Here is a 144179-nt window from a genome sequence, read left to right on the forward strand (position 1 = left end):
ATAACACATATTGACAGATATATACTGAAACATATTATAAAGCATCTGCTGAACCCCTTTAGTATCTATTTTTGGGCTTCTATTGATAATGTCTCCATAATTGCTTAGATATACATCATATGCTGGCTGTGACAATGGCAGTGATTGTAAGGAACATACCAGTGACAATAATACTATCAGTGTCAGTGAACTTGTGATCTGGTATCAAAGGGATTCTACAGATGACATCAGAGGTCAGCATTTATTAAAAAAGAAAAAAGAAAAAAGAGGGGTCTTTATGACAACGTTGGAGCCAAGAATTCATTGTTATCCTCAAAGTCAATCCCTGCTGCACGTTTATATATCAGATATGTGACCCTATGACTGTATGATGACATACTCAGAAGAGCACAATCAGCATTATAATGCACTGATGGAGCAGTCACTGAGAGGTGCATCACAGCCCTGTTGTTTGTATACACAGCGCTGACTCCCAGTCACTGACTGTCAGTGACTCTTCTTTGTTCCCAGGAGCCCGCCCACTGGCCGTACCTCCCTCCCATTGGCTGTGGGCGGTGTCAGTCACTGTGGGACATGCTTAGCTCTGTCCTAGCGCTGCGGTGTTGGGGCTGCAGCTGCTGCTGTGCTGCTCTCCGCTCCGGCATTCCTGCTGCCATTGTTACCCTCTCCTCCTCCTCCTGCTGCAGAGACCGGGATCCTGAGCAGCAGCCATGCAGAAATACTGCAAAGGTAAGAGCAGGCTACCCAGCCCAAACCTCCCTGATCCCCAGGCTGTGTACCCACCCAAACCTCCCTGATCCCAGGCTGTGTGTACCCAGCCAGACCTCCCTGATCCCAGGCTGTGTACCTAGCCAGACCCCCGGCTCCCCTGTAGTGTCATTACCTACTCTGTGTGCTGCATAGGCTTCCTGGTCATCAGACTGCTGTGTGCCAGGTCATTGGGATTCTGCACATCCCTTACTCTTACATGTATGGTGTGCATACAGATAGAGGTATTGGCCAGCTGACTTAGTGTGAGTGCATGTGACAGGCACCAGCTGCTGCAGAACAGCTTGCTGCATCTGGTCTTGAAAGGGGGTCATTTAATAAATACAATGATTGACAATTATAGGGTTTGATGAGTTGTGCAGTATATCTATATATCCTATTGTGCAATATATATGTATAGAGAAACATACTTATATCTCTATTTTAGGAGATATATATAGGGAGACAGGCCTATACAGTAATATATATATATATATATATATATATATATATATATATATATAGTGACAGATGTGTCGTGGTGGATCTTGGCTGATGCTAATTATCCCCCTCCTTCTTCCTTTAACGCCCACCAACCACCCTGGCCATGACTCTCTTTGGCACTTACATAGAGAAGAGAAATGCTTTCCAGGGGCTGTGAGTGTGGGTCTGTTGCTCCTCACATACTGTCTGTAACCCTCTTATTTCCTGCAAGCACTGAGCCTGCTGCTAGCACCTCCTCTGATTGGTGGACTAAGGGCTTAGCTCAGCAAGACGTATTTCAATTTCTCCCTTTGGGAATTTTGTCCTCCTTTCAAACCCAAAAAAAAAAAAAAAAGCAACTGAATGAATTCACTGAGACCTGCCAAGCCGTGGCCTGCAGATGTTTTTTGGCAGCCAACTAGTTAAAGTGATATGTGGTTATAATGTTCTCATTGTAATATCATTACCAGCCTTTACATTTACCTCTCATTTAATTTGTTCCATTATATGTGAGCTTCTTGCCAGTGTATTGCTGTGTGTAGGGAATCTCATTGCAGTTTAATGAAGTGCTCTATGTTGCTGGAGCTGTGTCCTTGTGATTGAATAATTGCCCTGGTTTTCTGATCGTGAATGTTACATTCTCAGCTAAGCACTTTGCCGCAAGACAGTTAAGTGTTCCTGGCAGCCATGATGTGATGGCATAAAATATAGCAACTTTTATGAGCTGTTAGATGACAAGAGGTAGTTTGGCATAAGTGTAGAATCAGCATATTGCCTTGTAAACTCGTTTTGGATGTATCACAATCTAGTATTTGTAGCTTTGATATCTTAGGACACAAAATATTAGACTAATCATTAGCATCAGCTATGTATATAGCGCTACTAATTGCACAGCGCTGTACAGAGAACTCACTCACATCAGTCCCTGCCCCATTGGAGCTTACAGTCTAAATTCCCTAAAACACACACACACACACACACACACACACACACACACACACACACACACACACACACACACACACACACACACACACTAGGGTCAATTTGACAGCAGCCAATTAACCTACTAGTATGTTTTTGGGGTGTGGGAGGAAACCGGAGCACCTGGAGGAAACCCACGCAAACACGGGGAGAACATGCAAACTCCACACAGATAAGGCCATGGTCGGCAATCAAACTCATGACCCCAATGCTGTGAGGCAGAAGTGCTAACCACTAAGCCACTGTACTGCTCTTTTAGCGAGAATAATTAATTCATAGGCTACACCATAAGGTAATTTAGGATATGTCAGTATTCACACACAAACATATGTTACCCCTTGGTGGGGGGAAGGGGGTCTGTGAGGAGCTGTAATTGTGGTGTAGGACAATAATGATCAGTGCTGTCAAAAAGGGAGATAGATAAATAAAACCTATTTGGTGAGTCAGGGAATGTTGTATGCATTGGTTCATTTATGCTATTTTGTTGCTTATTGTTAAACTGCATTTATATGATGCAACACTATCTGCATATTTATATAAACATCATGACAATTTAATTTGCATGCAAACAGACAGAATTAAATACCAGGTAGGGACTGATGACTGAGATATATATTTACCATAACAGTCTCTTTTAAATCCTGTTACAATTAGCACAACTTAAATGACTGATTGGCTTGCAAGGCTTGATTAAAATGCTACCTAGCTTTGGTTTAGGCAACTTCGGACGACTGTTGAGAGACTACAAGTCCCAGCATATCCTGCTACTAACAACTGGACTCATTATAGCACCCAATATTAGCAGCAAGTTTCTGTCTCAATATAATGTATTTTGAAAATTAATACTTGCACTAAAATATGTGATGGGAGCAGATATGAATACACATGAAAAGAAATGTATCAAAGTCCTCTTAATGAACTCCTGAGCATTAGAGTATCTAGTTTCTGTAATTCGATGATACAGGGCTAGTTTGTGCACACTGATCCCAGGAAAGGGGTTTAACCTTCACCCCAGAGGAGAAATCACCTGCCTGCAGGCAAGGCTGGGACTGAGGAACAATAGGGAGAGTTATTGCTGCTGTCTGCAGGGCACGATAAACATCTTAATCCAAAAATGTGTGCCACTGGAACACAGGATCCTGCCTGCCGCGGTTTGCTTTTAGAATGATAAATATTTCAGGGAATGTGTGATAGTGTTTGATCTCTGCAAAGCCTGACATTACATGATAAGGGAGTTATAAGTACGTTACACATTTCAACTTTTTTTTCTGACTTTGATTGTGACTGACTTTCTGCGGAACCTTGTTATTTCCAATATCCCAGATTCAACTTTCAACATGTTTTTAGTCCACTTCTACGTTTCCCATTGTGCAGCTCCTTGGCTCAATTAACTGATTAATTAAGGTTAGGTACCATACCTCCTTGGGCTCTTGGCCCCAGTGGGGGCCAGATTCTGGATCCCCCTTGTCTGTGTTATCTTCTCCCTTCTTTACCTGCAGAACAGTGGGACATGAGCGCTGCATGCTTCAACATGCAGAGCAACATATTAGAACACTTTAAAGATCACATTTAATGGTACTGACTTCAATCCATGGGGGGACCCCTGGATCTAGTTTGTGCATTTTGGGTCCAATCGGTGTTTTGAAGTTGGTACCATAATAAGTATGTGCCTGAATTAGAGTGGGAAGCAACAGTGCCCAATTTGCATATGAGCAAAGACGCGTCTGCTCACTCACAACTGTATTTTTGACTTGCACATGTCTTAAGATATGTGCAACCTTAAACCTAGTCAGTGGCGGAACTACCATTGGTGCGGCCGGTGCAGTGCATCGGGGCCCATGGAGATAATGAGGCCCGTTACATAGCAGATGCAGAGGGTCAGGGCCCCGGTTCCCTCCTCCCTGTACCGGGGCCCACAGCTCGCTAGTTCTGTTTCTGCGCCTAGTATATAGTTGCATCCAGAGCAGAGATGCACGATCGTCATCAACTATTCCAAATTCTGCACCTAATTTACTTAACTTACGTCTGTACGCTCTGATGTAACTCCCCTGATCTCCGAATGCAGCAAGAGGTACGAGCAACTCTAAATATAAATGCAAGTTGCATGCGTAGTGTGTGAACGCATCGTTACGTTGTGCAGATACATTAATGCGCAACTCTACATAGGACCGTATGCGTTTTTCTGCAAGGGATTCACTGCTCACTATACCTTTGCTCATTGAATCTAGGATCACCTTCTGGTGAACTCAGTTCAGTGCGACAGACCACGGACTGCTCTACAATCTTCCCTGAATCTTACCCTAAAATTAGTGGGGAAAGCAGAAACAGCCTATTATTATTTTCCTGGGAAAAGGAGTCACGTTGGCAGCTTTGTCTATGTATCAAAGGAACCAAGAATGTGATCGAAATCCTCTGAGACAGAGCTACCTACTGTGTTTGGGGATGGTCTGTGCAGAGGGCTGTGGACATGGCGCGTCCTATATAAACCTAAAGACAAGTGGAATTATTATTTGACAAGCAGCTATGATGAATCATAATCCGCAGAGAGGGAAAGAAAATGATCAGTATGTGTTTGTGAAACTAGTACATGGTTGGTGTTGGGGGGATTGGCCACCTAAAGGCCGTGTTGGCGGGATGGAGGAGGGTGCGTCAGACATGGCGAAACTGTCCTCACTCCTGCCAGACGGTTACTTCATCGGGCACTTTAATGCCCGCCATCAGCAGATGTGCATTCCCAGCCCCACTGTGCTGGTTACTGCATACCAGGCATTGAGGTGCCCAACAAAGCTCTTGAACGCTACACTACAGGTGGGGATGGGTTTTAACGTCTTAATTTCCTCCCAAAATTTAGATTTCAGTTCGGATGGAATTTTATTTAAGGCCTCATATACACACAAGCAATTAGAGGCATCTATGCTACATTTTGACATAGGACACCCCAAAAGCACACTAGTGTTATGAGGCCACTGGTTATAGGTGGGAGAGCACCCACATTCCTCAGTTTCACAAATATCATTATATGTGGAGTGCAGTTACCTAATTTGTATGTATTTTATTTCTTTATTTTACAAAACATAGTAGCTTTGGCTGGGCTGGGCCTTCTTTAGTACCTTGGCCAACAATTGTTGTTTTTGCCTAGTGCTATATATTTGTTACTGTAGGTTCTGTAAGTAGAATGCTGTGCTTGTTTTGTTTTTGTTTCTTCTATTGAAGCCCGCTGCAAATCACACAGTGCAGTCTGTGAGTGTGCTGGGGGCTTGGGACGTTGGACCCTTCCCTCAGGAGCCAGAAGGCCCTAGATAGGGGAATAAAAGAGATCTTCTGGCACTCCGCTGAAGCTAGAGGGGGCCCCTTTACATGCTCAACCTCAAGAGTCAAAAGACCTCCTAGGATGCAAGGGATTTCAGGACCACCTCCGCCGCAAGGCTCGGACGGTCCCCTTTACCCCAAGGTTGGCTGAAGCTTCCTGTGGTGGACTGGTTCTTCATGCCCCCCCCAGAAGTAGGGAGCCTCAGATAACTTGGGGAGAGGGTCTCACGGGGGATTTATAATGTAGGAGTTTGTCATGGAGCACTGTTTTTTTTATTTAGTTTTTTTGTGTTTGTTATTAGAGAGTTTGCTGCTGTGCTTGTGACTCCCTCAATTTGAGTAAACGCTCCATGCTCCATGATCTCTCTTGTCACGTTCTGACACGACACAAATCTCATTAATAGGAAGGCAGAACGACACTAATATTGTTACATCCTACAAAGACGGTCATTAGTCGTCTTTCAGAGACGACACAAAAGGCGGACGGATCTGGTATCCTAAGTCCCTATCACCAAAGGGAACGTTCCTTCTCTTGTCATTCATCCTGACACTTAAGTCCCAAATCCTCTTTGACACACACACTCTGTGACACGTGGATCGTCTCTGCAAATTATACTTTCCTGTTCCAAAAGAAGCCCATATTAAGCTAGACTAGATTGTGTAGCCTACAACTTGAAGTAATTATAAAATACATTTATTGTGAAAACATCTGCTGACATTTGAGAATCTCTGGTTTTATTTCCATCTCTCTCCAATTCTACATGTCCAAAAGAGGCAAAACAAGCCACAAAATTTCCCTTCAAGATACAATGCACACTTTGGGCCTGATTCATTAAGGATCTTAACTTGAGAATCTTCTTATTTCAGTCTCCTGGACAAAACCATGTTGCAATGCAAGGGGTGCAAATTAGTATTCTGTTTTGCACATAAGTTAAATACTGTCTGTTTTTTCATGTAGCACACAAATATCAACTTTAAATTTCAGTGTACAAATAAGTTATCAAGTATTTGTGTGTACTACATGAAAAAACAGTCAGTATTTAACTTATGTGCAAAACAGAATACTAATTTGCACCCCTTGCATTGTAACATGGTTTTGTCCAGGAGACTTAAATAAGAAGATCCATAATTTAAGATCCTTAACGAATCAGGCCCTTTGTCCTTATGTATATATAGACTATAGGGGGGATGTGTTTTTTTTATTTGTATTTATATATTACTATTTGTATCCTCATGTATACCTTCTCTAAGCAGTGTCCTTAATTGTGTAGCATATGATAGTACTTATTATTGTCAGCAATACTATTAATAATACATGGCATGACGTATCTAGCTGGCCCCTGACAAGCTTCTTAAATGTAAGTGGTAGTTACTGACTTTATGAAGATGTTATTTTTAATTTTACAACACATAGCTGTTGTGACTGGGCTGTGATATGGTGCACTTTCCACAGTAGGTGTATACTGATCGGTAGGGCCTGATTATCCAGTATGCTGACTAAGTTGCAGCCTAGTTCGCAAGGGATTTTGACGGGGGGGGGGGGGGTGCAAAATTGTGATAGGGAGAGATATAAACTGAAATTCATTTTAAGATATAAGGTAATAGTTGTTCTCCAAAGTAAAACTAAAACATGAAAAAAATATATAGTCATCATCATCATCATCAACATTTATTTATATAGTGTCAGCAAATGCCGTAGCGCTTTACAATTTGGGAACAAACATTAATAAAACAATACTGGGTAATACAGACAGACAGAGAGGTAAGAGAACCCTGCTCACAAGCTTACAATCTATGGATAATGTTTTAATCTTGAAATATTGTCATTGTAAAGGCTGAAGACAATGGGGCATATTCAGTTAGGATTCCGGTACGCGGGAACGCGCTGGAACGGCCGCGAAGTCAATTCACGGTACTGCAATAACGTGAAGTTATTGTGGTAACGTATTACCGGCAATACTGCGCAGGACCGGAAACCTAATTGAATACCCCCCAATGAGTCCTCCTTGGGCGGGCGCTTGAGGATATGTGATTAAAAGAAACAAGGATGGTGACAGGCACAGACATGACAGCCCCCGCCATGTTCACCCTCAGTAGCGCTCGTTCAGACCTCCGGTTTGCTCTGCAGTTCTGATTTTACTGAAATCTACATAAGTGACAAAGATTGCGATGACCCTTTTAAAAAGCCAAGAGTTTCGAAAACACAAGAACATAAACAATGGGGTCGGGGAGAGAGAGGGAACCCGGATCTTGAATTAAAAACGAGTTCATTTTTACCTACCGCTTATTAGCCCGCCGAAGGGGTGCTACGAATGTATTAACCTAGGGCGGCCTGAACCCTTAATCAAGCCTCGCTGTTCATGTAAATCATTGTCATTCATCATCATATCTTCATATGTAATCTAAACTTTAAAGGAGATATCAATCCAGCATTTTATGTTGCAGATTAACAACACCCCCCGTCCCAGCTAGTGCTCACTCCGTGCAAGAGATTGAATGCATGCACTACTTAATGGAATGTGTGGATAAAGTGTTGGACAAGTTGTTTCAGCTGCCCAGTTCTCAGTATTCAGTTTGACAACACTCTGCAGGCGTGATTACTGTTTTAAATATTTTGTTTTACCTAGTATTGGCACAGCCCCTATATAGACTCGTCCCTCAGTGAATCATCATCATCATCATCATCAATTTATATAGCGCAACTAATTCCGCAGCGCTGTACAGAGAACTCACTCACATCAGTACCTGCCCTATTGGAGCTTACAGTCTAAATTCCCTGACATATACACACAGACACACAGAGAGAGACTAGGGTCAAATTGATAGCAACCAATTAACCTATCAGAATGTTTTTGGAGTGTGGGAGGAAACCGGAGCACCTGGAGGAAACCCACGCAAACACGGGGAGAACATACAAACTCCACATAGATAAGGCCATGGTCGGGAATCAAACTCATGACCCCAGTGCTGTGAGGCAGAAGTGCTAACCACTAAGCCACCGCTGCCCCCACTAGTTTCCTGTCTAGTCCACAAAACGACCACCCCAGTGGATCCCAAGCTTTCTCAGTTCAAAGCACCCTTAGGGTCTCCATAATTTTTTTAAAGCGCCCCTAAGCCAAAATAATTACCAAGTATTCCCCCATCTTGCTCACCACCAGCCCGGGCTACAACACCCTTGTGAGATCGCCGCGCGCAGTTTGGAAACTGCTGGACTACCCCAACTATGTGTAGCAGGGGGATATTCTAATAAAAGTGTATTTTGTGTTTATGAGACCAATGGCCATTGTATTAGTATGGGTACATTATGCTTATTTATACAAATTACTTAAGACATAAATATTCTATAATAAACAAGAATAGCAAACAACAAATCAGTGTAAACGATGCATGTGATGAACGGCTTTGTAATTGTTGCTCAGCAGAAACGTCCCAAAGATCGTTGACTCTCTAGGCTTGACTATGTGTGGTTTGTACATATGGGTAATGGCCCCTTATCATAAAGTTAGATTCAGTTTGTTCTAAAAATACAGAAAGGTCATAAGTACAACACGAGGAACCCATCAATAGTACAAGCACAGGGAATTTATAATGTAGGAGTTTGTCATGGAGCACTGTTTTTTATTTTTTTTTGTTTTATGTGTTTACTATTAGAGAGTTTATTCCAGAGCAATGACACAATGAGAAATTTGCCTATTAGTGGTAAAATGTATAGGCTATACAGCTGCAGTCCCACATAGACTTTTTTTTTTCTTTAAAGCGCATTGTTTTGTCCTCCTACAAATCATTATCTCCTTTTGAAAATCTCTCTGGAGGGTAGAGAAGTATGACTGCCAGTAACATTCACAGAATCTCAGCATTTCATGTGATTGCAGAGGAGGAAAAAAGGAGGAGAAGATTTTACAGTGCACAGAACAGATTGAGCTCTGAGGGGCGAAATAACGTGTCTCTGCTCACTATATTATGTGCTATGCGACTGTGGTTGCCATGGTAGTCACATAACACTGTGCAGACCCTTCAGAATTATATATCATTAATAGCAGCCTGAAGAAACAAATTAAGGAAAAATACATCAATGCCCCAACTGCATGTGTGTGAGGGGGAGGGGGGATGTTGAACGGAGGGCTTCTGACTTTAATCATGCACCTTTTCCCCTCTTGCAGTGGAGGCAGTCTACTTTGCTAGGAACTAGTGACATTATTGAGGCATGTGACAGACATAATCTGCCCATGTTTTATTAAATATCACCAGTACTATATGTACTGTATAGGTTTATTTTATATTGTGACAAAAAATGTACCGTGCAGCATTTATGACAAAGACTTCATTCAACTTCAAATTTAGACATTTTAATGTCATGGGAAATAATTCCCTGGTCCAAAGAGCTCACAGTCTAGTTGTTATTGTATAAAAAAGCATTGTCTAAGCTTTTATGATTAACAGAATTCAAACGTTCTTAAAATACTCCGGCCAAACCACACATTTAGTTTTGGGTGGAGTTATCTGCAAAGGCGTATTTAAACTTAAGGGCGTTGTCCGTTGGATCTTCCAGGCCCTCCCAATCAGTGGCTGTGATCAACAATTGACTGAATGGTGCAGAATCCCATTTGGAGGCATCGCGCACCTCAGACCGCGCTGTGCTTAGATTTCTGCCAAACTTCTTGTGTTTGTGGAGAATTTTCAGAGGATCAGAAATTTGCATTGGCCGACAGTAAGACTTGGGTGGAGCAAGGACGTTCTTTACTAAGTACATGCGTATATGTGTGCCTAGATTTTACATTTAATTTTTGAGGAGTAAAATTATTCAAATGAAAAGGAGTTGAGAGGGCACATTTTTCGAGGTGTACCTTAGTTTGTACAGCAATTTTGACACAAATGTTTGTACCAACTTTAAGCTGATGGACATTAGGTCCGTCATTGTACTTATAATCATACTTGCCGTCAGAATGTCCAGGAGACATAGAAACATAGAATTTAACGGCAGATAAGAACCACTTGGTTCATTTAGTCTGTTCATTTTTTAACCTATGGTAACCTCAAACCCTATTTGGTCCTTTTATTCTTTGTAAAGATATTCTTATGTCTATCCCAAGCATGTTAAAATTGTTCTACTGTATTACCCTTTACCGCCTCTGATGGAAGTAATTCCACTTATCCACTACCCTCTCTGTTCAGTAATGTTTCTTCATATTTCCTCTGAACCTACTTCCCTACAGTGTTAGTGCATGTCCTTGTGTTCTAGTACTTCTCTTCCTTTGTAGAATGTTTCCCTCCTGTACTTAGTTAAACCCTTGATATATGTGAAAGTTTCTATCATGTCCCCACGTTTCCTTCTCTGCTCCAAACTATACATATTAAGATCTTTTAGTCTTTCCAGGTAAGTTTTGTGCTGTAGGCCATGCACCATTATAGTATTTGCGTACTACATGTTAGTATTTAACTTATGTGCAAAACAGAAATCTAGTTTGCACCCCTTTCATTGTAACATGGTTTTGTCCAGGAGACTGAAATAAGATACTTCTTCATTTAAGATCCTTAATGAATCAGGCCCCTAGTTATTTATTTTGTACATTCTACAAAATGACATCTAGAATCTGATTGGTTGCTATAGGCAACATCCCCACTTTTTTCAAACCTGCAGTTTAGTAAATATACATCTAGGTCTCTAAACCTTTTACTAATCCACTACGTTGTTATGAAATCAAATGCCGATCAAAAGGATTGAGAGGAATATTCCAAACTAACGATGTTAACAATGGGATCCACTTTGCAATTCCATCTTAAACGGGAACTAAAGTAAGTAAAGCTGAACTCAGCTGCTCCGTGACTTTGGGAGAGGTATGTATATAGAGCTGGGCACAGCTGTGACGGCGGTAGTGCTCTCTGTCGGCTACAGGCCCCTCCGTTCACTCTTGATAATTTGCACACAGTCTCCGAAGTACAACAATATATTGTATTGCATCACAGTAGATTTCTGTTCCCAAGTGGAAAAAAAGATAAAGTACCGGATCCACTCCTTCAGATGTTGGTGTTTCTCCTCATGAAATCCACGATCTAAAATGCACATTGGTCCTAATGTCAGACAACCTTACGCGTTTCTTCATAAACAGGCCATTCTCTCCCTCATTCCTGCACACTACCTAGTGAAGTCAGCAGGATGTGGGGGCCACCTATGACGCGAATTACCGCAAATTGTGTCATTCGCCCCTGCAGCTAAATAACGCGGTCACTCCATTGCGTTGTGTGTGTGTGGTGCAGTCTCACCTCGTACTGAATGCTGGCACATTTCACGGGTCAGTACCACAGCATCTCTCCTCTCTTGCATGCAGGCAGCAGGAAGTTAAGCATATATTTCTTTTATTTACACAGTGCCCCACTGCTTGCAAGGAAAAAAAATAAATTTAGGACGCAGATCCCCTTTCAATCTGTATTCCCCAGTTTAGACTGTTTCCAGTTCTTAAGAAACCGCGGAGTACCTGTACGAAGTTGAGAAAAGACAGGTTTTGTTTTTTGTCTGATCGTCGTTCTCCTCACAGAAACTGCGCGTCAGCGGACCAAGATTGTTCTTACATTTTAATGAGAGGGAGGGTGGACCACCCAGCGCCTCACCATGTCCTGTTTTTAGATTGTATTCCTTGACGTGACATCTGTAGGACAATTTTAAAGTGCAGAGCTGGCATTCCCAGAAACTGGCATTGATATACAGAGGCCGCAACGCTGGAGAATGTCAAAAGATTCTGTCCAGTCTGCATTTCTGATAGGTGGACGCGGCTCTCACAGACCAGAAACCTGTATGGTTTACCAGGCAGCTGAGAGTCACTTCCTGTGGGACTCTTAGGTCTACAATGCTATTTGCATCCACTTTCTTTTTAAAGGATTACCTGTCCACATAAAAGTAAGGCATACCGCTGAGGTAAGCAGAGAGGTGCGGGTCCGGCTTACTTCTTTCTTCCCTGACCTGTGATTTTGGCCTTGGTAATTGAAGGTGCTTTAAAACCAGATACAGCTGCTCATTACTGGGTCGGCTGCTAAATAAGTAGCGAGGGGTTGAGATGTTCACTTTCTTGTGCCTGAAATGTATGTTTGTATATACACACAGGAATTCTTTCTTGTTCAAATACTCTTTTGGTGTGAAAATCCCCTCCTTGTTCTGTGTTCACACTTTTACTCAACCTTGTATTTTAAAATGTTTGTTCTGTGGTTGATGAAAACCTCGGTCATGCACTTTTAATCAAGTTACTTAACTAATAAAAAAATCACTTATATTCCAGCTTTAAGTAATGGAGATATGTACTTCATCATCACAAGGGCGCACGCAGGGGGGGTTTCTGGGTCTCCAGAAACCCCTCCCCTCCGCTAAAGAAGTGCCCCTACATAGCGGCACTGTACTATATAGCAGGCGTGGCCCTGTCAAAGAAATGTCCACGGACGCTTCTTTGACAGCTGTATAGTTCAGTGCTGCCGAAATGGAGCTATTGCGCATGCGCGGGTGCATGGTCAGCAGCTCTCTCGCTTTTTTTGGGGGGGGGGGGGTGTGCCCCCTGCATCATCACCATTTATTTATATAGCGCCACTAATTCCACAGCGCTGTACAGAGAACTCGCTCACATCAGTCCCTGCCCCATTGGGCTTACTTACAGTCTAATTTCCCTAACACGCACACACGCAGACAGACACACAGACTAGAGTCAATTTTTGATAGCAGCCAGTTAACCTACTAGTATGTTTTTGGAGTGTGGGAGGAAACCGGAGCACCTGAAGGAAACCCACGCAAACACAGGGAGAACATACAAACTCCTCACAGATAAGGCCATGGTCGGGAATTAAACTCATAACCCCAGTGCTGTAAGGCAGAAGTGCTAACCACTTAGGGGATCATTCAATTCTAAAAAAAATCTGCGCTAGGTGTCTCCGGAACGGCCGCGAGGCACCTCAAGCGCATTTTTTTTGACAGAAATATCCCTCATTTTTGCTCGGAACTCAGAGAGTTGACAGCAGAGATTAGCGGATATTTTTACTGTAAAGGCCAATTGAATCCCCCCCCCCCCCTTAGTGTTACTGTGGGGTGAGAAAGATCCCTTCCTGAGCTCAAGAATCAGATCAATCACCCCATAATGTCTTCTAGTAATTACAACATTTATTTATTTTGTAAGGGCATTCAATCCAATTTTAAATTCTGTTAGTGAATTTGCCATCACTCATTGATGTGGTAAGGATTACCACGGCTTGTCCACCCTTACCGTAAAGAACCCTTCTTATGCTGGTGGTGAAACCGTTCTTCTTGCATACAAAGCTGAGGACCTCTTGTCCATCTATGGACCTCGAGCAAAAAGTGCGGTGAAAAAATCTCTGTGTTGACCTCAGATATATTTCTCTGTAAGAAGCCTTTTATCCCCGTTTGAAAAGTGACTTCCTTATAAATATTAATCATATGTGTCAAGCATGACTGGTACTTGTGCAGACGGCATCATTTCCCAATTCATTGATGTTGAAGGAAAGAAAAAACCATAATGAAGAAATAGCCAAGGTTGACTTGTTTGGAAAAAAAAAAAAAAAAGAAGAAAATTTCTGACTGCAGAACGATGATTCAGTTCTTCAAAGAGTATCCAGCTAGTGACAACGTTTGATGCATCGTGTGTATTATGTATTGGTAGAAGGAGTGTCATCCCTTCTCTGCTTCCGCAGCATTCTATTTTGCTTTAATTTTACACTATTTACATATACATCATAAAACATTATAGTGGTATATGTTTAGGGGTACAGTCACATTTTTCCGCGCTGCAATCGTTGTGTTGTGCATTGAGGATTGCTTTGTTTAGATTGTTATTCTGTTAGTGTGTGCAGCACGGTAGCTATGTGGTTAGCACTTCTGCCTTACAGCACTGGGGTCATGAGTTCAATTCCAAACCATGGTCTTATCAGTGAGGAGTTTGTGTGTTATCCCTGTGTTTGTGTGGGTTTCCTCCGGGTGCTCCGGTTTCTTCCCACACTCCAAAAAAACATTTATTGCTTCTCTTGTTTCTTATAGGAATTTAAAGTTTGATTTAAAGTAACTGGATTGCCATACAGAGCATGGTAATGTAACATTCTGTGAGAGGGGCATGAATTCCTATTTTGTCATTCAGGAAGCGTCGTAGGAGGTTGTGTATGGTGGCCTGTAGAACTGTATAGCGTAATAGCGGCAAATCCAGGATGATTATCGCACAGGGGCATTTGCCCTGATGGGTGCATGAGGCAGGAGAGCCCACTGTCGGACTTAATTGGACCTATTATGCAGTTTTCAAAAAGGTCACATTAATAGGACCTCCTGAGTAAAAGCATTAATGCATTGTGCCTTATTTAAACTAGCTGCTGACTCGGTTGTTCATACCCATTCATAGCTGCGGAGAAAGTGACTGATTTCATGCAGAGGATGCACAGACCATTACGTTGCCAGAAGGACAAAAAAAAAAAAGGTTCATTGACCAAGATGATTCTCAGATTTTCTGGATGAAAGGTTAAGGGTCAACCATAACTTAGCTTTTGTCCTAACTGTTAAGCTGACCCCAAACGAACCACGATGCCCAATATAGTTCCTATGGATTGGACAGGTCCCAGTGATGCCAGAAGTGATCCGACAGTAGTCGTGGCACAACGCTCAGACACAAGCGACTGGATTAAAGCATGTTTGACTTGTTCCAAACATTAGTAATATTAACCTTAATACAAGCCTATAACTTAACTGAGTTCATCTCAAGCTCTAAAACGCCTCTATGACCAATAGCGTAAGAAAAGCCACTAATAATAGTTTGTATCTCTGGACATGTAGATTGAGCTGTCTCATTTCTTCTCCCCTCCCTGTGCGCTCAGGAGCTTCATCACGCTGCTTTGCGCTCCCCATATAAAGGTGTGCTGGCGTGGGCAGCAGCAGTAAAGTTTTAGGGCTAATCTGCCGCTCACCCAGGATCTCTCCAGCTCTGACGAGGAATTTAAATTCTGGCTTTTTCGGTTTTAACCGAAAGTACCTGGAACGCCCCTCAGTGGGGTTTTTCTGTTAAAAAACAATTCCTAGTTATAGGTTTTGTCAAAGGGACAACTAATATATCTTTGACTTACTTAGTGGGATAAATATGTCTGTATGTATTTGCTTTATTATCAAGACCATTCTGGAGACACAATAACTAAAGACCTGGTTCATGACAGATGAGGGTTATTGTTTTCCCTGTGATTACTTTATTTTCATTTTAAAAAATTTGTTTTTGTAAAATTCAAATTGATATTTAGCTTTGTCTTTTCTGTAACATCTGGTTGAATCCTAAAATTTTACATGTTGGTGCAATAGTATTCTCCATCAATCGCTGTAAATGATTGAATGCTAACATGATGGAGAGAAAAAAACCAGTGTGAAATAAATCAAATGAAATACGAATAGGTCTGGTGTCCAAGCAGATGGGTGAGGTCATTACCTTCCTGCTTTAGCGCGCATGTGATTCCCCAAAATCCCAGTCCCAGGGTCTGTGCTGGAGCTGGGGGATCAGTGGTACGAGCTCTGTGCACTTTACTAACAAACTCTCTCCGGCATCCTTCAAAAACCAAGCCACTAAAATGAACCAGAGATCAGCATTGGTGTGCCTCCATTCAAACATGACTAAACCTTTCAGAAAGTCCTGGGCAAATAAAGTGAATTTGTATGCATCACATGCCTATAGTTGTGCAAATGCACATATATTATTATTAGAGATGCTCACTGACCCCCGTGAGCTGGTTTTGGTTTTGGATCTGGATTAGCTTTGTGTTTTGGTTTTGGCAAAACAGCTCTCGTGTTTTGGTTTGGTTTTGTTAGAAAAAATATGCTAAAATCCCATAATTTTGCTCTTTTTTTGATCCTACATTATTATTAACCCCAATAACACAAATTTAAAGTCATTTGCAGTCAATTTTGACCACCTCACAGGTCACAATATTATTTTCATACACCTTCGGACAAATACTGCAGCGACCTGGCTGGATGGTAAGCGACAGAGCAATGACTCAAACACACGGCAGTTCCTAGCACATCTAGGACACATTGGCACACAGCAGTGGCGGAAAAGAAAAATGAGGGTCCTCCCTCCATTCCCACCCACCGTCATGTTGGATCTTAAAAAGGAATCCAAAAATCACGAGATCCGAAGACGTAACAATGACGTTTTGCCTCGTTTTCAAATCCGAAAAAGCGCGAAAGTACCGAGCTGGCTCGGCACTCGGATCTGCTAAGTTCGGGTGTGTTCGGTTCTCGGGGAACTGAGCCTGAGCATCTCTAATTGTTATAAGGAAAGGCATTGGTTTTCGGGCCAAGCTACCAGTGTCTACGAAGGGGCAACATTTATTTCTCAAAATTAGAAAGCTGGCTGACATTTGTGAAGTTTGTAAATGAGTCTTACTGGGAATTATTCTGCCCCTCTACATTAGTATGTAAAACTTATTTCATAAAGTTTTTTTATTTTGATTTATGTCTGATATTAAATGCACGTAACATTCTCGCACAGGGGTGCAGGATATTCGTTGATACATTGTTTTGCATTAATATCTTTACAATTAGTAGTTTATATGTATACAGCAATCTGTAGATAATCTGCAGTTCTGTTTTGGCACAAGACAACCAGTCAGCCAGGGACTTGAGGTCAGTGGGATTGCCTGTGATTTGTGTGTTTCAGGACATGTCAGGATACAAAAAGATCTTTATCTTGGCCCATGTCTGGATGAATAGTCTTTGATTTTAGGAACATTTTTCAGCCTTGGACCAGGGCAGTGCAGGTCTTTCATGCTGTTTGAGACCACTGGATATCAAGCGCTCTCGCTTATCCCTTATGTTCTTTGTTTATATGATCATAGTTTAGTTGTATTTCTCTGTATGACATTATCTATGCAAATTATATATGTAAATTCCTTATGTTGAAGTGACCCACAGAGTTTGTGCTGCTGATCTCCATATTGTACACGGAGCAGTGTACGGTCACTGTACACATTGAGTACTGTCTCCAGCTTACTTGACAAATCTTTCCCCCCTATCTATCAACCTTTTTTGCAGACCAGAATCAGAGATTTCACTGTCCATGATGCTGATAATCAGGCATTGTTGGAGAGATGGGTTTTCTCAGCACCTGTAAATACATTGCATTGAACATAATCACCTATTTTGAACACATTGTGGGCCCCATGTACAACGTGCTCTGGATGCCCCTTGTTTTGCACCATGGCATCCTAAAGATCCCCACAGCGCCCATCAATGTGCACGCCTGCTGTCTGCTGCCAGGAGGAGGATCTGCAATGTAGATCTACACCTAGGTGGGCAGAGAGGATGAAAGGTCTGCAGAGGAACGCTGCGCAAAAGTATTACCATCTGCTCAAAGTCCAGCCTCCGACCAGTTTATCCCTCCCATTAAATTAAACTTTTCTAAGTTTCTCCTAAATTATCGCTTGGTTTAGCTTTGTTAGTGGCTTATATGAATCATGAGATTATATTATTATACATGGCAACGTTGAGTGTTTGCAGCATTTTATTACATTGTTCAGAGTGCGCCAAAGTGCATCATGGAGGCTCAAAATGAGTCCCATTAAGAATGGAACGAGACCGCAGACCGTCACTCTCGGCTCATACCTCTACTTTGGTATATTCTTGTGATATACAGAATGAAGTCACTAAGGCCGTCCTTGCACCGAGGGTCGGGACATGACTGCACAGCCATGCACTAGGAAGTGATTTGCTTTTTATATGAGCACTTAGAAAATAATTTTAATACGGCTATATTATATACACACCCAAATGTAAAAATGTTCCTCTGAAATAGGTCATGTGACAAGGTGAGAGAAGCTGAGGTTCCGGATATGGACCTGAGATATGTAACAGCCTGGAAGATACCGTTGTAGGGTATGGTCTGATCATACATGTAGGATTAGCTTCAGTAAATCACGTTTATATCATCCGCTTATGTGTCCTTGTGGGGAATTAAATTCCCCCCGAAGTACCGCAGCATTAAACGTATTACCGTTTGTACGGTAATATTAACCCGGCTTTCTGCTCGCAGCTCAGGGAGCTGCGGAGGAGCCACCGAACTGCCCATACAATGATGCATCTTTTACTGTCTCGTCCAAAACCTTTGGGGTATCTTTGATAAATGTACATTAATATGTCCTTTCCTTGAAGGTCAAGCTGGCTCCTTGAACCATATATAACATTTCTAATTGACAAAATTGGGACAAATTAGGCCACTGCCCTTCCAACAAAAACACGTGCCAATCTGCCCCCCTTTGAAGCTACACTACTTTCCAGCACGACAGGCCTCTCTTGTCTTCTGATAATTATTACTGCTGGGATTAAGTCGCTTTGTCTCAGTGGTTCCTAACTTGTGTATTGTTTTATCCACCCTCTAGCTCCCCTCATCCACTCTTTATAACGGTCTATGCCATAATATGAAATATGAAAGAAAATTATACCTAAGTAAAGAATTTAGCTGGCAAAACAAATCTGCAAAAGGATCAAAACGGCAGGAAGTATTTTATCTGAAGGAGAGACAAGCGGAACCCGTTATTATAACATATAAATAGACTATGAAATGTGAGCCAATAAAAGGTAGCATTTATAGTAGGACACAAATACCTGTAATCTTGTTGCATAGCTCGCATTTAAATAAAAACCTAGTTAATTCTGTAGGGAAATAGATAATGCAATTTTTTGTTTTTCTGTACAAGCATACTCTGATAAAACAAATGTTGCAGTAGTTCCTGCGGGCAATGTTTGTATGGGCTTACCAATGATGGCTCTTGTGGTTTTGCTAGAAAATACTATTCAGTTCGACGTACTATATTCTAAAAATCAATATTCTCTCTGCAAATATAGTACTTTAAAAATCACCTTGATCTTTGCAGCATACTTGATCTCCCGAGAATAAAAGTGCTATGATCAGACGAGAAAGGTAATTTATATATATATTCTGTGTACTGACCGTAGGATACAGTCAGCACACAGGCTGAATTATGCAGTCTTCCCGTTTCCTTATCTTCAAAGTGGGATAACGAGGTGTTTCAAAGCATTTCCAACATATTTTCTTCAAAGCTTCCAGTCAACATTTCCTGTATTTGTGTAATAGTTTTTGGTAAGAAGATATATACTTGTCTATTTATTTCTCAAAATAACATTTTTTTTTTTTCAGTTTAGTGTCCTTTGAGACGGCTGTATAATAAATTATAGCTTTGGTGGTATGGCTTTTGTCTTTTAACTGGCTGTCTTTAGTAAAAAAAAAACTAAGTTGCCGTTTTGGTTTTTGTGAGCTGTTCAAATGACTGTTTGGTACCTGGGTATTACAATTAGACCATTCCATAGTCTCGTTAGGAAAACAAAGCTGTGTTTTTTCCCCCCCCTCACATAATTGTAATATTAAAAAGGTCATTTAAGGTCGTTCTTATCAGTAAAGCGGTCTACGCAGCTGTAATTTTGGACAGTTTACCCGTTTTGTGAACAAATTTCCAGACATAGATGTTTGTTTGGGCCCAAAACAGCTTGGAATTCCGAACAAATTCTAATAGAGTACGTCATCGTAACTCCAGTTGGCAGGGGAGGGCTGGGAAATTTTAGCCCAGGGGGTGAGACTCGGATCAGCAGCTTCTTAGAAACATTTAAAGGAAAAAAAAAATGCAGGTAGTCCAGTGACCCAGCCTATGGTAGCCCACTATGGCACCGGGGAGGGGGGGGGGAGATGACCCCCTGCCACCAGTCCAGCTAGCCCCTGCCTGTCAATCAATGGTCATGATCTCTATGTGTGTTTGTTAAAACTAATTGTGTCCCATGAAATTTGGTCATGGGACCTGGATCTGTGTCATTCGACACAGATCTGGTGTCTTGATGCTCAGCCGGTATCTGCTGTTATATAAGTAACTGTAAGCTCAGGACACATCAGTAACTTCACCTTCCTCTCTGCTGTTAGGTTATTAACGTCAGGAGGACATTTAAATTAAGTTTATATTGTACTGCTGTAAATGTGATTTGAGTCATCATGTGCAGACTGAAGTTTTGCATGTGATTGTCAGATCCGTATCAAATCACTGTGCTGTGCACACAATCCTGGTTGACGACATGAGCTGAAGAGAGGACAGCTGCCCCCGGGCAGTATTTGGAGGAGAGTCATGGGGTTAGGGAAGAGACAGCTGCAAACACAACACAGTCTAGGAGGAGTCGGGGAAGATTTATCTTGGAATGCCAGTGTTTTCTCTGTGATGTGACAGATCTGCCATGTCTATGGGCCAAATCAGATGATCTCATATTCCAGCTATGAAGATTGTTATCACGATTCCACATTGTTTCACACTTATAGACTTTCCAGTTGAGACATACAATGATAGTAATGGTGCCATTTAGGAGTCTGCTTATACTGATCATTGTGATCCCCCCTCTCCCTCCCACACCTAGAAACGTCTGCTCAGATTGGATGAATTAATTGTCTTACCCCTCTCATCTGTTCCAGGTAATATAGCCTTGTTTCATCATCATCATCATCATCATCATCACCATTTATTTATATAGCGCCACTAATTCTGCAGCGCTGTACAGAGAACTCACTCACATCAGTCCCTGCCCCATTGGTCTAAATTCCCTAACATACACACACAGACAGAGAGAGACACACACACACACACACACACACACACACACACACACACACACACACACACACACACACACACACACACACACTAGTGTCAATTTGTTAGCAGCCAATTAACCTACCAGTATGTTTTTGGAGTGTGGGAGGAAACTGGAGCACCCGGAGGAAACCCACGCAAGCACGGGGGAGAACACACAAACTCCTCACAGATAAGGCCATGGTCGGAAATTGAACTCATGACCCCAGTGCTGTGAGGCAGAAGTGCTAACCACTACTCCACCATGAATTGAAAGCTGAACTAGCCCACAAGCCAAGTGGCAGAATCACTTTACAACTGGGCCACGTGCGTTTCGTATCCAAATTGGATAACTCCAAACCATTCGGAGTGTGGGCTGTATACTTCAAGAATCTGCTGCTCATTGTAACCCCACACAATGTATTTAACCATCTGATACTTTCAATGCTTTTGATAGTTTGTTTAAAATAATTTTTACTCCATAAATTAGAATCCAGTAGTTATTATTATTATTATTATCGTTTATTTATAAGGCACTACAAGGTTTCCGCAGCGCCGTACACAATACAAACAATGGACAGTACAGGGAATAACAGTACAATACAATAAACGAGTAGTACCAACACTTCAGAGGCTCCAGGCAAGGCAAGTGAGTGGAGGTTGGAGCAGAAGAGAAGGTAGCGAGACAGGAGGGAGGAGGTCCCTGCTCATACGAGCTTACATCCTATAGGGAGGGTAGACAGACGACCGGCACAGAGGATGTCGGAGGAGGGGAGCAAGCGCTCCCCTCTACTGAGGAGAGTGAGCATGGAGAGAGGGTTAGGTGAAAGGCTGGTAGGCAATGCGGAAGAGATGAGTTTTGAGTGCCCGTTTGAAGGAGCACAAGTTAGGTGACAAACGGATGGACCGTGGGAGGTCATTCCAGTGCAGGGGGGCAGCTCGGGAGAAGTCTTGAATTCTGGAGTGGGATGAGGTGATCAGAGTGGAGGAGAGGCGACGGTCATTGGCTGAACGCAGGGGCCGGGCGGGAGTGTGGATGGAGAGGAGATTGGAGATGTAAGGGGCAGTGGAGTGGGAGAGAGCCTTGTATGTGATGGTAAGAAGTTCAAAAAGGATTCTGTAAGGGAAGGGGAGCCAGTGTAGGGCAAGGCAGAGAGGGGAGGCAGAAGAGGAGCGGCGAGAAAGGAAGATAAGCCTCGCAGCCGCATTGAGTATAGAACGAAGGGGGGCGAGGCGAGAGCGGGGGAGGCTGGTGAGGAGAAGGTTACAGTAATCCAGCCGGGAAATGATAAGCGTGTGGATAATAGTAGTTATAGTAGATAGTAGATAGTAGTTGCTTTAATATATTTTTTATTTGCCTCTTAACTCTTGTGCTGCTTTTAGCTCTTTGCTGTTTGTATTACTATATTCTATAGTTATTACCATTCAGTTGATTGCTCCGCTTTGTCTGTTTTTAAACACACTCTTGCCTCATTGCTCACATATGGTATCCTGAACCTTTTTCCTGTCCTCGGGTGAGAATTGGTCAAGATGTGCTTTTTATTTTCTTTCTTCCCAGTGGATTATGTGATGTATTGATACAGCTTCCATCATTTCACAGATTTATGTGCTTGTATCCCGTGGTACACCTGGCAAATCTGACTTCAATTAGCAATTTAACTCTGTGAACAGGACACGGAACCTACAGTAGAAGAGGTTTTCTTGCATGAAACCCTTGCATCTGTCTATTAAAAGTTCCAGCAATAACATTGTGAAATAAGGAACTGTACACTTTATCATGTGATTTGTTTTTTTTGTATCTGTATTAAGCAAAAGGTGATAAACAAGTGATTGCAAATTATTACTATCAACATTTGTCTTCTTGTCAACATATGTTAAAGTTTTTATTCTTATAACTTATCAGCATGGGAGCTGCAGATTTCAGCCAACGTCCATCAAATGAGTTTGAAAACATAATTGTCTGAGCTTTCCACCCTTTTACTATTCAGCACAATAGAACATGTTGCAACTATTACTATCACCATTATCATCATCAGCAAATTCCATAGCGCTTTACAGTTGGGAATAAACACAGTAGTAGAACACTAGTGGGTAATACAGACAGAGTGGTAAGAGGGCCCTGCCCGCGAGCTTGCAATCTATACTGGTTTTTATACTTTGTGGGAAGAATGTTGCAGCTCGATGAAAAACCTGTAGGGCTCATTGACACTATGCTTTTTTAATCCCATTTATCATCATCATCATGAGTTATTTATATAGCGCCACTAATTCCGAAGCGCTGTACAGAGAACTCACTCACATCAGTCCCTGCCCCATTGGAGCTTACAGTCTAAATTCCCTAACACACACTCGGACAGACTAGGGTCAATTTGACAGCAGCCAATTAACCTACCAGTATGTTTTTGGATTGTGGGAGGAAACCGGAGCACCCGGAGAAAACCCACGCAAACACGGGGAGAACATACAAACTCCACACAGATAAGGCCATGGTCGGGAATTGAACTCATGACCCCAGTGCTGTGAGGTAGAAGTGCTAACCACTGAGCCACCGTGCTGCCCATTTACAAGCAGTGCTGTCATTACTCGATGTCCACATGGTTTCCACCTGTGTGTGTGGTGTTACCTGTGAGGGGAGCACAGTGGCTGTGAGAACATATGTAATGCAGTCACACCTGGGCTTATTCTGCCAATCAAAGTCAAACAACACCATCAAGATCCAATTTTGGACAAGATCATCTGGGTCTCTCCTGACGTCGGTTGAGCCTGTTGCCGTGAAGGGAAGAAAACTGCACATACAACGGTCATCTTCCTGTCTGATTTACAAACACGTCTGATAAAGATCCAAATGATTTTGGACAAAATATTATCATTGCCATATTAATCTTATTGCCCAATATTGGCTGCAGTATCTGTGGCCAGCTTAGGAAACAGAGATCAGTATGGAGTGAGATATTGTTGTTTCTTCTTTGGGAGTGTTAATAGTATAACGTTATATTTTTTCACTGTATTTATCAAGTGGGGCATAGCTGTGATTCATTTAATTTACATTGTACTAAATGAGACCCTACATATTAGCGTTGTTCCCTGCGTCTAACTTGTTTTGAGCTGCAATGTGTTATTGTGTGTGTAGGCAGCACGGTGGCTTAGTGGTTAGCACTTCTTACTCACAGCCCTGGGGTCATGAGTTTGATTCTTGAGCATGGCCTTATCTGTGTGGAGTTTGCCAGTATTTATCTTATGTGAAAAATAATAAACTACATTTTTTGCCTTACTTTTCTTAATGACTCAGGCCCAATGTATCCACAAGATGTGTCATAGACACGTGTTTAAAAATAAATTTTTAATGCATTTGCGAGGAGGCATAGGGGGATTTGGATCACCAATGGACATTTTTGACATGTTCTTTGGGGGACGAGGAGGAATGCTGAGCAAACAAAGTAGTAAAAATAGTCATCAGCTGTCTGCATCACTGGAAGCTCCTTATAATGGGGCAACAAGAAAATTGGCTTTACAGAAGAATGCAATCTGACAAATGTGTGTGGTGGGTACAGGGTTCTGGAATGTTGCGCAAAAAACTGACGAGGTTCCGGAATGCAGATGAGAATCCATCTAATGGGACCACGGATAGTCCAGCCGACTCAGTGCTCTCAGTGCCAAAGGAGGGGGGGGGGGGATTAATGCAAAAGACCAGTGCAAGAGGAACAATGGTCAACACCATTGTTTATACATCATCATCATCATCATCACCATTTATTTATATAGCGCCACTGATTCCGCAGCACTGTACAGAGAACTCGCTCACATCAGTCCCTGCCCCATTGGAGCGTACAGTCTAAATTCCCTAACACACACACACAGACAGACACACAGACTACATAGCCTTGGCCTGTGTCAACTTCATGACACGTGGCTCGGTTTTGAATACATAAAGTATTTCTGTTCAGTTTCTGTACTATTGGTCTCTACATTAAAATGTATTTATTATGTTTTTTTTAATAGGCAATGCTCAATGGTTTTGTAAAAGGATGACCACTATGTATCGTGTGGGGAGCCATATTTTTTTTTCAGTTGTAGCCCAAAGGTAACGAACTTGTGGTATAGGAGACAGGAACTTTGTAAAAACAGCAGTTTTGTTTCCTAAAGGGAAATTCATCTAATAATACATTTTTAGACCTCTACTCAGTTCTTCGTATTAGTTTTTAGACCTCTACTCAGTTCTAAGAGCTGAGTAGGGGTCTAAAATCCTTGACACACAAAAATGTAGCAATAGGAATTATCTTTGGCGCGGAGTCATAGTTAGAAACTTGTTGGGGCATTTTCAGACATGTTTTGATAGATAAGAAGGAGAATCGCGTGTTTTGAAGATCTGTTTTCTTTTTCCATCAGCAAGATCTAACGTGACAGGACATGTACATAGCTGTGGTAAAGTAATTAGATTGTAAGATCACTGAGGCAGTGACTGTTGTACAAGTAATGGCGACATCTCTATGAACTGCCGGTCAGCGCGAGCAACAGCATAAGAGTCCAATCTTGATCCTGCCAGTTCTCACTTGGGTATCTGGATCTTTTCTGGAATTGTTTTGCAGTCAGAAGATGACTGGTTCCACCAGCCAATAGAGGTCATCTGTTGTCCACTTAGAACCGCATTTGCCAAATGTGCAATAGTACAGCACGGTGGCTCAGTGGTTAGCACTTATGCCTCACAGCACTGGGGTCATGAGTTCAATTCCCAACCATGGCCTTATCTGTGTGGAGTTAGTATGTTCTCCCCGTGTTTGCGTGGGTTTCCTCTGGGTGCTCCGGTTTCCTCCCACACTCCAAAAAACATACTGGTAGGTTAATTGGCTGCTAGTCTTAGTCTTACCCTTAGTCTCTCTCGGTTGTGTCTGTATATGTTAGAGAAATTAGACTGTAAGCTCCAATGAGGCATAGACTGATGTGAGCTCTCTGTACAGCGCTGCGGAATTAGTGGCGCTATATAAATAAATGGTGATGATGAATATGACCAAAATATAACTGATCATTATTGGGCATTTGGGGTCCTTTTAGGACTACACACGCTGTAATTTCAGGCCGATTGACAGATACTGCAGCGTTTATGGCCAGCATCAAGTTCTCTGAATAGATCGGTAGAATATGTTGGCTCTACATATAGATCTCTATCTCTCATTGGTCCCAACAAATTGGAAACATGATTCAAATCCCCTCTCCATCATTTTTCCAGATTTGTGATTCTTTGGAAGGTTCTACTTATCAGAAACCCGGTGGGCCTTATGATTTTTTTAAAAGGATATTTAAAGAGCAAATAACTATCATTTGGGGAAACGCTAAAGCTTATTTATTTTTCAGTCTTTCCGTTTGTGCCTCACATCTTCTTTTAACCAGAGCACATTCTTTTGTAGACCACCTCACAGATGAACAGCTGCCAAGGTTATATTTTCCTTAATCAGCATTCTGTATGTCTGCGTCGTCTTTAATATTGTGTAATGTAGAATTGTCTGCATACCGTCATTGTGTAGAACAAAAACCACAGGTAGCGCTTCACCCCAGGAGTGGAACAGTTCTTCTTGTAGACAAAAGATTTAAGTTTTATTAAAGCTCACGCAAGCGTAATCACGTTTTATTTCTTCATTGTTGCAGTGATTAGCAGGGATTTATTTCACATATGAAAAGCTAAATTGTAATATTCCGACACTGTGCTTTATACGTGTGTGGTTCGTTTTACATAGTATGGAAACTGACAATCACATTAAAGCTTGGAACATAGGCTTTAGTTGTTTATTTCTTTTGGTGTTTGTTGGGAGACCACCCCGTTTCATTCCTGCTGTGCTGTTGCCTTAGAACTGTACATGCCAAAATAATAGTTAATTTGAACTGTAGAGTTTTTTTAGACTTGTGGTCTGATTCATTAAGAAATGCAATGTGAGCACAAATTGTGTTTAAAAATAAACGCACACATTTCAACGACCTTAAGCCCGTTTTCAACTACAAGCGGACCTGAAGAAACGCCTGCTGTTGAATATGGGTATCAGTATGCACTGCCTATACGGCAGGTGCTGTATATAGGCACACACAACAAATATGCAGCACGGTTGCTAAGTGGTTAGCACTTCTGCCTCACAGCGCTGGGGTCATGAGTTCAATTCCCGACCATGGCCTTATCTGTGTGGAGTTTGTATGTTCTTCCCGTGTTTGCGTGGGTTTCCTCCGGGTGCTCCGGTTTCCTCCCACACTCCAAAAACATACTAGTAGGTTAATTGGCTGCTATCAAAATTGACCCTAGTCTATCTCTCTCTCTGTCTGTGTGTGTGTTAGGGAATTTAGACTGTAAGCTCCAATGGGGCAGGGACCGATGTGAATGAGTTCTCTGTACAGTGCTGCGGAATAAGTGGCGCTATATAAATAAATGATGATGATGATGAAACTGTCTCCGCGCCCGTTCCAGAGACACTTAGCACAAATTTTTTGCTCATTAAATCTCCCCCACCCTTTCTGCTTCTGACCTTTTGACCTCTGGCCTGGCTCCGGTTGCTTCTCGCGCTCACCCCTTGAGTAGTGGTCCGGCCTCCTACTCCTCGCTACCCTTTCCCCAATATAAACTTTTACTACTCTGAGTGTAAGTCCTGGGGGCATCCGAGTACCTGCGAGAATATTCATCTCCACGGGAAAGGCGGCTGCTATAGACTTCTGCTACAGTACCTGTTCTAAGAGCTTATATGGGATTCAGGGAAGCCCTAACAAATCCCTTCCTTCCCCAGCTCATATCGTAGCCAGTCGGACGTGTCATTTACGTACGGACATGAATTGAGTTCTTTGTTGTAAGTCTCGTTTTCTCGACCGAAAATACGCAAAACAAGCCACATAAATTGATGTACGTTCCTTAATGAATCCGGCCCTTAATATGGATTGTCTGACTATGGTAAAAATGTTATATTATATTTTATAACTATATATTTTTTTTTTACATACTATTTTATATGATGTTTATAAATGTGCTGCATAATCAAATAAGATTAGACCTGTTTACTCAAAATGCTATTTTATAAATCATAATTCTCTTTTCCCAGCTAGTAATTGCCATTACAGTTCTAACTTTCAAATTGTGTAGTGCACAGCTGAGCTAATACCCCGCTCTCCTGTTGTCTGTTCAGCAGCTTTAGTCTGTTGGAATATTTAGCTATTTGTTCTGGCCAGGTAAAAATGTTATGGTAACGGAATTGCTTTCACCTTACTGCTTTGCATTGTGGTCAATGTCAGCTGCAGAGCAACTCGCAAATAATGACTGGAATGCTCCCGTGATATCTAGAATGTTCAGGGTTTGTGCGAGATTCAGAAGATTCTAAGGAATTATATGGGAAGATAGAACCATGCAGGCCTAGGTATTCAGTATTGTACCGTATTCCTGCTATCATAGTAATGCACATACAAAACTCACTGACCTCCTTATTCTGAGTCTTCAAAGTCCTGCGGCTCTGTATTTGATTTCCTGCGAACAAATCCTTCTTTAAGTATAGTATTTTCTTTCACCTAATTCATAAAATGTGTTTTCAATGAGTTTGTCTACTTCAGCTCTACCTTGATAACATGTTATGGAGCTCAACACAAACCACATGAAGCACACATCATAAGTGAGGACAACGTCTTTGTCCTCTCAGACAATGACTACCGTGAGACATCTGGGTTGAATCTTGGTTGATCTCATTTCATTGACCTCAATATTACTTCAGTAACGTGTTCTATATTCCCAGACCTTATAGCACACATTTACACATTGATCGATAATGAATAGCATTATGGGTAAGCAATAGAGGAAGTTCTTCAGTATTCGAGTTATAGGCCAACTTGATGGAGGGTTTGGGTATATGTAAGAACATTGTCACAACCTCCAACATGGCTCCTTCCACCCGGTACAATACTCTCTGCTACCGAACTTTCACTTTAAATTTATTGCAGTTCTGTGTGCCATATTAATTTATGGTTAAAACAACATTATCATTAATTAATCCATTTCTGCTTAGGTACCTGCAATAGTAAGTTAGTGTGAAGTTCAGGAGCAGAGCATGTATATGATTACCCGTAGAAGGGGGTCTGGGATTTTTTGTAATGCTTATTCTGAAATCTGAAAGCACTGATGACTGTAATACACTGGTGTACAAAGCAACCAGCAATTAAAGAGTTTTCACTGCATCTAGCAAATAGGCCCCTCCCCCACTTCCGTTACCTGAAGCTGAGAGCCAATCACTGCAGCTCACGGCTCAGTCCATTTCTCTTCAATTAAGCTCTATGGTGGTGTATCTTATGAAGGGGATCTAGTCATCTGGCAAGGTGAGCCCACAAATTACCAGCCTAGGGGAGCCAATGTGTGAAGGGAATGTATGCCCTTATATACTTCACGGGGGTACAGACTATATAAAATGGGGTGTGAACAAGACAAAAACCCTTTTTAAGAACCAATAAGACACAATGGGGAGCCTGCTAACCTGTTACCTAAACACGTTGGAGGCATCCATTTTGTGGGCTGAAGCTGTAGTCATGAGAATGCAGCCTATTAATTAACTGGGAGCTAGTGATGCGTTAATGATGTCACTGGGAGCTAGTGACACCTTAATGATGTCACTGAAGGCTAGTGATGCCTTAATGATGTCACTGAAGGCTAATGATGCCTTAATGATGTCACTGGGAGCTAGTGATGCCCTAATGATGTCACTGGGATCTAGTGATGCCTTAATGATGTCACTGGGATCTAGTGATGCCTTAAAGAAGTCACTGGGGGCTAGTGATGCCTTAATGATGTCACTGGGATCTAGTGATGCCTTAAAGATGTCACTGGAGCTAGTGATGCCTTAATGATGTCACTGGGGGGCTAGTGATGCCTTAATGATGTCACTGGAGCTAGTGATGCGTTAATGATGTCACTGGGAGCTAGTGACACCTTAATGATGTCACTGAAGGCTAGTGATGCCTTAAAGAAGTCACTGGAGCTAGTGATGCCTTAATGATGTTACTGGGAGCTAGTGATGCCTTAATGATGTCACTGGAGCTAGTGATGCCTGAATGATGTCACTGGAGGCTAGTGATGCCTGAATGATGTCACTGGGATCTAGTGATGCCTTAATGATGTCACTGGGAGCTAGTGATGCCTTAATGATGTCACTGGGAGCTAGTGATGCCTTAATGATGTCACTGGAGCTAGTGATGCCCTAATGATGTCACTGGGATCTAGTGATGCCTTAAAGATGTCACTGGAGCTAGTGATGCCTTAATGATGTCACTGGAGCTAGTGATGCCTTAATGATGTCACTGGGATCTAGTGATGCCTTAAAGATGTCACTGGAGCTAGTGACGCCTTAATGATGTCACTGGGATCTAGTGATGCCTTAATGATGTCACTGGAGCTAGTGATGCCTTAATGATGTCACTGGGAGCTAGTGATGCCTTAATGATGTCACTGGAGCTAGTGATGCCTGAATGATGTCACTGGAGCTAGTGATGCCTTAATGATGTCACTGGGATCTAGTGATGCCTTAAAGATGTCACTGGAGCTAGTGACGCCTTAATGATGTCACTGGGAGCTAGTGATGCCTTAATGATGTCACTGGAGCTAGTGATGCCTGAATGATGTCACTGGAGGCTAGTGATGCCTGAATGATGTCACTGGGAGCTAGTGATGCCTTAATGATGTCACTGGGATCTAGTGATGCCTTATAGATGTCACTGCGGGCTAGTGATGCCTTAATGATGTCACTGGGATCTAGTGATGCCTTAAAGATGTCACTGGAGCTAGTGACGCCTTAAATGATGTCACTGGAGGCTAGTGATGCCTGAATGATGTCAATGGAGGCTAGTGATGCCTGAATGATGTCAATGGAGGCTAGTGATGCCTGAATGATGTCACTGGAGCTAGCGATGCCTTAATGATGTCACTGGGAACTAGTGACAAATTAATGATGTCACTGGGAGCTAGTGATGCCTGAATGATGTCACTGGAGCTAGTGATGCCTGAATGATGTCACTGGAGGCTAGTGATGAATTAATGATGTCACTGGGAGCTAGTGATGCCTTAATGATGTCACTGGGATCTAGTGATGCCTTAATGATGTCACTGGGAGCTAGTGATGCCTTAATGATGTCACTGGGATCTAGTGATGCCTTAATGATGTCACTGGGAGCTAGTGACAACTTAATGATGTCACTGGAGCTAGTGACGCCTTAATGATGTCACTTGGAGCTAGTGACACCTGAATGATGTCACTGAAGCTAGTGATGCCTTAATGATGTCACTGGGATCTAGTGATGCCTTAATGATGTCACTGGGAGCTAGTGATGCCTTAATGATGTCACTGGGAGCTAGTTAAAAGGTCAAATATTCAATCCTCAAAATGGCTGCCTACACTGTGTGTTGGTGACTGGTCTCCTTTAAGGAGACAACCAAACGCAGTAAGATCATTAGAAAGTACCCTGGAAATATGTCAGCAGTAAAACTTAAAGCACCTTTTCTACCTTGCTTCAGTCATTTAGATGACATGCAGTTTATTAAAAAAACAACCCATTGCTACGTTTTGGAAAATCCTGCAAATACTTAACTCCCACATTTATGAGGATACTGCAGGATTCTGAATTTAGTGGGGAAGGAGGGAGCTTTCTTATTTAAAGTATTAATGGAGCTTAGATCAGGGTGTTCATTCACACACTTATTTATATATTTCTAATCCATTAATTGATGGTGACCCGCATAACCATACATTAAGTAAGTGGTCGGTGGAACACGTTTCGAGCATGTCTTAAAGCAGTGGGTAGAAACAGTACTTGCAGCTAGCACAGATTCAGTAGGGACATTAACACCGTATTAAAGTATCTATGGCCATGTGCGAGCATCCTAGACTGACCTATTGCTCATCTGCAGTTTCATTACAGATAAAGGAATAGAGTCTTTGTTTTTATTCTGTCTTATCATTTTAAACATGGACATTTCTTTGACATAAACTCCATTTTCCTGACATAAAACACAGAATTAATGTTTATTAATAAGGCATAAATAAAAGATGTGTGAATTGTTTGATGTTCAGCCGGCTACTTTAACCTTCTATGACTTTCAAGAATATTATTCAGTGTTAATTTCATTCTTATTTTCTGTTTTGTTTCCTCTCTCTCTACAAAGAGGTATCGCCTTGGTCGGGCTCTTCATTTGCAATGAAATTCTATCTGAAGTATTTGTGGGGACATCTTAGAGGTTTTGAAGTTACACACAGTATCGCTGCCCCGTTTTCTCTTACTAATTCTGCTCCTAGGCTTGCATTGTTGCCATCCTAATTCTACGTGATTATGAGCTTTTATGCCAAAAGTCTACTCTTCAACCTATAAAAAGAACAGCAAGATGATGCCAAATTGCAGCAATATTTAAGCTAAAATAACACGACTTGGCTCTTGAGTAGACATTTCTCTGTTAGTGAGGCTGGCAGTGGGAACTGTGATCTTCAGACCTTGAAAGAGCCTCTTCTGAGGGCTGGTGGAAGACCACTTCATGGATAAGACTTTGGAACATTTAATATGTAATTAAAAGGAGAATAAAAGTAAAGATTGTTCCGCTGCAGTGACCTTGTGGCTTATTAGGTTGGCCTATTTTTATCTTTTGTGTGTCTGTGGTTTCTTGCTGAGATCAGTAGTAATCTTATAAAGCCTTAAACGGCAAAGCTGCCCGTTGAACACGTACAGTCACGCGGCCTAAACGACCTTGGGGTAAATGTATCAAGCTGAAAGTTTTCCAGCGAGTTTGAAAAACCAATCAGATTCTAGCTATCATTTCTTTAGTACATTCTACAAAATGACAGCTAGAATCTGATTGGTTGCTATAGGCATACCCGACGGAAAACTCTCAGCTTGATACATTTCCCCCAGGTAAGGCTGGGTACACACTACAGAATTTTCCGCCAAATGTGTTATCTACAACGATTCAACCAACAACTTAAAAGAAAAAAAGTCCCGATCGGCATGCCGATTCATGTGTACATACGATACACGTTTTAAATGATTTACCCTCAGATCTGTGCTCTTCTTCTGCCATAACCGTTGGCTGAAAATATCGTGACTCTGTAAACTCTGGAGATCCTGGTCGTGAGTGCATACACACTGCAGGATTGGAACGAGATTGATACTTCTGCTGAACAATTAAATTAAACGACGATCAGTACTTTGGAACGACTATCGTTCATCGTTTAAGTATACACACTAATGCGGTATTGACCTGAACGGTTGGTTATCGCTCGATTGACCCAATAGTCGGCTGAGAAACCTGTAGTGTTTAACCAGCCTAATTATACATATATTGGGCTGACCGACCCTACCCTGTGACATAGTTGTAAACTGGGGCTGTCTCACTTTTTAAGTCTACAATTTTTGTGTACGGAAAAGGGTGGGGCTTGCACACCTTGAGGTACAGTAAGAGAACGTTGAGTGGCTTGGACACATTGGGGCTCTGCCAGTTATCTCCCAATATTATTATATTTATTCTCTGTTAGTTCATATCTTCTATGGAGCCCAATAAATGGTAAAGTGTGCACATCTATATGTTCAAAGGGATTCCCAGTAATTCTGGATCCACACATCCTGTGATTTGTAGCCAGTTTGACGATCAGTGTGGACAAACAGATTGCTGCATACATGGAGCTTAAGGTGCAATGTCTGCTTGGCTCCAGGGATTTGCCCAGGCCTAACTAGTTACAGTCATCATATGTGCTTCATCCACGTGGTATTGGTCACGATTGGATTGTACAATACAGCTTTGAATTGGTAACATGTAATAGCTTGCACTACATTTGCAGTTCCACGAGCTGTATCTTTTAAATGAAGGAGGGTTTCCTTGTTTTACCCTTGGGGGGTAAACATCTCTTCATCTCCAGTCTCCTAACACCATTTTTCACTCTCCTGTTCTGTACTACGTCTGACAGCCTTATGATTGATGAGCGAGGGGGCGAAAAAGCCACACACACAAAAATCTGTTTCTGCAAATACTTAACTCCGACAAATTGACTGGCGAGTACGTACAGTAATAACCATTAAATCCTTTGTCATATTACTCATCTTTGGAGAAAATTTATGGGTCATTCGTTATTTTCAAATGAAGAACTCTGTCGCTGCGTTTTGTTCAAAAGTTAAAGCCTAACAAAAATTCAAATTTTTTTTTTTTTGTTTTGTTCTGTTTCCATAGTTTAGGTTCTTTTTCCATAATTTAACCCACATCCCATATTTTGACTACTGTTCCCTTCGAGTTAATACTGTATCTGTCACGCGCCGGACTCTCAGGCTCACCGCCCGAGCTCTGACGCGCTTACTTGGTTCCCGTTCCCTGCTCCGTTTGGCTGGCCCCGGCAGCCATCTTCAGAACCATTCTCCTGTTTAAGCCCTCTCCAGTCCTCTCATTGGTGGTTACTCATTGCCCGCACTATTTAAACACATCCTTTTCCTCTTTCAGTACCGGTTCTTCATGTCAGTTTGCTTTATGCTTTTCTAGCATTGGAGCTGGCTCTCCTAATCTCCCCGCATCTAGTCTACTTGTGTCAGCCTGCAGAACATCGTACCAAGTCCATACCTTGTATCCGCCTGCAGAACATCGCACCAAGTCTATATCTTGTGTCAGCCTGCAGAACACTGCAGTATTTCCACTTCCTGTATCAGCCTGCAGAACACTGCAGTATTTCCACTTCCTGTATCAGCCTGCAGAACATCGCATCAAGTCTACTCATTGTGTCCATCTGCAGAACATCACGCCAAGCATGCTCTGTGCCCGCTTAACCTTGCTCCTCAAGCAGCGTTCTTGCTCCACTATCCTAAGTGGTAACACGCAGCAGTTTATAGGTCCATTCCTTTCCGGTCCTTCTCTCCAGGATCTCGCGGGGTACTCCTTCCCGAGGGCAGCGACCTGCAGTACAGTTGCAGCAAAATCCATATCTCCTTGCGGGGGGGATCCCTGGGGAAGACCCTATGTGCTGTTAGACTCCACGCCTCTAGAGGGAGTAGAGCCAAGACCCCAACAGACCCAAAACATCTCACTAGAGTCTCAGTGAACCGTTATAGTATCTTTAATGATAACGTAACATTAAATATACAGTGGAGCAAACAAGCACACAATTGGGGTTATAGAATTTTTCTCACTTTTTTTTTTTTTTGTTTTTGTTCACTTTTAAACTGGTATAGTGACTTAGGCTGCCTGCCTACTGGTGTGTTTGCCATGTGCTGGTAACCAGCACATGTGGATGGGGGAGGGGGAAGGGGGCCAATTGAGGCCAAGCGAGTAAATGTAGATTATTATTTTTTGTGCATCTGGTAAAGACTAATTTTATTTATTATGCTGAGAAAAGAATAGTTGTCATAGTTCAGACAGTGCTGAATGAAAGTAAAGTATGACAGAAGTGGAGGTTGCTCAATCAATTTATAGGTTAACAGCAGGTGCTTGAAAAGACAGAGTTATCCAGAAAGGAGCAAATACAGAGAAGAATCCAGGCAGCCAGTACAGGAGCTGCTATTTCTACTTAAAAGTGCAGAATTCTCAGTTGCACACATTTTCAAATGTATGGTAACCACCCGCCACTTCACGGCGCTTCTGCTAATAGGGTGGTCTTAACGCTAAACAATGAGGGGCCCTATTTTTGGGCCATACATACATATGTTTTTAAATTGAGAGCTAACTTACTATGAGGTACCCCAAAAAGGCTCCAAATGGCAATACAGCACCAGCACTCCCCATTGAACTACTGAATCCATCATGCCTCTCAAACAAACAATACAGAAATGGAAGTCTCTCAGTTCACTTATAGGTTCATAGCAGGTAAGGGCAAGGTTATCCTGAAAGGAGCAAATACAGATATTAGCTTTAATTCCATTTTACAGAACAAACCAGTACAATTTTACAAGGTTGCCAATAGTAATTCTCAAGCAATAATAAATAAATAAATAATAAATATTTGCCTTATCAGACTTCTTTACAAACGCGTCAGACCTGTCTTTATAATAATAATAATGACATATCTGTAATTTATTTTAAGCTAATGGCTCGTCTCGCCGTGCACGTAATTGACAGTGTTTGTGCAGATCCACTGTCAGCCATGAGTTTAAAATTTTTACCATGGTAGCGAGAAATGACTTTATTAGATAATTTAGGTTAAACACTTCCTGAGTGTAAGTCCTTGTCCTGGAAATCAATTATTCTTTAATGTCAATCAGTGCTTGTCGTGTTGAGAATGTATCTGCTGAATGTCTGGTCACATATGTTATCTCTGGCTATAAAGCTGATTCTCTATCCCCGCGGGAAAATCACCTATTAAAATATAAATTATTATTAAAATCTCACCGAGCCAGCAGGCTGATACTGGCCTGGACTGGTAAGGGTTAACTTACCACTTCAAGGGCCTGTCTGAGGGGATATGTGCAAGCAACAAGGTGGCTCAGTGGTTAGCATTTCTGCCTCACAGCACTGGTGTCATGAGTTCGAATTCCAGCCATTGCCTTATCTGTGTGGAGTTTGTATGTTCTCCCCATGTTTGAGTTGGTCCTCCTCTGGGTGCTCCGGTTTCCTCCCACAGTCCTAGAAATTGAACCTAGTGTGTGTTAGGGAATTTAGACTGTAAGCTCCTATGGGAATGGACTGACTCTGTACAGCACTGCAGAATTGGTGATGCTATATAAATGAATAATAAAGCGTGTTAAATAGACTTCCCCATTCTTTGCTGAGATATCACTACTTTTAATACAGTAAAATAAAAACAGTAATATAATAAAAAACATTTTCTGCAATAAATAAAAAATACACAAATTCGACTTAGTTAATAAACAGTGTTATGTGACATAAATCATAGCAGCCAATCAGATGTGTACTTTCACTGTGCTAGAAAAAAAGAGACCATCTGATTGGTGGAAACACATTGCACCATGATACTACATCAGCCAGCGTGGATCTATGTGGTGATGACATTTCTCCTTGAAGAAAGGACATATCGCCGATGTAAACGGTGGAATAAAACGTTGACCGACCACCTGAAGTTTTTACAGCCTTATAAAAATGAAATTGCCAACTGTGCAGTGTTAATTCACTCTGCCAGATGCTGAAGGTTGCAGTAATCTGGGATCAGGTCAGTGTTTGGGGAAACAATGACTTCATCCCTTAATGTGCTGAACGCTGATGTAATGAGCCGAAATGCTAGATTCCCACTTGTGCTGTCAGCGATCACCCCTCCAAAGTAATAGAGTCCGCAGGAGTATGACATCATCTAGGCGTGCTGCGTTATCATATTAAATGTTTTACTGCTGGGTAGGCAAGGAACAAAGAATACAACCATGGAATATTTATCTGGTTAAAGGAAGATTATCATTTTATTTATTAAGATCAATATTTGTCTTTTATGTAAATTGAGATTATTCCAATTAATAGAATGTAGAGGCTAAAAGTCACCCAGAAATACAGTCCTCAATTTGCTATTTTCTACTGATATTTTCCAGACATTTTCTTCTGTTTGTCTTCAGCCAGTGTAAAATCTTTGTGGTAAATTTATCAAAACTTCTAAAAAGGGAAAGTGAACGTGTTGCCCGTAGCAACCAATCAGATTCTACCTATCATTTATTTAGCACATTCTAGAAAATGATAGCTAGAGTCTGATTGGTTGATACGGGCAACACCTCCACTTTTCCTGTGTTTTTTAGAAATTTTGATAAATCTGCCCCTTTGGATTTAATATATTCTAGGTGACTTACTCGTTAGTGAGATCATTATCGTTAGTGAGATAATTAGACCATCTGTATGTACCATGTGCAGTTTCTATGGGCCTGATTTATTAAGGAAAGTTAAGCAAAAAGTAAGTATGACAAAACCATGTTGCATTGGAGGGGAGGTAAATTTAAAAAGTGGCGACTGATTAATAGTTGAGATAAGACATGTTATAGATCAACTTTAAATTTCAGTGTACATATAAGCTATCAAGTATTTGTGTGCTACATGAAAAAAACAGTCAGTATTTAACTTATGTGCAAAATAATAAACTAATTTGCACCCCTTGCATGGTAACATGGTTTTGTCCAGAAAACTTGAGTAAGAAAACTTACTCAGTTTTTTGCTTAACTTTTCTTAATGAATCAGGCCCTATGGGTCTGTTTGCATGTTGTGATCTGCTTTGTACAATGGCATAATGAACACGAGGACAGTTGTGCATTCACTACAGATAATATATATCATTGGGGAATTGTAGTACTGCCATTTACTGTGCTGATATTGACCATGATAGAAATGAACCGGAGGAGTGTAACATGTAAAGAGTGGTTTTGTTCACTTAGAGGCCTTTCAAACATGCATGTAACATGCAGGTTTCTAAATACACGTGTAGCATGTGTCAGAACGTTAATGTACATATTTAAAGCAGCATGTGTATTATTCTGGATTGGCAAGTGCGAAACTCCTCCTTGTACAAGGACACAAGTTGAATAAGTAGTTGCAGTGCTTTATAAGGTGTACGTTAGATGCATTGTCACAATATTTCCTGTTATAACGAATGCAGAGCTACGTGTTATGTGCATTGAAACACAATTTTAGGCACATGTGCAAAGCCCCTCTGTAATGGGGGAAACTTTTGAGAGGTAGTCAGTACATGTACATGACAGTCATATATGAAGAAAGTGATGTATCTTTAGTAAAGATCACTAGGAAATAATTACACCGCTGTGTCTTAAGGCTGTAATCTTGTGAGTACTGTTCATTCCGCTACTATCATTGTGGGGATCTTTGATGCTTCTACATCAGTAGTCAGGGAACAGGGGTAAATTACCCAAAATGGGGTAAAAATGAATTTCCTGGGGGTAATGCTGCCGATTCACATGCTGTCAGTTGGATTGTAGACCCCTTTAAATGTGAAATTGCTGTTGTACCAGAAGAGCCTCAAGGGTTGGCAGAGGCACTTCTTGAGCTTCGATTAAATAATGAAGCACGTATTGTGAAAACAAAGCAGATCTGTCATATTTTTGGAAGTCAACAGCTGCAAAGGCATCAAAATTGCACATGAGGCAGTCAAAAAGTTGCTGCCTTTTGCAACAATCTACATTTGCGAACAAGGATTTTGCACTCTAACAAACCTAAAAAACAAAGCAGAGAAATCGATTGGACGCTGAAGACTGTATCCGAATTGCTCTGACATCAAAATGTCCCAATATTGATGCTCTCGTATCAAAAATGAAGCAACATCATTTCTCCAAAACCTGAAGTTTTGAAGTTGAAGCTTTCAAAGAAATTTTGAATAAATTCAATAAAATTTTGAACTCCAATAATTAATAATATATGATTTCCTTCCTTTCAAATCAAGGGTGTAACGTTGGCGTATGTAAATATATTTGGGGGGTAAAAGGTAAAAAAGTTCCCTGACCCCTGTTCTACATTGTACAGATGGTACAGAGCACATTTCTATAGTATAAACCTGTGTCATATACACCAGCCCTTTGTATAGTATATTTGGAGCGGGTCTACGTATTTAACCCAACAATGACTAAACATGCTTTTAATAGGTACTAGACAGCCTTCGCACTCGTCAGATGTTAAAAAATGGCATGGAAATAACAATTAGTGGGGGAGGCCTGGGAATGGCCTGTAGTAAATATCTGTAAATCTGATAGAGTGGAGGACAAGCATGTAGGCAGCACTTGTAATGCATCACTTGTGTCACAATTACAGTTGTTGTTCTCTAAAACCAGCATTTTTGCAGAGCATTCCCAGTATTGAAGCATAAAGCCTGTTCAAAGAGAGGTCGGATCCCCAGCTGGTTGCAGACCGGCCAGAAATCAGTCTCCCACTGACTCAGTCATTGGAGATCCAAATTTATTTTGCAAAGGTTATAGGATATCAATCGCCTGGCATTGAAATGCATCCCCCTCCTCACCATCTGCTCGACCCTCGAGCATTAATAGGGTGGCTCTTGGATTTAAAAGCTAATGTTGCATCTGTTTTCTGGAAGATACAGATCGTGACAATACACACTTTATTTACCAGCCGTTTAGTCCGAATAAGAGAATAACTATGACTTTTTATGCAGCTATGTCCCACACTGTATTTGTTACATTATTTTTGCATGAACTGTAAATTAGTAAGAAAGGTGTTGGTAAATAATGCACTGTGGAATTAATTTTGCATATTATTTTTTTCATATTCTATCACTTTATTTTGGTTCTTCATGGCACATATATACACTAGTAGAGTATCCTTAACCAATTGAAAATTAATATCTGTCAATGTTTTGCTCAGTCCTCAATGATCTGGTGAGACACAGAAGTATTCACAGTTCTACTTATATAAATATTCCTAACCTGCAGAATGCCTAGGCATATAATCCTAATGTGATTCAACAAGGAGCCGATCTAAAGTTACAAGCGCTGATGAATTCGGGTGTAGGTCTGCTCAGCTCCACTCTACAAGACACTGCATTCAATACGTCCAAGTGTGACCAAAGCATAGTAAAAAGCTGAACTGGAAAATCTGTGGCGTTTTCACTGTTGTGGAGCCACAAGTCCCATCATAACCTGCATGCTAGATGCTGGCCAATATAATATTTAGTGCAACTATGTCACATAATTTTTCCCTGATCGTATAGTTTTGGTAAAGACCACTAGGTTAAACTAAACTACAGAACAATAGATACTGCATACTTGGCAACTCTCCCAGAAAGCCCGGGAGACTCCCGATTCCAGGCAGGTCTCCCGGACTCCTGGGAGAGCTGACAATTCTCCCGCATCTGCCCACTTCCTAGTGAAGTGGGCAGATGCGATTCTTGTTTTGGCCCGCCCCAGTGTTAAAATGACGCGTTTGCTTCATTACGTCACAGGGGGCAGGCCCGAAATGACTCGATTCGCGGAGCCCCACCCCCTCACGCCCACATCTACACCGAGACTCCCGGGAGCCAATCGTTAAGGGTTGACAACTATGAGATACTGGCTTTTGATGGTTAGTTCGTGTTGGGTAGTTTGGGAGTTAAGTATATTAAACTAAAATTCAGATTATTACTTACTGACAGTGTGGTGTTCTCTAACTCTGCCAGATTCACCAATGCCTATATTGGTCTGACACTCTCTCCTCTGTCTCCTCCCTATTCATACGATTGGGAGGGACATCAACAACACCATTGTATGAAACAAGCCATTAACCGCATAATGGAGAGCAACTCTGGTCTGTTCATAGGCGTCAAGGGACCTGACCGATCAGGGAAAGGACATGCTGATGTTAAGCAATAATTTGCATTTCAGCCTAAATTTAAAGTTTTAGATGGAGTTATTTTTTAACCACCGAGTTTCTGCTAAGGAGCCGCTGAGATTCCCGTTACTTTGTCCCCACTCCCCATGGTGCATTGCCACAATAGTGTCATCACTGTGAGAGGAGGGGTCAAAGTGATACAAATCTCATTACCGAAGTGGGAAGAGAGCAGGATACGGAGGATGGTCTCCTCTCCTGGGAGTCTGGGAGGCCTACCTTCTGGGAGAGTGGTCAAGCGTGGTGTAATGAAATGTTATCTTGGTGCAATACTTGCCCTAATGTTATAGCTCTTGCACCTGACTGCATGTGTCTACACATCAGCTTCTGGGTTCGACTTGACCTTATTAAACCATTAGCCCGGGCAGGATACAGAGGGGGGCCATACCTGGTGCCAAGTGTAAGCTGTAGAGCCATACTCTGTGTAAGACTAATATGTAGAGCCATATCTGGTGTCATATATAATTGCTATACTTAATATACATTGGCTGTTTGTGGTGTTCCTGCCTTGCACTGAATTCTGACAGGCGATTGGAGGTCAGTGTAGGAGAGGAACGCCCACAGCAATAAGTTGTACCAATAGGTCTGAGGTCTAGAAGAGAGAGGAGTAGAGAGTGGAGGGTTACTCAGCAACCTATAACAATTTTCTCATTCACTCTAACCATAACACTGCTTGGTTGCGTTTGAGAAGTTAGAGGGTCGGCCACTTTCTGATCCTGCGGTGTCCTTTGCATTGGAACCCCCTTAGCTCTTCCCCGGCATCCTAACTTTCTGTGGCCTCCAGAGGCTTCAGAGTGGCTCTGTCACTTCTGTATAAGAAGTGATTGTGATTATTTAGCTCCATCTGGTTTGCGATCTTTGCTGCCATCGGTGATGAGCGAAGTTTGGGGGGTATCCCACAGACTTCACCAAGCTGCTCAGGATTCACCCCCAAGACTTGATTATCACTACAATACGCCAACCAGAAGGTGGTTGTGTGCCAAGTGGTCACACATAACAGATTCCAATACTGAAGCTAGGGGGCGCTATGGAGGCGGTGGGGACCGCAAAATGTAAGTGGGGATGAGAGGGCACCACCAAAACTAAGATGCCCTAGACGCTGGCCCTGATTTAGATTATTAGCCTCATGGCACCTAAGCTACAATATGCGCAGTAGGAATGAGGTTTTGGGTTTTTAATTAAGGATAAAAATGCCATTCTTTAGACAAACTCTGATTTTTTTCCATTTATTATGTTCAGTTTTAGTCTCAAATAAATATACACACATGCAATATAGCTCATTAAGGCGTATTATATATTACCATGATGCGACCAGTTGGATATCAGCTGTCATCATCATAGGGCAGTGGATCATCATCATCATCATCATCATCATCACCATTTACTTATATAACGCCACTAATTCCGCAGCGCTGTACAGAGAACTCACTCACAACAGTCCCTGCCCCATTGGGGCTTACAGTCTAAATTCCCTAATACACACACACAGACTAGGGTCAATTTTTTGCTAGTAGCCAGTTAACCTACCAGTATGTTTTTGGAGTGTGGGAGGAAACCGGAGCACCTGGAGGAAACCCACGCAAACACGGGAAGCACATACAAACTCCACACAGATAAGGCCATGGTCGGGAATTGAACTCATGACCCCATTGCTGTGAGGCAGAAGTGCTAACCACTGAGCCACCGTGGTGATCCCAACATTTCTCAGTTTGAGCCACCCTTAATGTCTCCATATTTTTTTCAAGGCACCCCTAAGCCAAAATAATTACCAAGTAGTCCCCCGCCTTGCTTGTCACTGGCCCTGGCCACGGCACCCAGTTTGGAAACCACTGTCTTAGGGTGAACCAGACTAATGAAAACCAATTCCTTTTTTGGTTACATTAACTGTGCTATATGCACCGTGTTATTTAGTAATCAATCTGTTACTTTTTTTACTTTACAATTTTTATATTTGAGTCCTAACTGTATTGGCTTAAGCTGGTTGCTGAGTAATACATAAGTTCTGTAGGGCTCACTACGCCATTGCAACATTTTTGCGGTAGCATTTGGCTTGGTGTCTGACACAGTACTTAGGTCTATGTACGGTATGTATACGTTGTACAGTATACATAACTTGAGTCATTAGTTTATATTGCGGAATACTGTCTGGTTTTAACTGAGTCAAGTTTACATTAAGACACCAGTGTTTCCACTACAGTTATGAAGGTGTCTACCCACCAGAACTATTTTATTATTATTTATTGTTACTATGATTTATTATACATATACCATTGTAAGGATTAATAACATTGTGTTCTCTAACAGTATGCACATACAGTCTGGTACTGAACATTTTATAACACATTAACCGTTCGTCCACAGTCTTGGAGATCATTTTAACCACTTGCTGACTGACCGGTATAGATGTTCCATTTAGAACTTATACCCAGAGGCCTTTGATTTGAATTATTTGTTAACTACCCTTCTGATACCGCATTCATACTGCCGCCCCGGCAATATCCGGGTTTTTCAAGCCGGGTTTTTGCCGGGGCTCGGAGCGTGCCAGCTCAGAAACACCATTCATACTGCACCTCGGACCCGGGAATTTCCCAGGTTGACCCCATTCATACTGCACAAGTCTGTGCCCTGGCAATTTGTGTGAGTCATCACCAGAGCAGTTTCATTGGCTGAAAAATGGTGATGTCATTGAAAGGTGACTAGTTTTTTAACGCATAAAGATGATGCAAAAGTGGGTGGTGATTGTTTACCACATTACTTTTCATCATGGCCGACGGCTCACTTTTGTGTAGCCCAGAGTTCATGTTTACTAGTGTGTTTTTGCTCCCACCGATGACATCATCCACCAGAGACAGGCAGACAGCCAATCCGCTTGTTTTCTGTGCAACCCGGGTTGAAAAACCCGGGTTGCACCATTCATAGTGCAGGCAACCTGGGTCCGACCCAGGAATTACCCCTCGATAAATCCCGGGTTGAAGACCCGGGATTTTTGACTTGTACCATTCATACTGCACCAAGACCCGGGTCGTTTGAGCTCACCCCGGCAAAAACCCGGGATTTTGGTGCAGTATGAATGGGGTATTACTTGCATTCAAGAAGTCATTGGAGATCACTCTGTTAAACGCATGGAGCATCATGTGTTTGGAAAATCATAACGAGAACGCATCTGAATGCAAGTAAAACGTGAGTGGGTACGGTGACATTGGAAACAATAGGTTCCATTGTCGGATCTGTTTAAATGCATTGTACTGGTGTTGGTAATGGCAATGGGTGTATGACGCCTGAAGCTGAGCAATATGGAAATGAAAGCGATAAAAGATGTCAGCTTCTTTTTCCAGCTAGATGGTCGTAAGCAGTTTTCGGGTTCCTGGCACATGTTTAGTAATATACAGAGTTTATTGCAAAGTGATGTTGCCTCCTTGCTTTATATGTCATTAGTATCTCTCTCTGGGAGCACAACCAGCAGTCCTTACAGATCCATTGTTCTCTACAATGTCCTATTCAACTGCTGGGGTTCTCACTGGGAATGTACCTTGTATGTTTGTTATTTAGAATGAACTTGGCTGAATCTGTCTGGTATCATGGTGCACTGATGTGGTGTCCCTGACATTTAAATGTAAAAGAAATCCCATTGTATGTAAATAATGTACAATATCTTTTCACCATTGAAGTTGCCTCTGCTTTGCTCATGCTAATGACCTTGCTGAACACTTTCCAGGAATCCCACAGACCAGTCTGGCAGGTCCGGCTTCTCATGGCAGGACTTCATTTACCAGTGAAAGGCCGTATTGTTTCCAAAAAAATGGCCAAGGCTTGATCTGATTGGTACTGATTACTTGGCTGAATAGGACAGCCAGGGCACCCAGGTGAACATAGGAGTAGACCGAGCCAAATTAGTAATTATAGTGAAATACAGAGAAGATATTAGATGGCGCTGAATTATAAATGAAAGCACAACGTAGCAATAGATAAAGTTGTATGGAGGTGGACATGTAAGGAATCATAATTATCTGTTGTTTTTTTTATCAGTCCAAGGTTTCCAAATAAATACATTGGATGAGATTTATGAAAACTGGTGCGCAGTGATGTGAGTGTTAAAACCCATAGCACCCAGGAAATTCTGTCATTGTTTTAGTTGCTTATTTTTTGTAATCGTTTAGAAAATGTAAGAAAACCGCTTGGCTGTCATGGGTTACAGTACGTTTTTTTGCACAGTAGATTTGTGCACCAGTTTTCATACATGTCCTAAATTGAGATTTGGATAGAATTCTAATGCTACATTTTATTTACCTGTGTTCCCACGATTCACCTGATCCGACTGGTGTCCCGGTATCTGGAGACCCTGATAGATGCCTCCTTGCACAGGAGCTAGGACAGTATCCCCCGACTGGTGGCAGGTACCCCTACTCTCCTCCATCCTGCAGAGGCAGCCCTTCTCATACGGCCAGCATGTCTCCTCACTTTATCGTGGCAGACATTGTGTGATGCCATGTATCGGGTGGATCATTGGAAACAATATTTTGCATTTAAATTTTTCATTTATGTTTAAATGATGGAATTGAGTTGGAATCATCCTTTAATGCGTTAATACACTGAATGCACAAGATCAACACAATGCAGGAAGCAGGTTATACTTGAGTATACTGTGAGTGCCAAACCTAAGGCCAGTTCAGCTATGTAAGGCCAAAGACCAGGATAAAATACCCACGCTGCCCTGGAATCCGTTCAAAAACAAAGGAGCCCTGCCATTGTTATTAGGTAGGGTGCATGAATGTGAACCAATTACCATGCGTAAATGTGTATTTCATCTGTATCCAGATTGTAATGGCTGACCTGAAATCCTCATTGACATCCCCTTTTAAAAATCTCTTGTGCCTCATAACCGAGTAATACCACTAGTTCTTGGTGAATTCATAGATTAAATAATGGTTCAGGCCACAAAATGGCTGCCTCCTGGTATCTATTTATAGCTGATGGATACACTTTAACCATAGACTTGAGCGATGGGAGTGCAGGCTGTCCTTTAGTGACGATTGTGATTGGGAAGAGTATTTAAAGCATCACATCAGAGGTGTGATATAATGATCTAAAATCATACCAGTAGGTTAATTGGCTGCTAACAGACAGGGACCCTAATGTGTGTATGTGTTTGAGCGGTAGAGAATTTAGAGTGTAAGCTCCAATGGGGCAGGGACTGACGTGAATCATGTGAATGTTCTCCGCACAGCACTCTGTGATATAGTGGCACAATCATCATCATCACCATCATTTATTTATATAGCGCCACTAATTCCGCAGCACTGTACAGAGAACCCTGCCCCATTGGGGCTTACAGTCTGAATGGCCATGACCATGGTCGGGAATTAAACTCATGACTCCAGTGCTGTGAGGCAGAAGTGCTAACCACTAAGCCACCGTGCTGCCCTATATAAATAAATAATAATAAATAATAATTAGCTTCAGGAAAATAATTTTTCCAGCTGCTCAGAATCTTTCTTTTAGGGGTAGATGTGGAACAGTCCGGGGAGACGCATCTCGTCTGAGTTTTTACAGAAATCTCCGCTCCTGTTTCCTCGCGTCCTGTACAGGTGCGCAGAAAAACGAGCGTAGATGTCTTACCGCAAGTAACCAGCCATATGCACGCCTGAGCATCGCGCCAAATTGAGTTAGGAGCAAATCCATCAAAAAGGGTACAAATTTGCACCAGGAGATCAGTGGTGATGATGATGCTGATTCTGTTGCAATGCACAGGGGGGGCGCTAATTTATTTTGTTTTTGTCTTTGGGGCACATACTGGCTTCTTTTGCATGTGGCACACAAACACTGGGCAGCATTATTTATACACTGTGCTGTAGCCCCCTCCCCAATCTAAATGTGTCTGCACATTTTTAAATGTGCAACATAGTTTTCCTGAGGTAAATTCTTGTTGAATTTCACCTAAGTTATAAATGAGGTCCTGAATGTGCATTTTTAACCTTTAAACACGATAAACAACACCTATATTGTCCGGTCACACAACCAGTGCATTGTGCTCAGGAAAATGGAACAATTGAACAGCAAAAAGGCCCTTCCTAGTAGAGGGTGTGTGTGCTAGTTTATAATGCTAAATATATGCCTTAATTGACTGAAATTAACATTGACTACACATCCCTTGGGAGCAGTCATATAGCTGGCTGCCATCTGCTACAAGAGAGCTGCAGCCTGGGGCTGTGGGGCAGACTGTTTACCTCTAATATAGTAGATGCTGTGTCTGCCTCCGGCATATGTGACCGGTTCCTGCAGCAGAGAGCAAGCTCCTATGTATTTTCAGGGAGTAAATAGCACGTTCCCCCCCCCTAGTCTGTGCGCAAGGCTCCCCATAAGGAACCAAAGGGGAGAAACAACCGATTAATCCCTGATAAGAAACCATTGTGAAACTTGTTGAGGTACCAGAGGTTCCGCAAGAGTGGAATTAAGCAAGTGAAAGGCGGATTTATAAGATCTGTGGTTTGGATTCACTTTTTGGGATCAAGTTACGGCAGAAAAGAAGATACATTTGTCTTGTCTTTCACGGGTAAGTTGCAAAAAGAGTCTTTCATTCATATATAGGCATATGTTGATACAGTATACATAAAGTCCTTTGTATTGTGCTTTTTAGAACTAGTTCTGTATGTTTTATACTGTTAGCTATTATATAGGTATAACATCACAGGTTAATATTAAAATATTATATATTTTTTTGTCCTCTACTATTAATCCATTTATGTTTACGTGGTTTGTATTATATGCTTCATAAAAAAAAATCAGCAATACAATTTGATGTAACAATATATTGTCAGTTTACTTTGAACACTGCGGTGATATTCTTGGCAGGATCTAGTCTCTCTGTGTCTCAGCTGTGTATTAATGTATTGCATGAACTTACATCATCTGCTCATTTGTCCCTGCAGCAATGGTAGGCTGTGGGTAGCAAAAGCAAGTCTACTTTATAATTACTGGTTGTGTCCATGTGTAGCATATTTATAGCCTGTAGTACTGGCTGCATTTTCTAATGAAGATCTACACCCCATAATAATTTATGCTCTGTCCCAGTTAACCCTTTCGGTAGTAATGTCGTGTGAGGATTAGCTGCAGACCTTCCAAAATAAAATTACATGAATGTCTGTCCGAAGGGGAGAAATATTATTCACCTATATGAGATTTTAGAACAATGTTTTCCCAGACTCAAGACCCCAATGTTTTTTTTTTCTATTTAGGTGGGAAGGAGTGCTCCTATCTACTCTATAATTTAGTGTCAGCGTGGAGCCCTATTAACATTCTTAATCAATAGTATGTTTGCTTTAATAATATTTTGCTGAATATGGGCTTGATTCATTAAGGATCTTAAATTAAGAAGTATCTTATTTAAGTCTCCTGGACAAAACCATGTTACAATGCAAGGGGTGCAAATTAGTTTTCTGTTTTGCACATAAGTTAAATACTGACTGTTTTTTCATGTAACACACAAATACTCGATAGCTTATTTGTACACTGAAATTTAAAGTTGATATTTGTGTGCTACATGAAAAAACCGGCAGTATTTAACTTATGTGCAAAACAGAATACTAATTTTCACCCCTTGCATTGTAACATGGTTTTGTCCAGCACTTAAATAAGATACTTCTTAATTTAAGATCCTTAATGAATCAGGCCCTATGTGTTTAACTCCAGTAAAAAGCACATAACCAGGTCTAACTAGAAACCATTATTTCTGGGGTCACCATACTGATGCCATTCCTACGTTGCGGTTCATTTTTTCAAAACGCAACTATTTTTCCTAGTAAGAACACTAATGCGTTTTTTTTACTAAGGTTACGAATTGTCAGTGGATATGTTGACTAAGCTGCCATTTTTTGATAGTTTAAAAAAAACAAGGTCCTTACCACTGTAGATTCAAACATAGTCCTAGAGGTGTAATAACTAAAGTCCTTTTGTTTTGTCAGCACAAGACATTATTTTTATATTTAAAAATTCTCTGATGAGCTTTTATGAGGGTGACAGAGTATACACTTTGCCTAAACACGGTAGAGGCAGATATTTTGTGGTCTCAGTTAATATAGATGAAAAAGCAGCCAATCAATTCACTAGGAAATGGTGACATCACAAAGGCATGAGGCACAAGACCCATCTTTATAGGCCTCACCAACATATTTGTGTTCTTGTACGCCTTATCTATTTTGTCATTTTAAAGGGCAGATACAGCAGAGAAAATTGCTCTGGTTCAATGGTAGCCCTGCTGTGAACTGTGTTATATTATTTAATGCACGGTAATTTAGTGGTTAGCACTTCTGCCTCACAGCACTGGGATCATGAGTTCGATTCCTGACCATGGCCTGTATGGAGTTTGTATGTTCTCCCCGTGTTTGAGTGGGTTTCCTCCGGGTGCTCCGGTTTCCTCCCACACGCTAAAAACATACTAATTGGCTGCTATTAAATTGATCTTAGTCTCTCTCGGTCTGTGTGTATCTATGTTAGGGAATTTAGACTGTAAGCGCCAATGGGGCAGGGACGGATGTGAGTGAGAACGCTGTACAGCGCTGCGGAATTAGTGGTGCTATATAAATAGCTGTTGCTGTCATATCCTCCTTTTAAGCTATAGACAAGGAAGGTTCAACTCGGAGCCTCAGCTTTGTTCTGCTAAGTCATGGTGACATAAATCTGTATGTGCCAACCTCCTCTGACATTTATTTGTTCACGGACCATGACAGACCCAGAGGAACATGTAAAATCTACCGACTCCTAGTTGGGGTGGATTTTTATTAGGGCTGACATGTTGCATTAAACTTAGCAGGTCAGCTTCAATGATGTGTTACTGTACACTAAAGAGATTTGGCTACAGAAGATAAGGAGGAAATCGGTCATACCACATCATTAATCTCCATAAGAGAAAAGTAGACCGCAGCAAAATGTTCAGATCTTGATTAAGATGACATCAAAGCAGCCGGAAAAAGCCGTCCGGGATATTCAAGATTCATTGCTTTAAACACAATGAAAAGTTCAGCTTAACACTGTGCAAAAAGTAAAGAGTTGCCACTGTGAAGGATATATCTGAGAATTAAAATAAACCTGTCCCCTACTCACAGCGGAGGCAGCCATTGAATTTTGGGTGAGCCAACAGTTATAGTTATAGTTTATAGTTTTTAAATAGTTATTGCTGGAATGGGGGATTCAATTATGTATAGGCCCCCGCAGACTTGGCCCCAGTTGCAATATTGAAAACCATTGCTTCTTTATAGATGTCGCGCGCCACTCCCTTCTTTGGCTCAGAGCCATATGTGAGGTCCTTGAAAACTATCAAGATGCCTGCTGTCCAAATATGTCTTCACAGGCCGTATTTTGCTAATATTCAGTGGTCACAGGAGAGCTGGAGGCGACAAACAAAAAGATAATATCTGACCTAAGGGTCACTAGGGGACAATGAGTGAGTCCCCATCAAACATTAAGGGGGTATATTTACTTTTGAAAAAGTGGAGATGTTGCCTATAGCAACCAATCACATTCTAGCTGTCATTTTGTAGAATGCACTAAATAAATGATAATTAGAATCTGATTGGTTGCTATAGGCAACATCTCAACTTTCCAAGTTTTGATTCCACAGTTTTGTAAATAAACCCCATAGTCTCTGTTTTCTACTTACAGTACAGTGGCTAAGTAGACTATTGGAGACTGACCTTTGACTAGGTTTTCTTTTTGTCCTGTTCTCCATCTAGAGAAACACCATGGGCTAGATTTACTAAGCTGCTGGTTTGAAAAAGTGGGGATGTTGCCTATAGCAACCAATCAGATTCTACCTTTCATTTATTTAGTACCTTCTACAAAATGACAGCTAGAATCTGATTGGTTGCTGTAGGCAACATCCCCACTTTTTCAAACCCGCAGCTTAGTAAATCTAGCCCCATGTGTGATTCATTGGATTGAAGCAAGTGTCGCTGAAAAGAGTTTTTGTATTAGACTAGCTAAGCACATCCCTTATTAAAAAGTAATGATGATCATAAACCTTAGGGGAAGAGGCACACATGACTATGGCAGCAACTAAATTACAATGAAATTCCTTAGTAACTTGATCATTTACCATGTTTAATGGTAGGGAATGATATCTCCACACATTCAAAGTTCTTTTACAGGTTTTCTGGGCATTTGATTCAACAGTCAGACAGACACAGGTCTTGGCAGTATTACAGCTGCTTTATTATTAGAAAGACACTTGAAGGAGGCAAGAAATAAATTAAATGGAGTTAGTAAACATTGCTGTTTAACGTGACCACTCCTTTCAGCTTCTGTTCCCACGGCTGAGACCTGAAGACTGAGCTGCAGAGGTCTAGGGGTTAACACAGTGGCCTAGTGGTCATGCCTTACAGAACTGGGGTCATGAATTCGATTCCCAACCATGGCCTTATCTGTGAGGAGTTTGTATGTTCTCCCGGTGTTTGCGTGGGATTCCTCCGGGTGCTCTGGTTTCCTCCCACACTCCAAAAACATACTGGTAGGTTAATTGGCTGCTATCAAATTGACCCTAGTCTGTAAGTGTGTGTGTTAGGGAATTCAGACTGTAAGCTTCTATGGGGCAGGGACTGATGTGAGTGAGTTCTCTGTACAGCGCTGTGGAATTATTGGCGTTATATAAATAACTGATGAAGATGATGATTGTCCCAAAACATAAATCCAATCTGCTCATGTAGGGTTCTAGAGGGCATTGGCTGCAATATCTTTATGCCCTTTTCCACTAACATAAATCCAATTATTTGCATATAGCCAGTAAATGCAAGTGGTATATGCTACATATTCTATTGGTAGCAGTGCTTGAACATAACTGTATTAGACAATATAAATACCATTAATTGGAAACAGAAAAATAAACCTTCAGTCCCTGCTATCCTCATGAGGGCTCGTTCATACATATATGGTGTTAATGTGCTTTTTATCTGCTATTAATGGCCTGAAAGGCACATTAAATTGGGATCAACAGTGTCTTACGGGTTTGTTCCCATCATTGCATTCTAATTTACCTGCAGTGTCCTGTTTCTTACCTGCTAACGCGCGCTACCAGCTCACTAGTTTGTATTGGGGAAACAGCAGCACATGAAAAATACTTATCCCCAAAGCCTTGGTCCGTTTTCATGTGGTTTTTATCCATTTTTGTGAACAAGCCCTGAGACTCCTACAGAAACTCTTCTACACAATTATATATTTTTAGTCTTTGTAAGAGTTACTTCAATCTTTTCATATTGTTACTTATATCCCTTATTTGTGGCTACACCATGGTACTTTTTCATAAGGGGTATACCAAGCAATTTTATTGCGTCGTCAATTCAGCCCACTTTAGTAGTGAACTAGGTGGGCACCATTAGAAAGGCCTTCTCTTTCGGGAGTTCGAGGGAGACTCGCCGACATTCTGGACTTTCCAGGAGAACAGGCAATTATGTGTAACAGGGACATACAGATTGGACCGACAGACAGGAGACAAAGGGTAGAGAAGTCCCTGCCCGGTAGAGCTTACATTCTGGAGGGAGGGGGGAGACACAAGGATATTAGTATATTGCCATGATAAAATGCACAAATTCTCATAGTGGCTGCCCCATTGCTTGTAGGAGTCCGGTCACTTTAAATTAGAAACACTGTGACTGCAAGGGTTAGTTTTCAAAGGGGCCATGTTTATCTTAACAACACGAGCAGAGTGTCTCATTTTTTTTTACTGCTTTTGTATTTATTGAATTATGCTTAGTTACTAATAAATGAATGCTCTGGACGGTCTTCTTTATGTAAAACATATGGTTTATGTGATGTGCATGCATGGTTTTCCTGACACCTGGATAACATTATTACATCTGCATTATATGGAAAATTGGATGCCGTTTCCTAACAAACCTTACCAGCAGCCCTAATTTGTAATGGTTGTATTGCTGGAAGGTCCTGGAGATGAGATAGAGGAGTATGTGTTAGAAATTCAGCTGGAAAGGTGCCAAGCTCTATTACAGAGTGTTTATTTAATTTCTAGCCACAGCACTGATTTCAAACAAGATGGCTGATTAAATAGGAGATATTATTGTCTTTAGTTTGAAGAAAATTAGATGCAGGGGCACAGCTATCATGAAGTGAGGTGAGCAGGTTGCCTCAGGTTACTCCATGAGGGGAGATGACAGGGAGATGCCAATGTGGCAGGTAGGAGTCTCTACATCTGCTGTCTGTCACGTTTTCTCCATGGTGGCGCTTGCTGTAGATCTTGCGCCACGTTCTTCTGAACAGCTAACAAGCAGGTCTGTGATTGGCTGCTGCTGTTCTGGCTCTTGTTTTGCGCTGAAGTCTGATTGGATGCAGGAAACTGCAATATCAGCCAATAGGCAGGAAGCTGAGGAAACTTAAGGTACCAACACTAACAATGATTTTTATCTTCTGAGTTCTTCACTGTCGAATTGTTTTGGAAACAATCTTTTTCATGAACGATAGTAACAAACATGTAGAGATCGAATGTGAGGGGAAACCATTTACTAATATTGTGATCCTGAATGGTCATGAAAATCACCAATTTTTTATGGTAAGATATTTAAAATAAATAGGAAATTACTTAAAATTGTCTTCTGTGCTGTTGTTTAATGTCATCGCACTTTTAATGGTAATTATGTCTGTAGCGGGAAAAAAAAAAGTGGGACATAGAATTCTGGAAAGGTGAATTTTACTCCCCTATATCGCGCCTAAGGTTACTACAGGAATTTAATACTGATGATTTAAGGGTGTTTAATCACTCCAAATGGAAATCATTCATTTCTGTGAGTAAAATAAGAGGACGTCACAAGTGCTCTAATTGCTCAAAGGGGTTTTTACAAACACGGGTAGCAATATTTTGGACAAATGTCGAAAGTGCTCAATAAAAAAAGCGCTCTCCAATTCAATGACATCATATTCGAGCAGCTCCAGTAAAACAGATTTTGAAGCGCCTATTATAAACTGTGAGATTAGCACAACACTAAGAACACTTTAAAAATCAGGCATCAGCGTTTCTGAATCTAGAAGGCGTCTATGTGCCACTACCCCATACTTACCTACTTTTGCGAAGTTTTTTCCGGGAGAGGGGCGTCACTGGAGGGCGGGAGGGGCGGTGCGCGGCCAATCGCTTCATTTTGGGAAGACAGTAGCAGGATGCAGGAGACTTGCCAGCTCTCCTGGGAGTCCGTGAGACCGACCCGAATTTCGGGAGACCCACGCATTCAGGAGAGTTGGCAAGTATGCACTAACCTTTAATCTTAGGATGTTATAAAGGCATATAACTACTGCTAGTGGCATGTTAGCAGGCATTTCTGTTACAGTGACTACTGTTATATACTACTATTACTGGAAAATTCCTGGAGATTCCCACTGACATATTACTGGGCAATTACTACCGAGATACAACTACTGCTGACATATTACTGGGCAATTACTACCGACATACAACTACTGCTGGTATATTACTGGGCAATTACTACCGAGATACAACTACTGCTGGTATATTACTGGGCAACTACTACCGACATACAACTACTGCTGACATATTACTGGGCAATTACTACCGACATACAACTACTGCTGGTATATTACTGGGCAATTACTACCGACATACAACTACTGCTGGTATATTACTGGGCAATTACTACCGACATACAACTACTGCTGGTATATTACTGGGCAATTACTACCGACATACAACTACTGCTGGTATATTACTGGGCAATTACTACCGGCATACAACTACTGCTGGTATATTACTGGGCAACTACTACCGACATACAACTACTGCTGGTATATTACTGGGCAATTACTACCGACATACAACTACTGCTGGTATATTACTAGGCAATTACTACCGACATACAACTACTGCTGGCATATTACTGGGCAATTACTACCGACATACAACTACTGCTGGTATATTACTGGGCAACTACTACCGACATACAACTACTGCTGGTATATTACTGGGCAATTATTACCGACATACAACTACTGCTGGTATATTACTGGGCAATTACTACTGACATACAACTACTGCTGGTATATTACTGGGCAATTACTACTGACATACAACTACTGCTGGTATATTACTGGGCAACTACTACCGACATACAACTACTGCTGGTATATTACTGGGCAATTACTATCGACATACAACTACTGCTGGTATATTACTGGGCAATTACTACCGACATACAACTACTGCTGGTATATTACTGGGCAACTACTACCGACATACAACTACTGCTGGTATATTACTGGGCAATTACTACCGACATACAACTACTGCTGGTATATTACTGGGCAATTACTACCGACATACAACTACTGCTGGCATATTACTGGGCAATTACTACCGACATACAACTACTGCTGGTATATTACTGGGCAACTACTACCGAGATACAACTACTGCTGGTATATTACTGGGCAATTACTACCGACATACAACTACTGCTGGTATATTACTGGGCAATTACTACCGACATACAACTACTGCTGGTATATTACTGGGCAATTACTACCGACATACAACTACTGCTGACATATTACTGGGCAATTACTACCGACATACAACTACTGCTGGTATATTACTGGGCAATTACTACCGACATACAACTACTGCTGGTATATTACTGGGCAACTACTACCGAGATACAACTACTGCTGGTATATTACTGGGCAATTACTACCGACATACAACTACTGCTGGTATATTACTGGGCAACTACTACCGAGATACAACTACTGCTGGCATATTACTGGGCAACTACTACCGACATACAACTACTGCTGGTATATTACTGGGCAACTACTACCGAGATACAACTACTGCTGGCATATTACTGGGCAATTACTACCGAGATACAACTACTGCTGGTATATTACTGGGCAATTACTACCGACATACAACTACTGCTGGTATATTACTGGGCAATTACTACCGACATACAACTACTGCTGGTATATTACTGGGCAATTACTATCGACATACAACTACTGTTGACATATTACTGGGCAATTACTACCGAGATACAACTACTGCTGGTATATTACTGGGCAATTACTACCGACATACAACTACTGCTGGTATATTACTGGGCAACTACTACCGACATACAACTACTGCTGGTATATTACTGGGCAACTACTACCGACATACAACTACTGCTGGTATATTACTGGGCAATTACTACCGACATACAACTACTGCTGGTATATTACTGGGCAACTACTACCGAGATACAACTACTGCTGGCATATTACTGGGCAACTACTACCGACATACAACTACTGTTGGTATATTACTGGGCAATTACTACCGACATACAACTACTGCTGGTATATTACTGGGCAATTACTACCGACATACAACTACTGCTGGTATATTACTGGGCAATTACTACCGACATACAACTACTGCTGGTATATTACTGGGCAACTACTACCGAGATACAACTACTGCTGGTATATTACTGGGCAATTACTACCGACATACAACTACTGCTGGTATATTACTGGGCAATTACTACCGACATACAACTACTGCTGGCATATTACTGGGCAACTACTACCGAGATACAACTACTGCTGGTATATTACTGGGCAACTACTACCGAGATACAACTACTGCTGGCATATTACTGGGCAATTACTACCGAGATACAACTATTATTATTATTATTATTAATATTTATTTATAAGGCGCTACAAGGCATCCGCAGCGCCGTACAGAGACAAACAAAATCACAATACAATGGGAGACAGCACAGTACAGTAAACACAGCAACTCAGTACGCTCAATGCACAGCTAGAGAGGGCGGGGAAGGGGGAGGGAGGATCCGAAAACGACGGGGCCCAAGAAGGGGGGCGCGGAAGACAGGGAGACCCCCAGGGGGGAGGAGGGAGCGAAAGTGGATGTGGGGTGGAGGACCTTTGAGGAGGAGGGCTAAGTAGCTGGAGAGCAGAGTTAGAAGTGGTGGAAACAGGAGGAGAGATGGCCCTGCTCAGAGGAGCGTACAATCTAAGGGGAGAGGTGGACAGACAGAGAGACGCAGGGGAGAGAGGGAGAGTAGGGGGACAGAGGCAGAAGATAAGGTAGGAAGTTAAGTGGGAGACAGAAAGGCTTTAAGAAAAAGGTGGGTTTTTAGGGCCCGTTTGAAGCTGGACAGATTAGGGGAAGTTCTGATGGAGGGAGGGAGCTTGTTCCAGTGGAGGGGGGCAGCGCGAGCGAAGTCTTGGATACGCGCGTGGGAGGAGGTTATAAGGGGGGAAGAGAGGCGACGGTCAGAGGCAGAACGGAGAGGGCGGGATGGAGCATGAATAGAGAGGAGGGTGGAGATGTAGGGTGCAGTGGAGTTGGCGAGGGCCTTGTAGGTGAGTGTGAGGAGCTTAAAGAGGATTCTGAAGGGGAATGGGAGCCAGTGAAGGGCTAGGTAGAGGGGGGAGACAAAAGAGGAGCGGCGAGAGGGGAAAATAAGCCTAGCTGCAGCGTTAAGGACGGATCGAAGGGGATCGAGATGAGAGTGGGGGAGGCCAGTGAGGAGGAGGTTACAGTAGTCCAGGCGGGAGATGATCAGAGAGTGGATAAGGCATTTGGTGGCATCTTGGGAGAGGAAGGGCCGGATGCGAGCGATGTTGCGCAGCTGGAAGCGGCAGGATTTAGCAAGAGAGAGGATGTGGGGGCCAAAGGAGAGAGAGGAGTCGAGGATGACACCAAGGCAGCGAAGTTGGGGGACAGGGGAGATAGAGGTGTTGTCGACAGTGATGGAGAGGTCAGAAGGGGATTGGGTATGAGAGGGAGGAAAAACTATGAGCTCAGTTTTGGCAAGGTTAAGTTTGAGGAATCGAGAGGACATCCAGGAGGAGATGGCAGAGAGGCAGGCGGACACCCTAGAGAGGAGGGAGGGAGAGAGATCAGGAGAGGAGAGGTATAGTTGAGTGTCGTCAGCGTAAAGGTGGTAGCTGAAGCCGAAGGAGCTGATGAGTTCACCCAGGGAGGAGGTGTATAGAGAGAAGAGTAAGGGTCCCAGAACAGAGCCCTGAGGGACCCCGACTGGAAGGGTGGATGGGGGGGAGAGAGACCCAGAGGTGGTGACAGAGAAGGAACGGTGAGTAAGGTAAGAGGTGAACCAGGACAGGACTGGGCTGGAGAGGCCGAAAGACTGGAGGGTGTGAAGGAGGAGGGGGTGGTCAACGGTGTCAAAGGCTGCAGAGAGGTCAAGGAGGATGAGAAGGGAGAAGTGGCCCCTGGCTTTTGCAGAGAGGAGGTCATTGGTGACTTTAGCCAGGGCAGTTTCAGTGGAGTGGAGGGGGCGGAAACCAGACTGGAGAGGATCAAGGAGGGAGTATTCAGAAAGGTAGGAGGTGAGACGGCTGCAGACGAGCCTCTCAAGAATTTTGGAGGCAAAAGGGAGAAGAGATATGGGGCGATAGTTCGAGAGAGAAGTGGGGTCGAGATTAGGTTTCTTAAGAATGGGGGATACGAGAGCATGTTTGAAGGGGGAGGGGAAGATGCCAGTGGAGAGGGAGAGATTAAAGAGGTGAGCGAGGTGGGAGCAGGTGGTGGGGGAAAGGGAGCGAAGAAGGTGGGAGGGGATGGGATCCAGGGGGCAGGTAGTGGGGGGGGAGGATAAAATGAGAGAGTGGACTTCCTCGCCGGTGGTGGGACGGAAGGAGTGGAGGGGAAGGTGGTTGGGGGGGGAGGACAGAAGAGTGGGAGGGGTGGAAGAGAGAGTGGAGGAGGAGATTTCAAGTCGGATGGCCTCGATTTTAGAGGAGAAGAAGGAGGCGAAATCAGAGGCAGTCAGGGAGGAGGGGGTGGGGGGAGGGGAGGGGGCCAGGAGAGTGCTGAAGGTGGCAAAGAGGCGGCGGGGGTTAGAGGACTGGGAAGAGATGAGGGATTTAAAGAAAGATTGTTTAGCGAATGAGAGGGCAGAGCTGTAGGATGAAAGGATGAATTTAAAGTGGAGGAAGTCAGCCAGGGAGCGGGATTTTCTCCAGTGACGTTCGGCGGAACGGGAGCATTTTTGGAGGAAGCGGGTAAATTTGGAGTGCCAGGGTTGGGGTTTGGAGCAGCGGGGGTGGACGGAGTGGGCAGGGGCGACCGCGTCCAGAGCGGAGGTGAGGGTGTGATTGTAGAGGGAGACCGCCTGGTTGGGGCAGGCCTGGGAGGAAAGGGGAGAAAGGAGGGTATCGAGAGAGGAGGACAGAGAGGCAGGGTCAAGAGCATCGAGGTTGCGTATGGACAGAGTAGGTTTGGGCAGGGGGAGGGGAGCAGGAGAAGAGGAGAGAGAGAAGGAGAGGAGATGGTGGTCGGATAGAGGAAAGGGAGAGATGGAGAAGTCGGAGAGATTACATAGGTAGGAGAAGACAAGATCAAGGGAGTGACCAAGGCAGTGGGTAGAGGAGGAGGTCCATTGGGTGAGACCAAGGGAGGAAGAGAGGGTGAGCAGTTTGCTGGAAGCAGGGTAGGTGGGGTTGTCGATGGGGATATTAAAGTCGCTGAGAATGATCGAGGGGAGATCGGAGGAGAGGTAGTGAGGAAGCCAGCTAGCAAAGTTGTCAAGGAAGAGGGAGGTGGGGCCAGGGGGGCGGTAGATGACAGTGACGCGGAGATGGATGGGGTAGAAGAGGCGGATGGAGTGAGCTTCAAAAGAGGAGAAGGAGAGGGAGGGTTCAGGGGGAATGACACGAAAAGTACAGGTGGAGGAGAGGAGGAGGCCAACTCCACCGCCAGGGCGGGCACCAGGCCTGGTGGAGTGGGTGAAGGAGAGGCCACCATAGGAGAGGGCAGCGGGGGAAGTAGTATCAGAATCGGAGAGCCAGGTTTCAGTAATGGCAAGAAGGTTAAAGGAGTTGGATAGAAAGAGGTCGTGGATAGCAGTCAGCTTGTTGCGGACGGATCTGGCATTCCAGAGGGCACAGAAGAAAGGGGGAGAGGAGAGGGGGGAAATGGGGATGAGGTTAGCAAGATGAGCAGCGCGCGGGGGATGGCGGGGAGGAACGGGAGAGGTAGGGCGGGGGGAGAGTATGGGTATGGAGTGAGAGCGGGGAGGCATAGTAGGGAGAGAGAGTAACAGAACAGTGAGATAGTGGGGACAGTGAAAAACAGGTAAGAACAAAGGCAGGAAGACAATGAAAAGGGGGAAGATAATAACGAATTAGGGCGTGGAGGGCATGGAACAACAGTACAGTGAGATAATAAGGACAATGAACACAGGTAAGAATGATAGCAGAACAGTAAGATAATAAGGACAGCGGATAACAGGTAAGAATAAGCAGGGAGACAATAGCAAGATGGAGGACAATAACCAATTAGGGCGTGGAAGGCAAAGAATAATAGAAGGAGAGGTAATAAGGACAATGGAAATAGGCAAGAATAATAACAGGTAAAACTAGTTGCTGGTAAATATAAAATCAGGAAAAACAAGATAAAGGCATATAAATAGTAGAATAATAACAGGTAAAAAGTAGAAACTTGTAAATGTACAATCAGGAAAAACAAAATAATGGCATATAAAATAATGTTTTATATGCAGTTGATGCAGTTAAGCCAGGGATTCAGCAGGAGAATACAACTACTACAACTAATACAACTACAACTACTGCTGGTATATTACTGGGCAACTACTACCGAGATACAACTACTGCTGGCATATTACTGGGCAATTACTACCGAGATACAACTACTGCTGGTATATTACTGGGCAATTACTACCGACATACAACTACTGCTGGTATATTACTGGGCAATTACTACCGACATACAACTACTGCTGACATATTACTGGGCAATTACTACCGGCATACAACTACTGCTGGTATATTACTGGGCAATTACTACCGGCATACAACTACTGTTGGCATATTACTGGGCAACTACTACCGAGATACAACTACTGCTGACATATTACTGGGCAATTACTACCGACATACAACTACTGCTGGCATATTACTGGGCAATTACTACCGACATACAACTACTGCTGGTATATTACTGGGCAACTACTACCGACATACAACTACTGCTGACATATTACTGGGAAATTACTACCGACATACAACTACTGCTGGTATATTACTGGGCAATTACTACCGACATACAACTACTGCTGGTATATTACTGGGCAATTACTACCGACATACAACTACTGCTGACATATTACTGGGAAATTACTACCGACATACAACTACTGCTGGTATATTACTGGGCAATTACTACCGACATACAACTACTGCTGGTATATTACTGGGCAATTACTACCGACATACAACTACTGCTGGCATATTACTGGGCAATTACTACCGACATACAACTACTGCTGGTATATTACTGGGCAACTACTACCGGCATACAACTACTGCTGGCATATTACTGGGCAATTACTACCGGCATACAACTACTGTTGGCATATTACTGGGCAATTACTACCGACATACAACTACTGCTGGTATATTACTGGGCAATTACTACCGACATACAACTACTGCTGGTATATTACTGGGCAATTACTACCGACATACAACTACTGCTGACATATTACTGGGCAATTACTACCGACATACAACTACTGCTGGTATATTACTGAGCAATTACTACCGACATACAACTACTGCTGGTATATTACTGGGCAACTACTACCGAGATACAACTACTGCTGGCATATTACTGGGCAACTACTACCGACATACAACTACTGCTGGTATATTACTGGGCAACTACTACCGAGATACAACTACTGCTGGCATATTACTGGGCAATTACTACCGAGATACAACTACTGCTGGTATATTACTGGGCAATTACTACCGACATACAACTACTGCTGGTATATTACTGGGCAATTACTACCGACATACAACTACTGCTGGTATATTACTGGGCAACTACTACCGACATACAACTACTGCTGGTATATTACTGGGCAACTACTACCGAGATACAACTACTGCTGGTATATTACTGGGCAATTACTACCGACATACAACTACTGCTGGTATATTACTGGGCAACTACTACCGAGATACAACTACTGCTGGCATATTACTGGGCAACTACTACCTACATACAACTACTGCTGGCATATTACTGGGCAACTACTACCTACATACAACTACTGCTGGTATATTACTGGGCAACTACTACCGAGATACAACTACTGCTGGCATATTACTGGGCAACTACTACCGACATACAACTACTGCTGGCATATTACTGGGCAATTACTACCGAGATACAACTACTGCTGGCATATTACTGGGCAACTACTACCGACATACAACTACTGCTGGTATATTACTGGGCAACTACTACCGAGATACAACTACTGCTGCTATATTACTGGGCAATTACTACCGACATACAACTACTGCTGCTATATTACTGGGCAATTACTACCGACATACAACTACTGCTGGTATATTACTGGGCAATTACTACCGACATACAACTACTGCTGACATATTACTGGGCAATTACTACCGACATACAACTACTGCTGGTATATTACTGGGCAATTACTACCGACATACAACTACTGCTGGTATATTACTGAGCAATTACTACCGACATACAACTACTGCTGGTATATTACTGAGCAATTACTACCGACATACAACTACTGCTGGTATATTACTGGGCAACTACTACCGACATACAACTACTGCTGGCATATTACTGGGCAACTACTACCGACATACAACTACTGCTGGTATATTACTGGGCAATTACTACCGACATACAACTACTGCTGACATATTACTGGGCAATTACTACCGACATACAACTACTGCTGGTATATTACTGGGCAATTACTACCGACATACAACTACTGCTGGTATATTACTGGGCAATTACTACCGACATACAACTACTGCTGACATATTACTGGGCAATTACTACCGACATACAACTACCGCTGGCATATTACTGGGGCAGCCCTGTGTGTAATATAAAAGTGTTGATGGTGTTTGTACGTGTTTGGTGTTTAACGCTACCCCTAAACTTAATCCTATCCCTAACACTAACCCTAACCTTTAAATTAGGTAATAAAGTCGTCCTGGGATTGCCGCTTTATATTTAGAAATATCACCAAAGTGCAAAATGTGTCTCATTAAATGTATAGGATTCACAGAATGGAGATGGCTGTGCGCCTCTCCTAAATCCATGAATGCTGGTAAAATGTATCTTTTCCCCCATTTATCTGATGTTGGCAGTCTCGCTTTGAAAAGTGAAATGTGTTTTTGGAGTATTCCACAGAATTAGGTGCAGCACTGCACCTAGGTCTGTACTTAAAATTGCTCTATTAAATGAACTGAAACTACATATTTATTTTTTCTTTTGTATTCATCTAATGTAAATATTAAAGGATGACTGTATAAAAACATTCTTTTTATAGAACCTTACCTAGTTTTTACGTGTCCTCATTCAGTAAAGATGCCATTGTTTCATCCTCATGATCCCTTTATATCCTCCCAGTCTCCTGTCAGTGTGACGGAGGTGTGATAATCCTCTCGCAGTACAATAGTGTGAAGTCGTGGCTTAGTGGCAAGGGATGTCATTCGTGGTCCACGTGGCCACATATATCAGATCTAGACATACATGTAAGTGGCCAAATCTGTAAGATCCATGTGTATAGCATTCAGCCGGCTGGATCTTATAGTGCAGTATAAGCACAGACGACCAGCGCACGCCTGGTCAGATGGACATTGTCTGACAGGATTTACCAGCCGTCTCTGATAGCTGAATGATTCCAATCAGAATTTGATCTGCGATCTTTTTGGGCACATATAAACTGCAGTTTTTGTTTAATTAAGCCTAAAACCGTGGCTTGTATGGGCAAATTTAGGAACTTTGTTGTTCTGATAAATGTGAGTTTTATATTTATGAATAAATTATATCTTGATCTATATTGTGAAGGAAAATTCTTTTTTTTATCTAACACTTAGAATAATTCAGCAGTATTCTCTTTCCTCTTCTACATTTTTGTTGTATATCTGCATTTACTTTGAGTCCTACCTATACCTATTTCCCACCATCACTTTGCCTTACATTATACACATCCGGACATTCATCAACACAGGTGTCAGCAAATCGATGTGTATTCCATAATACTGTAAATGTATATATTTATATGAGAAATGTGTTTATTATTCCTAGTTCATTGCTGGGCCAAAGAGGGCTATTTACTGACGTTGCAAATTTGCAGTAATCATAGCAACTAATCAGCCATTAGCTTTCATCTGTATAGAGCTACTTAGACAATGAGCAAATATCTGATTGGTCTCTGTGATTTTGTGCAAAGTTGCACCTAAGTGCAGTGTGAATAAATGGCCTCTACAGAAGGGATTTTGTAAGTGCTTTTAAGGAGAATACTGGAAATATTACTGTGACAGGATGGACCGCCTATGCCACCCTGTCTGTTGTTGCTGGGAACCAGCTGGGCTAACTGTTCCACCGTTTCCTTTCTTTATCCCAAATGCGCCCTCTAACCGTAGTAGTAAGGGTTTAAGCTGCTGCCACCACTGGACTCCTTACCGGGATCTAGAACAGGGTTCCTTCTGGGTAACTGTCGCTGCTAGTGTACACCATTTCTGGTGTACCTGGGCTGGTACCTCTGACCTCGTACTATGGATCAGAGTTGCTGTGGATGGATCACCCCTGGCCTATCACACAGGCTAGAGCCGCTGGGTAGCAGGCAGAGCGGTAGTACCGGAAAGCTGGTTCCAAACCTCAGAACAGCCGGGTACAGATTAGAGTTGGGTCTAATCTGTAGGTCGCAGGAATTTCAGCATGGAAGAAGTTGTCAAGCAGGTCTTTGAAGCAAGTGATGTTTATTTACTCAAGTAGTCCTAAGAAGGACAGTTCACACGCTGTTCTGTGGTACTAGCGATCTTTCCAGAAATATAGATGGTACAAGAATGATATATTAGATGCTCAAACAGCTCACTTTTTATACAGTTCTGACATAACTCCTGGCAGGGGGTAAGGCAGCCCCTCGATCTGAGCTGGTTCCGCGATGTCTGAACTATTTTTAGTATCAAGATATGATATAGGTTTTCCAAACATGGATTTTTATGCAATGAAAAGCTAGCAATATTTACACTTACCTGTAATATCCTAAAACTTGCTGTGATTTCCTGCATTCTGTTTTAGACACAGAGGAAACATAACAGCAAGTCTAATTAAACCTTCCTGTGCCTTCAGGGGTGTTGGAAACTCACACATCAAAGGGTCTAATTAGCATGAGATTAACATGGATCCTTTCTTCAAACAGTTGCAGAATACACATTTCCTCCATTCTATTGCTAACTTGAGAATTCCCAAAGAAAAGTATAAAAAAATCCAAGTCATTTCCCTACGTAACACATCCCAATGTAACACAGTAAGTGCTTTTGCAATTATACATTGGTGCCTGCACCTCTGTTTGAAATACATTTCTAGAATAAATTATTTCTATATGATCCAGCCACAAATAAGTTATTTTTAAGTGACCCAGTCACAGTTACCTGGTGAAATAATAATCTATAAAGGCAAAAAATGGCTGGCGAAACCTACAGTGAACCCCTAAATGATGGTAAATCTCTTGACATGCATTTTTACTCCAGTTATAAAACACAACGCCATTGGTAGCCTTAACGGACCACTTTAGACTTCTATAGATGTCTACTGTATCCATCTTTCTATTGTAGATACTATTTTAATTGTATTCCTATACTGTGAACTTTTTATTTCAGTCTCACAATCCCAAATTAATAATGTCATATCCTTCTCAATAAGTTTAAAGGGAGTTCTTGAACTTTCTTCTAGAAATGGAGGAGTTGATCGTGGAACTGCGCCTATTTCTCCAGCTACTGGACCATGAATATCTTACGACAGCCGTTAAGGAGAAAAAGACTGTGATAAGCAACATTCTGCAAAGGATACAGTCATCCAAAGGTCAGTGCGATGTCTGCTGCCCAAGTAAAGCTGTCTCTGTGGTTAACTCGGCTGGTGTTCTGCAGATGAAGTGTATGTTACAATGATTCAGTTATGTTATGACAACTGCGCACAGTTCTAAGGATCATAATCGCCCTGTTACATGACAAGAATGATTACAGACAGGGTTCCCGGTTTTTAGTGTTTATTTTGTGGGGGAATTTGGTGTTTATTATTGTTTTGTTGGTTTGTTTATTTTTTTCGCATGCCAAGATAAGCGCTACGGAATATGTTGGTGCTATATAAATAAATGATGATGATGATGAACTGTGTTTTTCAGTGTTAATGAAATGAATCTACCATAAGCATGAAAAACACCATATAATTTAGTGCTTATCTTGTTTTTATTTTAAACGAGAGAGGGCAGAGTGACGAGGTACTGGATGGTTAGGAAGAGGAGAGGGCCAAATGACGAGGTACTGGATGGTTATGGAGAGGAGAGGGCAGAGTGACGAGGTACAGGATGGTTATGGAGAGGGCAGAGTGACGAGGTACAGGATGGTTAGGGAGAGGAGAGGGCAGAGTGATGAGGTACAGGATGGTTGGGGAGAGGAGAGGGCAGAGTGATGAGGTACAGGATGGTTAGGGAGAGGAGAGGGCAGAGTGATGAGGTACAGGATGGTTAGGGAGAGGAGAGGGCAGAGTGATGAGGTACAGGATGGTTAGGGAGAGGAGAGGGCAGAGTGACGAGGTACAGGATGGTTAGGGAGAGGAGAGGGCAGAGTGACGAGGTACAGGATAGTTAGGGAGAGGAGAGGGCAGAGTGACGAGGTACAGGATGGTTAAGAAGGGGAGAGGGCAGAGTGAGAAGGTACCGGATGGTTAGGGAGGGGAGAGGACAGAGTGACGAGGTACAGGATGGTTAAGGAGGGGAGAGGGCAGAGTGACGAGGTACTGGATGGTTAGGGAGAGGAGAGGGCAGAGTAACGAGGTACAGGATGGTTAAGGAGGTGAGAAGGCAGAGTGATGAGGTACTGGATGGTTAGCGAGAGGAGAGGTCAGAGTGACGAGGTACAGGATGGTTAAGGAGGTGAGAAGGCAGAGTGATGAGGTACTGGATGAGTAGGGAGAGGAGAGGGCAGAGTGACGAGGTACAGGATAGTTAGGGAGAGGAGAGGGCAGAGTGACGAGGTACAGGATAGTTAGGGAGGGGAGAGGGCAGGGTGACGAGGTAAATGATGGGTAGGGAGGGGAGAGGGCAGAGTGACGAGGTACAGGATAGTTAGGGAGAGGAGAGGGCAGAGTGACGAGGTACAGGATGGTTAGGGAGAGGAGAGGGCAGAGTGACGAGTTACTGGATGAGTAGGGAGAGGAGAGAGCAGAGTGACGAGGTACTGGATGGTTATTGGGTAGGGAGGGGAGAGGGCAGAGTGACGAGGTACAGGATAGTTAGGGAGAGGAGAGGGCAGAGTGACGAGGTACAGGATAGTTAGGGAGGGGAGAGGGCAGGGTGACGAGGTAAATGATGGGTAGGGAGGGGAGAGGGCAGAGTGACGAGGTACAGGATAGTTAGGGAGAGGAGAGGGCAGAGTGACGAGGTACAGGATGGTTAGGGAGAGGAGAGGGCAGAGTGACGAGTTACTGGATGAGTAGGGAGAGGAGAGAGCAGAGTGACGAGGTACTGGATGGTTATTGGGTAGGGAGAGGAGAGGGCAGAGTAACGAGGTACAGGATGGTTAAGGAGGTGAGAAGGCAGAGTGATGAGGTACTGGATGGTTAGCGAGAGGAGAGGGCAGAGTGACGAGGTACAGGATAGTTATGGAGAGGAGAGGGCAGAGTGACGAGGTACAGGATAGTTAGGGAGGGGAGAGGGCAGGGTGACGAGGTAAATGATGGGTAGGGAGGGGAGAGGGCAGAGTGACGAGGTACAGGATAGTTAGGGAGAGGAGAGGGCAGAGTGACGAGATACAAGATGGTTAGGGAGAGGAGAGGGCAGAGTGACGAGTTACTGGATGAGTAGGGAGAGGAGAGAGCAGAGTGACGAGGTACTGGATGGTTATTGGGTAGGGTGGGGAGAGGGCAGAGTGACGAGGTACAGGATGGTTAGGGAGAGGAGAGGGCAGAGTGACGAGGTACAGGATGGTTAGGGAGAGGGGAGGGCAGAGTGACTAGGTACAGGATGGTTAGGGAGAGGAGAGGGCAGAGTGACGAGGTACAGGATGGTTAGGGAGAGGAGAGGGCAGAGTGACGAGGTACAGGATGGTTAGGGAGAGGGGAGGGCAGAGTGACTAGGTACAGGATGGTTAGGGAGGGCAGAAGGCAGAGTGACGGGGTACAGGATGGTTAGGGAGGCGAGAGGGCAGAGTGACGAGGTACTGGTTGTAATGCCTTGTTCTCCAAATTCTTCTCCACAGAGTTTGAGCTGAAAAACCACATTCACAAAGCAGATACATTTAGCAACGTACCAGCTCCGCCGCAGATGCCTCTCCCAGAAATCCCTCAACCATGGCTGGTAAGATGCCTGTCGCTTCACTGTCACTCTAATCGTAGTCTAAGTGTTCTAAGTAAATAATCGTCCCACTTTGGAGCAGGAGTGCAGGCCATGCAGTGCCCTTGGGATATATATCGGGTGTAGACTATAACACAGCAGATGTAATCATGTCAGCACTATCTCAGTGTACATCTCTTGTCAGGTTACAGTTTCTTGGAATAATTTCTAGTTACTTTTACTTTCCAATATTCACTGAATACCGAACCGTTCAGAGAGTTTACACAAGGGTGGGAGACCTAAAAATGTGCAGCACAGTATTTTAATAGCTGATTTAATCTTTGGTAGACACATAGGCTTGGCAACCTGCACTTTTTCCGACTGTTGTTGTAGTAGAAATCCCGGGAGCTCTCAGTATGCAGGATGTTGTGTCCTGGACACATTTTTTAAATGCAAAAGTCCATGATGCTAAATGGTAGGCAGGATATCCTTATTTCCATCCCACTCCCAGGCTGGCTTGTTATAAATCCCAGAATTCCACTTCTTGCATCTGAATGGCAGAGGTCGTTGTCTGCTAGAATGATGATCTGTACAAGTTGCCATCAGAGCAAGTATGTGGCTTTTTATATTGAGCCCTTTTGTAAGTGATATAAGAGTAGATAGATAGAGATATACTTATGCATATTTTAATTTACTTTCCCCTCAAGACTTAGTGAGTTTTACACCTATATCCTTCCCATGTAATGGATTGCTTAATCAGTGGAGGTCATCATCGGCTATATATATATATATATATATATATATATATATATATATATATATATATATATATATATATATATATATATATATATATATATATATATATATATAGCGCCACTAATTCCGCAGAGCTGTACGGAGAACTCGCTCACATCAGTCCCTGTCCCATTGGAGCTTACAGTCTAAATTCCCTAATACACAAACACCCAGGGAGAGACTAAGAGCAATTTGAATGCAGTCCATTAACCTACTAGTATGTTTTTGGATTGTGGGAGGAAACCGGAGCACCCGGAGCTATCCCACACAAACACATGGAGAACAAACAAACTTCACGCAGATAAGGCCATGGTCGGGAATAGAACTCATGAACCCAGCGCTGTTAGGTAGAAGTCCTAACCACTGAGCCACTGTGCTGCCCTTTTACAAAGCATAGCGGTTGTGTACCTGTTTAGCCCACAAGGCGCACTCCTACTTTCTGCTCTAGGGAGATACCTCCGCAAACTAGAAGCACACTTAGGGCTAGATTTACTAAGCTGCGGGTTTGAAAAAGTGGGGATGTTGCCTATAGCAACCAATCAGATTCTAGCTGTCATTTTGTATATGGTACTAAATAAATGAAAGCTAGAATCTGATTGGTTGCTATAGGCAACATCCCCACTTTTTCAAACCCGCAGCTTAGTAAATCTAGCCCTTAGGCGTGAATAGAGGTACAAAAGAATAATTTTTATAAATATACATTTATTTATTATTATAAATGTACAATAATTATTATTATTATACATTTTAATAATGCTTTTCCATAGTCCTGCAGAAATACTTCTCTGCTTAGCCTCATTCATGGGGGGCAATTGGGGCATGTTTTGTATTACAAGTGGCACTTTGCCGAAGTGCATTATGGAGGCACAGAATGAACCCCATTAATATGGTGTAAAATTCAAGTTCTTCTACGGAGGGGAAATGGATGTTGTGCACAATACACTTAAAAATCTTTATACTTTCATCCGATTTCAGTACTCTCACGCTGCTAAATGCAATCTGATGTCTTTACTGCTCAACAAAATTAAGCGCAGCGATGTGCTGAGTATTCAATGAGCAAGAAATGTCCTCACTCTGCCCAATTCCCTTCCTGGGACCGGCAAACACTGCCATCCACAAACGGTCGTACTTTAGTGAAGGTGGAGGTCCAAATCTGTTTTTATGACAGCAACATATGTGCAGAAATGCTGCTTAAATCGTTTGGCAGATGCCAACTGATTGTGTGGGCAACTCAAGGGAGATTTCACAACCAAGGATTTACATGACTGAATGTGGCGTAGTAGTGAGTGACAGACACATCCGCATGAATTTACCAGAGACCGTAGAACGGCTTTGCATCCAGCTAACAGACAGAAAGGGACCGACACGATTTGTGCAAAGCAACAGACGGGCGACAGCTCTCAACTAGCAGGTGAACACAAATATGAATTCGAAAGAGAGATATCAGAACATACAAGTTTTTGTTAGAGATTGGCATCCAGGGACCCCACCATGTTCCATTTCTGTCAGCAAAAAACTAGAAGGTGCCAATATATTCCAAACTTAACAGAGCAAGTGCTAATCTACTATACTTTTATTAATCTGTGATTTGCAACAGATCAGGCTGCGGTCCATGGGTTGTATATGGAATTACGCACTTACAGTACATACTGATGGGGTAGAGTTTGCAGTAGTGTTGCCTGCGTACAAAGGAGGCAGCCATTTTAGAAATGCAGCCTAGTTCTTAGTAAATTGATGGGCTGCCTTCGCTGTGTGTAAAAAAGACTGCTGAGCTTTAAATATTGATGTTAAAAAAATAATAAACAACCCGGACTTCTGTTAATGTAAAACAATACCAAATCTGTCTAAAGCATCCCATCTATGCGGCCCTCATAAAATCCACATTGTGTTATTTGGTAACCGGCTTCCTCTCTCTTCCCATCATGACGTTTCCTGCTCAACGTTCAGTCATAGAATTGAAGCAAAATGTCCCTTTCAACTTCTGTATCCGTGAAGGCTCTGTGCGCAAATTATGCTGTCTTCATTAATCTAGCGGCCAAAAGGAAAAAGTGTGATCCAGGGTTTCCCACAAGTATGCTGACAGCAAGCCTGGATGAGCCAAATGGGCTATAAATTTTGGACGTGAGGGGGAATAGCGTAGACTCGTGGTTGCTGAGAACAGAAAAGGGATTTCACCTGACCTTTCAATGTTTTTGGAGGGAAATCCTGAAGCAAATTACGTTTGGGAAAAACCAGAAGCTGGCGCAGCTCGTCCCGTGAGTCCCAGCCAATAGGGAGCTGCAAATGGTGTCACCTGTCCAATCGGTTCATTCCATTTAGAAAAACACAGTTTACTAAATTTGGGGTTCTGATCTTAGGTGGAAAACCTCAGTTCTGTTACTTAGGGTGAGGGGACTTGGGGTGTGATTTTAAAAGTTACTAGAGGCAGATATTTATTTATTTTTTAAAAGCTTTCATTTTTTATTGAGAAATGTAACCCTTTAAAGTTTGGTTGAAATGAGCACTGCTCCACAAATATAGCAGTGTCAGGGTTTCATTTTTGGCGATTGTTGGTTTTATCCAGCGACGGTTCTTTTCATTTCTGCAAGAACAGAAGATTGTTTGTAACATGGACTTTTCCATGACAGACCTATACGCAGCGAAACACTGCTAGACCGCTTCAAAGAGCAACTAGTACAATCGTAAATTGATTCCATCTGTGTTGACATTGGCTAAACACGGAGCCCTCGGCCCAGCCCTGTAGTAACCATTGGTGTAAAGGTATCTGACTCAGACGTGAGCCATTTGTGTTTCATTTCCTCCATTGCTGGCTTTCTGTATTACTTCCACATAGAAGAAAACAAGAGGAGATTGACTTAAAATATTGACTTACAGGATATTATGAATGGCTTTTCTGGTTCAAATATCTCTGCTATGCCTTAGATTTATGTGCAAGTAAATATATAATAATATATTTAGAGAAAAGTAAATATAATAAAGAATAAAATAAACTTTTGGGTCCCGATTCATGTTCAGGTGCAAGCGGCACACACGGAACTTGGGCACTGTTCCGACCGCATTCAGATCCTAGGGGATTTCAAGATACGTTTCGATTTAAATCTGAGTGTAAGTGCGCTCTGTCTAAACGTTACTGGCTGCATGTACATACACGCCAGACTGCAGTATACGCACCAGCGGCTGTTCACTAAAAGGTCACATCAGAACACATTAAAAAAGATGTTAATTATAAAATAAATGAACAACTCTTATCAGTATAATCATTAATATAAATGTGTTTTAAAAAAAATAGTTTTTTGTTGTTTATTATTTTACATTAAATACATTAATCAAGATGCTTTTAATGCGTACTGTGATGCATTGTGTTTATATAGTCAATCTTTCTTGCATACACACAAATGTTCTGTGCTAGCTAGTGGCATTGCTATCACTTGGCTCTTACACCTTCCTTGTAGCTTGGGCAAGTACAGCTGAAAACGGGCATCAGTACGAGACACACAGGACTTGAATCGGCTGTAGCTGCCTTGGCTTGCCCTTACTGTTCATGGCCTACGTTCATCCGCCCCATACTTCCCTCTGTCCACCTCTCGTGTCCTAGGCAGTAGTAAGTGTCATTTGTGTTCGGACATGAATTGCCCTACACTGCGTTCATTGGTATAAAGCCAGTTTCTACACAGATCTATTTCACACAAGATACGGCACAAGATACGGCACTCAAATAGACTTGTGTCCGAACATGAATCGGGCCCTCCGTGTTCTGTAACCTAAAACCTTAGCTGTTTACTGTAAAGACTGGTTTAGGTTTAGGACAGTTGAGCCCGGTGGTAATCGTTTTTACGATTACCACTACTCCGACATGGAGAAGGCTTACAAATAAAATCCGAAATTATGAAAAACCAATTTGAAAATAAACAGACTTACCTTCAACCCGACGCTGGACATCTCCGATGAGAGCACCGTGCTGACAGCAAGTGCTTCCGATTAGAGAAGTGTTTGGCACTGCAGGCTGACGTCATGTCAATAGAAAATTTAAAGCGGCAACGTCGGGTTAAGTGTTTGAACACTTAATCTTAGGGGTCGCCACATTGCCGCTTTAAATTTCTATTGACAGACGTTGTGATGACGTCAGCCTGCAGTGCCGAACACTTCTTCAATCGGAATCACTTGCTGTCAGCTTGGTGCTTTCATCAGAGATGTCCAGCGTCATCGGGTTCACGGTAAGTCTGTTTATATTCAACTTGGTTTTTCATAATTTCGGATTTTATTTGTATTGCTTCTCCATGTCGGAATAGTGGTAATAGGTAAAGCGCACCCAACCTGTCAAGCCATATGTTTTATTCCTGAAACCATTGCAAAGCATCGAACCAAGACCAGATTTGGCCTGGTCATTTGAACTAATGTATAGCGGCAATAACATATATGATACATAGTGTACTTGTGGCTTACACACATATTCTGGAATGACCAATATGCAGTCTGTCAATGTACTGAGATATAGTGACATCCCTTAGTCCAATAGTTCCTAGTTCTGAATAAGCAGCGTTGTCGTGGAATTGGTTCATCCCACAGAATGGCGGCCTCCGCTCCCAGTCCTTCTCTATCAGTTTCTAACCACCGGTGTGACCATACACCTAGGTCTTGGCCAGTTCTGCTGTAACTTTTAGCTTTATCATTGTATTTCAGGTTTCCTTGAAACAGGATGCGATAGTGACCCTGTAACAATTACAGCTAACAAAATCTTTGGGTATAGCGGGACGGATGTATTATTTATATGTTTAAAAATGCTATAGAATAACGCCATGTCCAGGAGCTTGTAAAACGCGTCAGTCTCTATTTTCAACCTCTGTACATGAGGTGTTCTAATGGAAGGTGACTATAGACGTTCATCAACATTTTGTTTAGAATTCAAGTGCATCGGCACACATAAAAAAAACCCAAAACCATTTGGGTGTCCCCTTTATGTCTTGTCCATATGAGCAGAATAATTGTGTTGCTTTCCTAAAACGGAGCGCATCACGTATAAAACGCCAGGTCAACACCGCTGTCTAGTCATCTATTGATCCCTCTTCCATGGCATATACGCGTTCCAAGAAAATGGAGATTGCATCTTTCCAAGAGCCCTCCACTCATGCGGAAGACCCTTAAGGGTTAAGTTCCCTAAAACAAAACAAGGTTGACATATGATCGGGGAAATTTAGGAGCCAGTTGACCATACTATGTATCCAGGAAAGAGATTACCCTCCAAGTTGTAACTGTTTAGCCATGCTGTGTTCCTTCTCTCCTGTGGTTTGTCCAGCTCTGCTATGAAGTATTACTCCATTTATGTTGCGTTCCCTAACCTTGTACCTCTCTCTGTCACGGCAGCCTCCAGACAACGGTCCTCCACCATTGCCAACGTCGTCGCTTCCAGAGGGGTATTATGAAGAAGCTGTGCCACTTGGCCCCGGTAAAGCACCTGAATATATAACTTCCAGTGAGTTGTGAATTCAATTATGAATTTAACTGAGCGCACAACATTAGGCATATCTTGTGCCAGCATACTTCATCGTACGGGAGGTCGCTCTATAAAGGGTTAGCATATAATGTAAAACACTAAGGGGTAAATGTATGAAGCTCCGGGTTCTTCAACACTTCCCTTTACAAGGCAGCGCCGCTTTAAATTTAAGCGCTGAAGACGCCGAACTCGCGGGTGTTGAAGAACCCGGAGCTTCATACATTTACCCCTAAGTGTGCAATGTAGTAGCTTTCATAACATCTGATTATAAATGCTGTTGTTCTTTGTTGGATACTTATCATCTTCATCATCATCATCATTTATTTATATAGCGCCACTAACTCTGCAGAGCTGTACAGAGAACTCACTCACATCAGTCCCTGCCCCATTGGAGCTTACAGTTTAAATTCCCTAATATACACACACAGACTAGGGTCAGCTTGATAGCAGCCAATTAGCCTACTAGTATGTTTTTGTATTGCGGGAGGAAACCAGAGGGTATGACTTTCTTTAGTGCTTGTGTTACAAAAAAAAAGACTAATTAGTACAGGGTAAGGCAGTGTTGGCTAACCTGTGACACTCCAGGTGTTGTGAAACTACAAGTCCCAGCATACCCTTTCAGCAATGCTATATATTGGCAAAGCATGCTGGGACTTGTAGTTTCACAACACCTGGAGTGTCACAGGTTAGCCAACACTGGGGTAATGCATCCTGAGGCTGTCCGAATATCATGGGGCTACAGGTAACACCATAGCTGGCTTTCTGAGTATTGAATGTAGATTTAAAAGACCCATAAATTCGTATCCTGTCTACAGTATATCTGTATTAGTCCATCAGGGTTTAAATGTCACTCTCAAACTGCCCCCAAAAAGAATACTCCTCTCTGCTGCAGATCTCTTTGATTAAAATAGAATGGTCCCTCCAATCACCTTTTGTTGTTCCATGTGACTTTATCACAGGATGTCTGACGTTATTCATAACCTATCCGTGCCTTGGTGATAGCAGCCATGCTGTGCTAGTCACAGGCAAAAAAACTTCCTAACGCTGTCCTGGCAAATATGTCTGCAGTAATCGTTCAAAAGACCGTCCACAGCCATTAAAAAAAAAATAAAGTCTATTTTTTGTTGTTATTTTTAAACTTATTTGTACCAGTAATACTTTTGTTATTTTTGCACATGAAAGACATTTCAATAGAAATATTCCGGGAAAAACAAAAAAAAAACCACAACACACTAGGTTAGCATTGGCAGTGAGCTGCACCCTCTTGACCTCTGTTCCTGACAGTATTAATGCAATCCAGGCTTCGGAGAGGCTATTCCCGTCTTACTGTGATTCTGTTTGACGTTCTTTAGAATCTTCTCAGGGCTTGGGAGAAGGAGTGCACAGCCTGTCCTACCAGAGCCACTGTCACATGCATTTTATTACCACACTGATATAACTGGAGCACACTATATGTTGGTGCTCATGTAGTTATAAACTGACCTAGCCACAGTTTTTTAAAAACTTATATAGGAAGAAGGGACAATCGGAAGGTTGATTAGATGTTGTGGTTAGAGATTCCGTGCGAGCCAAACTATTGGGTAACTCTTCCAGAAAGCAAATCAGCAAATATAGGACTGCTCGCTCTCTGCAGGGATAGAACATTATTCACAGTTTGGTACTAGCATGTAGTTTATGTTTGATCTTTAGTGTTTGTTATAGGACGGAGCTGGATGCTTTCCACGTTGTGATATTGCTTGTTAGATCAACATTAAAATGATTTATTTTCCGCGAGAAGCCAAGACTATCAGCTGAGGACTTGGCTTGCTGCTACGGGCTGCAGTTGGCTGTTTGTATCATCGGAAAAATTAAGTTCCCATCTGAATATGAAGATGCTGGGGGTCTGTAACGGATCCAACACTGGATACATATCATACGATATAGAGAACCCTAATATTTAATCTCTAGTTTTCACCCATTAAAAAATTTCCACTTTTACGTTTATTTCATATTACCCATATAGCAAGATGGTTAAAAGGGTTTTCCACCTTCAGATAATTTTAATGTATTAGAATACTATACTGAAACTTTAACTAAGTATATCTCTTTAATTGTCAGGCAGATTGTTAGATTGTTTTGCCTGGGAAGTGACCTGAACCTGATTTCTGCATTTGGTTGAATCCAAATGTAGAGACCAGAGCTGTTTTTTTTATCCAGGACCAAGTAAAATGAACATCTCTGCCAATTAATAAAACTGTATGGCTGAAAAGCACAGAATAAGTTGTAGTTGAATGTTATAGGAGGGCATGTAGAAGCCACTGCATTATAGTTATATGAAGGTGCAAGCCCCCTTTAATATTAATGTATGTTGTATATGAATGCCCCATATGTTAAGGCTTTCTATAGGGTTGTTCTTTATGTCTGTAAAGATTATGACTCGGACGCTATGAGCAGTTCCTATGAATCTTACGATGAAGAGGAAGAAGATGGAAAAGGACAGAAGAAGAGACTTCAGTGGCCTTCGGAAGAAGCCTCCATGGACCTTGTGAAGGACGCCAAGATCTGTGCATTCCTCCTGCGGAAGAAAAGATTCGGGCAGTGGACCAAGCTCTTATGTGTCATTAAAGAAAACAAATTAATGGTAAACTTGGCTTTACTGTTCCTTGTTTCATGAATGACTTTATTAGTATATGACCTTTTAACCATTATGGAGGAGCTACAATGAAACTATAACTATTAATTTTATCAGCAGCGCTCTTCAGTATCTTCAGTCTTCTGATTCTGGGGAATTCTAAACTAAATCTAAAAAAATATATATATATAGTATACAGAGTACAGAGGTTTAATAATTCATGACTGCTTGTCTTGCAGTCTTCTAGGTAACATACATTTTTATCACACTTTTTAACTATATAAAAGTCATTGTATGTTACGATACGGAATATTATTTCCCTGTATCCTATGTGAAAATGTTGTTTTTTTTAGTTGACCTTTAAATAAAACCTCATAATAATTAATAACTTCCTCAACCTGCTAACTTGAAGAGGTCTTTTATTTATCTCTCTCTATCTTACACGTTCTTGTTGCCAGTTCTCCTGCTCTTCCCTCACTGTCTTAGTCATTGATTATTGGATTGTTTGTCTTTATCAGTGCTACAAATCATCCAAGGACCAGCAACCTCAGATGGAGCTGCTGTTGAACGGCTGCTCAGTCTCCTACGTACCAAAGGACGGTAAAAAGAAGAAACATGAACTTAAGATTACTCACCAGGGTACAGACGCTTTGGTACTCGCTGTCCAGAGTGAAGAGCAGGCCGAACAATGGCTGAGGGTACGTGAAATGTTCAGCATACTAGTAGGCGTAATCTCTTGCTTGTTTCAGAGGCTGCAGTGTTTGGTTTATTTATGAGAATGAGGCCTATCCATTCATCTGGAACTTGTGACATTACTGAGGCTCCTAATTACTAATATTCATGAGGCCTGACTAATATTCATGAGGCCTGACTAATATTCATGAGGCCTGACTAATATTCATGAGGCATTGCTTCATAGTAAACAGATGGTTCACCCCTCAATATCTGCATTCACAATCTGTAGGCAACTGGTGTACTCTAAATACAAGGGTCCCAGAGAAAGAGTTACATGTATTTAGTAAAGAGGTCACTTTGAAGCAAAGCTTTCAGGATTCTGTACGTGAAGGGTTAATTTTGGAAGGTGAAGGAAATTCTGTTTAGAAATTGGTCTTAAAGTGAATTTTGTCCCATACCATCAACCATAGAGGTAAACTACTCGGTGCTGTGTGGTCAGGACAGCCACCGAAACAGTGGTGGAACACAGGTTTGCAGCCAAGGCTCCACATTAATTTGACAATTGACAGTGATACTGTATGAAGACGTGTTTGTTGTATGTATATGTGTGGGAGGGTACAGTACACTCTCCTGTACACATGTTTCCATGTTTTTCATTGCAGACATAGAGCATATAGATTGCTATACATATAATCTATGTATGTATGTATGTATGTATGTAATATATATTTTCGATAGTTCTAGCAGGGTCTAAAACATCTACAGATAAGTAAAATCTTTAATGTTTCAACATTTTGTCCTAAACTAGAACCAAAACCCTGAGGTCTCCCAACAGTTTTCGTCTTGTGTAAATGTGTAAGATATTAATATGTCACGTCTGTATCGCCTCTCTCCCACATGTTTAAATGTCTCATTTTGAAGCTCGTCATATTTCACTGAATGGGGAGTACACGGTTTTCATGTCCCAGTTTTCTCTTATAAATGAGGTTTTCTTGTCTGTTCTATGTAATGTTTCCTTGGCAGACCTGCAGATGTACAGGGTTACAGCTTACTCATTGTAATGACTGATTATAGTTTCAGTTACCACTAAGAATTGGGTGTAGTATAACATACACTCAGCTGGTGCTCGTGGCAGTAGACTCGTGTGTTAAGAGCGTTTTGTCGCTATCCAATAACGATTGTCGAATCTCGATTTGTGTTTCCAACGCACAAATATTTATTCTCAAAAAGTAGCAGAATATATTCAAGCGAAATAATAATAAGTACAGCCGTTACTTATCGCAGGCGGTCTGGATCCAGTGTACAGTCATTCAGGTCTGAAGTCTGTGGTCAAGGTGACTGAACACTACATGAGAGCTACCGCTTATATGCGAACAGAGATACAGTGAAACAATGCAGGTGGTATAGCTTGCTTCTATTGGTCCAGGCATCAGGAGGGTCCAGGGGGTTACACATCATAGGCTGATTCAATCTAAGGAATCCAAAGGTGGGGGTCTCTCCAGGGGATGAGCTCTGTTCTTCCCGCCAAACTGCTCTGTTCTTCCCGCCAAACTCCAATTACAATCAGTCCATTTGCATTTGACAGTTAATATCATATTAAAGGTTTATTCCCTAACATCAATAACTAGAGTATGCAATGTGCGATCTCTTCGCCGAATGCACCAAACAGCTGCTGATGTAAAGGGGATTAATATGATATTAGACATGACACATTTCTTTTAACCTGAACCATATGTATCACTAATATGCATATAACTTATAATATTACACATAAACACTACTATATTTCGACATAAATAACTATGTTGCAACTACCATTAATGTGTACTATTTTACAAATGTGTGTGTTGGTGCGAATGTATGTAAAAGCGTAAATACTGTTGTTGCCATGTGTTGTGGCTGCGTATGCCCTTCCACGCCGTAGCGTGCCATACGCATCTTTTTAGACAAAGACAACCAAGTTTGCTCGATTTTAATTGAAATGACTTTATCCAATTTACTGACTTCGACACGTGGTTCTGATTTTATTTGTTACCTGGCCTGTGGTCAATCTCTCTGTCTATTAGAAAGCAGATTTGGTATTAGAATGCTCTATAAAAAGGACGACTAATGGTAAAATTCAAGTTCACCTGGTTTCAAAAGGCTTGTTGTATCATTCATACCTGTATATGTAAAACTTTCCTTACCATTGCAGAATTAAAATGTGAATTTGTGAGTATTAAATGGGGGTTTCACCCTCCAGAGGCAGACATATCCCACCACCCCGCTCTCCAGTAGTATAATAATGGAGCTCCCCCACATTTGTTTATACTATATAGTTGCGGGACTCCTCCCATCGGGTGCCTCCTGCCAGCCGAGCTTGTGCGTTGGCACCTGTGGATTTGTGCCAATCTCTTTTACAGTGTTTCCTGAACAGCCAATTTTCTGCCATAATACGTAACTGCTTATGTTTGGCTTATGAAAATATTGGGACGTGCACTACGATCGCATAATTTGCTCCCAGTCCATACAAGACCAACATAAGAACTACATACTATCACACTAACTACAGCACAAAGAGTTAAAACCCTGAACTTAAAAAAATGTAGGTAGGAAAAACAAACTGATGATATTGTCGTACATTTTGGGTATAGTTACAAAACTGCGGCATTGAAAAAGTAGTGTTGTTGCCTATAGCAACCAATCAGATTCTAGCTGTCATCTTGTAGAATGTACTAAATAAATGATAACTAGAATCTGATTGGTTGCTATAAGCAACATCTCCACTTTTTCAAACCCGCAGTTTAGTAAATATACCCCTTAGCCTCGTTGCAGAGTAAGCCCTGCAATCATTATAGCAAATTCACTAATTATTTAACCCTTCTGTGTAAAAAGCTTCCGGGGGATGTCGGGACTTGTAGTTTCACATCAACCGGTTCATAAGAACGTTGCCCAACTCTGATTCATCAGTACGCTTGTCACCCTTCAGCTCTTGTTAAGTTGCAATTCCCATCATGGTCAACCACGGGAGCCGTAATTCAGTAACCGCCAGAACATAGACGTGATTCAGTATCCGCAAGAACGTATACGGTCGTCCGTCAGAGCCACGCCCTTCTCTCTCCTCTCCACCTGTTAGAATTCTAGTATTGTGCTTGGAGTGTGTGTTTAATTATATTTTTTTTACCCTCTTCCTAAGTTTCATAAAATTCTCAAACACTATTTGACAATTTTCATTTTAGAGCACGGAAATCTGTTTCATGTAATACTTTCAAGTTACATTTCCAACTACAACACATTAATGCATGAAATATCCATCTGAGCCCCATTTGGAAGACTCTCGTACTTCATAAATGGCTGCAGGTTACAGAACAAGGAGTATGACATTTAGAAACCGGCTCTGGTGCGCAAAGTCGGCCAAGTGATTTGCCAAGTTAAAAAGTACTGTGCTAACAACCGGATCTCTTCTCTATTGGAAGGAGGGAAATGTTACTACTGAAAGCTGTATCCCATCCCAGCAGCTATCGACTTTCTCACTGATGAGGTGAAAATCTTTAAAGTGCTACCTCCAGCTCCCGCTATCGAATACACACAAATCTTTTTCAATTTTAGTTGTCTTCTTTGTTTCTATGAAAAGTGATATTTCTCTTGGCAAAATAAAATATATATTTGTTTGCTTTTCATGGTATGACTTTAAACAAATGTTTAAGGCATTGCCCCATACGTTGTTTTTTACAATCAAATACGTTTTTTTAATTGTATAGATTTCAGTGTTTGATTATATTTAACAGCGTGCTGGGAATCTGCTCTTCAGAGGTGTCCTGTGACATTACACCGTTTTGTTTTTAAAAGAAACCACGATTCTCATGAATTCTTTCCACTGTTTTCAACCATCCTGCTCAGCAAATGGGTTGTCGATTATTCACCCTTATGGAGATCCTGTTCTTGACGCACACATTCATGGTGTTATTGGGCCTGATTCATTAAGGATCTTAACTTAAAAAACTTCTTATTTTAGTCTCCTGGACAAAACCATGTTACAATGCAAGGGGTGCAAATTAGTATTCTGTTTTGCACATAAGTTAAATACTGACTGTTTTGTCATGTAGCACACAAATACTTTATAGCTTATTTGTACACTGAAATTTAAAGTTGATATTTGTGTGCTACATGAAAAAACAGTCAGTATTTAACTTATGTGCAAAACAGAATGCTAATTTGCACCCCTTGCATTGTAACATGGTTTTGACCAGGAGGCTGAAATAAGAAGTTTCTTAAGTTAAGATCCCTAATGAATCAGGCCCATTATGATTATTATCTTTTATATATCGCCATCATATACCATCATAGCACATAGAACATTATTAATCTATCTCTGCTTCACTGGAGCTTACAGACTATTTTACCTACCACAGACACGGAAACATACACACGTCTCGGGACCATGGGAGGAAAACACAACACTTGGTTGAAACTCACATGAACATGGGAAGAACATACTAACTAACTCAGTTCGCTTCCTGGTGGAAATAAGACCCAAGACTGCAGCAATGATATTTAGAGGAGATTGAATTGTTGCGCGGATATCATTGCGATGTCTGGATGCGCACATTGCTGGTTATTACGTTTGGAATCTCCGCTCATTTTTCTGTGCACCTCTATGTAGCGGAGATTCCTGCCATAACAACAGCGCCATGTGACTCCGTGGACATTCTGGAGACACATCTGGCTGAATGGAATCTCCCCCTAAACGTGCCACATATGTAGGACTTCATTTAGAGCTAGGGGCAAATTTGCACCGTGGCAAAATCATGTTGCACTGCAGGGTGGTGGGGGCAAATCTAAAATGTGTGGACAGATTTATAGTCCTAGCTCTACCCTAATTTGTAGTGTAGAAATAAAGCTGTCCAGTATTTTTGTGCTACATTCCAGTATTTTCCCTGTATGTAAGAATAAAATGTAATCTCACCGCTTGGTTTGCAACATGCTATGTCCAGGAGAAAATTTGCTATTTTGCTTTGCTCCTAACCCAAATATAAAGGGGCACTAGAACATAATACTTTCTCGTTTGTCTTGCACAACATGTTCAAAGCCTGACACTTTCCCTATAAAGTGCTTGCACATAGAATGTTGAGAAATGAGACGTTTGTATGGAACACTGCAGACAGTGAGACAACGCACATGTTTCTTTTTTTTCTTACAGTTTCCTTTTATTTTGAGAGGTTTCTCTTATTGTCCTCAATGAGAAGTGAAAGGAGCAGGAAGGGAGGTGGTTGTGAGCGGAATGCTGTGGATAGGGGAGAGATATTTGCACAGGGTGGAGAGCATGTACTGAATATATGTGTGGCATTCACTCAGCACTTGTAGAGAGCTAAGTGGTGGCCAAATGACTTGCAATATGATTACACATTTATCCTGTTTGTGGCTGATCAGAGAGTGAAATTGTAAAATGAACTCCAGGGTGTAAGAGGACAGAGAGGTTGGTTAATATTCATGTCAGGTTTAGCGGTGTTAATTACACTCAATAAGGCAGATATCGGTGGAAGATAATTATCCCTACCAACATATCATTGGACCATGGGAGATAAACGGAATACTCGGAGGAAAGTCGTGGGAATTAGAAAGAACTAACGCAGTTCATATCCTGTTTTAAAATCAAGTCCAAGGCCCCAGCAATGACGATCAACTTACTGAAATAAATACGCACAAAGTCCCTATTTTGGTTTTTAGGTTTTGCTCTACGCACAAACAAGGTCAGCTTAAAAGGTAACTCTACAAGTGTTTTTATTTATAAAAATTAATTTCCTCCCGTTGGTGATAAGATGATTTGCAGATTACTGTTACAACGGTTCTGGCTCCTTCTGCTAGAAAAACAAGTTAATCCTAACTCATCTGCTCAATCCTCATCAATTATTTATATAGCGCCAGCATATTCCGTAGTGCTTTACAATTGTCAAATTCAATCCAGTTTGTAAATCCAGTAATCTGAGTGTCACATCTCCCTCTCTCTGTTCCCTACAAGTCAGCCACAATGAGCGAGAGAAAAAAACAATAAAAATGTTTTTAAATCTTCTTATCCTCCTATGAATTTAAATTAAACAAGTTGGATCTATAAGCTTTGTTTCTAAATGTGCTGGATGCCACAATATTCCTGCATCGGATTATCAGGAGCCGTAATTCACTGCTCTGTGCTGTTAAGAGCCCTGCTCCTTTCACTATGTAACTATCAGTCTGAGGCCTCCTGTTTGCCTTCATTCCATCCAACTCCTGCATTGTGTCTCTACCCCTATCACATGCAGCCTTGTCCTTATAACACAGCCTTACAAATGAAGAGGTCACAGCCTCCCAGAGATAAGCGCACAGCCCTTAAAATACTGTCGGCATTTTCATCCAAAAGGGCGAGAAACTGGTACGTTACGGATGAGTAGGAGATGAAGATTGAATTCAGCAAGAGGTCCAAATTTGCTTAATAATTTGATTGGATATTTCAGCCATATCCAGTTACAAATATGCATTCTTCAATGCCACCCTCTTTGTCGGTATAACTGCCTTCTTGGGATGCAAAACCAGTTGCCCTTTGCTGTAAAAATAATGTTGACCTCCTGCATCCAGAAGTGTTTCCCCAAAGCCCCATACAGTAGAAATCTTTTTAGCGCATTTACTATATTTCAGATTACTGATGAACCCCAGAGTTGAAGAAGTTGGGTCTTCTATAAACTGAGCAAACTTCGGGATACTAGTTTTTAGAAAAATGGAAGACCTACGTTGGCGTAATATGTATTTCTGTCTCTGGGGTATAGTAAACGCCAAATTAGCTTTTCAATAGTTCCAGCTACTTGATCTTTTGTATGATATCTATAACTCTGCTCCCCATTGCCCGAGAGGATGAAAAGCTTCTTCACATTCCTAATAAATGAGACACACATGAGGCATTTTCCTGCCTCCAGCTACTGTAGTCAGGGACACTAACACCACTGTTCAGGGAAGCAAATAATCTAATGAATGAAGATCCAGGGTGCACTTGATGGACTTCTAGCTCATTGCTCAGTTGCAGGATCTCCTGAGCCAACTGTGACTGCTGGTTAAGCAAGACATTTGAACAACATTCGGAAGACCCACAAGCAACAATCTTCATCTGCTACATTCAGAAATGTCCTTCACTGTCTCACTGCCCTGTTCAATGTAACTTCCTCAATGTATTTCTCACTACTTCAATTTGTAAATTTGCCTTGTTCTCTTGGCACTAATTCTTAAACTCTTATCTGATCCCACAATGTTTTAGCATACTCTTTTGACATTATACTTAGAGTTGCAACATCCGTCACCCTTCCTGCCTCACACTCCTGTATCCATATTGACCCCTTACTATTCCACTCCTTTTAATTAACAATCATGAACTTATTTCCTATCTCCTGTCCTTAACTGTAATATCCTCAACCTATTGGCACACAACAAAACCTTATAAATCTTGCAACAATCTTCTCCACCTCTCAGTTTTTCTGCTTCTCGCAGGGGCTGATATAGGACTAAATCCAAGTCCCACCTCACCAATAATTTGTCTACATTGAATCCACCAAACATGACACATTGCACCTGTCTGCAGTCACTTTTGAAGACCCTTAAAGAGTACCCTGTATAATGCATGCACTGTCGGTAACAAACTGACCGCCATTCATAACCTTTTCCTCTCGAAAAAAACCTCAACATTCTGACAACTGCCTCATCTGTAGCCCTTTGAAACTGTTGTCGCCACTTCATCCATACCTTCACGCCTGGCAGCAGACTAAGAAGTAGGGTCATCATCATCATCATTTATTTATATAGGGCCAACATTTTCGGTAGCACTTTACAATTGGGGACAAATACATTAAGAAACAAACTGGACAAAGAGGTGAGAAGGCCCTGCTCGCAAGTCCTTCTTTCCACACACTGCGCAGTCAAAGTTCTCCCACCTGTTCCTTCACTCATGGTCTTATTATTTGACGTACCTCATCAATTTCTTGGTCGTTTTTCATCCTTGATTCCACAATTTTTACTCTCTGATATCCCCACCATCATCTTTTTTTTTATTTCAAAATCCTGATCGATCATCTGCATTCTTCTGTTTTCAAACTACTGCCTCTAACCTCCTCTATTGTCCTTTCCCAGTGGGCGGACTCTCACATTCTTCATGATTGCCAAGCCTTGATCTTGTTTTCTCCTGACTTTGTTGAGTTTGCGATTTCTTTAACGCTCCTTTCCCTCTCGGACCGTCTCCTGATAACTACAACTTCAACCTCGTTGCACTCTTAACTCAACCAAGCCTCTTTATACCTACCGACGTTACAGATCTATTAATTTTCAACAACTTTCCAGATTTCTTTCAAAACTTAATTCCCTCATTTCAAAATTCTCTCGTCCTGTACTGCAACCCCACAACCTAATCTCACCCCAACAACAGCAGCTTGGGGTGATATTAAGACACGTTCTTGCAGTGCCAGTATGGTATCTGTGTATTTGATAGTTAGTTGATGTTTACTTCCTGAAACTGATTTTCGGACTTGTAACTAGACAAGACATGTCATTTGTGGTCACCCGTTTCCTCCCTCGAAGCTTTCAAGGAAATACAACAAAAAAGTAATAGATTGTGATAAAAGCACAAAGGATGCTATACAAAGGGCATAGAACCATATTAAGTAACAAATCAAAGGCTACGACTGAGGTAAACTTTAGTCTAGACAGCAAACCACATTAATGGCCCCAGGGCTGCTTATAAGGAAATGTTCTGGTAAAATCACTGTCATTTAAAATAAAGCCTTTACTTATATATAAACTCCAAAACTACTAATTAAATGGAAGTATTTGACCAAGGGAAGGGTCAGGACCCAGGCTGATAACAGACTGTCTGTACTGTGAGACAACATTAATTTATAATATAGATCACTGTTATTTCATATGCAGTATAATAATAGTTGTTTTTTTTTTAATAAGGAACGGAGTCACTTAGGCATGCCTTAGCAGTATACATGATTATTTTTATTCCATGCGTCTTCTCTGATTTTTTTTCCCGTATGACCATTTGTCATTTTATTTTATTAAATGCGAGAGTTTAGTAGCTGCAGATAATTTTTCTGGTTTTTTTTTGTATCAAAACACCATTTTTACATTTGATGACTCTACATAATACCCTGGAATTTTCCCACTGTCCCCTCAATCCTTCAGATATTTCCGTGGACCAATTTCCCCAATTTCTTCGTCCACAACACTTACACAGACGCAGGCCTTTTGTATTGTCATGTTCGTAACTAATTTTCGGAACTGCAAATGTTACAGAAACACTGTATAATGTAAGCACTGGATAGGTTTGCTTCAGAAAAGTCATGTTGTTTTTCTTTATGATGAAATTTAATTCTACTGTATGCACGCCTGGACACATTTCTCCAAAGGAACCAGGTTCAGTAGTTGCGAGCCAGCAATTTTTCGGGTATAGTGATGTAAAAGTTGGCAAGTTACATAGCACCATCTGTAAAAATGAGCAACATTTAATTACCTCAGTCAATGAATATTATTAAACTCCTATAATAGTGCCTGTCTGGGTTTCCATCACATTTACAGAACCAGCCTGTGACGTTGTTTTATGGCTCCTCCTCCTTTCCGGGGCATCTCCCGTTCCCGTACATCTCCTTACTCATAACACGTTTTGTTGTACATGTGTCTACAGCAGCTCTGTAGAGAAACCCTTCTTATTGGTTTCCAATGCATGTCTACCATGTGTAGACATTTAATGCACTGGAACAAACTGATTAAATAATACAGTGTGGCCAATAGAAAGTTGTCTTGTGTGTTTTTTTTTCCTTATTCCACTTGAAGTTTGGTATGTTTTTAGACTGTTTGTTTGTATTTTACACTTTTAAGATATTTTACAGATTAGATGTTTTGTCTTTTCCATGTTACAATCCTATATATCTTTATCATAGAACAAGTTGGTCTAGTCTTTAAGATGTTCTAATGCTCTGATTGGTTACAGGTTGGTCTATTTTTTTTGCACATTCTAATCTGATTGGCTGCAGGGTGGCTTAGCCGTTTTCACATTCTAGTTCTATAAATGATTTGATTGGCTACAGGGTGGTCTAGCCTTTTTCATGTCCTAGTTCTTTAATTGATCTGATAGGCTAGACCACTCTGTAGCCAATTAGATCAATTAGAGAACTAGAACATGAAGAAGGCTAGACCACCCTGTAGCTATTTTCACGTTCTAGTTCTATAATTGATCTGATTGGCTACAGGGTGGTCTAGTTGTTTGCATGTTCTAATGGTCTGATTGGCTACAGGGTGGTCTAGCTTTTTACATGTTCTAATGCTTTGAATGGATACATGGTGGTCAATCATTTTGTACATTCAAATGCTCTGATTGGCTACAGGTTGGTCTAGCCGTTTGCATGTTCTGATGGTCTGATTGGCTACAGGCTTGTCTGGCCTTGTGAAGATTTTAAAGGTCCAATTGGTTACAGATTTTTGGCCTTTTGAGTGTTCTCAAGCTCTGTTTATCTATAGCTACAAAGAAAATGTAGTTTATTTGTAATATAGGTTTATTTTCTATTTTAATTTTTTCTATTACTATTCTTTAAGGCATGTGAGGTCATATTATCTGAACTAAGATTTTTACCTCCTCTCTTTATTTTTATGTACTAATATGAATATAAGCTGACATGTTGCTCTCTCACTTGAGTTAAACTGATGTGTTTACATTTTGGTTTTATAAGAACAGTGAAACCAAATGGACAACTCGGGATAATATAATTGTAATAAGCCATAGTTCTTCAATAAAACATTGTTCAAATCTCAGAGAACTGTTTTAGCTCTCTTTTTCTGCATAGCGTCCTTTTATTGCAGATCAGTGTAGAATGTGTTGAACGCAGCAGTTTTTTTTTTTGTTTTTAGCAGGATATCTGCTTTAGCATAAACATGTGTTTAAAATGGGGTCCACACCTATATGTACGAGAGGTGTGACTAGGGGAGTACTTGACTGAGAGCATGCATTCGTCTGTGCTGCTTTGTGCACTTGCCAAATCGCTTCCCAGTGTTTTGTCTGCAGCTTGCATTACACAAAGCTCTTGCCAAAATAACTTAATCAGTGGTTGAAGCCAAAAAAAAAGTCCACAATGGGGTCAAGTGTCATATACGAGGTAAAGAAAAAAAATTCCAGGATGCTGCGTAAGTGGATTCCTTTGTGCGAGGGAAGAGTTTGGGCTGTGTACAGTTCAAGTAGGGCAGACTTGAGTAAGTGGTTGTTGTTGAGCTTTTGTGAAACTACAAGGCTCATCATGACCTGCCAGCCACATGTACATGGTTTGAGCAAGAGTGTCTAGGTCAGATACTCACAGTAGATCTAACGCTGGCTGCACGCAACAGTCTCTGCAACTCGGAGCTTATACATGTAATCAGATCTAACCACACTGATCACCTTTTTGGGAATTTCTGTAATACCTACCTGCTTGTGGGGGACATCTGAGTATCCTCAGACCAGCAAATGTTGGCTCAGTGGTCATTTGTGCTAATGGCAGTTTCCATATCATTGATCCTGTTATAAGAGAAGACTGCTTTCCTCGGGGTCACTTGGTTATCTATTTAGTAACCCTGTGAACTGACGATATTGCAAATGTTGGGCTAGCCTTGTGGAAATATCCAAATTCATGCGTTGCTGTAATTTATTTCTAATTTTAATTTATGATCTTAACCTGTAGAGAAAAAGAAGAATAGCATGTCATTATGTTTCTAAGAAACCTCTAATAAACTATAAAAAGATTATATATGGTGCCCTCCAATTTCATGATACATAAATGAAAATGTTAACCTAATATTTTATTGATTTTGGAGTCAGTGTAGTCGGACGTACGTCTGGACGTGGAATGTATTCACTGGTCTACTGTGTGTCTGTAAAATTCTTTCATGGCACTTAGGTTCCATCTGGTCATCTGTCTTCTAATTCCCTCATCTAATAAGCTAATAAGACGCAGCTACTTATTTTGCACCTCAACCATTGAAACTGTAGTTGTACAATCATTATCATCATCAGTTATTTATATAGCGCCACTAATTCTGCAGCGCTGTACAGAGAACTCATTCACATTAGTCCCTGTCCCTTTGGAGCTTACAGTCTAAATTCCCTAACACATACACATACACTAAGGTCAATTTTGATAGCAGCCAATTAACCTACCAGTATGTTTTTGGAGTGTGGGAGGAAACCGGAGCCCCCGGAGGAAACCCACGCAAACACGGGGAGAACATACAAACAAACTCCTCACAGATAAGTCCATGGTCGGAAATTGAACTCATGACCCCAGTGCTGTAAGGCAGAAGTGCTAACCACTGAGCCATTTGTGCTGCCCTACAATGTAGGGACATTTACTCAAACATGCAGATTTGATTGTACAATTTGCTTATTGCACTATGTGTAACCTCAGATATACAGTTTATCAAGTTAGGTTGGAATTGATCTGGGCCAAAATTGAAACAACCAATGACTTCCATTAGCGCATGTCATGTGTGAGTTCACTGGCTGGTCTGTGGAGATTGGCCAGATGGTGTCATTCACTGGATCTGTGCAATTTGATCTCCCAAATTTGTGGGCAAACTGCATCTGGCCGTGTATACACAATGTTTATGATACAGTCCTTTTAATCATGTAAAATAGCAACAATGCCAGGTAATGTGCTATGGCCTTGTGTTCTGTACAGCGCATATATTTAATGGAAATTGTTTGCATTGATTGAAGCTCTGTGGGGATTATGGAAACTGGCTGTGTTGAAAATCAGCTGCATCAGCAAATGATTCACGAGCCAACAACTCAGGAATGGTTCATCTGATTAAAACAAAGACAATTTAAGAAATGCTTAAGAAAAGCGTTTCTGGCTTATGTAAATAGCTGTCTTCTGAACCCAGGACCTTTATATATAACACTCCTACTTGGAGGCTAGCTAGGGTAACACTGAATAAAGAGAATTAAAGTGGACACCTCTTCTCAAGTTTAAAAACACATTTTTGTTTTTAAAGTATCTAATTATGATTATTATATTTGACTACTGTGCTAAAGATTAATCATCTGTCCCAGTCACCCAGCCGCAGAACCTGTGTAATTCATATGTGACGCCATTTATTGGTAACCCAAGTTCCAGGGCATTTTGGCTTCAGTCTGGTTCTAGTCTATTTGTCCATTAATATTTAGACCCTATGAGCACCGGTGTATTTTGACTCTCTTCATTTGGGCTCAATGTTATTGGACTGGATTTAGGGACTTGGATTATGGTTTGTGAACTGGGATTTTGGATTAGGGCTCAGGGCTGGAGATAGGGATTATGGATTGAGGTTAGGGATATGGGACTCAAATTAATGTAGCCATAATGAATGGAGCCCGAATATACAGTACACTAAAGAACTGGATTGCAGATGGTGGAGCCCATTGTCTGAGTCTGAGTGATATGCACCCATTGTGGGTTGGGCAGGATTGTAAACTGTTTGGGGGATAGTTCCTGGCCCAACACAGTGTGTAATTTTGACCTGTGGTCACATGTGACTGTTCATGTGTCCATGTGGCTCATGTAATCTAGCCCTGACAATACCAGCATTTAATAGTCACCTGACCCATGGTCCTAAGCAGGGCTGGCGGAACACGGTAAGGCCAGGGGCAGGCTGGGCTAGGGGGCATCTGGCCTCCGGGCCGGTCTCATAGTGAGCTACCTTGGGCTGGATCACCGGCATTTTTTTCCATTAAAACCTGCTGTAGGGTTGAGTCTTGCCCCCCGGGCTAAAACTTGCCACCCTCCCCTGGGTAAAAAAATTAAATACATTTTTGTGCAGCACAGGCGATGTGCCCACTTAAGATCCAAATTCCCATTCTGAACAGAGCAGGGATCAAAATAGATGTTGGTGTGTGGGAGAGTGATACAAACTCTGGCATGGGGGGGGCGCGCTGGAGATCCCTGTATCTGACCTAGCAGCTAATAGAGACAAACTTAACATTGCTACCGCTTGGCTTGAATTCCCCTCTCACCTTTGTATTTTATAATGAATGCATTATATATGTTAATGAATACAATGTAATGTAATACAATTGCTTCTCAGTCACTGTGACGCCTGTTAGTATTTTTTACACTGCAAGCTTTCATAGCATGGACTGGCTGCCTACTTATGTGGGCCAGTAGCAGTCATGACAATTGCAATTAGCCGTACACCAGTGCAGAAATTATACCAGTGCTTCTGCTTATCACATCCGCCATTTATTTAGCTTGTTTCATACTAGCTCTGTGGTGCCCCCAGGTGGCAGAACCCAAAGTTATAGATCTGCCCAGTGTGACATAAGTGACAGTGTGACATATGGTATTTTCCGATCACAAGGACTGCCAGAAAATTCTGCTTCTTCCATCAAAGCATTGTTTAGACACCTGGAGCACTTGACATATACGGCATCTGTTAGTCAGTCGCTATCCTATTATCTGCCAAAATATACATTCATACACCGTTCCTTCCCCTTCACTTTATTAGGGTTGTTTAATTTATTATTATGATGTTTTGTTACATATTAAGGGGCGTATTCAATTGTCAGCGTTAACGCTGAAAAACGAGCGCTCAAAAAATATTACTGTTTATACGGTAATATTGCGCGTGAAAACCGTTAATACGGTAGTTTACTCACGGAACTTCAGCTCGCCGCTCAGGGAGCGGCGAGCTGAAATTCCGCGAGTAATTACCGTATTAACGGTAAGATTTTTGGAGCGCCTGATTTTCAGCGTTAACGCTGACAATTGAATACGCCCCTAAGGGGCGTATTCAATTGTTTGCCGTGACCGCCGAAAAACGAGCGCTCGAAAACTATTACCGTTTATACGGTAATATTGCGCGTAATTACCGTTCATATGGTAATTTACTCGCTCAATTTCAGCTCGCTGCTCAGTTTACTCGCTCAATTTCAGCTCGCTGCTCAGGGAGTTGCGAGCTGAAATTGAGCGAGTAATTACCGTATAAACGGTAATAGTTTTAACGCGCTCGTTTTTCGGCGGTCACGGCAAACAATTGAATACGCCCCTTAGTGTTTGTTTCGATAAGTTAGGTGAAAAAAATGCAGCTTATCAGTTAATAAATTCTCAGCAGATCTGATCATTTTATATCCATCAACTTAAACCATCATGATAATGCCACTGCCAGCACATTTGTTTTCAAGCCTACAATGAAACATGTCGAAGGTTGTGGATGCCATGTTTGTTCTGGGCTGGTGCCCTGTTAACAGCCTTTGAAGTTGGTTCAGACACTTGGTGAATGACATTTATGTAGACATGACATTTATGTAGACATTACTCCTTACCATTTTGATTGTGATCCAAAACATGACATCAAATAACAAGTTTAATAAAAAAAAAATAACCACATCATTAAAAATGACAGCCTTATATATGTTCATAATCCAATAGTTCGACCAGCCCGTATAAGAAAGCTAATAGGATTAGTGGCATGGTATACTTACTATTTCTATAAGCAACCACTAAACATATCCTTACAGTCTCCCTTTCCTGCTGGCAATCCTTCCCTAATGCCAGTGACTCCATATACAAATGAGAGGGAGGAGCCATATTCACAAGTAGTGCAATAATAGGAAGATGGCTTCTGCCTTTAGGTGCTCATGATAGAAACAACAAATTAAAAAGTTATTTTCTGCTTTTGAGATGAGGTGTATTCTATAAAAAAAAATCCTGATTTGATGTGTTAAATAGGGCAGTGTACTTGTATGTGATGGTGGCCATTGAACTGTGCAGTGACCACTATCTAACACTATGCAGTATAGTTCAGGAGGTGTAGCAGCAGCAGAAGCGAGACCTGTTCCATTGTTTCCAGTCTCTGAAGTATAACTTTGTTGCAGGTGATAAGAGAAGTGTGCAGCAGCTGTGGTGGTCCCGTGGATTCAGATGGACCCTCTTCAAGTTCCCCAGTGCCGAGGACAGAACTGGAAAAGGTAAAAACCTCTTGTTGGAGAACAGACTGTAGAATTCTGTAGAATTCTTCAGTGTTCCGTCTGTAACTGACGTTTATCAGTAAAGGTTACTGTCACTTTACACATGGTGATCTGTATTCATTAACCCCTACCTGCACCAAGACCGTTATAAACATCACATTAAAGAATGCAGGTGTGTACTCTCTGGTTAATGACAGTCTGGGGTTTGGAAGCAGGGCCAATGCTGTTTCATTCCTGGCCCCCAAGATAGCAGATAGATCAGACCCCCCCCCTCCCCCCCTTTGCATTTTTATGGCTGTTCATATAAATATCAAATGATTGCATAAAACCTTCCTAAAAATGGCCAATGTACATAGACCCAGCTATAGGGTAACTGATTCATAGTTCTCAATGGCCAAAAGTAATTTGATGGTCTCCAGTTAATGAATAATGAGCTTCCCGAGTCAAGTAGAATTATAACAGCGATACTTAGCTGAATGTATCGTCTCGACTATTGAAGGGACAGACCCCAGCGCAGTAGATGTAGATCTCCGTTTCTGTAGTATGAGTCAGCCTGCTCCTTATCTCAAATTCCGGAAAGCACAAATACCATTCACATCCGAACACTCTAAAACGGCAGGATAATCATAGCGATAAAAAGCCAAATTCATGTAACAGTGTGAGGATCAACATTGAATCTATCCGGCAACACAGTCAACGCGTTGGTCAATTAATTTGGGCAGAGTAACAAATAAAAATGTTTTTCCTTATGAAACCAATTGCGAATATGATACAGTGGATCTGCTCTTGAAGGGGTTAATGAGCTGAGTCACCATATTGTTAAATGAAATGACATACCTGTGTCCAAATTACAGGGGCATATTCAATTAGCGATCAACGTTGCGGCTACGCATTGTTTATGCTAATACGGTACAGCGACAACGCAAATTTCCCACTCTGCAATGTTGCGGTAGCACAGAGCGCCTTCGGGTCCATTCCGTAGGCACCTTGCGCTTAATTGACTATGCCCAACAGTATATCATGGCTGATCTCTTACCTGGTCTCACACTGCAATTATTTATGAATAAGAACTGAAAAGGTTTCAGGGGGTCTTCGATTATTCAACCAGATAAGTGATACAAAGCAGAAAACTATACAGCTTCTGTGTAACTTTTCTTTAAAGCTAGGTGCACACTACAGGGTTTTTGTCCAATAATGGGCTCAACCAGCCGACATACGACCGCTTGTTCAAAAGTCGGGTCAGTGTGTGCAGTGACACGATGGTCGAAAGTCTGCCCAAATGGACGATTGTCGCCTCATTTGGTTGGTCGTACCGTTAAATATTTTCGTTCCAATCTCGTTTCCGTTGTGTAGTGTGTATAAACTTCCGACCGATCCACAACAATCCTCCGATACTTCCTCGACCTGGGGGGCGTGTGTATGAAAATTTGTGATGTCTGTCCCAGTCCCACGTGGTGCGGTATCCGCACATCACTGACTTGTGTTTTGTATCAATGTGTATTGCACCTGTCTGGCTGCAGACCATCACACGTGTATAAAGCACGTGTGTTATTACCCTTTGCGTCTATGTTGGCAATTTATTCACATTTACCCTTTATAAACTTTAACCTTTAAAAGATTGAATAGTGACATTGAGGAGCTGAACACAGACTAAATCTATACAGTCTCATATTTATAGTAATCGCAATAGAGTGTAATATTATTCTGCTCCAATTATTAACTGTGGTATATATATATATATATATACATATGCACTTTTTTTTTTTTTTTTTTTTTTTACAGAAATTATCATTCGAGCGACCCAGCTCAGACGGAGAATGTAACCTAGAGAATGGCACAGCGATAGTCAATGGCAAGGAGCCTGGTAAGTCTGAAGACATCTCAGCAGCCACACTAAAAAAAAGTACAAAATATCAGTCTTTTTGCCTTTTTGTTGCGCAATTTGCAGGGTGGTAAAAGTGCTAAAACTATTATATGTTTATCTCGAAGATTTAGTTTTTCAATTCAGGTTTGTTTTGACATCTCTAATTTCCTTACTAATAGCTAGAGGACCTAAATGTAACAAAAAAACAAAAACAAAACAATAATATTTAATGAAATATAAATATAATATTTTTTTTTTACAATTTAACTAAAGTGTTACTGGGCAGAATCACCCCTATATCTGTGACATATAAAAACAATGGTTCATTAATTGATTTGGGTTTTTGGTACTACAGTTTCTTTTTCAGCTTCCCTAGAGACACCGACTACTGTATGTATATATAGCAGCTACAGCTGAATGATTGCAGTGAGCGAGTTTCTGCTACATTCTTACTCTTTGAGATTGAATTGCTTCCTGCTACCTCCCCTGGGCGGACCACCCTGCCTCTCTATAGCTGCAGACCTTGTTCTAATGTTTCCCGTTACGGAGAATATACTTCCTTGCTGTGGATCATGTTGGAGCCCTGTGTTCTGTGCATGACTGGCCTCAGTGTCAGTCTTACATCGCCTTCCTTCACGTCGATGTCACAGTCACCAGGGAGAAGATTGTGTACACCTGTGATATATAACAGGGCTGTATGACAGCGAATTCCTACCTAGTGAAATCATGCTAATGATTGTACACAGTGTTCCGTCACAAACTATTATTTCTAACATATATCGTGCGTGGAGACGTAGAAAACTGCAGTCCCTGTTGGCTGATTCCAATGTGTATGAAATAAGAGTTGGCCCAATTTTCCTATTTTCTTATCAGAATTGTTTCTCTATTAGGGAAATGTAGACCTAATAATCACAGACTGTCAGAGAGGTCTGGAGTCGCCTTGGCTGCAATAATACGACATTAACGCCATTTATAACATTGGCTATGCACCACTTTGGGAGCAATTTGCATCTATTTCACAAAGAACAGACAATTCTCTAACATACTGTTTAATAAGGGGAACGTGTTAGGAAAATAAAGGAGGTTTTTAAATTGGACAGTATTAGTATTCAGCAAATCACATCACATGTAAAATTGGAGTATTCCAGTTTAAATTTGCAGGAGGTCTTCGTGTAAGCAAATAAATCAAAATTAATCTGAAGGCGGACAACCTGTTTAACAGGGGCACATTTTTAACGCCAGGTAATGTCCATTGATATAAGGCAAAGTTGTCAACGAATCAACCAGGATTGTCCATCATCTGCAACTTTACATTTATAAAACCATAAGATTCAGAACGTTACTTAATATACCAAGCAAATTGGATGCGGAGAGCCTTGGTTCTACAACGCTGTGAATAAATGTTCAGTCCAGCACATAAAGCTGCACTTTTCTGCGTTTAAAGCTTACAAAAGTGATTCTCTGCCGTGGTACCGGGAAAGTGCACAGAGTCCCTTTAAAAGTATAGGACGTGACCGTATCTCCGCCAACTCTAAGCTGCAGGTCTTTTTGCAGAGTGGATATGGCTGTGTGCCCTAAGTTTACACAGGTCATTAGATTTGTCATCTTTCTTGAACCAATCAAATATCTGTAAAATGCTAAAAAGTCTCGGTGGACTTTATATCGATTTCCTAATGCAATTTATCCAAGCACGGTCCTACCAGCGATCACACAGCCATATTTTCTCAGCGCTGGAAGTCTGACCTTGGGAACAGTCTGCAGAATGTTGAGCGGCAGTTTCATTGCTCTGAGCAGACTGATGCTGTAGCCGCCAATACCGCAGAGAGCAGTGAATCTAGGCACCTGCTATATTCACTGATATTTCACGCCGCGGAGGCACATTGATGAAAGAGCAGCAAATCAAAGCATCATCTGGATTTGCTCAAGGGCACATAGTAAAACCTGCGTGCATTTTTGCACACAGGTTTGCAGAGTTAGATGGGCGATTTTGCAGAGGAGCAACAGTTTGTACAGAAGTTAGATCTTGGTTTACGGAACACGATTATTGATATGAAATAAAGTGATGGAGAGGCCGCATCATCAGGGACTGTTTCCTCTCTTCAAAAGGATTTACAGCTGCCAGAGATAAGGTCTTCTCCTGAGTTTTTAATGGGACCCGTTGTGCCTCAGTATGTTACACACTTCACACACAAATTGCCACTTGTAATAAAATACAACATACTGCACTTTTTCAAGTAGACAAGTAAATAATAAATGGCCAGCACATGCTCACCCCCCCCCCCCTCTAAATCCTCAACCAGCCTCAGCACAGTGACTGTGTCAGTCCGAATTAAGCAAATAAGATCTCTGACTGAATTGGCTCCAGTGTGTGTGTTTGTGTGCATCTGACGAATTTAGATTGTAAGTTCCGCTGGACAGGGATTAATGTGCCTTAATAAAATAAAATTGTACGGTGCTGTTTAATATGTTAGCAGCATACATCCCAACACTTGTGCTGGGGCAACCTTCTGTATTTCCTATACAGATACAACCAACAACCTTCAGTTGACAAGCCAATGTTAGAGTATCAGATGTAGTAGCAGAAGTATCGATCGATCAGAAATAAGAGACCACACACAGTGTCTGGTGTCCAAATTGAACTTCCATTACTAATTGAAATAGCTCATATTTTATAGACATTAATCACGTCACAACAATCACGTCAGTGGAAAGTACCTGTAATATTATGGAAAGTTTCTATATTAATAAAACAGGTACAAAACAAGGTAGCGGTCAAGCTTAGAAATTTCAAAAATGCTAAATGTCATCAAGTTCCTCATTGATTATCCAATCAGGGGTCCTTGAGGCCGGCATTACTTCTTGATTCTGCAAAGTTTCACATTAGCAGGAGCTCAGGTCATTTCCTTTTGTGGTTAGCTTCTTGATTCCGGACAAACATTAACACAAAATATATGATTTATTTTAAGGAGATACAACATCTTAATAGGTAAAGAAAGATACTATATATATATATATATATAAATAAATAAAGAAGCCTCGATGCACCCAAATTCTGCGCCTGATCTGCCCAAACATGTCCACTGGTCACCAAACTGTGACCATGTGTTGTAGAAGCCCTGCCTAGTCCAGTCCACGCCCCGCCCCTTTTTGTGGTTTACAAGCTAGAACAGTTGTAATAGTAATGTAATAATATAGTTATAACGAAGTGTAAAAAATGAGAAATGCAAAAAGCTCTCTGCTTTGTTGCTTTAATTTAGCCGGTTACAATTCTGTTCTGTATTTTTCTGCTGGTTGAAGGTCACTTTCTTATTCTTTTAGGTATATCTTTTTTTTAGATCCTAGGAGTTTACACAATCATTATGTTTTATGATTTCCTTCCATATCACTGACAGGAAGAGATATACAGACTAACTACAAAATAATTAAAAACAATAATAAAAAGTATTTAACCAAGTACAAAACTATCCTAAAAAACAATGGTGTGCGCACACACACACACAACGAGGTTTTTTTTTGTCTGAGTTCCATCTGGTTAGGGCTCATTTACGGTCACCCCACATCCTCTATTAATCACAATGAAAGTGACACATTGTTTTACCCTCTCAGCATTCTGCTTTCATGGTAATACAGCAATAGGGAAGAGAAAGCTGATCACAGACATTCCTTGTTTGTTGCTGTATAAGTAGAACTGGTTGTGGACACACTCTCTAGGCTAGGGGTGTAACAGTGCGTCTCCAGGGCCGTAGTAAACCTTGGCTATGGGCCCCCAGTAGAGCAGAGCGAGCGACCTCTTGAGATCTCCGTCTGGTTCATGAGCCATCAGAAGAGGCACCTTTTTTAAATGTGCAAAAATGATTTCATTTTGCACATGCAAAACTACCACTGGCTTCTTGCCCATTAATATGTTTTGGGAAATCAATACATACTTAAAGAAATCAAATTTGCCATTTTGCACTTTATAAATATCTCCACAGTGTGCTGTCTCCATCTCTTGTGGTTCAGTCAATCACATCCTGTAAAATAAAACATTTTTTTTACCTGCTACATAATTGTGACTTACTCGCCCCGAGTAAGGAATTCCCTGATCCGCCCATATGCGGAAAGCTCCTCCCATGATGAGCAAATATCTTGTACTCCACAGTACCTGCCTGCTAATTTTGTTGGTGTTATTCACAATTATAATATCTGCTCTTGATAGACCAGGTATAAGGGATCATGAAACGTAACATACAAGTTGGGGGGAAGTTATTTATGTTATGCACACCAGGCCTGCTGTAGGACACAGAAAATAAGAACCTGATAACAGGGAACAATTGCTTATACAGTACATGTGCAATCTCTAACACCTAATACAATATCAAACTCCTCATGGCCTGTATGGGTGTAGAAACTTTTACAAATATATCTGTTAATGTTATTAGTAGCTCTATTATATAAGTATTGTATTTTGTGTTTAGTGTAATGTGTCTCATATTTAAATTATTTTGGTTCCCAAAGATATAAGCGCGGAGTTTGCTGTTGCTATATAAACAATTGTTGATGATTGTTGATGATATGTGTGGCCAAGTTAGACATATATTTTAGAAGTCAGGTCAGAGAGCCGGATCTGCCCATGAGCGGGCACCATGAGTATCCGCAGTCTTCTAGATTTTTTTGTTAGTCGTTTACGTGATCACAGTGAATGTTAAGCCTTGGGCGCAGTGTGATTAAGACATGTGTACCATCAATACACGATGACAGCTGAATGAATTAGCACGGAGGCTCAGTGGTTAGCACTTCTTCCTCACAGCACTGGGCTCATGAGTTCGATTTCCGACCATGGCCTTATCTGTGTGGAGTTTGTATGTTCTCCCTGTGTTTGCGTGGGTTTCCTCCGGGTGCTCCGGTTTCCTCTCACACTCCAAAAACATACTGGTAGGTTAATTGGCTGCTATCAAAATTGACCCTAGTCTGTCTCTCTCTCTCTGTGTATCTATGTTAGGGAATTTAGACTGTAAGCTCCAATGGGGCTGGGACTCATGCCAGTTCTCTGTACAGCGCTGCGGAATCAGTGGCGCTATATAAATAAATGATGATGATGATTCTGCACATAGGGCTCCCTAGAAGAGCACATATTTACTTTGCATACCTGCTGTGTTGTACATGTCATGGTACGTTCGAGAATGTTGACCCAAGTATTCTCTCTATTCCACAAGTGAAAAGAAAGAAAAGTACGAAAGCTGAGCCAAAAGGTACCGTAACTAAAGTAACGGGAAAGAAAATAACCAAAATAATTAGTCTGGGGAAGAAAAAGCCCAGTACGGACGAGCAGACGTCCTCCGCAGAAGAAGACGTCCCAACGTGTGGTAAGTGCTCATAGCACCGCAGCACAGAGTGCAGACACGATTTTCACACATTTTATTTACTTGTGATTGACTTTCCAATTGAGAGCTGTAGGGAAAGCTGCAGTTTTATTATTATATCTAGGTTTATCTTTACCTCAGACATAAAGCATATAAATGTGCATCTTACCACGTCATACAGCTATCACTGTGATTTACCTTTAACACACTTGGCATTTTAAATCCCGCTGGGAAAACAGGCGGGTGACACATTTGGCCTCCGAAGTCCAACTTATTTGACGTTTAATACCCCTAATAGGTCTTTTAGAAACAGGTACTGTTAGATGCCCTCTGCTTAACCAAGGATAAGATATAGGAAGGGTCCTTTTACAAAACAAACTATTTGGGTCTGTTATAATTAAAGTCTGCAGATGTTCACTTATCCTTTAATAAGGAGAATTATGCTAACAATATATATAACTTAATAGTAGCTAATTGTTCTAAAAATTGTTGATGTATAATGTCCTTTCCATATAATATTTCACATATTTACATATATATGTTACACATAACAGAATTATGAATGGCCGCATATTATCACAGAACTGCTAAACCTTCAGGAATCAGGATCTTGAATTGGAATTACACCCATGGTTTGATTATAACATTGTCTGAATTGTTTTGTTTGTTTTAGGGTACCTGAATGTCCTTAGCAACAACCGCTGGAGGGAGCGCTGGTGCAGGGTCAAGGACAATAAGCTCATCTTCCACAAGGACAGAACGGATCTAAAGACGCACATAGTCTCCATACCTCTCAGAGGTTGTGAAGTCATTCCCGGCCTGGACTCCAAGCATCCTCTGACGTTCCGTCTACTCCGTAATGCACAGGAGGTGGCTGTCCTGGAGGTAGGTGTTTCCTGTGTCTTTAGGTTGTCCTCAAACAACTACCTTATAGCGCACCCACTGCCACGTTTTACTCCGTTTCCTACATTAGGTTTATTTTCTGATTCTCATAATCCATGGCAGACGTGAATGAATTCACAGGACTGCTAATCTGCTACAGTGACTGCTAATCTGCTACAGTGACTGCTAATCTGCTACAGTCTGTACACTATGGAGGTATGTGCGACAACCAACAGTGCTTCCAAGGTCCAGAGCCTTTGAAATACTGTTGAATCTTCTGCACTATGTACTAAAACACCATGGCGGCTGTTTTATACATAACTAGTCTAATACCACCCTCTTTAATTGGTGCAGGAAGCTTTAAACATAATGTACACCCCCCCACTGTACTTCATTGTGCCTTTTATGATCAATCCAGTGTTTAGTGTGGATTTTAGCATTATTGGCTTTTTTTTGGAGACCTAAGCCTTCTAGAGGTGTTCTGGATTACTACGACAGCACCGATAAGCTGCACAAATGGGACATTTTGCTGTCTGCAGCAATTCTGCAACCTTAGGACTGGTTGCAAGAAATGACAATATATGTTCTCCATGAAAATGCGTCTGTCCCTTATTCACGTTGGAGGCAGCCATTTTGTCGTGGATTTTCTAATGAATTGATAGGCTGCATCCTCATGGCTATTGGTTTAGCCCTCAAAATGGCTGCCTGTACTATGTATATGGAACATAAACATGAAAAGGATTTTTTAAGGCTTCAAAACAGATTTTGCATATTAAAAAAAAATAATTCTTTATCAGAGCAGTGTCAGGTTTGATCTTTATCAATAGCGGTACAGTCCTTCCATCCATGTGCTGTCATGTAGAGAACGCTCTATACCAGCATAGGACAGCAGAAATGATAGGCCTCTGCAGATTAACAACAGTCGTTGTTCCATGTACAGTGACCATTGAGCTGTCTCTGCACTATGTCTAGAAGTATTTCTCTGATGCTGCCAGTCTTCAATGATTGTATGCTCTCATCAATAGCCGCTAAATCACTATTTATGTGCGGATCCTTATAAGTGGGCACCTTACCAGTTCAAACAAACATCACAATCACATTACCATGCAATCTTCTCTGAACACAGCACATCTTAGCAAACAGAGTACTGACTATTAGCATGCACAGCATATATGTTTTGTCATTAGGCTATGTAGATTTTACCATCGTTCATGGAATTGTATAATATACAGATGACTTTGCAATTTTTCTCTTTCTGTTCTAAGGCTTCATCTTCAGAAAACATGGGCAGGTGGATAGGAATATTACTGGCTGAGACGGGTTCCTCTACAGATCCCGGAGCTCTGCATTATGATTACATAGATGTGGACACTACGGCCAATGTAATACAAACAGCTAAGCAGTCTTTCTGGTAAGTGGATAAACAAACAAGGTGTCGTCTGCAACAAGACACTTAGGGGTGGATGTATCAATCCTTCTAAAAGGACAAGTGGAGGTGTTGCCCATAGCAACCAGTCTTATGTATCAAGTACATTCAAAAAATTGATGGCTAGAATCTGATTGGTTGCTTTGGGCAACACCTCCACTTTTCCTTTTAACAAGGTTTGATAAATCTACAATTTTAAGGTCTTTCAATTTTTCATCAGCTGCTTTTACATGATTGTGTTTACTAATACAATATTATCTGCAAGCCTCTTCTATGGATCCTGTCTTGTCACCAATATAAGGGGAATTGATCCCCACTGTTAATGTTTTACAGCCTCAATATCCGTGACTGTGGGGCTTCAGCTAACATCATGGCTTTTCTATGATAACAGAGGTTGAATTAACCCAAAACGTTAAACTTTGCTTTACGTGAAGTGTAAGTAATGGTAGATTACATAGTTCTACTTCTCCTGCGTCCAGTCCCTCAGTAGAATCCCAGAGGGCTCCAACATTTCAGCGGTGTTCTCTTCTCTACTGCTTAGGTCAGCAGATTCCAATCACACAGTGGTGTGTTATCACCGGAGCAGCCCATGCGGCTACCAATGGGCCCAGTGGTAGGAGGGCTTGGCGTCGCTTGTCCATTTGCTATGGATGTCGCTCGCTCTGTTCTTCTGAGCGTGCGCTTGGTCCGACACATGAGTAGTGAAGTCTGTTTAGGTCTTCAGGTCCAGAACTAAAAGTCCAAACCAGGGTTGGGTGATTGAGTGTTACACCCATGTTCAACACTCCCAATATATGAATGAGATACTCGTGGCGGAGAGACATCGGCAAGAACGTTGCCTGTTTGACTTGGTCAAGCTGTCGTTAAATAGAGAGGTGCGTCATTGGACCGTTTCAGTCGTTGGGAGACCTGCCGGATTAAGGGAGATGCCACAATCAGGCAGGGGGGCATCTTCCCCCCCAGGACCGGTCCCATAGTGGGCTACCTTGGGCTGGGTCACTGGGCCACCTACTTTTTTTTTTACCTTTGTAAATGTTCCTAGTAGGCTTCTGAGCTGAGCCTCATCCCCCGGCTAAAATTTGCCAGCCCTTCCCTGGCCACAATCCAGAGCTCTGTGTGTCCTGGTGTGAATTATCGTCCTTCACCCAAAAGTCAGTTTTAGGTTTTGTGTGGAATTATCCTTTACATCTGGTATTGTTTTTCCTTAATTGGACAGTAGATTATATGTACATCATTTTACTGTTAGGGTATTTCAGTTAATACGTATGATTACATGTCTTGATGGGAGAAGATGGGTTCTTGCTTAAGAGTCGCCCCTGTTATTACTCTCCATTGGAGTACTGTGAATGTATGCACACAAATATAGTAAATCTCGGGACATCCATCTAGACAACATTGCTTAGCTCCAAATTACACGGTCATGTCTCTGTGGTTAATACAAATATACCGTAATTATTAAACCAAATACATGCACATTGGGTGCCTCAGCGAGGGCCCAGGTTCTAAGGGATCCAACGCCAACATTCACATGTTTATGATGACCAAAAATTGTCTTCCTCCATTGTGTGCTACTTACAGGTAAAATTTACGTGTCTCTTTTGTGTGAACTTGGCTTGTCAAAGCAAGTCTTAGTCATTTGCAGTGGAGCTCCTATATGTCTATTCAGATTAATTTTAAAATTATATGTTTACACATAAAACCTCCAGTTTAATTCCTTTCTGTCTGGTTTAATTTTCTGTACTTCAGGAGACCAGGTTAAAAACACAATATGGCTTATTTTGTCTCTATTCCCGCTGGTCTCATTTCATGAAAATAAAGTTGAAAAGGAATGTAGTCTTCTCCCCGATCTAGGGCTTATTCATCCGCATATTTATAACAACTGGAATAACCTTGGGAGTCTTTTGCACTCTGCCACCATGTGGTCAACGGATAAGCTGCAGTTACAGCAATTAAATGTTGAAAGAAATTGCAATATTGTACTTCATTATTATTATTTATTTGTATTGTGCCAGAAGGTTCTGAAGTGTGACACAATCACATCTAAATACATTATAGGTCTGAAAATTAGAGATGCTCACTGACCCCCGTGAACTGGTTTTGGTTTTGGATCTGGATTAGCTTTGTGTTTTGGCAAAACTGCCCTCCTGTGTTTTGGTTTTGGTTTTGTCTTTTTTAGAAAAAATCCTAAAATATGCTAAAATCACATAATTTTGCTCTTTTTTTTTTTTTTTGTTCCTACATTATTATTAAACTCAATAACACTAATTTCAAGTCATTTGCACTCAATTTTGACCACCTCACAGGTCACAATATTATTTTCATACACTTTCAAACAAAGACTGTAGCGACCTGGCTGGTTGGTAAGTGACAGAGCAATGACTTAAACACACGGCAGTTCCTAGCGCATCTAATTGGGACTGCCCTCCCTCCCAAGATGGAATTGTCCTTGGAATTGTCCTTGGGACCGCCTTCCCTACCACCCACCGTTATTTTGTATCTTAAAAAGGAAGTATAACATGTAGTATAACATGCCTAGACTGTCGATGGGGGTGCCTAGTCCAGACACCGGGACACAAGTGTATGCCCAGTTCAGACGCTAGGACACGAGTGTGTGCCTAGTCCAGACACCCACAGACACGTGCGCCTGCCCAGTCCAGACGCGGCGACGCGAGCGCCTGCCCAGTCCAGACGTGGCGAGCGCCTGCCCAGTCCAGACGCGGCGACGCGAGCGCCTGTCCAGTCCAGTCAGCCACAGACATCAATGTAGCACAGTATTTGCACTCAAGAAGTGTGATAAACAGTACACTCAAAGATTTTGGGGTTATGTGAGCAATATGGTTGGGGGGGAGAGCCAGGGCAGTATCCATACAATGCAGACTTCACACCCTGTGTGCCTAAAGTGTCCAGCAAGCCCATCAGCATCTGATCATGGTCAATCAGATGTCAATACCCGAAAATCCACTCAGTCAGTAACCACAATCTCCCAGGGTGCGCAGTATTTTGTTCAGCCTGAGCGACTGAATCTGGACAGCTTAAATGAATTCTGAAATAACACCTGTACCCAATTTAGTCTGAATTACAATCTAAATGTGAAATCATTTCAAACCCTTTCCATAAACTCAAATAATCACATTTGACTATTGCACATATAGGGGTATAACTGTGTCCTCAGTCATCTTTATTTAACCTTGAGGCACAAGAAACATTTGTCGCCTGATAGATTTGTGTGTAGGAATTTGTTCAAAAAATATCTAATTTATTTTTTAACAATGGCCACTTTAGCAAAATGTGTTTAAAGTTCTTCAGGCACAGAACACTTTGTATCTATCAAAGGGAATGTTACTACCTAATGACAGGCCTGGTATTCATACTCTGCTGCGCTGTGGACTCTTACAATTTATTGTTTTTTTGCATTTAATAACATTGCCGTATTTACAGAGAGTACTTTGAGGTTATTTTGAGAGTCGGGCGAGCAGCCAGTTTCTTGAGTGTGTATTACGTTGTGTGTATCATTTGTGTGATACTTTGAATTTAAACGTCATGGGCACAAAGAGTTGTAAATCCTGTGATACTTAGGGCTAGATTTACTAAACTGCGGGTTTGAAAAAGTGGAGATGTTGCCTTTAGCAACCAATCAGATTCTAGCTGTCATTTATTTAGTACATTCTACAAAATGACAGCTAGAATCTGATTGGCTGCTATAGGCAACATCCCCACTTTTTCAAACCCGCAGTTTAGTAAATCTACCCCCCTAGACTCCATACTGGTACAGATGTCGGAACAGAGGCAACTAACAAAGTGCAAAGAATTGATCCATGGCACCATAACATGCATACTGACTGACGGGGGTGGCAAACTTTAGCCCGGGGGGGGGCAAGTGTTCACTCAGCAGCCTATTTTAAAGGAAATACATGCAGGTGACCCAGCCCAAGGGAGCCCGTTATGGGAGCGGCCTGGGGGTAGATGGCCCCGTGCCCCCCAGCCCAGCCTGCCCCCTGCTGACTGACCTGGCAATGACTCCACACAATGGCTATGCCAAAGCAGATGTTTTTAATGTAATCATTTTGATGACATCCAGAGCAATTTTATTGATAGAGGAATAGTTATGTTAACAGCTATTTGACCTTTGTTACCATGGATGACCCATTATATGCTACACCCATTATAACATCATCTTGAGTCCTTTCCAGTTGAGCCACCCTTGTTTAATATCACCATGGGACGTACTGAGAACAACACATGTGAAACACTGGCAAATCTTACACGTATTTCACGCACAGTTCCCCTCAGTCTGCCCAATACAGCGTGTCCTCTAGTATATCTCTAATCTGATGGAGCTTCAGCAATCCTTTATAATGACCAAATTACTAAGTGGAATGGTCAATTAGCTTTATTGCAATTAACATCTCAGGGAGATGGGTGGATCAAAGTTATTACCTCCCCCCCCCCCCTTCCCCAGGATGAGCAGAGTAAGATGTATAAGATTTAGGGGTATATTTACTAAACTGCGGATTTGATAAAGTTGAGATGTTGCATATAGCAACCAATCAGATTGTAGTTATCATTTATTTAGTACATTCTACACAATGACAGCTAGAATCTGATTGGTTGCTATAGGCAACATCTCCACTTTTCAGACCCGCAGTTTAGTAAATATACCCCATAATCTTTCAAGAAAAGTCATTTTTACCTCGATCACATCCTGTTTTAAACATTTGTAGGTTTGTATATTATTTCCATGTCTTCAGTGACTGAGTCTTCCTCTGTGTCTTTTCTTTGTTATAGTTTTATGAACAGAAGAGTAATATCCACTAACCCCTACCGAGAAGCCCCCACGAATGGTTACTCTTGTCCCAGCGGAGTGGCCCTCCACTACGATGATGTTCCCTGCATTAATGGACTGGTAAGAATGTTTGTAGCGTGTGTGCTACACTCTAGAGGGGCATTTGTGAAAACTGGTGCACAGGTAAATGCACCAAAAAAAAAAAAAAAAAAAAGATGCCGTGACCCAGTTTTTAGAAAATGAATATAAACTCCTGGTCGGTCGCTGTGGTATTACAGCATCTCTGCTCCTCAGTTACCTGGTAACTTTTTTCAGTAATGTCACCTTTCATATTTTTGTATACATACCATAAAACACTGTATAAATCAGTGATGGCTAACCTGTCACCCTCCAGGTGTCGTGAAACTACAAGTCCCAGCATGCTCTGCTAGTTGACGGCTAGTTATCTACTGGCAAAGCATGCTGGGGCTTGTAGTTTTACAACACCTGGAGTGCCACAGGTTAGTGTCATTTTTAGGACACTAAATTATAAAAGTAATTTCTTTCCTGTTCTTTATACAAACATGGGACACTCTTTATTAACACCGCTATACTGCTGAAAACGTTAGCTTCTGGCGATAGGCGTACTATGAGTCTCTGATACAGGCCTGGGCAACCAGTGACTCCCCAGGTGTTTTTAAACTACAAGTCCCAGCATGCCCTGCCAGCTATTAGCTGACAATCTTCTGGCAAAGCATGCTGGGGCTTGTAGTTTCCCAGCATCTGGAGAGCCACAGGTTGGCCAGGTCTGCTCTATTCATTATATTTTGACATAATAGGCCCTTGGCCTATGGGGGCATCAACCTTTTTATCACTGGTCCATCTTAACCAGGCCTGTCCAACCTGTGGCTCTCCAGGTGTTGTGAAACTACAAGTCCCAGCATGCCCTTCCAGCTATCGGCTGGTTGTCTACTGGCAAAGCATGCTGGGGCTTGTAGTTTCACAACACCTGGAGGGCCACAGATTGGACAGGCCTGATCTAAACTCTTACCTGTATTCTCTTTATAATTAATAGATGTGATCCTATTATAGGTGTCGTGGTGAATCTGTCTTGTATTATAGTGTCATGGAGGTGAATGGGGCTTTGTGCGCCGGCTCTCTACCTTTTTATTCTTTGCATGTCCCTCTAACTAACAGTAAGGGTATGTGTAATTACAGTGGAGGCCGGAGGAGGACTTGGCTTGTAACAGAAAGAAAGGAGAAGAGGTGCTTTATGATGAAGCAGATGTGTACGATAACTTACCGTCTCCGAAAATATTTGCGCGCTACCCGCCGGCTGACAAAAAGCCCAATAGGTTTTCCACTGACAAACTCTCTCCTAACCACTACAAATCTCCTGTCTCATCCCGTCTATCTTCTCAGTCTGTCACTAACAACTCTGCTCTGGGGAGGGCGTCTGTCGGCCCCCAGTCTCAGGTACAATATCTCGCTTATCTCTTCAGTTCTCTGCATGTGGTCGGGTGCAAGTTCATTCCCCATAATCCTTACGGGCAGTTGACATTGAGAAAACTTTAAACTGTACCCGTCGCCTACACACAGTGACATTTTAGCCCACAAAATGAATTTTTATGACAGGTATACTTTATCTGATGATTACAGGTTCAGATTTGGTTATTCATTTGTCACCTAATTGGCCAACCATTGCACTGTGTTTGGCTCCATCCTCTCAGTTCAAAACTCTGTTCACTGGGATTGGAATTAATCGGTTGGGGCTAAATAGTGTTGGCTGATGGCCTCCATCCATGTGTGGTGAAAATTGCTTACAGGTCTGTCTGTTCAGGAAGTCAGGTGGTACAATTTGATTGCACTGTGTGTGGCCAGTGTATTATAGGTATGTCAGCTATTTACTATGCAGGCAGCCATTTTGTGAACCAATGTTGTCCTTTTCTGTGATGCTGCTTGTTCCAACTATTGAAATACCAACTATTGATTTGGCACACAAAATGGCTGCCGTCACGTTATGTGGCAAACAAGTGCACAATAACAGTATTTCTGATTGAGTGAAATGGGACTGTGCTTCAGAGGTTTCATTAAAGTTTTATCTTGGTGAATGGAGGAAGAGGTTGAGGAATTTGCACAACCTAACATATAAACCTGTGATTTTTAAAAAAAATCTTTTAGTTTACTCTTCAGTTTAAGCACATTATATGTTTGAAGCAGTAAAGTACGATATGCCCATGCATAGGGTTTATTAAAATGATTATTTAGTTTTATCCAGTGCATAATCAGCTAAAGAGCAAGATGTTTAGCCGGGGTGAATGGAAAACAAGTCAGCAGTTCATGATTCAACCTGCAGGGGGTGCTGGTTATGTGCTTCTGTTGAGAAAAATAAACACCCAATTTGATTTTATAAAACCTATTTACGCAGCGCTGTACATTAAGGGGCTCATGAAACACATGAATAGCCAGCATTAAGCATCTGCTTTATGTCCACATGTGACCTGGCTGGGGCAGAGCTGACTCTTAGGGGCAGATTCAATTGTTAGCGGTAACGCTGATAAACGAGCGCTCAAAAAATATTACCGTTTATACGGTAAAATTGCGCGCGAAAAGCGTTAATACGGTAGTTTACTCGCGAAATTTCAGCTCGCCGCTCAGGGGGCTGCGAGCTGAAATTCCGCGAGTAATTACCGTATTAGCGCTAAGATTTTTTAAACGCTCGATTATCAGCGTTACCGCTTACAATTGAATACGCCCCTTAGGGGCAGATTCAATTAGCCGCGAAGTGCCGCCGGTCATCGCGCCGGCTGGGCACTTTCCCGGCTAGTACAGTACAGAAATTTCCTCTCATTTTGCCTCATGTCTCTATGGAACATGAGGGAAAATGATATCTGTAAATCCTCCGATTTTCCGATGCCATGTGTCTGCGCTGACTGTTCCAGAGACACATCGCGTCCCCTTGCGCTGAATTGAATCTTCCCTTTGACGTCATATAATGAATACTTCATTGCAATAATGCTTTTGGTGGCAAATGTCCTTGTTGGTGGCAAATCACGATATACAAATGATAATAAATGATCCAAATATTAATTTCAAAAGTTGTATACTTGAATAGTGTCATTCATTTTCATTAGAAAGCGTTCTTGGTTTTGATGGTAGTCGGCTTTTTGCTGTGAAACGCGTATTGTGGGGGTGGGGTGGCTGACGCATAGATCTTTCATTTTTTTCCCCCTTTCAGCGTTACTGATCATTGTATTAAAGGTATTATAGGTCTTTAATGTACATATAGTTATTGAATACGTATAGAATTGTGTTAACGAGAGTTTGTATGAGAATAGAATGGGTGTTTTGTGTGTGTGGAAAATCTTATCAGAGGCTAAGGAGGATCGCGTTATGTAATAAAACACACAACATACATGCCATCTAGCGTGAACTCCCTGCATTCTCTAAAACAAGTGAATCATCAGTAACTGATCATTTACGTTGACACGTCTCTGTTCTCCCTCTGGGTAAGCTCACATTAATGCTTGTAGAGACAGGACTCACATTCCATAATGCTGATTCGTACCGCTGGCAGCGACCTGGAATTATCTTCAGTAAATGCACAACTACATGATCAGTTTTCAGTTACATTGTCAGAGTAATCTAAATAATGCCAGTGTACTGAGATTTGTTACAGAGCACAATAAACCATTATGCACACATTAGTCTAGTTCAGCTGGGTACACGCTGATGCCATTGTTGCGTAGATCACCTGATAGGTCCGATATCTCATTAGTGTGCACACTCCCACGATCATGTTTTATCGTTCCAAAGCACGTCACATCAGTTTGATTTGATTTTGTAAATTTCCTAAAATTCACGATCAACAATGGAACGATGTTGGGTGAATGTGTAAGTGTGTACTCACTCACGACCAGCAGTGTAGGCAGATCTCCATGCAGTGTGTACTCACTCACGACCAGCAGTGTAGGCAGATCTCCATGCAGTGTGTACTCACTCACGACCAGCAGTGTAGGCAGATCTCCATGCAGTGTGTACTCACTCACGACCAGCAGTGTAGGCAGATCTCCATGCAGTGTGTACTCACTCACGACCAGCAGTGTAGGCAGATCTCCATGCAGTGTGTACTCACTCACGACCAGCAGTGTAGGCAGATCTCCATGCAGTGTGTACTCACTCACGACCAGCAGTGTAGGCAGATCTCCATGCAGTGTGTACTCACTCACGACCAGCAGTGTAGGCAGATCTCCATGCAGTGTGTACTCACTCACGACCAGCAGTGTAGGCAGATCTCCATGCAGTGTGTACTCACTCACGACCAGCAGTGTAGGCAGATCTCCATGCAGTGTGTACTCACTCACGACCAGCAGTGTAGGCAGATCTCCATGCAGTGTGTACTCACTCACGACCAGCAGTGTAGGCAGATCTCCATGCAGTGTGTACTCACTCACGACCAGCAGTGTAGGCAGATCTCCATGCAGTGTGTACTCACTCACGACCAGCAGTGTAGGCAGATCTCCATGCAGTGTGTACTCACTCACGACCAGCAGTGTAGGCAGATCTCCATGCAGTGTGTACTCACTCACGACCAGCAGTGTAGGCAGATCTCCATGCAGTGTGTACTCACTCACGACCAGCAGTGTAGGCAGATATCTATAGAGTGTACGGAGTGACACGATCTTTTCAGCTGTTGGTTATGACAGATGAAGATCACAGACCTGACAGTAAATGGTGTAGGTGTGTACACATGAATCTGCTTGCTCATCGGGACTTTCAGTTGTTGGTAAAATCTGTACAGAAATCGCATCTGAAATAATCTTCTATAGTGTGTACCCAGCTTATGTCTCCTATCAGTACATTTTCCGTCACTGTCATTGAATAATCTGGTCCATTTACAACAAAAACTGAAGCTACATCACTGACTTTTAGTTGTATCCAGGTGCAGAGTTCATACAATGCGTTCTCCAATATACTCTGTGTGTAGGCGACAGGTGTGTTTTAAATATAAACTCCGATGTTTGCAGGACTGAGGGCAAGTCTTAGTTGTTGCAAATCTGCGATACATGAGAACGGATCAGACACCACAGCAGTTCCTATCTGCTCACTGTCATGTAACTTAATTCCTTAGTCAATAGTAATTATATTCCATTTATCTGATCGCTTCTGCCTTTTACTTACAATTTGTGTAGCCATCTACTTTGTATGTGACGTGTGTATCACATGTCCAGCCTATGTCACACTCTAAAGCCAATATATGTACTACGTTCTATAGATATAGGTTGAGTGGTAATTGTGTTCTGATGGATCCTCTTATACTGTTTCTTCCATACAGCTGAAGAGCAAGAAGCCTCCTGTGGCGTCTAACGGTATTGCATCAAAATCCAGAATAATCAACAACCAGCAGAAGAAGCCCAACACGACCACTGTAAAGCGCAATATCTCCAGTAAGCCAAGCTTTCATTGTATAATATTTATAGGTGCCAGGAATATAATATCTGTTGCTTCAGCTGCAGCAGCCTCGCTCAGTCCCCCAGCTTGGAGCTAGAGTCCGTAAAACAGTGCGAGGTATTGATGGCTGTTACGTTCATACATTAAACGCGCCCTCTGTAACTTAGATGCGGAGCAGTACAAGTATGGCAAGAACCGGGTGGAGGCAGACGCTAAGAAGCTGCAGACGAAAGAGGAAGAGCTGCTGAAAAAGAAGGAAGCGCTTCGAAACAGACTGGCCCAACTCCGGAAGGAGAAACGGGATATAAGAGCGGCCATTGAAGCCAATGCAGGTACTCTCAGAGATTGCAGAGCACAGTGACTCATTGACAGGGCTTTCAAATGGGTCTGTAGTGATCCAGTGTCACACTCTCACCATATTTAGAAGGATGGCACCGAGCACCGTGCATCCTTCCTTCTGGTCATTCAGTCTTCATTGCAGGTTCCATCTCTGCCACAATTAAAGCAGTCTGATATATAGAGCAGAGGGGCATGCAGTCTGATATATAGAGCGGAGGAGCATGCAGTCTGATATATAGAGCGGAGGAGCATGCAGTCTGATATATAGAGCGGAGGAGCATGCAGTCTGATATATAGAGCGGAGGAGCATGCAGTCTGATATATAGAGCGGAGGAGCATGCAGTCTGATATATAGAGCGGAGGAGCATGCAGTCTGATATATAGAGCGGAGGAGCATGCAGTCTGATATATAGAGCAGAGGGGCATGCAGTCTGATATATAGAGCAGAGGGGCATGCAGTCTGATATATAGAGCGGAGGAGCATGCAGTCTGATATATAGAGCAGAGGAGCATGCAGTCTGATATATAGAGCAGAGGAGCATGCAGTCTGCATGCAGTGCTTGGTCTCCTTACATTGCTTGTAGATGTTTTGTGGAAAGTCAAACTGAGAACTTCTCAATAGATGAAAGAAGTCAAATGCTTAGTGATGGCTCCCAATGTTCCCTAATAGAAAATGACGACAAGTTAGGCCTTTGATTCACATTTCTTTTACCGTAGGCCTTGCGGCGGCCGTTAACCCGGACTCTCCCATGAAAATAGAGTCTACTGGGAGATGCGACTTGTTATCCTTTAATCAGATACCGCAATGTGCTATAATCACAGTCCTCACTCCCGCTAGCATTTAAAATTATATGAGTCCTGTTCTCCATGAGATGGGGACTGGGGAATTGCTCATGCCAAAATGCTTTAGGTCTGACAACCAGCATGGGCCTGAGAGACCCATGTAGTTTTACTAGTTGGGGGAGACAGAGCTGTACCCAAAATTGCAATGAGTCTGGAATTCTCCTTTAAATATACAGGCGAAGTAGCAGACACTTGATGCCCATAGCAAGAAATCAGATTTGAATTGACAATAGATTCTAATAGAACAGTTTAGAAAATGACTGGATCTGATTGGTTGCTATTTGCAGCTACTCTTTTTCTTCACAGTTACCGGTAGAACAGTTTTCATAAACGCCCCATTGCATTTACGTGTGACACTGAAACACTGTTTGCCTTTTGAATATTATTAACCCGACTGTGTATGTGGCGTTTTCATCTATAGAGGATCGTTTCACAGTGATGTTTTTAGCCCTCAGTAGCTTGTTATAATTTATTAGATTTATTTTGACCTACAGGCAGAAAATCTCAGGTTCTACTGGAGGACAAGCTGAAGAAGCTGGAGGAGGAGTGTAAAGTAAAAGAGACCGAGCGAGTAAATCTTGAGTTGGACCTGACGGAGGTGAAGGAAAGTCTGAAGAAGGCCATGGCCGGTGGAATAACACTTGGTCTTGCTATAGAACCCAAGAACGAGACATCAAGGCCGCAGGTAAGACGTCTAAGATGCCGATCCACGTTATAGAGGAGGTCATTTATCTTATTTTCCACTTTACACCTTGTCTACCTCCTCACTTCTCCATGACTTGCTTGTCCATTTGCAGCATGTCTCTCCCGCTGCTCCTTCTACTCGTCTCTCCAGCCCCTTACCCTGCCTGCACTGTATCTCCACATCTGTTCTTCTGTATGCCCCCCCTCTCCCTTACGCACCACTCCTGGAAGTGTCGGTCACTACCAGGTCACCACGTAATTCTGGTGCTGTCGGTAAGAGTTGGACGCCATTCCACCAAAAAATAAAACCAGTTGGTGGTACAGAATAACTTGTGTTAAAAGCATAGGGTGAGACCAATCTCTGCTTGAACTGCTGTGAAATTCAAGTTTCTTTGCAAAATGGAAATGTCAGTGTGCCCCTCGGCACGGCAGTAGATGACCCAAGAAATGTCTCTCTACTGCTTTATTTGTTTTCAATAATCTCATTTCTGCACTACCCTGTCAGTCTACGCCAGGGTTTCCCAAATCCAGTCCTCAGGGCTCCCCAACATTGCAGGTTCTCCAGATCACATGTGACATAATTAGGACCACCTGTGGATCTGTTACAATGTGTCAGTCAGTAATGAATACACCTGTGCTCCAGCAAGGAGATATGGAAAATATGCACTGTTGGGGAGCCCTGAGGACTGGGTTTGGGAAACCCTGGTCTACGCCCATAGTGCGCCTACTCCTTACATTACTGGGAACGCCCTCACTATGCCCAACGTCTCCTCTCTGTCTGTGCATATTACTGCTCCTCCACAAACACCGCCAGCATGCTGTTAGCCTTGGGCGGAAATCTACGCGAACTTGCAGAAATCAGGGCGCACAGCGGGACCAAAGCAGAACACAGGGCTCCCTCCTTGCCCCAGCATTACATTATTATAGCAAACGTTCACAGTGTATTCTACTGATATCAAGTAACAATCGGTCTCTTCAGTCTCCAGTTCTCCGGCATCGCACGTTGGAAAACTCTCCGATCTCCAGCTGTGACACCAGCGATGCAGAATGCTCCTTACCGGTAAACAGCGCCGCCGCATTAAAGAGACAGTCCAACGCAAAGAGCTCCCCGGTGCGAGGCCACGTTCTGAGGAAGGCAAAGGTGAGAGCGGTCATAGACACTAGAAGTGCGTAGGGCCTGATTCATTAACGTACTTAAATTAAGAAGTTTCTTATTTAAGTCTCCTGGACTTTCTTATTTAAGTCTCCATGTTACAATGCAAGGGGTGAAAATCAGTTTTCTGTTTTGCACATAAGTTAAATACTGGCTGTTTTTTTATGTGCAAAACAGAAAACTAATTTGCACCCCTTGCATTGTAACATAAGTTTGTCCAGGAGACTTAAATAAGAAACTTAATTTAAGTACCTTAATGAATCAGGCCCGTAGTCTCTACAGGCAACGTGTTAGATGTTCATATTTGTCATATGTCCCTTATTTCCATGGACAGTCCCAGTTTTTAAAGATTAGTCCCTATTTTCAGTACTCACAATCTGCACAATACAGTTCTTATTTTCCTGCATGTTAAATGTAATTCTTGCCCTCTAATCTTTTTCCGTGGTACATGAGTTGGTATTTATTGTAGAGGAAGATTTATATTGAGCAGAGCATTATAATCAAGTTCAGCGAAACATGACATAATGGGAATTGTCCTGCTCCAAGGGCTACTGAGACCGTATCGTATGTGAGGTGCTTAGATTCACATAATTATAAACTGATGGTAACTCTGAACACTGCAGATCACACCACTTTACTAAACTGTGGGGGTAGATTTGCAATATACAAGACTCAATTGTAGCAAATCCTGCTATAATCTGCGAACAACTGGCCTTCTCCAGGCTCCTCTGATTGGCTGAACTAGTTCAGCCAATCCAGAAAGCTGTGCACTCAGCAGATGTCAGGAGAGCACAGTAAAGCCAGACATCTGCTTAAGGTCATGAAAAATCTGAGAGTCTGAGTTTTGGATTATTAAATTGGTGTGTAGATGGGATCCATCGCTGCAGGTTAGTAAACGGACGGCATTGGAGTCTACAGTTAAAGTAACCATCTACTAGTGTGAATCTTTATTTTTGCACTTATAAAGGACCGCTAAAGTTTGCGAATAAATGTTTAAAAGTTCCCATACCTTGTCAGAACTTGCTGTCTTTAACATTGCATTTACATTTGCTGTGCAGCGGGCTACAGGCTGTTGTGTTCTATTATGGGACATTTCAGGCACAGAGAGGCCAGTAAAATGCCTAAAAATCTTCCTGAAGTACCTGAAATGTTAACATCTATTATCTGATGATGTCATGAGTATCTTTTATATAAACCAGATTTAGTTATAAAGTAATCTGTCTTGATTATGCTGCTGCTTTAGAGATTAAAATTAACCAAATAAGTACAGACTCAATCACTCTAAACAATAATGTTTTATCTAATTGCACTCACTTTGTTCACAGTGTGGGCAACAAGCGACCAACCAACCTCATCATTATAATGTTGTTCATGTAGCCTTCTAGACCTCAGTTGGCAGATGAGGAACTGTGTTCGCCCCCTAGTGGCACATTTATGTAATTGTTCTTAGCTTGTGCTCGATGGCCTGGATGTTCCATGTCATTTTGATTTTTATACTAATAAACCTTTGTTGGTTATAACTTCGCTTCAGACACGATAGCGAAAGAATGGAATCAATGTTCATGACATGACTACCCTTATACGCATTATTGTCATATGTAACCAGATTCTTTCATTTGTCATAATTGTTTGTGTTTTCAGGAATGGGAGCTGAAAAACGGCACATAAACCATAACATCTCATCACGTTTCCCTCTATCGCAGCCTTAAACAGCACGGACCAAGAGACAGAAGACAGTATTTTGTATACAAGGGCACAGCATACTTTGCTTGTTACTTAAAGTTCTCTGCCGCACTTTGCTGGACAGCTGTGAAGGGCTCAGTCTCAGCGGACCAATTATTCTGCCTTACGGAGAGCCACTGGACAGGCTCATTCCTCCACACTGCTGTTGCGTTGACCAACCGACTTCTCCTTCAGTTCGGAGACCAAGGGACTCTCCAGTTTCCTACTCTACATTCACAAATGCAAAACCTTATCCATAACACTGGTAACTTGCCGTCAGTCACATCTATATGTGTTGAGTTTCTGTGTTTGCCCTTTGCTGTCTGGTATAACGTATGGGATATTCAGTCGCTGCCAGTGATGGAACACTGACTGATTACTGCCTAATGTCGGGAGAAGGTCATCAATCCTAGTCTGGTACCTTCCACTCTCTACTGCACAACCTGAGAATTTATCGGCACATAGAGTAGAGAGAGATTGGTTTGAATTCATCTGTCTAAACTAATCAAGATCAACTTGGCCAACCATTGAGAGATCCACGTCCCGATATGGAAAATGGTGAGGTTGGGAATCTCAAGATCTTTGACCAGAATTGTCAGATGTAGCGTTTTTCTTTTATATTTCACTGATCATTTGTAAATATTTTTTTATTTACTGTTGGTGGAAATAGTGTGGCAACGGGATAATTATGATATGAAATGGCTCATATACATTCAAGTGTAATGTGCTACTGTTTTGCGTTTTGTACATATTATTTATATGTTGGAATAGACCTGTGATTTGTCATGAAAGTCTTCTCGCCATATATATCGACTGGTGACCCCTCTTCGACCTTCTGTTCTATCATCACATAGATTACTGTACTCTATGGGCCTTATTTAGGGTTGAAGATACCCCATTTACAAATGAGTGAAGATTCTTCTGCCCAGTTGTATTTTCACCACTGTATTTGGCGCACCCTAAGATATGTGCAACCTTAAATCTAGCTTATAGTTACCAGCCTGAGCAAGAATGCCGGCAGTCATCATCATCATTAACTCTGAAACTTGCACCCGTTTTTTTTGTAGGTGGAAAATTTATGCCCCTAGCTAACATCAAGATGTGTGGAACTCAAAATAAGTATTTGTTTGGACCATGTTACACCTTTGCAATGCTCAAATGCATTTGCGTGCCGCTGTAAACAAGACACTTTGTGTTCATTAATCATAATTACTGTATAGGTTCTACATTAGTGAGTTACCTAAACAATGTTTATCCCCATTAATTCCTCTTCCCACTGCATTGTGAATTTTCCAGCCAACATTGTAAACAATTTCACGCTATTGGACGAGTGTGTCACAATTAAATGGAGACAGATGAAACTGAGAGTGTACTTGTCCCCTATACACATTGGAGGTGATCTAATATTCATGTTATCCATTCACCAGGAGCTAGACATCAGACGGACCCAGGCCATTAGGCAATTGCCTAGGGCGCCGGGCTCTGCAGGGCGCCTCGAAATTAAAAAAAAAAATGACTATGGTCATTTAAAACAGAAATCCACGGGGAGGAGAGGAGGGAAGGGGCTATTGAATCTTACCTGCATGAAGCTGCTCCTCTCTGCTCTGTCTTCTCCCCTCCGCTCACTGACAGTGACAGGCCGTGATGATGATGTCATCATCACGGCCCGACAGTGTCTGTGAGTGGAGGGGAGAAGACAGAGCAGAGAGGAGCAGCTTCATGCAGGTAAGTTAAAGAAAGAAATGGGGAGCTGAGGGGAGGGAAGCGCAGCGCCAATTTTGAAAAGGAGGGGGGGGGGGCGCCGATTTTCACACTGTGCCTAGGGCGCCAAGGACCCTAGCACCGGCGCTGGACGGACCTTGTGTCACATGCCTTGGTGATGTCACTAGTTCCTAGTGAGTTAATAGGCTGCTTTGTAATGAATTCACGGGTTCAGCCCACAAAGTAACTGCTATGTGCAGGTGATGAGAACACAAAGCTGCCTGGAGAAACATTTCTGATTCAATAAGAAGACACATCCTTCCACAGTCACAGTAGTGTACATGAAAGCTGACATATCTTATACCATCTCGTATACGTTATCGTGGCTCATCTTAGGTTAATGGCACAGAAGCGTTTTCAGGGCACACAAGCGCTGATTGACACTGAGAACGTTGCCAACCACATAGAGCATATTACCCAAAAAAGTTGCTATAAGTTGTTACCCTCACATGTTGTAGTGATTGTGAAATGATACATAGGAGCAGGTACATTCTGTGAAGGAAGTGGAATTTAAACTTATAACATTTTAAATCAATGGCTACGAACGTCTTATTTTGAAGCTACGTGCACAAGCCTGAATTGCAGCAAGTGTTGCAGACATTGATGCCAATCTTTCTATATATTTACATGGGGGCTAGGAGAGAAACTTAGTTCTTCCTATGTATTATCTGCTTGCTAAATAATTCGGTACAGAAAAGAGAACCTTAAATTGTACTCATCACCTGCACATCGCGACTTCAATACAATGTGCACTGGGTAGAGAGACCAAAGGGTCTTGATTTTGGATTGATCCACCCAAAGGGCCTTTCCAGTGCACATCAAACTGCGCCCCTGCTCTCTGCTGTCGGTACATACTTCTCCAAACTAGGGGTCGGCTTGGGAAGCGGGAATTATATAGAGGCACTATCTGCCAACGTGTAAACATTACATCAGAGTCCAACCCCCTTTTCATTAACCTTTTTCCATTTTTCTGCTAAAATACTGCTCTGTTTTGCCTCCTGTATGGATTAAATCATAACTCCCCTTATGACATGTGGCACTTTGTGTGTTCTCCTCAGAAGTGTTACAACAAGGGGTTAAACACGTCCCTTTAAAAGTACCAGAAGAGCCCCAATTTCTGCAAACCCTGATCTGATGCAGAATTTAAGTAGGTTTGCCGAGTTCACATCCGAAAAATGTGACTTTCAGTCATCTTGCTCTGCACAATGAAATCGAATCCGTTGTATTTAGGTGATGGGAACACTTTATAGCTTAATATCACAGGACAAACAGCCCACATGTTGTGTAACTGATAGCAGCCAATATCCACTTCAATTAGTATCACAGTAGACGCAGTGTATCTCTGTTGCTATGGGTTACCCTAAATTGGGGCCCTTTCCATATTGTACATAACAAATCAGCCTTTCAGTATGATAATCAGTGATGACAATAAGCCCAAACTTTTACAAAATAGAAGAATAATTTTCTTACTTTGAATTGAACTTAATTATTTATTTGTATATTTCAACTAATATTGATAATGATTTAATTTATATTTGTAAATAATTTTCTGGGAAATATTAACATTGTGTTTTTGGGACATTGACTAAGAAAAAACAACTTGTGATCATTATTATTTCTATCATTGTTCTCCATCAAAATGATAATTCAAATCAGTGTGGGGGAATGAAAACAAATCCTCATGATATGTTTAAGACAAAATGATAGCTAAGTGCTCTATACTAATGGGCTTTCATACCCAAGAGCAAAATAAAAATATTTAAAATCGATATAAAACATATCCCTTGTTCTATTGATGTGTAATATGTCATTACTATAGGCTGTCCCATTGAAAACCAAAATATTTCAATATATATATATATATATATATATATATATATATATATATATATATATATATATATATATATATATATATATATATATATATATCTATCTTTTGTAAGTAATCACACTGAACATATCAAATTTATATAGTATAGGGTTACAGTCCCCACCCAGGCTTAATAAATCTATTGATGCATACAAATTCATCCTAGAGTGATTTTAAATAAATATTGGTTTGCAAATTAATTTGGGCAGCGTTTGCTGCAAATTGTTTTCTAATACCTACCGATATTTTTTGTCAGGTTCATTTTTCTAAATAGATTTTTTTATTTAATAATTGTGTGAATTTTTTTTTTACATTTTTTTTTTTTAAACACAACGTTCTTTTCCTATATACGCATACACCCTCTTTTTAATAAAAGTGGAGAGTTGTTTTTCTAAAGTACTGTCGTTAATAGATGACTTTTATGAAAACTATTCTACAGGTAATTGAGGTGTTACCCATAGCAACCAATCAGATTCTAGCTATGAATTCTAGAGTGTACTAGATAAATGATAGCTAGAATCTGATTGGTTGCTATGGGCAACACCTCCTCTTTCCCTTCTGAGAAGTTTCAGTAAACCTACCTCTGTCAGTTTTCTGGTACAGGTGAAGATGAAAGCAAACATCTGATTGGTTGCTATTGGCAATATCATTTTTTTTATATAGAGTTGTGCACAACGGTTTTCATAAATGTACTCCAATTTATTATCGTCCAGGCAGCGCTGTATAAATTAATAATGATGGGGTAATTCATTCTGCCAGTACAGGGACTTACGCTAATACATTTCCTTTTAAAACATTATCTGCTGTAAACATATTTCTGAATTATTATAAACCATCAGAGCGTGCTAGAGGCTATCCCCAATTTTTTTTGTCCCCCCTGTACACCCTCCTATTAATTCCTATTATTAACAATGGGAACACAGGTTACCATTCTAACTATTGGGAAAGGATCTCCTTGCGTTGTTAGGTTGTACGATGGAGCTGACTGAACAGAACCCGGCAGCCGTCCAATCAGCTTCCGCTGACAGCGGAGACAGGGGAGACTTTCTGGTCAATATCAGCCATCCTGGCAACTAGGACAAAATGGAGTGATCCATTATATTTTAATGGCCTATTTAAGTAAATGGCTATGCGAGGATGCTGATTATTAGCCATACGTGAAAATACGTTTAAAAGCATTACCCGACAAACTAGAACTTCTGCCGATGTTCTAAAAGGATTTGTCTCCTTCTCCTACACTGTTGTGTTTCAGGCGCACTAATATGTACACGTTGTGTGTTTCAATTTTACTGCCATAGTATATATCACACAACAATGTAACCAGTCAATACTGCAAGAGCCTGGTTCTGTAATATCTTTACATTTCTTTATATCCTATTATCGCTCTATTAGCATTGATCATGCAATTTATCACATCTAATAAATCATCTCTTTCCGTGTGGCTTTCTACTGTCGTATAACTGCACATATTTTCTATATAGAAAAGCTACTGAAAAGTGTTATAATATGGTACTCGGCTGTTGAGAAAAATAACACACAGGACCAAGTTGATCAAATGTTTGGGGCTAGATTTACTAAGCTGCGGGTTTGAAAAAAGTGGGGATGTTGCCTATAGCAACCAATCAGATTCTAGCTGTCATTTTGTAGAAAGTACTAAATAGATGAAAGCTAGAATCTGATTGGTTGCTATAGGCAACATCCCCACTTTTTCAAACCCGCAGCTTAGTAAATCTAGCCCTTGGTCTTAATGTACCAATGCTAAATATTTTTTTGTGCAATCGTGTTAGAAAGTGGTCTTGACAAAATGGTTCTTACACCTAAAGAGGCCCTCACTACCCTAAAAATTACTTAATTTTTATATTCCTCATAGTGGTGGAAGTGGGGTGTATACGGTGATATGTCATACTGCCATTTCTCCTACTGCCTTCATTGTAAAGCTATCAAATTCCTTTCACTTCCCCATTACATTATTCATACAGTCATTTCTAAATTTCCACTTCGTCCACTGCTGTAAACTATATAACTATGCAACGTCCGCTATTAAACTACTTTTTGTGCAGCTGGTTTCTTAATGCAATAACAAACCCAAAAAAATCATCATGGGCTGTTGGCCTAACAATGAGGAGATTTAGCACGCAGGCCAACCTCTGTTTAAAGTGCAACCTTACACTCAGAGTATAAGCAGCCATTTTGAAGATGCTCCTATCAATTCACCACAAACGAGTGACAACTGGGATGCACTAAGTGCTTAAGTGATGTCATTGGTTTCTGGTGGATTGATAGGCCGTATTGTCATGATTGTTGGTTCAACCCAAATAATGCACAAAATGGCTTCCTCCACTGTGTGTAGGTGATTGGTGTGCTTGAATTGCCATAGGACATCTTAAGTTTACTGACTAAATCATCTAATGGATAAGTTTCAGTGGTGTTCCTTGTTAAGTATCACTGCAGCTGGTGGATTTCCCTCGAACATGACATAGAACATCATGGTTTCACCATAATTCATTTTAACCATGAAATAAATTAACTGTGCAGAGAATAGTTTTCTGGAGGACATCTGGTGCTTTTTTTTTCTTTGGTGAGGTAACTAATATTTAATTTTAAGGGAGGATTAAAAAGACCCTAAAGTAAATGACGGTCTTCTTAGTATGCAATGACACGGCCTTCCCACAAATAGGGCACTCTGAGGCAGTTCTAACACATCAGTGTTTTATTGTATATTAAGGGGTCTGTAATACACATTGTCATGTTGTCATTATATAATACGCAGTTCCTGTCATGATTGTACGACATTTCAGGATTTGTATTTCTTTTTCATGGAATTCAAAAGGAAATTGTTGTGTCCTCGTTTTTGCAATAACACAGAGGTGCTGAGTTACCTGGTCAAACCTTTTCATAATGTCTGTAAATAGATCCATTCTATGGGACATATTTAATTTTTAAAATGCATATTTTATTTAAATAAGACATGTCTACTTGTTATTAAAGTGGATACAACGGATTATTGTATTTTAGACTATTCTTTAAATATTTCTGTACACTGTATTAATATGGACTTGCGCTCACTTTGAGTGCTTTCAGTTATGTGCACTATTAATAAAGTTAATTTACAAAATGAAGTTGTGTGTGTCCAGTTACATTTTAGGTTTTGTGGTGAAATTCACAAAAATGGAATTAGATTGCTCTTTAAACTTTTATTTTTGGAATGATCATTTAAAGCCAAATCCACAAACTGCTTTTGTGCATTTGTTGTTAATAAGTTTAACATAAAAGCAGCATTAATTCATTAAATCCTGAATGTAATTTGATCGACTGAATAACATATTTACACATTTTGAACTTAAGTGCGGTATTGACATGGCCAGGCCCACGTTTAAGATCACTTTTGTCATAAATCCTGTACTTTTAAAATTGTGTTAGGCATTTGTAAATTTGTATTTTCTTTTCATAGTTACATCAAACCTTTTTACAAAATTTTTTAAAACTTTTTAAAAAAATAAGTACATATATCTATCTATGATATATATATATATATATATATATATATATATATATATATATGTGTGTGTGTGTGTGTGTGTGTATATATATATATATATATATATATATATATATATATAGATAGATAGATAGATAGATAGATAGATATCCATACTTATCTTTTGTCAATGGAATATCCCAATTTTTATGGTTTTTTTAATATTTATTTCGTATTTCCAAGATTTATTAACACATAAGGGGGTGCTTTCCCGAAACAATTGTCAATACTATATGAAAAATTAAAATTTCTTAAAAGTAAAATCATATCTTTTATTTTTATAGTCCTTCAAATATATTTATAGTGCTAAACAATATCTTCTCTAGCGAAATATTGAGTTAAAAAAAATTTGGGGTGTGAAAACGTATTAGAAAATCATTGAAGATATTTTTTAAAACAAGTGGGGAAAAGAACGTCATTCCTAAGGTCCTTAGTGTTTGATACCTAAGCATATTCTATAAATGTATTTTATGTAATTATCCTCCTATATTTAAGTAGATCTCTCACAATGAATGTAATATTGTTTGTAATTATTTATTGGGTTTTCAATACTTTTTATTTATGTTGTTAGGGATCCTTTAAGTATTCTCATTAATTTTTTTATGGGGGTAATATTATAAGTGCAATCAGATTATATACTGAATGATATTTTGTTCTGATGTTGTTTTTTTTTTTTTAAAGTTTTATTTTGAGAAGGTCAATAATGAGGATCAGTCCAAGACAACATCTGTTACAATCAAGTTGTACACATTCATAATGAGAAGAGTCTTGATATTGACCAAATTTTAACTATAAGAATAGAAGAAAGAAGAGACAGAAAAGGGAGGCTAGTCAGAGAAAAGTGGGCAAGATATAGGAGGCGGTGTGGCAGGCCGCCAAAAGAAGAAAAAAAAAGCAAGAGATAGAAGAGAAGTGGGGAGGGGGGGGGTGGAGGCGGAATGGTAACAGGTTAAGGGGGGATATCAAGTGGAATGTTTTAGAGGAGTCATAGAGCAAAAGGAGTTTGGATTTCAAAAAAAGACATCCATGGTTCCCAGACTTTATTGAATGATTTAGAGGTATTGCGTAGTATACATGTCATAAACTCCATTTTATACGAGTGCCAAACTCTATTAATAATTGTCTGCATAGTAGGCGCGGTGGGTTGTTTCCAATTAGTGGCAATTTGACACATGTGGCGGAACATTTTTGTTTGATGTTTGGTTGCGGATGGTATCCCTAGTGGGAGAAGGAAAAACCTGGGAGAGACTGGGATGTCAATCTGCAGAATCTGAGAGGCAAAGTTCCGTAGTTCCAACCAGAATGGGGCTTGGGGCATTGCCACCAAATATGGAGGAAGGACCCTTCCGACGAACATCCTCTCCAACATGAGCTGGATGAATCCGGAAAGATTTTTTGTAATCTGGTCGGGACCAAGTACCATCGATAAAGAAGCTTATAGGCATTTTCTTTCAGCTTCACACAGATTGAGCTAGAGACCGTGTTGGACTTTATTTCATCCCAATCCTCTCCATCCAAGGGACCTCCCAGATCCTCCTCCCAGGCTCGCTCATGGGAATCTTGGGTATCTGAGTCAGGGACTCTCTGCTCTCCGTATAGCACAGATTTAAGGCCATTGGTAGAAGATCGCCGGAGGAAAAGTGACTCGAACGAGGTCAACGGCCTGATTCTTAAAGATAATTTAGTGGTGGAATGAAAGTTTCTTAGTTGTAGGTATTGGAAAAAAAAAGTATTGGGATTATTGAATTTGGTTTTTATGTCTTCGAATGAAAGAAAAGAATTGTCTGTAGTGATATCATTAAGATAGTAAACATCTTTCCTTTTCCAAAATTCAAAGGACGAAACTATACGATCTGGTGGAAAATCCGGGTTATCAAAAAGAGGAACAATTGGACTAGGAGCCGGGGCGAGATTAAACTTTGTGAGAGCGAATGCGATATAGTTGGGTGATAAAGAGCGGACAGAGGACGTTTAATGCGCGGGAGCCACAGGAGAGAGGAAGCGGAGGAAATACCCAAGCTTTCGGTTTCGATCGAGACCCAAACTCTCTAGGAGCCTGGGGAATTCCATAAAATTCAATGGGCAAGTTGCGCTGCCAAGAAATAGTTTTAAAAATTGGGGACCCCCAAGCCACCCTCCTGTGTCGACCTTTGTAGGACAAGGAGCCGAACTCTTGGACGTTTTCTACCCCATATGAATTGTGAAGTATAATGTTGCAAAAATTTGAAAACATAAGGGGGGATGCGTATGGGAAGGGCTTGAAAAAGATATAATAACCTGGACAAAATGTTCATTTTGACTGAATTGATTCGCCCTATCCAGGAAATTAGGGTTTTACTCCAAGTTTCTAAATCAGATTTAATTTGGGATAGTAGTTTAGGATAGTTAGCATGGAAAAGCTGACTATATTGTTTAGTTATGTAGATACCTAAATATTTTATCTTTTTTTGGTGCCATTGTTCTGATGTTATTTTTATGTATACATGGGTTGGCAGTCCTTGTGATTGATTTGTATATAAATCTTTCTCTTGCACAACACTTAAGTGGTTCAAATTAAATACTCACAGGAGGGTTCACTGCTGTAAACATTAAACTGCTCTCATAAAAGTGATCAGTGGTCTACTTACTGCACAGTCTAAGAGTCATTTCTCCATACTTATACTCCTGGACCTCTCTGCTGCTTTTGATACTGTTGATCCACCATCTTCTACACAACCTTCACTCCATTGGCTTTTGTGACACAGTTATTCACTTCCTGCCTATTAAATCGCTCCTTTAGTGTTTCTACTTCTGGCACATCCTCCCCTCCACTCCCACTATCTGTTGAGGTCCCACAATTCTCTGTTCATGGCCCTTTACTTTTTTTTTTTAACTGCACACTTCTTCACTTTGGGCATAAATTCTGTCATTCGGCCTCCAGTACCATCTCTACGCTGAAGACAAACAAATCTATATCTCTTCCCCTGATCTCTCCTTCTGTACTATCTCGTGTAACCAACTGTCTTTCTGCTATCTCCACATGGATGTCCCAACGCTACCTAAAGCTCACCCACCTAAAGCTCTTCCCACCTCCAAGAGTCACCACCTACTCTCAAACCTTTTTCTCAGTCAATAACACCACAATTTCCTCAGTCTCCTAAGCCCACTGCCTTGTTGTCACACATGACTCCACCCTCTGCTTTATTCCTCACATCCAGACTCTCTCCCAGTCCTGTCATTTCCACCTTAAAAACATTGCCAGAATATGCCCTTTTCTTACTGAACATGCCACCAAAACTCATCCATTCTCTCATCATCTCCCATCTTGACTATTGCAACCTCCTGCTATCTGGCATTCCTGACACCCATATATCCACACTTCAATCCATCCTAAATGCTGCTGCAAGACTGATCTTCCTCTCTCACATCTGCTGCACCACTTTGCAAATCCCTACACTAGCTTCCTGTGTCCTCCAGGACACCTCAAATTTCATATCAAAATACTCTCCCTCCCGCCCTCTTAGATCTACCTCTGACCTGCACCTTGTCTCGTCTCTGGTAACCACCACTCACTCCGGCCTACAAGACTTCTCCCGTGCTGCTCCCCACTTATGGAATTCCCTACAACGCTGAATCAGGCTTTCCCGCAGCCTTCAAATCTTTAGACGCTCTCTGAAAACCCATCACTTTTTTGGAGCTTACCTTATCCCTGATGATACTATTCACACTAATACACCCTCACAGCTGTCCCAATCTCCACTCTAAGCCACACTCGCTCCTCTTGTGCCCTCTTCCACCTTGTTTTCATATCTATAATTATGTTGTCTGCAATAATAATAATTTGTAGTGGTATTCCTAGGTATTTAGGCTACATGCTACATGATATTTATTTATTTATTTATGAAGAGTTTTTATTGTATGCTTGATATACTTTCATTAAAATGAGTATTATATAGTGATAAGTATACTGTTTTCATATATATCTTTTAGGTCTACAGCACTTCACTATATATATTCTTGATCTCTGTTTGAGTTTAGCAATGATCTTTGTTTTATTGTGTATATTATTATTTTATTGGGGGTTTTTTTAATGTAGTTTACCATGGTTGTATTTTAATTTATTGTTTTAGGGCTCATTTCCTAGGCTGATATTTATTTATTTGATAACAAAGGCAGAAGAAAGTAGCATTAAAGCATAAAGTAGATGTGCAACTTAAGGACCGTTTATGATTTGTGTGCCTCCAGATCGGAGAAATACTCATTGTTTCCATAATTGCCCATAATAGTGCTTAATGCAAATGCATAGCAAAAACCAGGGTACTTTGGTGCAGGAGTAAGGACAAATTGCTCTGCAACGTGGGCTGAATGGACTGAAGTCAAACAGTCCCTATCAATATAAAAATAGCCTATTTTTTTTAACAATAAAATCGAAAACGTTTGTATTAAATTGTTAATATGGAGTGCTATGCTCCGTCTCCCATCTTGGTAGTGGTGCCCCCTGTGATCTACCGAAGACAGGATGTGGGGCAGCTTCCAGCTGTCCGCAACGCTCTACTGAGCATGCTCAGCTCTCAGCAGGTTCTTCCTGTGACAGTTGAACTGTAAAGACGTCATAACTGGAGCAGCTGCTTCCCTTTTTGTGTTCTCTTACATATATATTCTCTTACATATATAACTTACATGTATATAGATATATGTAGATATATAAAGTGACTGGAGGCATAAATTATATATGAGCAATCTGTTCTCTGACATTGCCCACAATATAAGCTTACTACCATCTGCATATATTAATGTACTATAATAGTGTTAAGTACATTAGCTGCATAAGCTTGTCATACTGCCTGTCTGTTGCAGTCAGTGTCAACTGTGGACAACTGTATATATGTATATATCAAGTTCTGAAATAAAACCAACAAATTGGTTAGGTCTAAAAACTTCTTGTGGTTTAACATCTACCACCAACACTGATGACACTGATTACATAAAACAGCACAAGTGCCCTGATAATAGGTTTTCATGCCCAATATAAATAACTGAACGTACACTTACCTGAATAAAAGTAATTTCTTTCTCTCCCAGTTTCTTTCTTTTCCCTGTGCTTTCCTTGGTATTCTCCTGCTGGTGGGTGTTTGATCTGCCCTGCCTAAATGAGAGCCTTCTACTGTATAGGAAGCTCCCATTGTGTTTGTGGGCAAGCCACCAGTATAATATATTTAATTATTTTATTTATATGTATTAATGAATGTATTTACATCACTATCTCATGGGAGCCTCCTAGTGAGATTAAAGCTCCCATATGTCACTGCGGGGAGGGTGAGGCAGGGCAGAGGGTGTCTATCTGACACCCTGGCCCACAGTAATTTAGTGCTTCCACATCAAATCAACACAGTGTTTCAAACTGAAGTAAAGAAGAATAAAGATGGAGGAAAGTGCCAGGTATCAGGGCCGTCTTAACAACATTATGGGCCCCCCGGGCAAAGCAGTGCACTGGGGCCCCTTCCTACACAACCACTCACAGGAATAAAAATGGGACTTATCGATATAATTAAGCTTATATTTATTGTTACCTGCAGAAAAATCAGTGTTTAAAAAACATTAAAAAAACATGCTGTACTACAGAGATTAATCCACATAAATGTTTTTTTTAAATTATAAACAAAATTATTATAAACTATGATTATTATTATTAATCAAGTGTTCAACACAAATAAAATTATTCTGCTATTTGTCCCCCTTCATCATGCTTCTGGTCTCCCCCTTTATCAGACTTTGTGCCCTTCATTATTCTCCTATTTATCCCCATTCACTTACCCACAGGTTAAGTTTAACACTTAACCTGCGGGGTCCCGACATTGACGCTTTAAATTAACATTGATGGACGTCGCACTGACGTCAAGTCTACTGCTGGAGAGCTGTTTATTCGGACTGAGTTGCTGTCAGCATCCTGGTGCGATCGGAAATCTGCAGGTTCGGTTTTCAGGTAAGTCTGGGTATATTGCAATGGTAGATGGTCTGTGGAAGGTTATTACATTAACTCCGACAGCTCGAATGTACACCCTTTCTGTAATGAAAATACTAAAACAAATGAAGCTTTCAGCCATTTCCAACCCATCAAGAAGCACCATCCATCCAGAGCAGCAGCACCAAATGATCATCATCATCATCATTTATTTATATAGCGCCACTAATTCCGCAGCGCTGTACAGAAAACTCATTCACATCAGTCCCTGCCCCATTGGAACTTACAGTCTAAATTCCCTAATATAGACACACACTCACACAGAGACAGAGAGGGAGACGGACAGACAAGGGTCAATTTTGATAGCAGCCAATTAACCTATCAGTATGTTTTTGGAGTGTGGGAGGAAACCGGAGCACCCGGAGGAAACCCACGCAAACACGGGGAGAACATACAAACCCCACACAGATAAGGCCATGGTTGGGAATCAAACTCATGACCCCAGTACTGTGAGGCAGAAGTGCTAACCACTAGGCCACTGTGCTGCCCAAATGGTAATGATCTGTAGTAAGCGTTCTTATAATATGTGAAAGACATAAAATTATCACAAATTTTTTAAATATTTCAGTATTAACATACTGTGTTATTGTACATAATATACATCAAAGGGATTGTTTAAGGAGATAAATTTAAATTTAACGAACAGGCCTAGCTAGTTCTCATTTTCATTATTTTAAGGAACAGTCCAAAGTGAACACTCTTGTAGCAGATGATCCCATTATGATCCCAAAATAAAACTTTGGGGATTTATCAACAACAGTATGAACAACTTTTAAAATGTTTTTCAAAAATGTAAAAATATGTCTTTTTGAGAAAATCAAAAGTTTTGATATTGAAAATTTTACATTTTTAATTTTTATTAAAACATACTGCTGTGTTATATATCATATGAAAGCCCATAAAAGGAGGTTTAAAATGAGACCTTGCCCAACTCTCTAGCTCAATTAGGTGAGCTACAAATGCAATTAAAATAAAACGTTAAAAGCTAATTTTTTGCTAAAGAAGTGCAATTTTAAAGGCGTTTAACTTCAAAACCAGTGCACACATCAGCCTAAGATTTGGGGGGTTTCTTTACACCCATGGCAGCATTTATTATACCAAATGTAATAGAAATGAGAGAATATAAGGTAGAATTTTTTCTAAAATGTTGTTGATTTAATGTGAAATGACCCAGCCTCATTCCTTCTGTAGTCTAGGGGAGCCCTGTAGCACTGTTTACAGAGCAATGCAGGCAGCCTATGCAAGCCAGACATAGGCTTAGTGCAGCCGCTTCATTCATTCATTAATAGAATATTGTACTAGATAATCTGTAGTACAATATCCTACTAATGAATGAAGCGAACGCATTAAGTAATATGCGATGTGGCGGCCAATGGCTGGCTTGCATAAGCGGCCGTCAGTGCATTCACAACTAGCCATCTCGAAATTGATTTAAATTGTCCGTCCCAGCCCGCCCCTGATTACATCATATTGAGAACATACTGTATATTCTGTAACCAAATTCCATCTCTCATTTCTGAAAAAAATACCCCTCAAAATAAAACTCCAAATCTAGCTTCTGTAAATGAGTGTCTTGTTAGTCAATGCATAGCATAGTAACTTGGGCTGTGTAATGCAACCAATCATAGTGTTGAGTCAAGGCCTACACATTGTTAGGCTAGGTACACACTACAGTGTTTTCAGCAGATTATTGTGCCAAGCAGACAATGATTGGCCCAATACCACAGTAGTATGTATCCTGCAGCGAGGAACGCTTATCATTCCAAAGCACATAATATTGTTGAACGAGAATGTTAAACTGGACTAGAAATGGGGTAATGTTGTTCCAATTCTGCAGTGTGTACACGACCAGCAGTGTCCATAGATCCCTATAGGGTTTACAGAGTCATGGTCTTTTCAGACGATGGTTATGACAGATGAAGAGCACAGATCTGAAGGTGAATCTTGTAAAACGTGTATAGTGTGTACACATGAACCAGCATGCTGATCGGGACTTTTTGTTTTCCAGTTCAGGGGCAAATGCAAAATTTGTAGAGGGGGGTTTCCACACCACGCCACCAGTTGGCGTGACCAGCATGCATGGGGGCGTGGCTATAATATTAGACAGTGCTTGGCTGCTCTCCAACTCTTCCTATCCCCATAAATACATGGGCAATGATGTATGCACTACTGTTTGGTGCACACAGCTCTTCCTTTTCAAGCAGAGCCGTGTGAAGCGGTGGCAGGGTCCACCCATCTCAATTATACAGTGCAGCGGGCTTGGGGGGTTTCCAGGCACTAGGCAACCCCCCCTCTCTCTGTTTGCCTATGCAGTTGTTGGTAAAAATCATTATAGATGACACATTGGTTGAATATTTTTGCAGTATATACCTAGCCTTACTCAGAGACATATCTGCATAGCATGTGACTGACAGACAGGCTTTTTGTTTTGTGTGTACCCCTGCATGAGTTCCTGTGCCTTTAATCCTAAAACTCCTTGTAAACTGATTGCAATCTGCTTTCTGAACTGTGAGTTTGTGTGTAATTGTCTCTGTGCGCCACCTTGGCTGCCAGCCATGACTGTAGACCAAGAGTCAGGCAGTTTGAATGTGTTCGTCCATCCTCCACAGGGTAATAACGTGAATGGTAATATTATCGGTACTAGTGCTGGGACTGTCAATCAGCCTGTGATACTGCATGAGGCGTAGTCTATAGTTGTTCTAGGAAACCACACAAATAGTCTCAACAGCATGAAGAAAGATAAACGCATGCACGGTCTTATTGTTCCTAAATTTCTAAGCAGAATTGCATTTTTCCCAAAGGACAAACCAAAGCTAAGAAACAAATTGGTAAAATTCCTTAATTACATTTTTTATTTCAGAATAATTTAGAGAAATGTCACCATCCCCCCATACAAAGAAATACTTGCTGTAAATGGAACAAAAATTTGCCATTTGATTCTCAAAAATTGGACTGTGCTAAAAAACCTTTGAAATTGTGAACGGAAATAATCATTTGAGGCAAAGTGTTACATGTGGTGTGAACATATAGTATGTTTGTATCAGGGTAAACATAATTGGAAGCGGTAATCACGACCTCTCTGTTTACAATGTGTACAGATATTCATATATATACATTTATATTTAAACTTTGTTTACTGAGTTAAGTAACCCTCTTAGGTGCTTGTTGCTCTTGGAATGTTTACCTCATTGTTGGCGTAATATGACAATGACAGTTGTGACATTACTACCGGCTGCTTCCGTTACAGTTAGTCGGGATTGCGCGTGATAGCGCCACCTGTGAATCTTTTAGATAATGCAAAAATTCAAAATAAGATATATGTGGTTATAGTTCATCTAGTTTTTTTCCCAAGTACTGTAGGGAACTGGATGAGGAGTTTGACTGTGAAGCAGTTGTTGAATAAATGTTATAAAATACAAAGCATACTAAAGTAACATCACATTATAACATGTTATAACACATTAATCTTTTTTTTGTGATTCTCTAGTGATTATTGCTGACTATGGATGATATCTAACACAATGGCAAAGCCTGACCCTATTTTAAATTGTTTATTTTTCTTAGACTGTATAACTACCTCCCGCTTGTGCTGTCAACTGATTGTCAAATAGGAATAAGTTGGAACATACACTACCCCTGTTTACGGATATTTTGTGATCCCTTAAACTATTTTGATTATTGTGAATTAAATATTAATGCTAGACAGACGTTATTCTTGAAATATTCTTCCTATAACGATGTACACATGTATGCTTAAAACTTTCCATCATTGTGAGAGTGGGTTATATTTGTAACTGAATTTATATAAAATATACAATGTCATCTTTCTCAACCGTACACAATCATAATATCATGCATTTTTATTTTTTTGCTTAGTGTAAATTAGTGAGATTTGTATGTCAGATCTCTGCGTATGAACAAGAGTCAACTCAGGGTTTTCTGCAATTGTATTTACTTTATTTCCACTGGACCCCCTGGATTATTTTCACGAAATTACAACAGCAATTAAAATACAACCCAGAATATTTAGAGGGATAGCAAATATATGGTTATTCAAAACTAGTGCTAATTATTGGGACTAGAGTAAAATGTCTTTATGTTTTAATGGGGTCTATTTATCAAGCCCTAAACCATCTTTTTCCACACGGTTTAGACATTTTTAAGCAAATTGACTATTTAAGACAAGTCTAACACAGGAGATATCAGAGATATCTTCTGCATTAGGCAAATTACCGCCTACTGCAGTCCCTGTAATACTCAAAGGGGACTGCGGGGTGGGTAAATGTATTGAGCTCCGAAAAGCTTAGCGTTTCAGAACTTGTCCTTGATGGCGTTGGCCATTCATCTCTATGAAGAGAGCATTGCGGCAGAGGGATCTTCCGATCTTCCTGCTGCCCCTGCGTTACTGTATGTAAACGACAAAGCGGACGCATTGTACCTACATGAGTTCTATAATAAATTGCTGCGTTAATTCATCGCTGCGATGACAGATGATAATTACCGTGGCAAAAGCCCGATTGTAAAGATATAGGCCCCAATGAGTTTAGGAACATCCACAAAAGTGTCATAGAGGTTAAATTATCAGCTGTATCAGTGGGGAAAGGATTTATCATCTTCTGGATCAATACCGAAATAATGAAAGTTGATGGAATTGTGTGAGTGCTTTTTTTTATCTTACTATTTTATTGAAAACTTTGCACACAAATGCATGTGGTTTTTTTTTGCAGAAAATACTACAGTAGTTTTCTTATAGGACAGGTCGATGTACAAAATGTAACTACCAATGCTCACTGTACATATACATTTTACGTAACCGCATATTGCTAATCAGGAATTTAGAATTCTGTGTAAACTGTAAACTCTTTTTTGGTTTCATTGATATCACCCATCGCTCTTCAGTGTGACCAAGGTTCAAAAACAACTGATGTTTAGGCAGCAACTGTGCATAACAGCGGTACTTCTGCAGCAAGTGTCGTGAACCTTAGAATCAGCCATCTTTTGCGTTCACTGACATCAGAAATGAGTCATGTGACCTTAGTGACATCACTAGTCACCAAATATGTTATTGTAACACGTCTGGTGTATACAAGCAGACAGCTCTGATATTCTGACGTTTGTAACTTATGGTTTTCCAGAAGCCGGTAGGTGACACAAACTTACTTATATTGTGGTGTGAATGTTCTCAATCTACTTGCAGAATGGTGTAATACAAGATGGCAGACTGGATTCACCACTGACTAAACAAAGAACTGGGAGGAAGAGAAACGGAGGTGTAATAACGTTATAGGAAAGCACGTGAGCTGGAAATAAGGATAGTGTGTTGTTTTGCTTGGGTCAGGATGTATTAGCCACAATAGGTATTATGTAGCCAGCCAGCTGCATTGAAAGCAATGACGCTTATTGTCAGCTATGTAGTAAGACGACACCATTTGTCCAAATTGGGGAGATTTCCACCAAGACGTGATAAGCCAAAGGTTTTTTTTTCTCGTGAGCCGGGTTTCCGTCCAGTTAATTCACAGCCAAGTCTGTAACTGAGATCAGCTGCTTTCTATTTTGTATCCCACACGTTAATGACAAAGCTGGCAACCAGATCTGTTAGGCAAATGAAAGCCTGACAGCGATGAGGGATTATGGGTAATCCTTCCATGGTGCTGAATGAATTCCATGTTATTGAAGCAATAATAGTTTACACTATTAACATTTTCCAGTAATAATGGCATGAAAAGACATCTTATCCTGCAGTTACTTGCACGTAAAATGTAATGTGAAAATGAATTTTTAATGTGGAACATGCAAATTCATTAATTGCTGATCGATGTTTTACACAAAATATATCACCATATCTATTTTATATTTTTTTTTTAACAAAAGAATGTGTGTTATTTATCCTGTAAAAATGTCTTCACAAAAACCGCAGGTATTAAGGAATTTAAGTGCACCCAAAACTGATTTAATGTTCAAATTATGAAATGAATTGCTACACAGTTATAATTAAATATGCCCATTTTGCTTCTATTGAGAATAGTGGGAGCTTATAAAATGCAATCCCTAGAAGGTGGTACGGCTCCAGCAAGACTCCCCAGTGCTGATGACCTTGCTACATAATTCATTAAAATGCAACATTTCTGAGACATATTTGAGCAATAAAAAATGTGTATAATTAAGAAAAAAAAAAACAAAACCATATTTGTTTGTCCCATCTCTGCTGTGTCCGGTATTAAATGTACCACAATATGTTGCTATAAAGCAGATTTTTATAATCTTTATGAATATTTATAGAGGTTTTATAAACAAGTATTATTAGTACAAATGGTAGAGAACATCTAAGTGGTAAAAGTTACAGGTAACTATCAAAGGTAACCCGGTCATTGACCAGTGTCAGATTATGGTTGAAGATTGACAATGGTGTCTGGCTGTGGAGTTGGTAATAGTGACTACCTATATAGCACTAACATAGGTGCAATTACAGGCTTAATTCTGATTCAGATATGGTATGTGCTGGGCATATCTGTGTGCTGCCTTTAAAAGGCAACATGCTAATGATATAGTCTATTAAATGGTTATATGTAAATGTTAAATAGGGGAAGAGCGTCAAAGTCCTCGATCTCAACCCATAGCAAAGAAAATGCCAATAACATCTACTACAAGTGGTACTTAGTACCGACTAGACTCCAGAGGATGTTTGGCACAGCCTCCCCTCTTTGTTGGATAGTTTGGGGTGAATTGGGCTCCTTCCTCCACATCTGGTGAACATGCCCTAAAATTGCTAGACTTTGGGATGATATAGTCATCCTTCTATCTAATGTTACCTTAACATCCACCCGTGGATCACATAATCTGGCCATCTTGGTGGCAATGGCCTTGTTGAGTTTTTTATGTGTAGATGTTACCTTTATGACTGTGACTGATTGTATTATTTTATCTATCAACCAAAATAAAGTTGTTTCAAAAAGGGGGAGGAGCCTATTCATCACAGGAAAGCCTGTCGTTTTCTATCCAATTAATTTTTAAGTTGTTTGCCCAACAAAGGGCCCATGGGCGTAACAATAGGGAGTGCAGGGTTTGTGGCATTTATGGGGCCCAGAGATGAAGAGGTGCTGGGTCTCCTTCACCCTACCTAGGTTTCCAGTCCCCCCTTAGGCCTCTGCTCTGTTGAGAACAGAGCTGGGGGCCCTGGAAGTGGACCCATGGGGGCCCCTACTGAAATCTGGCTATGGGGCCCAGCGGTATGCTGTTCCAAACCTGGAAGGGCCCAGGCAGCACTGATAGTTTAGAATGTACTTTGCCTCCACAGTTGTCCATGATAGGGAATAACATTCTGGGTACTTTTTTATTTCAGTACAATAGTACACATTGCTTGTAGAAAACTATCAATTTACAAGGCAATGTTTGCCATTTTTTTTAATATAAAAGAGAACCAACACTATATTTTAAGTTTAGTTTAGGCAATAAGCCATAGTACCTTGGTACATATCAGTATTTCACATTTATATAACGAAAAATTGTGTGTAGAGGGAGTGAAGGAAAGAGGAGGTCCAGGTGGAAGGAAGCGGAACCTTATTAATGTAACTAACGGCCAATCAAATGTGATTCCTTCTCCACCTCCCAAATTCCAGTACCTTTTAAGAGTCTCTCAGGAAAACGTTCTCAGATGTAATGTTCATCTGTCTTTGTCAGGGCTCAATCCTTTAGCTTCTTTATTTTACAAAACAAAAAACTTTAAATCTAATTGAGCTTTGCAATTTGTTGTACTAGCTGAACTCCGGCTTAATTGAGCCACACGCATTTCTCGTTTAGAGAACACAATTTAATGTATTGATTCCCCAGGATAACATTGAGCCTGGTCTCTAGCAGAAGGAGTAAGTTCGGTGCCTGATTGATAATCAGTGACTCTCTACTTTCTAATGTAACTAACAGCAATATATTCCTCGATTTTTTAGAATTTTATTCACTTTTTCAAAGATACAAAAAAATACCACCGCCCTTTGAAAGCAGAGCCTCGTATTTTCAGGTGCTGTAGTGACACTTTATCCCGACGTGGAGATATTACTGTTAATAAGTATTAATACAGTATTATTACATCACTTTCCGTCACCAGGGCACGCAGCCTTTACACAGAAGTTCAGAAAATCGCAAATGATGGAAATGTCGTTATTCTAAAGTAAACTTGGATCTTGAAAAACCCCCAGAGCATCTCTTTCTAAAAAGGTAATAACGTGTACACATAATATGAATAAAACACAAAAAAAATGTGTCTTGGGTTACAAATTTGCTACCAATTGAATATGAATCGTAACAACCGTCTGTTGTATGAAAACGAGTCTTTAAAACATTTAGGGTCGACCTCTCTTCCGTAATATCAGACATTTATATCTTCAGGACGGGTTCGAGACAAATTCTCCAATGGCTGCTATGGTCCGATTTTTCAGTCCGTTGATTTGCCAGGAAGAAATTTTTACAATATAATGAAGAGTCTGTAATGTTTGTCTCTTGTGTGTAAACATCAACTAACCAGGTAATTGTGCATTTCTCTAGAGTTGATGCTCAAAACCACTCCTGAGTGATTACCTAAGAACATAGAAAATAAAAAGAATTAGCATATTTACTGAGCACGTCTTCCACGCTTCGTAAAACACTGGAAAACGAAAAGGGCAGTTTTACAACAAGAATACATCAAATTAAAAGGTGCAGTAACCACATAACAAGTTGCTGTGCCCTTATCCATGATTGCTCATGGACGTTCTGGTGATTCGACGGGGGGAATATAACAGTGGAATGTAACAGTGGTAAGACGCATCGCTTGTCTTTTGTGCAGAAAAAGTGCAGATAACCTCGAGGAACAAAGGGATGGGAGGAGACATCCACCTAACATGCCACTGACCTGCGATTGGACACTGGCGGGCATCGACAGTAAAGGGACCTTGTAGCTGCTCAACATTCCGCCTCTCCCAGAACTTGCCCCTGCAAGGCAATGGTATGGCGTAGTCCCAAGGTTGGGCCGTAAAAAAAACAAACAAACAAGCAAAATAAAGTATATGGGAAAATGAAATAGAGGATGAGCGAGATTGAAAGCTTCTTGATGGATGCTGAAATGGCATGAGATAAATTAAAGGGCCACTAAATTGATTGAATGGGAGAAGTAGCGTTCCAATACCAAGGCAGAGCTTAATATATTTGACATTGTAGCTTAGCAAGAATTTGTCCTCTTATAGGTTTATAGGAAGCATTGTGTGTATAGAAAACATGCTTCCCCATTATCAATCTTTATTTCAAATACTCTGTTTTCATACTCTGCATACAATGAGGTGCCCTTGATGCCGAGATGCAGGCTTAAATGTTTTGATCAAAATATGAACCAATACCTAATTGTTTTAATTTTGTAGACACAGATATACAGAGTTAAGGAATGTGTTTTTTGTAGTGCTTTAATACAAAGCAACTTTCACTTCAAGTTTAGTGGCCCTTTAAAAGTAAATAAAATCAAGCTATGGATTACAATGACACTGTAACAATAGCCTTCTAAGAAACTAAATGCAACGGGTAAAAACTATTCCTTTTAGATAGCAGAAGTCAATCATCTTTATTGGGTATGAGGCCATTTCCTGTGTATTCTGAAGCATTTCAAAGATCTTTACTTCAGGAAATACAGAGACATTACAAGAAGAGGTGTATGATAAGATCAATAAGGGCCAATTATAAACTGCAAACACTACAATTCAATTTGAGCACAAGTGTGTCTACTTGTCCGCCAAGGGCATTTCTATGTGCGCACTCACTTCCCAATCTTTGGAAACATCCCCATAAAATCTGCACCTAATGTTTCAGTTTGGTGGATGCTTTGCAAAATGCTCATCATGGAACCAGTGAAAAAGTAATATGAAAGTTCAATCTACTACTCCTTTAGCACCATCCCTTCAATTAATTCCATTTTCTGTTTCCTTTTTTTAGCCTCATTTAGGTTTTAAATTTAAGTTTTAATCATGAGAATGAGGGGCATGGCTTCCACTGGGCAAATCAGGGACAGCTGTCCCCATTCCAGCCACCAGGAGGCGCTCTCTGGACCATGATGCAGACTTACTTTTGCAGTCTGCTGATCATTGTGAGAGTAACCATTGTTGCAGAGCACCAGGTCTGTCCAACAATTTTTTGGGAGGTGACCATGTGAGGGATAGCTGGAGAAGACACAGCAATAGGAAAGCCACACAAAAGAGGAAAGTCTTCCCCTCCTCTTGTCACAGATAATGTTGGATGTAGGAGGTTGACAGTACAGACACGCTGAATGCGCATCTGGGGACTACAAGTGCCATTTTTCCAGCACATTCATGCTGTTTCTAGACAATGGGCTAATCATTTCCTCTTTGGTAACAAAGATGAAGTTAGAGGGGATTAGGTGGAGAGGGAGAGAGCATTAAGGAGCAAGTAGTAAAGAAAGCCAAATGTCAAGGGGTCAGCCAATGAGAAAAGGTGAGTGAGGAGAGACAGGGACAGAACATGATAAGCGTAGTTCACACATACCCATAGGACCCCCTAGACGATGAGGGCCTGGCTTAGGGCCATCTGCCCACCAGGCCTTCACTCCTCACTGTAGGAAGCCCGAGGACTTAGTTTGGTCCCTGCCTTAGCTGCTTAAGCTGTGCAGAGGGCCTCCTCCGTGTCATCCTACAAAAATAACCCCATATCACAGGGACCTCAGCTGGAGCATTGCCCTGTCTGACTCAGGCCTCCAGGCCACAATGCTCCTTCTCTAGACGAAAGACTAGACTGTGAGAACTCCAGGTCAAGGTTGAACTTTTCTTCTACTTTTATAGTTTGTCAAGTTTTCCTTATAAATGTCCAGTTATACTCGCACTTGGCCTCCACAAGTACCTGCTCTTACCACCTTGTCCTGGGCTCAACACATTCATGTGTTTAAATGTATTTATTACATTGGTCAAAACATTCCAAGAATTTTCAGAAATGCAACTAGATGGTATAATAATGAATCCCATTATAAGTGTAGGGTTGAGACCAGATCTCCAGGACTTCAGAAATACCTTTCCACATAGCAGGTGTTACATAATTTAAGAAGTCCCATTCTGCAAAATTGAATCCCACTTTAGTGCTTAATATGCCCCAGATATACCAAATTCATCCCATCGATCTTTTACCCCCCCCCCCTCATCATAGTGAGTAAATAATAAAACCCGTTTTATTTTAGCAAACGTGTGTGAAATATAACATATTATATAACACATAAGGGCATCTACTAAGGACGGGTTGGGTACGTTTTAAGGTATTAACGTTGTTGGAATTCTCGGCAGCGTTAAAACAATTACCACCGCTAAGGACAGAGCGCGGACACATAGCACGTTTATTTTGTGATTGGGTTTACTCACATTAGTGCAAACTTGTGCATAATTACATGGAGCATTACATGTTTCCCATAGAAAGAACAATTATTAACATATAAAGACCTTTAGAAAATAAGCCCATTTGGGCTATGTGCAGTTTCTGTCACGGTTAGCACATGTAAAGCCCACAACTTTATCCTTTCACTTCTCCTATAGATCATTTAAATGTAAAACAATGACGTCTGTTATGCTGGATTCACTAGATACACCCAGTGATCATCTAAAAATTCCTTAAGTGTCAAATAAACCACCTTCGGCAGGTGGGAATGTGAATCCTTAAATTAAAATATAAATAAAATAATATATATATCAGTTTTTTTCCAACTTTCTATTCACGCAAATCATCTGAAAATGAAGCATAAATGACCATTTTAAGAAATATGCATTTTTAATATTAAGGGTATTTATAATCAAGTTGTATGTAAAATATTTGTTGTGGTTTAAATCATAAATACCATCCCACTTATCAGCATATCCAAGTATCTTGAAAGCAACCAAGTTTTTGTATGTTCTTAATACTAATTCTTAATGCTAATTTTCATACTAAAAAAATGGCAGTTATTATTGCTGAATGGACCAATGCGAATAATATCATAAAATATTATAAAACGGTCATCTACAATAATATACTTAATGATGCAAAAATATTTATAAAACATATTTTTTATTAGGAATATTAAATATTATTATTTTGATTATTATTATTATTATTATTATTATTATTAAACGGTAATATTAGCTTCATGAAAAATATAATATAATTCTAAAAATGATTAAAATCTA

At 41.2% G+C, this 144179-nt stretch overlaps 2 protein-coding genes across 5 annotated transcripts in view; one reads left to right on the top strand and one right to left on the bottom strand.

Moving 5' to 3' along the window:
* The first annotated feature begins 455 nt into the window (after window positions 1–455).
* AFAP1 (actin filament associated protein 1) lies at window positions 456–120468 on the top strand. 3 transcript variants are annotated; one of them, XM_075194386.1, is made up of 18 exons: window positions 456–729; window positions 66234–66362; window positions 68756–68853; window positions 74989–75070; window positions 77527–77738; window positions 78248–78427; window positions 94273–94365; window positions 96148–96229; window positions 101425–101574; window positions 102245–102456; window positions 103719–103864; window positions 108665–108782; window positions 109860–110117; window positions 113977–114088; window positions 114260–114424; window positions 115769–115959; window positions 116938–117099; window positions 118753–120468. In XM_075194386.1, exons 1-18 carry the CDS (start codon window positions 711–713, stop codon window positions 118777–118779), a joined length of 2436 nt encoding a protein of 811 aa, XP_075050487.1. In that variant the 5' UTR covers window positions 456–710; the 3' UTR covers window positions 118780–120468. The 3 variants fall into 3 exon arrangements, with proteins under 3 accessions (XP_075050487.1, XP_075050486.1, XP_075050488.1); XM_075194385.1 differs by having other exon boundaries at window positions 457–729; window positions 74989–75097; XM_075194387.1 differs by lacking the exon at window positions 109860–110117 and having other exon boundaries at window positions 461–729; window positions 74989–75097.
* Window positions 120469–139934: 19466 nt separating this feature from the next.
* The window catches only part of SORCS2 (sortilin related VPS10 domain containing receptor 2), a 761685-nt gene continuing 757440 nt past the window's right edge, over window positions 139935–144179 (bottom strand). The window contains exons 27-28 of one of the 2 annotated variants that reach the window (XM_075194425.1): window positions 140888–140967; window positions 139935–140574 (exon numbers count right to left, since the gene is read on the bottom strand). In XM_075194425.1, the coding sequence (XP_075050526.1) occupies window positions 140551–140574; window positions 140888–140967 (104 nt within the window). In that variant the 3' untranslated portion in view covers window positions 139935–140550. The remainder of the gene's footprint in view (window positions 140575–140887; window positions 140968–144179) is intronic. The other variant, XM_075194428.1, reaches the window with a different exon arrangement.

This window comes from Mixophyes fleayi, chromosome 1 (assembly GCF_038048845.1).
Source record: "Mixophyes fleayi isolate aMixFle1 chromosome 1, aMixFle1.hap1, whole genome shotgun sequence".
NCBI lineage: Eukaryota > Metazoa > Chordata > Amphibia > Anura > Limnodynastidae > Mixophyes > Mixophyes fleayi.

Excerpts from the sequence above, each read along its gene's own strand:
- AFAP1 (XM_075194385.1), top strand. Across the intron at positions 75,098-77,526 it reads ACCTGAATATATAACTTCCA|ATTATGACTCGGACGCTATG; the intron begins GTGAGTTGTGAA and ends ATGTCTGTAAAG. Across the intron at positions 110,118-113,976 it reads CTGTCGGCCCCCAGTCTCAG|CTGAAGAGCAAGAAGCCTCC; the intron begins GTACAATATCTC and ends TCTTCCATACAG.